This window comes from Bubalus kerabau, chromosome 6 (assembly GCF_029407905.1).
Source record: "Bubalus kerabau isolate K-KA32 ecotype Philippines breed swamp buffalo chromosome 6, PCC_UOA_SB_1v2, whole genome shotgun sequence".
NCBI classification, from domain to species: Eukaryota; Metazoa; Chordata; class Mammalia; order Artiodactyla; family Bovidae; genus Bubalus; species Bubalus kerabau.
The window spans coordinates 38,062,283-38,206,461 of NC_073629.1; the positions used below are offsets into that span (position 1 = coordinate 38,062,283).

At 37.3% G+C, this 144,179-nt stretch overlaps 1 pseudogene; it reads left to right on the top strand.

Annotated features, from left to right (window-relative positions):
- The first annotated feature begins 4,506 nt into the window (after positions 1-4,506).
- LOC129656423 (tigger transposable element-derived protein 1-like) lies at positions 4,507-52,597 on the top strand (annotated as a pseudogene).
- Positions 52,598-144,179: the final 91,582 nt, after the last annotated feature.

Below are 144,179 nucleotides of genomic sequence, written 5' to 3' on the forward strand. Positions count from 1 at the left end.
AGTTTGAGCAAACTCTGGGAGGTAGTGAAGGACAGGGAAGCCTGGCATGCTGCAGGACATGGGGGTCACAGAGTAGGACATGACTTACTTATTGGACAACAAATCTGGCTTACAATGACAGTGAATAAGTTCCATATCCGTTTCCCTTCTGAAACTAAGCTTTTTATATCCAGTACCTTCCTATCACTAGTGACCATTGCCATACTCTTCAGTGAAACTTGGTTGCTAGTTGCATTCCAGATATACTTATTTCCTATTTTCATGTTTTACTAGCACTTGAAAATCTGTGGATCACATTAAACTGTGGAAAATTCTGAAAGAGATGGGGATACTAGACCACTGACTTGCCTCTTGAGAAATCTATATGCAGGTCAGGAAGCAACAGTTAGACCTGGAACAACAAACTGGTTCCAGATAGGAAAAGGAGTACCTCAAGGCTATATATTGTCACCCTGATTATTTAATTTATATAAAAAGTACATCATGAGAAATGCTGGGCTGGATGAAACATAAGCTGGAATCAAGATTGCTGGGAGAAATATCAATAACCTCAGATATGCAGATAACACCACCTTTATGGAAAGTGAAGAAGAACTAAAGAGCCTCTTGATGAAAGTGAAAGAGGAGAGTGAAAAAGTTGACTTAAAGCTCAACATTCAGTAAACAAAGATCATGGCATCTGGTCCCATTACTTCACCGGAAATAGATGGGGAAACAGTGGAAAGAGTGGCAGAGTTTATTTCTTTTTTTTTTTTTAATTTTATTTTATTTTTAAACTTTACATAATTGTATTAGTTTTGCCAAATATAAAAATGAATCCACCACAGGTATATATGTGTTCCCCATCCTGAACCCTCCTCCCTCCTCCCTCCCCATACCATCCCTCTGGGTCGTCCCAGTGCACCAGCCCCAAGCATCCAGTATCGTGCATCGAACCTGGACTGGCAACTCGTTTCATACATGATATTTTACATGTTTCAATGCCATTCTCCCAAATCTTCCCACCCTCTCCTTCTCCCACAGAGTCCATAAGACTGTTCTATACCATGACCATGACCAAGTGGGCTTTATCCCAGGGATGCAAGGATTCTTCAATATCGAGAGTTTATTTCTTTGGGCTCCAAAATCACTGCAGATGATGACTGCAGCTATGAAATGAAAAGATGCTTACTCCTTGGGAGAAAAGTTATGACCAACCTAGACAGCTATTAAAAAGCAGAGATGTTACTTTGCCAACAAAGTTCTGTCTAGTCAAGGCTATGGTTTTTCCAGTAGTCACGTATGGATGTGAGAGTTGGACTATAAAGAAAGTCAAGAATTGAGCACTGAAGAATTGATGCTTTTGAACCATGGTGTTGGAGAAGACTCTTGAGAGTTCCTTGGACTACGAGGAGATCCAACCAGTCCATCCTAAAGGAAATAGTCCTGAATATTCATTGGAAGAACTGATGCTGAAGCAGAAACTCCAGTACTGGCGACCTGATGAGAAGAGCTGACTCATTTGAAAAGACTTTGATGCTGGAAAAGATTGAAGGCGGGAAGAGAAGGGGAAGACAGAGAATGAGATGGTTGAATGTCATCATTGACTCAATGGACATGAGTTTGAGTAACTCTGGGAGTTGGAGATGGACAGGGAGACCTGGCTGTTGCAGTTCATCGGGTGGCAGAGTTGGACCTGACTGAGCAAATGAACTGATAATCTCATTTCCTCAAAATTTTACTCAAATTTCATTTTATTTTATATCATTTTTCTCCTTATTTTGTTCTTAGTTTCCACATACTTGAGCTATCTCTCCTTTAAAATCAATAGTACGATGTTTATTTATTTTTAAAGAAAATATTTATCAGGTTTCCTTTAATTTTTCTTTGAGTAAATGTCTTATTACAACAGACTGAAAACTACATGAAGATGAGGATAAACTCTCTTATTTATGTATCACATATAGTGCTTAATAACACAATTTACTAATATAGCATAATTTAAAAATTTTGGTACACATGAAAACTCCTTCTCATATTATAAATTAATAAAAATATGAAAGTGCTTGACTTTTCTGATTTCCTAGCTATACAGTGTTTGCTTCTGAATGGAATGTAGGAAGGGTAGAAATGCAGGCCACAAAAAATTCAGTGATGGGCAAACTTGAAATATAAAGGAAAAGGAGAAGGAAAAGAAAAGAAGAGAGGGAAAAAATGGGAATACAGACACAAACATATCAATTTTACTGATTAACATGTTCCCTAGTTGTAATCACTATCCCTCTCTGACATTCCAGAGAGGTGATATATCATTCGATGTGCTTGGTCTAGAACAGTAAAAGGAGAATTTAGGAAATAATGCAGGAGATGATGTAGCTGGCCTCCAGCATTTTGTTTATGAGAGCATCCATTCATGTCTGCTTGGGCTTGTTGACTAATTTCCATTCTGTCCTTGAGGCATAGATCAAGGAATGAAATTTTGTTATATTAGTCCTGTCTGGTTCTCTACAGATTCAGGAATATCTGGAAACTTCTTAGTGCAAGGTAGTTATATTTATCAAATTTTGTTGGGTTTATCAGTGCTTCTGCTATTTCACCTGAAGTTCCCCCCCCACAATGTTAGATAAATATTATAAAATGGAAAGGAAAACCATAAAGAATAATTATGAAAGGAATAAGAACAAAATATAAGTGAGAACATACATTTTCTAGGTAGAGTGAAACTCAAACACTATTCAAACCAGTTCAATCATTTAATTCCCTAATTATCCTCATTTCTCATCCACTACTGTTTCATACCATGATTGCATAAATAAATGCACATTTAATTGTTAGAGAAGAAAACTTGAAAGTCAAGCTTAAGCCTTTATTATAATTATGTTTAAATTATTCCTATCAAACAAGTAGCCATATACCATTTAGAAAACAATTTTGATGTATACAGAAATACAGTATCAATATAAAAAAGCAAAACAAATTATTTGTGAAGAGGATAAATGTAGGTACATATAAAGATCCTATATAATTATCAGTGTTTTTATTTCATTCTTTCAGTCAATGGATATTATCTTTGTGATACAAAGAGGGAGAAGCAAAAACCATGCAGTTTTTCAGTGACCCTTAAACTTTCCCTCTTGGAGATACTAGAGAAGAAATATTGAGGCACTGGAGAACATTAATCCTAGGAGAGACCATGGAATTCACCTAATTTTTCCTTCAAATTTACCAATAAATGAAAAAATATAAATGTATCCAATTTTGCCTCTTATTTTCAAATGTTTCTATTACACTTCTATTTATTTTTTGTAATTGTTGTCTCAGCATGTTTAAGATAAAGTTAAATTATGATAACTATATATATGCTGCTGCTGCTAAGTCACTTCAGTTGTGTCCGACTCTGTGCGACCCCATAGACAGCAGACCACCAGGCTCCCCCGTCCCTGGGATTCTCCAGGCAAGAACACTGGAGTGGGTTGCCATTTCCTTCTCCAATGCATGAAAGTGAAAAGTGAAAGAGAAGTCGCTCAGTCGTGTCCGACTCTTCACGACCCCATGAACTGCAGCCTGCCAGGCTCTTCCACCCATGGGATTTTCCAGGCAAGAGTACTGGAATGGGGTGCCATTGCCTTCTCTGAACTATATATATATATAAAACAATATATATAAATGAATATATATGTATACTATATTTATATACATTTTTAAAATCCTATTAAATGGCATTTCAACATCTGTTGAGATATTTTTCTCTTTTTAGTCTATTAACATTACACTAATTGTATAACCTGATTTAGAAGTTTCAGTATTCTCTGTCATGTCCTTATCCCTCTTTTTCTTATGTTAACTATTAGAAGCCAACTGTCTAAGGTATTTGTCAGCCTATATTTTCATTCCTGCACTGTTGTGAATATTGCCTAATGTCAAAACACGTGAGGAAGGTCCAACTAACTACTGAGGATCTTGCATCTTGATCTCCTTGGATTTGCTAACATTTCATCCACCACTCTTCAGATATAACCTAGTCTTTGTTATCACCAATAAAGCACTTCATTCAAAATTTTGATTTATTATCTGCTGATGACTATCCTTCCACTTCAATATTTAATTCCAGCATTGCTTCAACCTCACTGAGAATTTCTGATCTCAAACCGGCCACCTTTAAGTCTTTAATCCTTTCCCCTAATACCTCAAGTTCTATTTTTCTCTTGGCTCAGGTTAGATTCCATGATCCTTCGCTGTAACAAGTATCTTATAAATGCCATAAGATCCCATATCCTTCTATAATATTTGCCTGGAAAAATACTTCTAATAAATCCCAAGTATTTAATCGTTGCATGTCTTTTTAGGAGCATGTTGGGTGAACATGTTGGGTGAATATTATATTAACTGAGTACACTTTAAATTTAGGATCATACATTTCAAATGAGTATCCATGGTAGCTGCAGAAATGGGCAAGTTCATGAAACTTGGGAAGGTGGTGCTTTGGTGGCTGGGATTGATTGCTATCTCTGCAAAGTGGCAGCTGCTATGGGCAAAAAGAAAACTGCCAAGAGGTCAAAGATCAAGTCTTTTTCGAAAGTTTGTAGTTATAATCACCTCATGCCCACAAGGTATTCTGTGGATACCCCCTTGGACAAAACTGCTGTCAACAAAGATGTCTTCCTGCTCTCAAATGCAAGGCCTGAGAAGAGGCCAAGGATAAGTTTGAGGAGAGATAAAAGACTGGCAAAAATAAATGATTCTTCCAGAACTTGTGGTTTTAGGTCTGTTTAATATTTTCATTAAAATATTAAAAATAATAAATGAAATGAGTATCCACATTATCCAACAACCCTACAATGTATTCCAAGAATATTTATCTTAAACAGTAATTCAGTAGCTCTTTTCCATGCAACTTTACAACTCACCTTCTCCTCACTCTGAGATGATGATCTTGCTTTTTACTTCATTATGAAAAGTACAGTAAAAACTGTCTCTTCTTAGAAGCCTGCCTGCATATGAACATTTGCCTCCTACCTTCAGTAAATGTTTCTGTCCCTATTCTAGGCAACTCCATCTCTCACATATGCACTGCTGCTGCTGCTGCTGCTAAGTCGCTTCAGTTGTGTCTGACTCTGTGCGACCTCATAGACGACAGCCCACCAGGCTCCCCCCTCCCTGGGATTCTCCAGGCAAGAACACTGGAGTAGGCTGCCATTTTTTTCTCCAACGCATGAAAGTGAAAAGTGAAAGTGAAGTCGCTCTGTCATGCCCAACTCTTAGCAACCCCATGGACTGCAGCCTTCCAGGCTCCTCTGTCCATGGGATTTTCCAGGCAAGAGTACTGGAGTAGGGTGCCATTGTCTTCTCCGCACATATGCACTAGATACCATAAACCCTTGCCACTAAAGAAATTTTTCCTGAAATATCCCCTTTCTCTCCAACATCAATATTCCATTTCTACTGGATTATTCTTATCAACATACATACAAGCTGTAATAGTTCCCATTTTAAAACAACTAATCAGGACTCAAAACAACAACAACAAAAACATATTATTACCTTCTGATTCCTCTTCAGTTTTTTCTTCCCCATTCCTTGTTTCCTACTCATTTACCACATCCTTCCCCATTTCCTTGTTTACTATTTATCACAAAAGTTTTTAAAAGACTTGTCTGAGCTTCTTGAGTCTGTTTCTTCACATTTCATTTTCTCTTTAGCCCTCTTGTTATTCCAACAGTTCATTGAAATTATTAAAGTTAAGGCCATCAACCTCTTCCACCCTTTCGGATTCAGTGATCTTCAGGTGACAATCTCTTTATGAAGCATTTGACGCTTTTGAGAAATTCCTTTTTATAAAACTTTTATTGGAATATAGTTGATTTACAATGTTGTTTTAATTTCAGGTCTATAGCAAAGAGATTCAGTTACACACACACACACACACACACACACATATATATACACATATACATATATGAGGTCACAAAGAGTTGGACATAGTGACTGAGCATGCACACACACATACTATATTCCATTATATATATGTACCACATCTTCCTTATCCATTCTTCTGTTGATGTATATTTAGGTTGCTTCCATCTCTTGACTATTGTAACCAGTGTTGCAATGAACATTAGGGTGCATATATCCTTTAGAACCATATTTTTCTCTGGATATGTATGCCTGTGAGTAGTATTGTTGGTTCATATGCTAGCTCTATTTTTAGTTTTTTTAAAGGAATCTCCATTCTGTTCTCCATAGTGGCTGTACCAATTTACAATCCCACCAACAGTGTAGGAGGATTCCCTTTTTTCTATACCCTCTCCAGCATTTATTATTTGTAGGCTTTTTGATGATGGCCATTTTGACTGGTGATACCTCATGGTAGTCTTTATTTGCTTTTCTCTAATAATCGCAATGTTAAGCATCTTTTCATGTGGTTTTTGACCATCTGTATGTCTTCTTTGCACAAATGTCTATTTAAATCTTCTGCCCACTCCTTCTTCTTGATACACTTCCTCACTTGGATTTTATGATAGCACTGTCTCCTAATTATCTTCTTTTCCTTCTCAGTCTTTTATTGTCATTGCTGTCATTGTCATTGGTATGTGTGTGTGTGTATATATATATATATATATATATATATATATATATATGTGTATATATATATACACATATATATATATCTAAATGAAGCAATCCCCAGATCTTGTCCTCAATACTTTTCTCCTGCCTATTTGCAGTTTCTTTCTAGGGAAACTATATTAGCCCTATGGGCATTAAACTCCATGTATTCATTGAAGACATCAAAATATAAACACTTAGATTTCCTTTTTCTCTGAACAAGGCAAGAATACTGAAGTGGGTTTCCATTCCCTTCTCCAGTGAACCACATTCTGTCAGACCTCTACACCATGACCTGCCCATCTTGGGTCCAATCTCAAAGAAAGGCAATGCCAAAGAATGCTCAAACTATCGCACAATTGCACTCGTCTCACACGCTATGCTAAGTCATTTGAGTCGCGTCTGACTCTGTGCGACCCCATAGACGGTAGCCCACCAGGCTCCCCCATCCCTGGGATTCTCCAGGCAAGAACACTGGAGTGGGTTGCCATTTCCTTCTCCAATGCATGAAAGTGAAAAGTGAAAGTGAAGTCACTCAGTCGTGTCCGACTCTTATCAACCCCATGGATTGCAGCCTAACAGGCTCCTCCATCCATGGGATTTTCCAAGCAAGAGTACTGGAGTGGGGTGCCATTGTCTCACACGCTAGTAATGATCAAAATTCTCCAAGCCAGTCTTCAGCAATATGTGAACCATGAACTTCCAGATGTTCAAGCTGGCTTTAGAAAAGGCAGAGGAACCAGAAATCAAATTGCCAACATCCACTGGATCATCGAAAAAACAAGAGAGTTCCAGAAAAACATCTATTTCTGCTTTATTGACTATGCCAAAGCCTTTGACTGTGTGGATCACAAAAAACTGTGAAAAATTCTGAAAGAGATGGGAATACCAGACCACCTGACCTGCCTCTTGAGAAACCTATATACAGATCAGGAAGCAACAGTTAGAACTGGACATGGAACAACAGAATGGTTCCAAATAGGAAAAGGAGTTCGTCAAGGCTGTATAGTGTCACCCTGCTTATTTAACTTCTATGCAGAGTACATCATGAGAAACGCTGGGCTGGAAGAAGCACAAGCTGGAATCAAGATTGCTGGGAGAAATATCAATAACCTCAGATATGCAGATGACACCACCCTTATGGCAGAAAGTGAAGAGGAACTCAAAAGCCTCTTGATGAAAGTGAAAGTGGAGAGTGAAAAAGTTGGCTTAAAGCTCAACATTCAGAAAACAAAGATCATGACATCTGGTCCCATCAATTCATGGGAAATAGATGGAGGAACAGTGGAAACAGTGTCAGACTTTATTTTTCTGGGCTCCAAAATCACTGCAGATGGTGACTGCAGCCATGAAATTAAAAGACGCTTACTCCTTGGAAGGAAAGTTATGACCAACCTAGATAGCATATTCAAAAGTAGAGACATTACTTTGCCAACAAAGGTTCGTCTAGTCAAGGCTATAGTTTTTCCTGTGGTCATGTATGGATGTGAGAGTTGGACTGTGAAGAAAGCTGAGAGCTGAAGAATTGATGCTTTTGAACTGTGGTGTTGGAGAAGACTCTTGAGAGTCCCTTTGACTGCAAGGAGATCCAACCAGTCCATTCTGAAGGAGATCAGCCCTGGGATTTCTTTGGAAGGAATAATGCTAAAGCTGAAACTCCAGTACTTTGGCCACGTCATGGGAAGAGTTGACTTATTGGAAAAGACTCTGATGCTGGGAGGGATTGGGGGCAGGAGGAAAAGGGGACAACAGAGGATTAGATGGCTGGATGACTTAACCGATTCGATGGACATGAGTTTGAGTGAACTCCGGGAATTGGTGATGGACAGGGAGGCCTGGTGTGCTGCAATTCATGGGGTTGCAAAGAGTCAGACATGACTGAGCGACTGAACTGAACTGAACTGAACCTGAAAATAGTGTTGAATTATGGTAGGAAATATTGGAGAGAGAGATCAACTCTTTCAGGTCAGTCACAGAGTCGTGACCAAATCTTTGTGACCCCATGGACTGCAGCACGCCAGGCTTCTCTGTCCTCACCAACTCCCAGAGCTTGCTTAAACTCATGTCCATTGAGTCAGTGATTTCATCCAACCATCTCAACCTCTGTCATCCACTTCTCTTCCAACCTTTAATCTTTCCAAGCATCAGGAAGAAGCACAAGCTGGGTCTTTTCCAATGAGTCAGTTCTTCACATCAGGTGGTCAAAGTATTGGAGTTTCAGCTTCAACATCAGTCCTTCCAATGAATATTCAGGACTGATTTGCTTTAGGATTGAATGGTTCGATCTCCTTGCAGGCCAAGGGACTCTCAAAAGTCTTTTCCAACACCACAGTTCAAAAGCATATCAATTCTTTGGTGCTCAGCTTTCTTTTTAGTCCAACTCTCACATCCATACATGACTACTGGAAAAACCATAGCTTTGACTAGATGGACTTTTGCTGGCAAAGTAATGTCTCTGCTTTTAAATATGCTGTCTAGATTGGTCATAGGTTTTCTTCCAAAGAGCAAGCATCTTTTAATTTCATGGCCACACTCAACCAATTGCAATGATTTTGGAGCCCCCCCCCAAAAAAAATTCTCTCACTGTTTCCATTGTTTTCCCATTTAATTGCCATGAAGTGATGGGACTGGATGCCACAATCTTAGTTTTCTGAATGTTGAGTTTTAAGCCAACTTTTTCACTCTCCGTTTTCACTTTCATCAAGAGGCTCTTTAGTTCTTCTTTACTTTCTGCCATAAGGGTAGTGTCATCTGCATATCTGAGGTTATTGATATTTCTCCCAGAAATCTTGATTTCAGCTTGTACTTCATCCAGCCTGGCATTTCACATGATGTACTCTGCATATAAGTTAAGTAAACAGAGTGACAATATACAGCCTTGATGTAGTCCTTTCCCAATTTGGAACCATGTCTGATTCTAACTGTTGCTTCTTGATCTGCATACAGATTTCTTAGGAGTCAGGTAAGGTGGTTTGGTATCCCCATCACTTTCAGAATTTTCCACAGTTTATTGTGATCCACACAGTCAAAGGCTTTGGCATAGTCAATAAAGCAGAAGTAGATATTTTTCTGGAACTCTTTTTTGCTTTCTTGATGATCCCACGGATGTTGGCAATTTGATCTCTGGTTCCTCTCCCTTTTGTAAATCTAGCTTGAACATCTGCAAGTTCACAGTTCATGTACTGGTGTAGCCTGGTTTGGAGAATTTGGAGCATTACTTTGCTCCCGTGTGAGATGAGTCCAATTGTGTGGTAGATTGAGCATTTTTTGGCATTGCCTTTCTTTGGTATTGGAGTGAAAACTGACCTAATATGGTGGAAGTGACAAATAGATTCAAGGGATTAGGCTTGATAGACATAGTGCCTGAAAAACTATGGCTGGAGAGAGGGTTGTGATATTTACAACACTATTGAATCCAATAGTGAGGTAATAGAGATATTTTTAAGAATGTGGTAAATACTTATATATTATCTTGGTTAATGACCTGTCATTGAGTTTCTACTATTTGTATCAGAGTGTGCCACTCAAATTGTACTACCAAGGACTGGATTTGATGTTTGGCCAAAACCTCAAATAAATTTTTAAAGAAATTAGTTAACTAAAATATGTTAAATGAATCCTTTTCTAATTACCAGGGGACATCAAGTCAGAGGTGTATGGGTGTTCAGTGTGTAAGGACTCATGTTTTTCCAGTTTCTCAAGTGGAAATGTGCTGGCATTGGTGGTGATGAAATTCTGCCTCCCTGGGTAAGATCTTGCCACGCTGTGAGAAGCAGAGACTGGGGGCTTAAAAAACATCCTCTTATACTCCAACTGTGGCATCTTGAAACTCCATTGCTTATTTGCAAAACTTGCCTTTTTCAAGCCAGAATACTAGATCTAATATCTGGATCTTAAATATAAGCTGTTATGCCATCAGCATTATGCAGCTTCATTGCTCAGTGTTACATAATGATGACTAAGCATTCCATATACACGGTTGCATCAGGACTATATAAAGATGGTCTGTCTGTAGGCTTACATAAGCAGTTATTTATAAGGCCTAGAAGCAACTGATCATGGCATTTCTTGGCAGGGCTCCCCTTAGCTAAGCATTTTAGAAATACATGAACAATTAGAATATAGGTACTAAATTAATGCTTAGCAAAGCAAGGATTGAATAATACATATAGGAAATACCATAGTAATTTTGAAGTAAAGCAGATATATTCAATGCATGTTTGTTCTCTTAATTTGGCATTATGGGGTTCAGAAATACAGTCTATGTTGTATAGAAGGGGAAACTTTATTATTGAGAGAGAGTAGATATCAGTGCAAGTTTTGAGACTAGTGCTGCTTGCTGAGATTTAAATATATTTTATGTCTAATGTATCTACAAGTCTGAATTAGAAAGTCTCCCTGAAATTTGATTGCATGACTATAAAACTGATATATTAATAGATATAAGAATCAATAACTCCTTTTCACATAAGAACAAATAATATGTGTGAATAGCTGAGTACTATACTTTATGTTTGGAGTTCTATTTCACTGCAAACAGTCATATATCTAGACAGTATTTTAAAGTGCTGCAACTTGTAATCCAATTATGAAATTAGTTGATATTGTAAAAGATCAAAAAGGAATTCTCAATCAAGAATAACCTAAATAGTTCCTTCTTTATTTCATGTTCCATAAAGTATCTGAAGTACCCAAAGCTGTGCAAAATATTTAGCTTTCCTTGTTTTTGTTTTTGAGCAGTAAATAAAAGCAGCTAGCATCAGAGATACTTAGCTATCTTTGTAAAGGAAATTTTCCATTTTTATAGTTAAATAGAATTCCAGAAGTTTCAATTTACACTCAGAAGAGAATCTTTTGTCTCCTTCCCTCTATCTCCCTCTTTCTCTCTCTCACACACACAATTTAGAAGTAGGCCAGAGACTCTTCTGACATCCATATCATGACAGACTGAATCAAGGACTATGATTCCATGGCTAATTCATGGATCAGATTGGATCCGTGGTCTATAGGCTTTATAAGTTAGACAAAGACAGTCTAGCACCAGACTTATTTAAAGACTAAAGAGCTTTGAGATACAGAATTTTTTAAATAGTAAATCCATCTATTTTTTAGTTCTATGTTTTTTAAATAAAAATATGTTTGATTAAAATTCCTTTTCATCAACTAAAAATAATAACAGCTTCCCTACTTTGATGTCTTAATAGAATAGATTATGGCTAAAGTGTCCTTCAGTAAAATACCTTTAGGTTTATAAAGTGAACTGAACTTGAATATGGTGCTTTGCAGGTTTTCTTGGTGGCTCAGATGGTAAAGAATCCACTTGCAATGCAGGAGACCCGGGTTTGGTCCCTGGGTTGGAATGATCCCCTGGAGAAGGGAATGGCCACCCCAGTCTAGTATTCTTGCCTGAAGAATCCCCATGGACTGAGAAGCTGATGGGTTACAGTCCATGAAGTCACAGAGTGTCATATGTGACTGAAAGGCTACCACTTGACTATTAATGGTGTATTTTAGAATTCAGATAGTATTCTAGATAAAAATATTTTTATCAATTATTTTTTGATCTGTTGTTTTCTGTTTGTGAGTGTATTGTTCTGTTTTGATGTCTTTATTTTATTAGCTTCACAGATTTAAAATTCAAATACATAGGTAGTAAATAACTATTGGATTATCTGTTCACCCTGTAACTCCTTCCACTGACCCACTCTCTGACTAGATATGGATATTGATATGATATCAACCATGTTTTATTTATTTATTGGCTGCACAGCATGCATGTGGGACCTTGGTTCCCCAATCAGGGATCAAACTCATGCAGTCTGCAATGGAAACATGGAGTCTTAACCACCAGATCTCAAGGGAATTACACAATGTTTGTTTTATATTACTTATCTCTCCCCATAACTTTTTGGGCTTCCCTGGTGGCTCAATGGTAAAGAATCCTCCTGCCAATGCAGGAGATGCTGATTTGATCCCTGGGTCGGGAAGACCCACTGGAGAAGGAAATGGCAACCCACCCCAGTATTCTTGCCTGGGAAATTCCGTGGACAGAGGCCTGGTGGTCTATAGTCCATGGAGGTGCAAAGAGTCAGACATGACATAGTGACTAAACAACTACAACAAACATAACTTTGGATACATTCAGATTCTCTCTCCTGAAAACTTAGAAATGTGATTCAAAAGTAGTCATTTTTCTTGGTCTCTTGAAATTAGGGCAAATAAATTCTAGTGCTGAGACTGACTTTGTGAGTCTTAAATTGTGAGGTAGAAAATAGTGGTCTTCACATGGCTGCCTAAGTAGAAACAATATCTTCCAGTCTCTCTTATACCAAATGTGGCCATGTATTAAATTTTCACCATTGAAATGTTTACCTTTGTCTTAAGACATTACAGTATTCCCGTCTCCATGCATCCCATAGTGTTGGAACATAAACCCATAATCTAGCCTGAACTTCAGAAGACAATATCAGAGGGTATATAGAAATCAGAGTTTTGAAAGAATCTGGGTCTTTAAATGAGAGCTGACTTCAGACGTTCACTTTGGGACATTTATATCTGAGAGAAAAAAAGAAAAATCTTTTTTTTTCTAAGCTCCTTCACTTTGGGCCTCTTTTTTTCAATAGCAGTCTAGCCTTTATCCTAAGTAGACCAAGCATATGAAATAGTAAATAATAGTAGATAGAAAGAAGAAAATGAAGCAAACTGATGGAGAAAGAGAAGCTAAAAAACATATGATCCAAAGGTATAGTCTAAGAGACACATACTCACTTTTATTTTTCTTGTTTCTTATTTAATTTTTGTATCATGAATTAAATGTATTCTAACAGAAGTGTTTCCCAGGGTTAGGCTCTGTACATTATAAGAAGTTCTTTTTTAATTCAAGCTGGATTGAGTTTTCCTTCCGATAAAGTCATTACTAACTCAATACTTGATCGAAAGTCTGAGATTGCAAGTATCATACCCCAGAATCATGCCCGGATGAGTAGTAGAGAGAAGGAAGTTTCCTCTAGCCTGGCTTATTAAACTGACTCAACATATACATTACCCAAGTGATTTTCTACTGCCTTTGGCATCCATATCATATGCCCTCATAAAATAACATTTTAGGGGACTTAGAAGCCAAATATAATTAAATTGTTTTGATTAGTTTTTACATAGTAGAAAAGGGTCCAATTAAAGTCCCAAGCTCCTTTGGCTGGAAGTAGAGAGAAAGAAAAAACAGACTGATGCTCTGAAGTTACTGAGCTCCAAATTAATTACATGGATAGTAATTATAATAATAGAGACAATTTATATGCATGATTCCTGGGAGCCAAGTCTTTTGTATTCATTGTCTTATTTAATTTTCACCAAAAATTTAAAAAGATAGATTCTTTTATAATTTCCTTAATACATTTGACTAAAATGAGATCTAGAGTGTTAAGAAATTCACTCAAAGTGTTACAAATTGTCTTTATTCTAGTTCTGATTTATGCAAACACTATTACACTTTTAACCATTATGCTACATTGAATATGATCAAGAAAGTTACCATTTGTTGTTGAAGTGACTGCATCCTCTCCTTCTATTTGTGCTTATGGCACAGGCTGATTTCTGAAAGAAAAATGAGGGAAATTCTGGTAATATTCATGGAAATGATTATGAAAAGTGGTGGAACCATGAAACAAGAGAACCCAAACACTTTCTGTAATGATGTTTAACTCCATATAGAATGTGGACACTAATCCACATTCTATTATTAAAGCACATTCTACCATTCTGCCTTACCACTCTCCAAGGCTATTTAAAATGTAAACTCTGCTCTAGCTAATCATTTTCCATATAGATTCCTAGGCTACAGTTATTAAGAATTACTCAGAGAAGTTTCCAAGTACAGTCTGGTTTTTATCCCATTTAAAAAAAGTGCCAAAGTATTGCTAAGAGAGTAAATCTGAAAAGTTCTCATCACAACAAGAAATGTTAGTTATGTGAAGTGACTGATGTTAACTACACTTATTTGGGTAAGCACTTCACAATGTGTACATGTATTGTTATATTTTATACCTTGGATTAATATAATATGTCAATCATATCTCAATAAGACTGGAAATAAAACAAATATTATTGCACATGGACTTTGCTTGATTCAAACCAAGAAGACAGAAAATCTTGGTTATTCAGGCTATTCGTAACCTGGTTGTTGAGTAAAAAGAACAGCAAAACATGCTGGAAGCTGCCAACTACAATTCCTTTGGTGTTACATGCTGGAAGCTGCCAACTACAATTACTTTGGTGTTACAATTCCTTTGGTGTCTCTTCACTGACAAAGACTAGGTAAGGGACATTTTTACCAATTGTCAGAACACAGGGCAATCAGATTTGCTGATCAACAAAATCATCCCCCCAAACAAACAGTTGTGTCAATATAATGAGGCCCATGTAAGTCACAGTTTCTATTACTTATCTCATTATATCTCCTTGTTTAGTTCAGCTGCTCAGTCGTGTCCAACTCTTTGCAACCCTGTGGACTGCATCACACCAGACTTCCATGTCCATCACCAACTCCGGGAGCTTGCTCAAACTCATGTCCATTGAGTCGGTGATGCAATCCAACCATCTCATCCTCTATCATCCCCTTATCCTTCTGCCTTCAATCTTTCCCAGAATCAGGGTCTTTTCCAATGAGTCAGTTCTTTGCATCAGGTGGCCAAAGTATTAGAGTTTCAGCTTCAGCATCAGTCTTTCCAAGGAATGTTCAGGACTGATTTCCTTTAGGATTGACTGGTTTGATCCCCTTGCAGTCCGAGGGACTCTCAAGAGTCTTCTACAACACCACAGTTCAAAAGCATCAATTCTTCATCACTCAACTTTCTTTATAATCCAGCTCTCACATCCATACATGGCTACTGCAAAAACCATAACTTTGACTAAACAGGCATTTGTAGGCAAAGTAATGTCTCTGATTTTTAATATGCTGTCTAGGTTGGTCATATGTTTTCTTCCAAGGATCAAGTGCCTCTTAATTCCATGGCTGCAGTCACCATCTGCAGTGATTTTGGAGCCCCCCAAAATAAAGTCTCTCACTCTTTCCATTGTTTTCCCATCTATTTGCCATGAAGTGATGGGACCAGATGTCATGATCTTAGTTTCCTGAATGGTGGGTTTTAAGCCAACTTTTTCATTCTCCTCTTTCACTTTCATCAAGAAGTTCTTTAGTTCTTCTTCGCTTTCTGCCATAAAGGTGGTATCATCTGTATATCTGAGGTTATTGTTATTTTCCCAGAAGTCTTGATTCCAGCTTGTGCTTCATCCAGCCTAGCATTTCACATGATGTACTCTGCATATAAATTAAATAAGCAGGGTGACAATATACAGCCTTGATGTACTCCTTTCCCAATTTGGAACCAGTCTGTTGTTCCATGTCCTGTTCTAACTGTTGCTTCCTGACCTGCATACAGATTTCTCAGGAGACAGGTAAATTGGATTTATATTCCCATTCTTGGAGCATTTTCCAGTTTGTTGTGATCTACACAGTCAAAGGCTTTCACATAGTCAATAAAGCAGAAGTAGATGTTTTTCTGGAACTCTCTGGCTTTCTTGATGATCCAACAGATGTTGACAATTTGATCTCTTGTTCCTCTGCCTATTCTAAATCCAGCTTGAACATCTGGAAGTTCACAGTTCAATACTGTTGAAGCTTGGTTTGGAAAGTTTTGAGCATTACTTTACTAGCGTGTGAAACTGAAACTCCAGTACTTTGGCCACCTCATGCGAAGAGTTGACTCATTGGAAAAGACTCTGATGCTGGGAGGGATTGGGGGCAAGAGGAGAAGGGGATGACAGAGGATGAGATGGCTGGATGGCATCACTGACTCGATGGACGTAAGTCTGAGTGAACTCCGGGAGTTGATGATGGACAGGGAGGCCTGGTGTGCTGCGATTCATGGGGTCGCAAAGAGTCGGACACGACTGAGCAACTGATCTGATCTGATCTGATCTTACTAGTGTGTGAGATGAGTGCAATTGTGCAGTACTTTGGACATTCTTTGGCATTGACTTTCTTTGGGATTGGAATGAAAACTGACCTTTTCCAGTCCTGCAGCCACTGCTGAGTGTTCCAAATTTGCTGGCATATTGAGTGCAACACATTCACAGCATCATCTTTTCAGATTTGAAATAGCTCAACTGGAATTCCATCACTTCCACTAGCTTTGTTTATAGTGATTCTTCCTAAGGCCCACTCGACTTCACATTCCTGGATATCTGACTCTAGGTGAGTGATCACACGATCATGGTTATCTGGGTCAGAAAGATCTTTCTTATATAGTTCTTCTTTTATTCTTGCCACCTTTTCTTAATATCTTCTGCCTCTGTTACATCCATACCATTTCTGTCCTTTATTTTGCCCATCTTTGCATGAAATATTCCCTTGTTATCTCCCTGTACAATGTAAATATCTTAACTAATGATGGCTATGTGTTGCTGTTCTATCAGTTTTATTTGTTTCAGCTTCTGAAATGAAAATTGTTATTGTGGTTTGGCTGTTGTCTCTTCTCTTCTATTTTGTATATATGGCACAACAAATATCTGGCTATTGGGGCACAGTTTATCAAATTTCTAAAAATCTACTAATAAAAAATTCTTAAAAGACTTCTATAAAACAGATATCCTTCATAACCTACATCCTATCTTAATAGGTTTATGGTATAGGCTCTGTGTGTTCATGTATATTGCACACTAAAGTTTAAATACTCATTTAAATGATTATGGTAGATGGATAGTGAATAGTTCTCAGCAGGATCAGTTTTAGTTCATACCAGAGAAGAAAAGTTCTTGAAACAGAAGAAAATGACCATGTTTGAGTGCAGAAAGTTGTATGTATTTCACAGAAATCAAGAGTTTCCTGGTGTAAAGTCCTGCATGAAATGTGATGAAACCAAACTTGAGCCCTCTGGCGCAGCCTACCTGGAAGCAGGGGTATCCTTCCTCTTCTCAGTCCCTTGCCAGGCACCATTGTTCTAGAAGAAATCACTCCTCTCTCCCAGATCCCTTGGCTTCCTGGGGAACTCCTGAGGTTTGTATTCTTTTTCGATGACATAGAGACATTCATATATGCTGGTACTCAGTGTGGAGTTGCTGACTTTCTTCCCTTCAATGCTGCTGCTGCTGCTGCTGTCTCTTCAGTCGTCTCCAACTCTGTGCGACCCCATAGACGGCAGCCCACCAGGCTCCCCTGTCCCTGGGATTCTCCAGGTGAGAACACTGGAGTGGGTTGCCATTTCCTTCTCCAATGCATGAAAGTGAAAATTGAAAGTGAAGTCGCTCAGTTGTGTCCGACTCTTAGCGACCCCATGGACTGCAGCCTACTAGGCTCCTCCATCCATGGGATTTTCCAGGCAAGAGTACTGGAGTGGGGTGCCATTGCCTTCTCTGTCCCTTCAATGAGATATCCTTAAACATAACCAAAATATCCCAAACTAACTAAACATCAGGCAGTTATATTATTTTGAACCTTCTTTAAGAAGTTAGAAAATTGGTAGGAAAAAGAATCCATTAACTAAACTGCAACTTACAAAATTATTTTAATAAATATCAGAGAAGTTTCCATCTTAGCTTCTATTCTTTGGTGGAAATTGTCACAAAAACAGAATATTGCATTTGCAAAAATTGCTTCCAATTCTGATAATTGCTTTAAAAGCAATAAAATAATATACCTCTATAAAAAGAGGTTATTGGTGTAATAGAAATAGTGCTTATATCACTATTGTATTTAACATTTATGTCACTATATTGCTAGACTTAACTGTTAACCCCAAAAGACACTTTACTCAACTGATTGTGCCCTTCCTTGGAAATTTTCTTTTTTCTTTTTATAGCTTGAGTTTCAGGTTAGCACAGTTCCTTGGTTTCCTTTTTTTCCTATTAGTAAATCCTTTCAATTCTCCCTATTATTTTGAGTACTGTATCCCCTCTGTTTTGAGCACTCTGACAATAAGGTTTATAGTATATTACTCAATCCTACAAGCCATAGATGGTTAGGCAGAGGCCTTTGCCAGACCCCAATTCAATCATTTTACTTAATTCCAAGAACTTAGAATTCATTTTTAAATTAATTTTATCTAGTTGTTTATCAGAACTAAAACTTCCCATTTTGGGGCCACATTTGGCAATTGATAGGGAGAATTTTGAGATGGCCACAAAGATTCCCATTCCCTGATGTTAACACATTGTATAATCCCACTAAAGTTCTGGAGAAGGACATGGCAACCCACTCCAGTATTTCTTGCCTAGAGAATCCCATGGACAGAGGAGCCTGGCAGGCTCAGTCCATAGAGTCACAAAGAGTCAAATAAGACTGAAGCGACTTAGCACGCACTAAAGCTCAGTTCTTGGACTTCATTCTTCTTTCTAGATACACTCACTTGGTGATCTTTCTTTCTTAAGGCTTCATATGTCATCAACATGATTAGTTTTCCAAAATATATATCTTCATCCAAAATCTCTGTATGAGTTCCATTTTGTATGTGCCTCCTTCACATTTCCAATTAGATATCTGATAAACATCTCAGATTTAACATAATATAGGACTTCTGATATCCCCATACTCTCTACCATCACAACACACGGAAATTCATTTTGCCCATTGTTTAGACCTCAAACTTTGGTGTAATTTTTAACTCAACCCTTAGTCTTACATATTCAAAAGCTACACATAAATCTACTTGGTTTTCTTTCAAAACAGATCCAGAATCTGGCCAATTTTAATCACTCCTATAGCTACCATCTTGTTCTAAGCTGCCATCATTTCTCAGCTGGCACCTGCAATCATTTCTGAACTGGTATCCTTTATTCATCCTATACTCGTTTAGACCCTGCATTTCCAAAGTCAAAGTTTTATAAATTCCAACCAACATGGTCTGGTTTTCCATATCTCTCTGATTTTCTTCATATTACTCATGCCTAAATAATTTCTGTACAGCCACACTGGCCTCTTTGTTCTTTCTTGAACATGTTAAATATGTTTCCTCTTTAAAATTGTTGCCTGAATCATTTCTTTTCTTTGGAATGTTTCTATCCAGATAATCTACTTCACCTCCTTCTAATGTCATCCTCTCCTTAGAGTCTATCCTGACAATCCACTATGTTCATATATTACTAAACTTAAAATTTACATTACCTTACTTTATTTTTCCATTCCTCTCATTGACTTCTAAACTACAGTATATTTTATGTATGTGTCATACATTATTTATTATCTGTCTTCATTCACTGAAGTGTAACCTCCACAACACGGACATTTCCTTGTTTTATATTTTGTCTTCAATATCTGTAACAGGGTCTAGCAATAGCTGCAGTAACAACTGTCTGACACATAAATTAAACCATAGCTAATTTTCTTTAAAATTCTTCTACACAAGTAAAATTATATATTGCTTAAATTGAGAAAAATAAAAACCATCTTAGGCATTTCAAACAAAAGTGTCTTAATACATGGAATTAGCTTATAGGTGACAGAAGGACTGAGGACTCAAAGAAGAGATGGTAGAACAACCTAGAAATTAGAACAGCAGGAAGCTCGAGTGACAAATAGAAGAGGTACTGTTATCAGATTCCAGAAGTTGTTCTCTGTAAAGGGAATTAGAACCACAGTGAAAATAAGATCTGACAATAACTGGGACTACAGAAGCTGGAGGCCTGGAGCTGAAGTCTGAAGACCAGAATATTCCACTTTCTTGTTCACAATGATTGCTTCACATTCTCATCTTATATTTCTCCTGGATGCACATGACTCAGATTGGACTAATCAGTGTCATTACTGGATATTTCCAAAATAATTGGGAAAGTTGCTCTCTCTTCTTGGATGTTTGCTTAGACAGCTGGATACAGTTTTCCCACCATACTGAAAGAATCTATCTCAGAATAACACCAAATAAAGAAAAGTGGAGAGATGGATGGACAGATGCTGATGACATTGTTTAACCTATGAATCTAACAGTTTTTAAATTATATGAATCTTTTGGTTTCCCAGTCACACTAGCCAACAAATTGCTGTCCAGTATTTTGTCCACCTGATGCCAAGAGCCAACTCATTGGAAAAGACCCTGATGCTGGGAAAGATTGAAGGCAAAAGGAAGAGACAACAACAGAGGATGAGATGGTTGGATGGCATCATCAACTTAATGGACAAGAATTTGAACAAACTCTGGGAGATGGTGAAGGACTTGGACGCCTAGAGTGCTGCAGTCCATGAGGTCACAAAGAGTCAGACATGACTTAGAGATTGAACAACAAGTTGTTTTTGTTCTTGAGCTGTTTGAATTGCATTTTTGTCATGTGCAGCCTGAGTCCAAACTAATCTATGTGTGTCCTCAAAGTTCTAAATCCAAAAATGTTCACTGAGATATTGTTTTTTTTTTTTTTTTAAATTTTATTTTATTTTTAAACTTTACATAACTGTATTAGATTTGCCAAATATCAAAATGAATCCGCCACAGGTTTACATGTGTTCCCCATCCTGAACCCTCCTCCCTCCTCCCTCCCCATTCCATCCCTCTGGGTCGTCCCAGTGCACCAGCCCCAAGCATCCAGTATCGTGCATCGGACCTGGACTGGCAACTCATTTCATACATGATATTTTACATGTTTCAATGCCATTCTCCCAAATCTTCCCACCCTCTCCCTCTCCCACAGAGTCCATAAGACTGTTCTATACATCAGTGTCTCTTTTGCTGTCTCGTACACAGGGTTATTGTTACCATCTTTCTAAATTCCATATATATGCGTTAGTATACTGTATTGGTGTTTTTCTTTCTGGCTTACTTCACTCTGTATAATAGGCTCCAGTTTCATCCACCTCATTAGAACTGATTCAAATGTATTCTTTTTAATGGCTGAATAATACTCCATTGTGTATATGTACCACAGCTTGCTTATCCATTCATCTGCTGATGGACATCTAGGTTGCTTCCATGTCCTGGCTATTATAAACAGTGCTGCGATGAACATTGGGGTACTCGTGTCTCTTTCCCTTCTGGTTTTCTCAGTGTGTATGCCCAGCAGTGGGATTGCTGGATCATAAGGTATGTCTATTTCCAGTTTTTTAAGGAATCTCCACACTGTTCTCCATAGTGGCTGTACTAGTTTGCATTCCCACCAACAGTGTAAGAGGGTTCCCTTTTCTCCACACCCTCTCCAGCATTTATTACTTGTAGACTTTTGGATTGCAGCCATTCTGACTGGTGTGAAATGGTACCTCATAGTGGTTTTGATTTGCATTTCTCTGATAATGAGTGATGTTGAGCATCTTTTCATGTGTTTGTTAGCCATCTGTATGTCTTCTTTGGAGAAATGTCTATTTAGTTCTTTGGCCCATTTTTTGATTGGGTCATTTATTTTTCTGGAGTTGAGCTGTAGGAGTTGCTTGTATATTCTCGAGATTAGTTGTTTGTCAGTTGCTTCATTTGCTATTATCTTCTCCCATTCTGAAGGCTGTCTTTTCACCTTGCTAATAGTTTCCTTTGATGTGCAGAAGCTTTTAAGGTTAATTAGGTCCCATTTGTTTATTTTTGCTTTTATTTCCAATATTCTGGGAGGTGGGTCATAGAGGATCCTGCTGTGATATATGTCAGAGAGTGTTTTGCCTATGTTCTCCTCTAGGAGTTTTATAGTTTCTGGTCTTATGTTTAGATCTTTGATCCATTTTGAGTTTATTTTTGTGTATGGTGTTAGAAAGTGTTCTAGTTTCATTCTTTTACAAGTGGTTGACCAGAGTTCCCAGCACCACTTGTTAAAGAGATTGTTTTTAAAGTTAAAAAATATTAATTATTTGAATTTTTTAAATTCCTGAGTTATTTAATAAATTGTGTTAAAGTTAGACTGTGGAATGTCATGAGTCTATATGTAGTGATATGTAAAAACAATATTATAAATATTAAATAAAGAAAAGAAAAGTGGAAGTGAAAATTGCTCAGTCATGTCTGACTATTTGCGACCCCATGGACTGTAACCCGCCAGGCTCCTCTGTCCATGGAATTTTCCAGGCAAGAATATTGGAGTGGGTAGCCATTCCCTTCTCCAGAGGATCATCCCAATCCAGGGATCAAACCTAGGTCTCCTGCATTGAAGTCAGATTCTTTACTGTCTGAGGCACAAGGGAAGCCTATTTATTATTCAATAAAGAAAGCAATTGCTAAATAGAAGTGTGATCCTACTTATACACGTGTGGACACATATGTAAATGTATAAAGTTTTGATATAGCAGTTATTTTGGCAAAAGGAATGGGCTTGACATTAGTTTTGAGATGAAACAAAATTTTCATAATTTATTAATGCCTGCATTTTTTTTCTTTTAACATACTCATAATACATGTTAAATGATATCTTTGAGCACCTGAATTACTCCAGCTCACATTGCAATGTATTCAGTAGATACATAAGAGATGTTTATAGATACATATATTTAAGGGTATAGTAGGCAGAATGGTCTCCCTGCCCCCACCACGATGGCTACTCCTTAGTCCATGCAATCTGGGAATATGTTAAATGAGACTTGGCAGATTTGATTATGGTTAAAGACAATATAGGAAGATCAGCTTGGCTTATCCAAGTTGGCACAATATTGTAACATGAATTTTTTAAATCTTTTTAAAAACTTTTAATTTCATTTTGAGTATAGCTAAACAAATGAGTATATCAAAACTGTGTTTTGATAGTTTCAGGCGGCCAGAAAAAGGACTCAGCCATAGATATACGTGGATCCATTCTCCCCCCAAATTCCCCTTCCATCCAGACTGCCAAAATTGAGTAGAGTTCCCTATGCTATACAGTAGGTCCTTATTAGTTATCAAATACAGTAACATGGATTTTTAAAAGCAAAGAATCTTTCCCACCCACAGAGAATCAGAGAAAAGGCAACATGATTAAAACTCTACCCATTACTGCTGGATTTGAAGAAAAGGAAAGGGGCATGAAATGAGGAATGTGCATGATCTCTGGAAGCTAGGATAAAAAAAGAAAACAGATTATTCCTTAAAACCCAGAAAAGAATGCAGCCATGCAACCTGATTTGATTTTTGCCAAGTCAGACCAATGTTGGACTTCTTACCTACAAAACTATAAGATAATAAAGCTGAATTGATTAAGCCAAATTTGTGGCTAATTCTTACTATAACAATGAAAAAATCAATCAAAGTTTTTCAGAATATACTATAAATTATATTAAAACTGTAGAAACTATCTTGACACTATCATCACTTCATTTATTGTCTATTTTGTGCATCTTTTATATGCCCAGGCCCTCCATATATCTCATTATTATAGAAAATCAACATCTGAGGAAAAGATGGACTCTGTTCAGTTTGCAGACTAACATAAACACACCATGCATGTTGAAAATTGATGCTTCATCTTGGATCTTAAAGTAATTAAATAGCTTACATGTTTGAACTTTAAGCTGTAGAACATTTCATCAATCGGCAGTCAAATAAGAAAATGCCTTAGATTTAAAAATGGAACAAGGCCCAGATGCAAGGGCAGTTCTCACTCAAAGGTTGCAGTTCTCCTCTGAAAGTTTAGACACAGATTGTTAACTAGATATAAGGGAGCCATTTAACAGAAATTAAAAAATGCAAAAAATAACAGTTTCATCTCAATTCTCTTGTGAACAGGAAATTGTTCTTTAAGTAACTAAAATAATATGAACTTAGGGAAGAGAAAATTAATTTCACAGCTGCATTTAGAATGAATATAACATTGAAAATAATGGAAATAAACCAATGGCAGATTACTGTATAACAGGTTGAGATCACAAGATAGAAGGATACATGCATAGTGACATACCTGTTAAAGTTTCACTTATAGATTTATTAATTAGATGAAGCAGATGAGAAAGACTAGAAAGAGATGAAAGATAAGGCTTTCCTTTTATAGTGACAGTGTTCAAGTAAGGATATTAGATGTGATTGTAATAATGATAAGAATGAAGATTACTGCCTACATCTTCAGATACACATGATCAGTGTACACAAAATTAAGCAATCACACATCTTAATTACTGTTGGAAAGGAAGCATAATTAATTAGCAAATTAAATGCTGAATATACATTCATGATACAAGCAGTTGATTTCCTGCTATTGTGCTTTAAACTTTAGTATGTAATTTGAGCATATAAAAGAGCTTGGCTCTATCATTATTTCCCACTACAAGATATTATTCTGCATGTTAATAGTTCCTAATTATTATTTATTTACTATTTCATATCACAGAGCTTCAAAAATATGTATGCTATTACTTATTAGCCATTTGAAATTCCAGGAAATCACATTTGTTGTCTTCAAGGATCTCAAAGCTTGAATTAGCTTTCCTTTCTGCTCCTCATCTTTTCTAGTCTTTTTACCTTAAGTACCTAATCTCCATCACTTCCTAATATAATTATACTCTTCTTTTTCAGAACTTGGTTGTCTACTCTATTCTCCTTCTCTTCCTTTTCATGTTCTTTCCACCTTTACTTCCTCCTCTTCTGAGTTTGAGCATTTACCAAGAGTTAGATACTATGCTAAACCTGGAGGATACATAGATGAATGATAACTTTAATGAACTAACATTCTTTGCCAAGACAGACTAATAAAACCAGAAATTATAGTGGATGGTGAAAAGTATCATAAGACAAAATGTTATGGGAACACAGAAAAGAGACAGAATACCTATGGGAGTCAGGTAAAGCGAGAGATGGGGTGATGCTTGAATTGAGGTTTAATCCACAATAAGGTGTATATGTTACTCTTAAATTCTTAATTTATCATTCCTTCTCCTTTCCTACTATATACAAAAGAGATAAACAACATGGGTCTACTATATAGTACAGGGAACTATACCCAGTATTCTATAATAGCCTACATTGGAAAAGAACCTGAAATGTATATAACAGAATCACTGTTCTATCCATCTAAATCTAACACAATATTGTAAATCAACTATACTTTAATAAAAATTAATTAAAAAACAATGGGTTTCCCTGGTGGCTCAGAGGTAAAGAATCTGCCTGCAATGTAGGAGATGCAGGCAGGAAATGTGTGTTTGATCCCTGGGTCGGGAAGATCCTCTGGTCAAGGAAATGGCAAACCACTCCAGTATTCTTGCCTGGAGAATCCCAGGGACAGAAGACCCTAGTGGGCTGCTGTCTATGGGGTCACACAGAGTTGGACACGACTGAAGCGACTTAGCAGCAGCAGCAGCAACTTACAAAAAATTGACTTTTGATAGCTATATCACTAAAATTATGGTATATATTCTGATTGTAATGAAGTAGATGAAGAGTCTGAAAAAATACTCTGGCAATCAGTTCTTTTAACTGCTGCTTTCTGACCTGCTTGTTCTAGCAGGCGATGAAGTTTGGATGCTGAATTCATGGTTGGCAACTTGTACTTCCTCTAATTTTGTCTGAAAGTTTAACTCTAACCACATATATCTTAATATAATATTTCCAAATAATTATGGCATAATAAAATTAGATAATACATATAAAATACTCAGCACAGCGCTTCACAAATGTTAGCTTTTACTCAGCAAAATATCTTAGAGGAATGAAATTTAAAACATGGAGTAGGAAAGAGATGATGGTTTAAACTTTTAATTTTTGAATATAAAACTTCACCATTTAACTGGTTCTTATACCAAGAAAAGCTTCTATATTGTTACAAAATGCACAATTATCTCTCACTATTATGGTATTAAAGCATAAAGCCTTCTTTTTAGGAGTTTGCTTCTAAAGGAAAACCGGAAGATAAGTTGATTCTACAAACTGAATAAGTAAGGTGAGGATGGAAATTTGGGGTGAGGTAAAATGTGGATTAAGATTTTTAAAAAATGAACAAGGCTTGTGTGTTGACAGGAGAAAACAGCAGGTCTATGAGAGATTCAATTAGGGACCAAACAGATCATTGTTCCTGGAAGATCCAAGAGGAGATATTAGGTGACATGATTCAGGAAGAATTTCTTACTAGAAATCTCTTACTCTTGGATGGCAAGGAATTCACTTGTCTTTTAATTAGGGGAATTTGTCCTGAAAAATTTATTGAGCTCCTACTATAGGCAAGATACCTATCCATATGGGACTCAGATTCTATATTTAAAAGTGTACTTAACTAACAATATAATTCTAAAGAGAGAAGGCTCCAAATAAAACTTTAAGCTGCTCCCACTTTCACTTGTGATATTTCTAGTTGGGAATATTTTTATTTTATATAAAGCTTTATTTTATTGACTTTACTTTGAAATTAAGAATTGTGATATCATTTACTTGTTTTCGTCAATTACCATTCTCTCTAGTCTTGATTATTTTAGTACTGCCTTTAAAATTCTTTCTAAAACAACTTCAATTTCCATGAAGAATTATATACAGCTAAAATTGGAAATTAATCAAATTTGTTCAGGTGAGAGTACTTGCCCCTGCTTTATTCAGCAATATTCCCTCTGAGCTATTTCTCTCATGCTAATAATTTGCTTCAATTTGGGGAAGCTTTTAGACAAAGTTAATTTTTAGCATTATTGCATTCCAGGTTTTCTGCCTCCCACCTTGGGTCTCTGTTGTGTTTTATTCTCTGGAAACACCTGTTTTTAACTTGTTAAATTTGAAATTGTACATAAATTATTTCATTTATCCACCATCTGTGTCTCCTTATCTCTGCATTAGTTCTTAATTTTTGATCATCTGTTGACTTAGTCATGTTGGAAATTACTGAAAAATAAAAGTAGAACATCAAATTCATAAATCCTTCCAGTGTGGCATTAATATTTATAATCATACATGAAGAAATTTAAGAAATTTGGAGTCAGAAAAACCCTTAGGTAACATGTAACAATAAATGTATTCTGATGGAACTAGCAGTCTCTGCAAGACAGAGGTTGCCACCTCATGGCCTGTGACTCAAATCCTGCCATATATACTATAGGTTAATTTTATAGAATGTTTTAAAACCTTTTGAGTTACATGCCAAAATTTTTAAATCTGAAGTTCACATGCAATTTTGAGCTCTAGAAGCTATCCACACGTGTATTTGCATGGATAAGATTGGCTGGACCAAGTTTTGGAGATGAGTTCTGTAAGTTGCCTCTGTCAATACCCAGCTGGCTTGCTCAGGACATCAGAAAAAGAGAAGGGCAAAAAGATAGCTTAGGCATGGCTTGTAGGACCTACTGAAAAGTTGTTCGCTGTACTATGCTATTGTGCTATGTGTAACAGGGAGCTACTAAAGGATTTTAAGCAGACAAATGGAATAAAAGAATTTTTAGTATTGGAACAGTCATTCTGGTTGCTGTGTAGCCCCCAACTTCCAGGATCTAATGCCTGATGATCTGAGGTGGAGCTGATTCGATAATAACAGAAATAAAGTACACAATAAATGTAATGCTCTTCAATCATCCCAAAACAATCCCCCATCCCTGGTCCATGGAAAAATTATCTTCCACGAAACTGGACCCTAGTGCCAAAAAGGTTGGGGACCACTATGGGGAGAACAGATTTACAGTGATCAGAGTGGAAGCAACAAAGCCAGTCAGAAAGCTATTGAAATGTTCCAGGAAAGATATTTTGTGAATGATGGTGATGAGAAAAATTGACAAATTTGGAAAAAAAAAAAAAAGACACAAATTATTAGTGCCCAGTGAACTGAATAGGTGGGATTTATTAGAAATAGGTGCTGAAGGAAATTTTGGGGTGATGCGGCTGTTCACTGAGTTAGGGAATGCTAGAGAACACCCAGGTTTGGCAGATTTTAAATGTGTTTGAGGGTCTGTTGAGGTATCCTACTGTACATGAGAGATTTTGACTGGAGGTCCCAAGATAAATGGTATGGATTGAAAGGAGAATGGGAGGACTGTAAGGTGGCAGTAGTCCAGGAAAAGTGAATGAGAGGGAACGATTCGGGAAGTAATAACATCAGGACAATGAACAAACATGCAAACTAAGAGAAGAAAGCATATCAATAAGGAGGGAATTTTAAGAGTGGCAAATGCTTTAAAACATCATATAGAATCAAGAATGAAAAATGTTCATTGCGTATATGGACACTTAGGGCATTGGTAAAAGTGGATTTTTTGCAGTCTCTCTGTGTGTTGTGGGTGGGGAGATTTGAGGTATATATCCATTAACATTTTATGATTAACTCTAAAACAAACCTTGAAACTTATACTATAAGGTTCTAATATTAGTTCTGAGTTTATCCCTCAAAAAGAAGTGATTAATCTACCTTAGTATGTTCCATTTTTAATTGTTTTTACATTTGACCTCAGGTTGACAAAATTAAATAGACCATAACTTTCAGAATCAGAATATTGGTTTGTTCCCAAGTAGAATTCTTATATATTACCTTATTTCTTTATCTTCATTTCATTTTTCCTATCCCCATTTTTACCAAAAATTTACAGAAAACTCATGTATGTCTTAAAATAATTTATAAATCTCTATTTAAAAAATAATGTTCTTCATGATCTCATGTCTATAAAATTATATTAAAGGCACTGTAATTGTGTTTTATTTTTTGTCTTAATATTGGCCTTTGACCCATCTTCAGATTCTTGCTGGTGTCTGTGCATGCTAAGTTGTTTCAGTCTCATCCGAGGCTTTGAAACCATATAGACTGCAGCCGGCCAGGTTCTTCGGTGCATGGGATTCTCCAGGCAAGAATACTGGAGTGGGTTGCCATTTCCTCCTCCAGGGGATCTTCCTGACCCAGGGACCAAAGCTGTGCATTGGTAGGCAGGGTTTTTCCATTAGTTTCATCTGGGAAGTCCGTTGGTATCTGTAGACACAATTTAACTGCTATAAGATATTGTTTCTTTATATTTCATTTTATATAGCCATTAATTTACTGCTGAACAGAAGACTGTGTTCTTCTCTTCGCTATTACAAAATACATACAGAAACACATACACATACAGAGTTATGAACATCCTCACATGTGTCTATTTACTTAGCTTAAATTTTGCTAGACTGTGTAAATACTGGGGCATAGAGTTCCTGGTTTGTAAAATACGCATAATTTAAGGTTCACTAAACCCTTGCAAGTAATGCTCAAAATTCTCCAAGCCAGGCTTCAGCAATATGTGAACCGTGAACTTCCTGATGTTCAAGCTGGTTTTAGAAAAGGCAGAGGAACCAGAAATCAGATTGCCAACATCCGCTGGATCGTAGAAAAAGCAAGAGAGTTCCAGAAAAACATCTATTTCTGCTTTATTGACTATGCCAAAGCCTTTGACTGTGTGGATCACAAGAAACTGTGGAGAATTCTGCAAGAGATGGGAATACCAGACCACCTGACCTGCCTCTTGAGAAACCTATATGCAGGTCAGGAGGCAATAGTTAGAACTGGACATGGAACAACAGACTGGTTCCAAATAGGAAAAGGAGTTCGTCAAGACTGTATATTGTCACCCTGTTTATTTAACTTATATGCAGAGTACATCATGAGAAACACTGGACTGGAAGAAACACAAACTGGAATCAAGATTGCCAGGAGAAATAGCAATAACCTCAGATATGCAGATGACACCACCCTTATGGCAGAAAGTGAAGAGGAACTCAAAAGCCTCTTGATGAAAGTGAAAGTGGAGAGTGAAAAAGTTGGCTTAAAGCTCAACATTCAGAAAACAAAGATCATGGCATCTGGTCCCATCACTTCATGGGAAATAGATGCGGAAACAGTGGAAACAGTGTCAGACTTTATTTTTCTGGGCTCCAAAATCACTGGAGATGGTGACTGCAACCATGAAATTAAAAGACGCTTACTCCTAGGAAGGAAAGTTATGACCAACCTAGATAGCATGTTCAAAAGCAGAGACATTACTTTGCCAACAAAGGTTCGTCTAGTCAAGGCTATGGTTTTTCCTGTGGTCAGGTATGGATGTGAGAGTTGGACTGTGAAGAAGTCTGGGCACCGAAGAATTGATCCTTTTGAACTGTGGTGTTGGAGAAGACTCTTGAGAGTCCCTTGGACTGCAAGGAGATCCAACTAGTTCATTCTGAAGGAGATCAGCCCTGGCTGTTCTTTGGAAGGAATGGTGCTAAAGCTGAAACTCCAGTACTTTGGCCACCTCATGGGAAGAGCTGACTCATTGGAAAAGACTCTGATGCTGGGAGGGATTGGGGGCAGGAGGAGAAGGGGACAACAGAGGATGAGATGGCTGGATGACATCACCGACTCGATGGACGTGAGTTTGAGTGAACTCCGGGAGTTGGTGATGGACAGGGAGGACTGGCATGCTGCGATTCATGGGGTCACAAAGAGTCGGACATGACTGAGCGACTGATCTGATCTGATCTAAAACACTTGCAAAATTATTTCGAGAATGGCTGCATTCATTTTCATAAACTTTCCTGTGCGAGAACCTGAGGATCTTTATCATAATTTGGAGAATAATTGTATGTTTTATAATTCAGAATTTCTCATGATTTGCTTTTTTTCAAGTCTGTCTTAAAGATTTTTCAATAGATGTTTTCCCAAGGATATGCTCTGCAAAAAATCAGATTTAATACAGACAGTCATTTTCATTAAGAATTCTTGGAGCTGTCTCTTTTATTTTACAAATGTATTTATTAGCTTTAAGTGCTTATCAATTTATTTTATTTTTAGACATCTTATCTATTTTATTTAAATGTTTTGTGTTCTGCTCAGGACTTCTGTATGCCATGTAGTTAGAGGAAGTGTTTATTATGATGTTCTCTGGAAATCAGAGAAAAGAAGAGCATGAGTGTTCTTGAAATGAAGGGGAAAAGATTGGTGGATGTTTTAATTGAACTTTATTCATTGCTTTTATTTTTTGTCATAAGCTCTCAAAGGAGAAAGTATACAAAGCATGCCATTACGCTCTTGGTTCTAGAATGCTCTCTCTGTATTTTCTGCTGAGAAATCATTCTTATACTAAGGAATAGTCTGAAGTTGATTTACTTTCAATAAAAATTGTATACATCTCTAATTGAACAACAATAACACAACATACCCACAGATGGAAAACTGAGTTCATTTACATTTGTTTTGTGCGCTTCAGAGAAATATTTGTTGGATGAAAATATCTCTTTCTTTTTATCTCTCAGAGGTGAAAATGTTTTTCCAATTGTTTCCCCTCAATTTTAACAGAACAAAATAAAGAATAAAAGACATTAAGTTAAGATGCAGAAAGGAACAGTTTTGCCCAATTTTTCCACCCAGCTCTTATTGAAATTACTAATAGAATATTCAAATTTGAAAAAAAAAATCCCTCAGCTCTGCTGAAAATATACATATAGGTATAAGGAATTAGTATGAGATATACAGCATATTGAACTAGGCTTGAGGAAGTCTCCATGGACATCTTACACCTACTTCTTCTCCTAAAAAACAAACCATTTCAGGGGAGCTGTGAGAGAACACCTAAGCAGAATAACACTAAAAATTTCTGATTTGTAGTGGGATATAGAAACAAGGGAAGCCTTGAATTGAAATATGGAACAAAGGGAGTGTATGCTATGGTTTCATTTTTTTCTTCTAATCCAATGTGGTATTTGAAAACAGTGATAATGACTGTATATCCTTATTTGGTCAGTGGTTAAACAGAAAGGCAGTCAGGAGTACAGGTAGATGTATGGCTAGAGGCAATAACAGGTAGGACCTGCCACAGGTTGCCTAGTGACATTAGGTTGTGCCCAAACAGAATGACAGAAAAAATACTGAGTATCTTTGCTGAGGTTCACAATTTCCAGAGAAGGAAAGATGCAGATATGAGGTTCCTCTGTTAGGTTACTCTAGGTTTTCTACTTATGGACCTCAGGTAGCTTGATCTCTGAACTGATAATATAATTTTATATCAACTACCTCTCCAGCTCACATTTCTGTTTTGGTGGGACCTAGGTGAGGTTTATCTAATAAGATGAGAAAAAGCAGTCTTTGGCTTTGACAGATGATTTAATGACATAAACAAGAAGGAGAAATTATATTTGTTATAACACTAGCCAACATTGAGCCAACACCAACACGACATTAAGATTTTTCCTTGTTCTAGGTTTTGTGTAAATCTGGATATAGAAACATTTTTAAACCCTAGAGGATAAGTTTTTTGGGATTGTGGGTTAAAGTTCCTTGACTCTTTCAATATAAATTAATTCAAAGATAATAGATTAGTCTATTCGCCACACCAATATAAAAAACCCATGCACTAATTTTATAAAATCTCTGAAATCAATAAGATCCAAACATCCTTTTTGTGCGGGAATTTTTACAAAAGAACTTTGACTTTATTGGTGGTAGTTCTGGAGGTTCAGATGATATATTTGAACATTTTCTCCTAGTCCCAGGAAACGATATATTCGTGTCTGATTCTGAGTGGTATAAGCCCATAAACTACATGTATGTTCTTCCCTGCTAGTAGAGACTGGCTTTTATCTCGGAGGTTAACAATTCTGAATATGAACCTTCTTTTTCTTGTCACTAAAGCATGTAATGGAACCAAATCCTGACCAGTAGAACTTTTCTGGGCAACTTTTGGGAAGTGCTTTCCATAAAAAATAAAGAGATATTCACCAAAGTGTCCCCTTCCTCATGGTAATCCATAGCTGTTCCTATATGTGATATTCACAACTGCTGTAGTGATCTTATGTTCAAAACGGGAGACTTCTCTAGCACACGGGAGACTGCAGAGCAACTGTATGCCCGATATATGATTGAGCATCTGTACATCTCAGGAAATTCTCTGCCCTCGTCTTTTTGATACATGATACAAGACATAATTCTTTATGTGCTAGTTTTCTGGTCTTTGATGATTCCCTGCCTTGATGTTCATGCTGGAGATGATGAAGAATTGTTCTAGTTTTCAATACCTTCCGAATCCATTTTCACTGTAACACAAATGTCCTATTCATCAGTTATTGGTTTCATAGTAGTGATTTCTTGATTTTGTCATCATAAGTAAGGAGTTTACATATGTATTAAACTCAGACGGGGTGTGTGTATGTATGTATGTATGTATGTGTATATATATATATATATATATATATATGCTATGCTTAATCACTCAGTCATGTCTGACTCTCTGCTATATAACTAAGATGGTAAAAAATCTGACTGCAATGCAGGAGCCCCAAGTTTGATCCCTGTCAGGAAGATCCCCTGGAGGAGGGCATGGCAAGTTTCTCCAGTGGAATTCCCATGGACAGAGGAGCCTGACGACTTACAGTACATGAGGTCACAAAGATTTGGACATGACTGAGCAACTAACATTTTCACACTTTCAAAATCTACAAATAACAATATGTAATGATAATTTATATTTTTCTGATATTAGGATTCCATATTTACATGAATTCTAATATCTGAAAAATATGATAGAAACTAAATTTTAAAAATAAAAATATTAACATATAAACATGTATATCACAGCTCTCATGTTTTGTTTAACTCAAATTTAGTCTAATACTTTTACATGTATAAACCTGGAAAATTTTCTCAACTATAGCCAGGTAAAATTGAGGGTAAATTATTCATTGTAGGTTTTCAGAATGGTGTCAAAGTTTCATGAACCTACATGTGATAAATATTTGAAACAGAGCCCTGCATCACTGTGTGATGCAGATTCTAACAGCAATATACCAGAAGATGGGAAGAAGTAGGAGAATTTTTCCACTTGGTGCAAATGATATCCTTAAATAGATCTTTCTGGTACTAATATTATTAAACTGAGAAGAAAAAAACCCACATTTTTAGCATGTGAAAAGATTCCACAATTACAAAAGAAAAAAATACATATAGTTACACTATTCAAGAATGAAGGTTTGAAAAAAATCTTACTGTAAGAAAAAGAATAAATGTTAGGATATATCTGTGTTTTCAATATAATGCAATATAACTTGGATTCTCTGTAACAAGAAATGAAATGTGGAATGATAAGACAAAAGACATATGACAAAAGTTCTGGCTGAGAGTCAGATTGAAATAAAACAGAAATGGATGAGATAGGGAAATACTGAAATTAAATTAAATATAGCAGCAGGGAGAAAATTCTCTTATACTATAGGAAAAGGAAATAACAGAGAATATGAATAACAGTTCTTTGTGCTTGTAGAAAGTGACATGAAGAAAAGATGTGTCCCAGAATAGGGATAGTGGGGCAAAAGGATGAAAATAAGAAGTGGAGAACACATGCATGGAGCACCAAGAAAGGAATTAAACTTGGAGATTCTTGCTGCTCTCTAGAGAGCCCTCAGAACACAGTGGAATGGCAGCTACAGTAATAAAAACAACAGAAGAAAGTAAAAGCATGTCACATGTCTGCAGACAGAAGGGTTCAACAGGGTTTCAGGGAAGATTAATGGAAGTATACCAATGTCTACGTCAGTTATGATTTTCTGTACATTTCAAAAATATAAAAATAATCTTGCAAAAAAAAAAAAACTAAGCAGAAGTTTTAAAAATGAAAAGAAACAAACCTGTAAGGTATCAGTTTACCACAAAAATTAGGGCTTCTTTTAATATTCTCACCTATAGTATTAAATGACAGAAGATACTAAAATAATAATTCATCCATTTTGTTTTGAGGAAAATATTTATGACCCAAGAATTTCATTCTCTGACTACTTCTCAAGTGAATACAAGGAATGAAAGAGTATTAAACCCTATCATTCTTGAATACAACATATATATATATATATATATATATATATATATATATATATAGTGTAAGCCTTAAACATGTTTTAAGAGCTCTAAAAAAGGCAGTTATAGTATGGCATTTGTTTTAGGATGGATTCAAATCATCTATAAATATAATTAAAAGAAAGTATTGCAACTATTGTTTTCAAAGCACAGTACAAATGTCCTTTACTCCCCCTACTTCTTTATTATTTGTCCCAATATTAAGCTTCTGTTGAACTCTGATCTCCCCTGAAACATCTGCTGGTGTTCATTCTAGTGAAGGCTGCTTGTTTTCCAATTGAGAGAATATCACAATTTTATTTAAAAATTATCTTAATAACTTTCTTAATTTCACAAATATCTCTAGTCCAGTGCTCTTGAACCTGCATATAATAGCCTCAAACTGCTATTATGATAACATCGGAAACCACTAGCTCCTATTTCAGACATTGACACCTACTTCTTCTATCTCCTTCATCTTGTCTTGCTATTATCTGGGTGGCTTTGTAATCTGTAATGATTACTCAGCAAATACGTGACCTCTCAAATCTTTGGCTTCTTTATCTAGAGCGGTTTTTACCAACATTTTTCTTCTCCCATATGAACCCTCACTGCTCTAATTGTGAAAGAAAATGTTTCCATGCTTAGTCCCCACTGAGTTATGATTTTATATCCTCTAAATTTGTAAAAGTTATGGCAAGGATGTAAAGTTAACAAAAGCTCTTATAAACCTAGAAAACAAGGTGAAATAATTGAAGGATTTCACATTATTTTGAATCTATGGCTATCCTATCCTAGGTGTATATACTGGGAAAAGCTTTTCATACATGTCAAAAAGTAATAACTATATTGTGTATTCTTCACTAAAATATGTCTTGGAAACAGCCCAAATGTCCATTGTAGAAGACCAGCTAAATATATTGTAGTATAATGCTGGGAAACTAAATGCTTACTTTTAAGATAATTGTCCACAATTTACCACTTTTTTTTCTGTAACACATCACATGTTACATGTCTTTTGGTTTCTTGATATATTAGGCCAGCTACAAGAACTGGTATATGATTTGTGGGTATGAAGAAGCTTTTTCTGAGCCAAAATACTTATTCTTCTCCATGTGTTTCTGGTGGTGTAGAGACAGAGTTTATCTCTGTTCCATGACACAATCTCTCTCTTTGGCCTCAGTTCTATATGGCAGTCCCAACTAAGACTCTATAATCTATAATAATAATAACTCTTATCATTATTTGTGACCTTATGTGACAGGAACCAAAACATATAGCTTCAGTTGAAAAAATAACTATGTAAGTTGTGAAACATCCAAATACCTCTGATGCTATGATTAGACCATTATTTGGGATAGAGTAGGACCCTGAAACTTGGAACATGGACATTTGGGGAGAATTGGATGAAGCTGAGAACCTGGAACCCCAATTTCCCCTTAATTTTCCTCATCAGCAGAAATATCCTCCTCTACCACTGTCTTTGGAGACTAGCCTGTATGACTTCAGTCACCTGGCATGAGACAATTGCCTTATGAGAAAGTGTCTTGACATTACTAATTTTTATTGTCAGGTTGCTGAAATATAAGTTTTCCAGGTGGCAAAGTGGTAAAGAATCTGCCTGCCAAGGCAGGAGATATGGGATGCGTGAGTTCGATCTCTGGGTTGGGAAAATCACCTGAAGTAGGTATGTGGAAATTAATTCTTCTTAGGGTTTTAGTCTCAGGAGGATAAATTGTAACATTGGATCAGACCAACTTTATTCATATGAGAGCATTTAACATGAGATTTGGATTTAATGCACTAGCCTCAAGATGCTAGTGATCTTAGTTGGCTGATTGAAACCTGGACTCAATAATGGGGAAATCAATGAAGTTGACATACCAGAACATAACATTTCTGGCCTAATGTGGAGGGAAGAGTTATAAAACCCAAGAAAATGAAGATGTTGGAATGGATTATTACATGCCATTTTTCATCCTAACCTGAACTGTGTCTCTTGAGAGGGCTTAGAAGCCAACTTATTCACAGAGACAATGAGAAAAGGAACCACAAAACCAGCTTTCTCAGAAAGTTATTTTGGTGGCTCTGTTGGCAACTAAAGATGCTGCTAATGACATAGATTTCAAGAGCTTCACTAATTCTTTCATGTAAATGCTAAGGAATTAACTGGAAAGGAATGGGACTCTCAGATATGGGATGGAAACTTGAAAGATAATTTTATTTTAAAATCAAATAACAGCTCTTTTATTGGACCTTCATATAATCCTAATATTTGGGTACTGAGTCACACGTGATTATGCAACTTAAGCTGCCCATTTGAACTGAGCACTGTGTGGTGTGCCAAGCCAAAATGGGTGAATACAGAAGCAACCTCTTATTAAGTGGATATAGTATATATGATATAGTACTTGAACAGGTTCTGAACACATAAATAAATTTCATTGATAAGTAATTCAGGCTTTAATAATACCTACTCCTTCACTAATTTCTGTGCCTTCATGGTGAATTATTTATTATCAGTTGATTGAGGAAGAAAAATATCTCCATTCTGGTTTACAGATGGAAATGCTGGCACCAGAAAAAGTGGTCTAAAAATACATTACAGCTTATTCAGGGGTGATCTGAAAGACAGTGGTAAATAGGATTTGTTCCAGTGAACAATACTTTAGACAGTATATCTAGTATATCTGATTGTCTGCTTTGCCTGGAAGAAATGATAGCCAGAGTAACAGATTTTCATGGTTCATGGGCTGTGTCAATTTTATGATTTATCAGGGACTTGAGATAAACAAGATTTGGTGATAAGGAAATATTTTTAAAATGTTATATAGATTTATTTCTCTGAATGATCAGTGTTTGTGAGTATAATTTTCCTCTGTTAGTTCTCATCAAAAAGTCTGCTGAAAATGAGTTTTCCATAACCAGATAGACAAAATGGTCCATTTTTTTGAGGTCTATCACCTTAGTACCCTATCTGTCTACAAAGTGGTCATGGTGCAAAATTTGTTATGCACAGGCTCAGTAACAGGGTTCCCCACTCCTCAAGATAATTTCACTACTCATATCTAAGTATCAAAATGCTAAAATCAAAGGTTGTTGCTGAGCCCCTGATATGGTCCTTCCATAAAGACATCAATTAGACTCTTACTGAAAAATTATGGAGGGGAAAGAGGATATAGATTTTATTTCCCTCTCTGTAATGCTTCTGCAGTGACACTATTCGGTTTTAGGAAACCATTTACAATCTTGATACCACAAACTACATTGCTTTAACCAAAGAGTACATTTCATAAGACACAAACAAACCATAGCCAAAAACAAAAAAAAAAAACAGTGCTCATGGATCATGGACTTCACTCATCCTATCTATCAAATTTACCATATCTAGTGTCAGCAAGCCTGATATAATTATGGAATAATTTATTAAGGATTCAGTTATGGCACCTGCTGAGAAAAAAATATCCAGTGAAGTTTGGGTACTATCCTATACAATAAAGTATACTCTTTGAAACACCAACATTTATAGTGTTATTTCTTCTAGCGTAGAACACACAGGCCTGAGTCCTAAAGAATGGAATGCAGGTGATTCCTCTTTCTGTATTATTTATTAACTTACAAAACTTTTGCTTTCTTTTCCCACACTCTTGGGCTTTTTTTGCCTATGAGTCATATCTTAAAGGCGGAAAACTTTCAAACTGGAATACAACATTGGTTTTCTTATTTTTTAGTTGAAACTGCCAATAGGCTATTAGTGTGATTGATTAAAATACCAAGTGGAAATAGGCTTCTGGTATTCAGTGGAGTGAGGGCAAACTATGAATGGAACATAAATGCTTTACTGGGCACTTTTTGGTAAGTGTTACATGCTAATAGAAAAATAGTAATCCAATAAACGCAAAATCATAAAGGACTCAGAGTCTTCAAAAATGATTTAAGCGACACCATCAAGTAGAGTATCCCTAACCAGCTGAGAAGTTAGCTGTGGGTGATGGAAAATGGTGTCGGTAAAAAATCCCCTTCATGGATCACATCCTTGTTATGGCGTTGGGGCTTGTTTAACTCAAAGAAGCTATGAGCCATGCTGTGCAGGGCCACCCAAGACCGACAGGTCAAAGTGGAGAGTTTGGACAAAATGTGGTCCACTGGAGGAGGGAATGGCAGACCATTTCAGTATTCTGAATCCCATGAGAATCCCATGAATGGTATAAACGGTAAAAGAAAGGATGTGATAAATATCAACTACAATCTGTATCTAGGCCTGTCTCTCTCTCTTTCTCTTTTTTCCCAATGTATCTATTACCTCTCTACTCAAACATATAAAAGAAAATACTGCGGAAAAAAACATCAAAGTTTTGAGTGTTTCTCCCTGAACTATGAGCTATTTTTTTTTATTGTTTATGTGTTCCTAATTTTCCAAATTATCTACAATTCATGTCTGTGCTTTCTATGTTTTAGTATATATTTCTACTGACAAAATAAGAAAAATAAGTTAAAGAGATAAATAATGTATGATTTCCCCTTTTAACCTCGTAGTTGATAATGAATTTTCCTAGTTTTCTTCAAAAGGAACAGAAAAACAGAGAAAAATATACCAATATTTGATCCTATGAGATTCTGTCTGATTTAATCCCTGCTCCTTTGTACGAAGTAAATGTCAGCTAACTTCACTTTGCCAGATGTGAGGCATTTATCCATGAATGTTTGCTCCTTTGACAATATTAGCTCTGGCTTAAGTCAAATGTTACTTATAGGGGATGGGGAAGACACTGATATTTAAAGCAAAGTGAAAGTGAAAGTTGCTCAGTTGTGTCCGACTCTTTGCTACACTATGGACTATACAGTCCATGGAATTCTCCAGGCCAGAATAGTGGAGTGGGTAGCCTTTCCCTTCTCCAGGGGATCTTCCCAACCCAGGGATCAAACCCAGGTCTCCCGCATTGCAGGCAGATTCTTTACCAGCTGAGACACAAGGGAAGCTCAAGAATACTGGAGTGGGTAGCCTATTCCTTCTCTAGGGGAATCTCCCCGACCCAGGAATTGAACAGGGGTCTCCTGCGTTGCGGGTGAATTCTTTACCAACTGAGCTATCAGGGAAGCCCTCACCAATATTTAAAGCATCTTCACCTATATATGCCTCACACAGACACACAGACACACACACACACACCCTACACATACACACACACACACTTTTCTCTGTATTTGCTCAGATAGTATCCAGCACTTGCTTTTCTGCTTCTGCTCCAAACAGGAATTTGAGGGTCTTTCTTGCAAATTATTCTGTATAGATACTACCGCCTAGTTAGTGGTGATGATCATCACACTATGGTAGTGTGAACAAACACCAGATTTCCAGATTATAGAATAGGCCAATAGATTTGAAAATTTTCCCTCTCACATCTCTGTACCACTCCCACTCTACCCCCCATCTAGAAAACTTAAACAAAGTGTTCCATCGACAGATGAAGCCTCCAGAATTCTTTTGATTGGTATACTTTGAAAATGATGTTGCTCCACTGTTTCCATATTTTTAGCCACCCTTATGCTGAACCCTCTCTTTCAGCACACCATCAGTCCAAGTACATTCTAGGTAATTGACATTATTATTGGTCCTGGATAAAGCATGGCTTAGTAGGCAAGAACCCAAGCCCTCAAAGAGCTGTCTCATTCAGTCTTTTTAAAATAATACTGCTGCTGCTGCTAAGTCGCTTCAGTTGTGTCCGACTCTGTGTGACCCCATAGGCGGCAGCCCACCAGGCTCCTCTGTCCCTGGGATTCTCCAGGCAAGAATACTGGAGTGGGTTGCCATTTCCTTACTACTGGTACATCTATAGCAATAGCTTTATATTCACGCCAGTGTATTCATTATTAAGTCTTGTATTGCATATTGTTCATGAATAAAATTTATTTCTCCTGTCTTCCTTGAAGATTTTTAAAGAAAATTTAAGATGACCACTCCAAGTTGTTTTTCATGAAAAGAAAATCTACTTTCATGTTGTACCTACTCTTTCCCAAGGTTTAGCATAAACTTCCAAAATTATACTTTAAGACACATAATATAAATTACATTTTCACTTGAGAAATATGTGTCCCTACATAGCTCAAGAATTCCTATCACCATAAGGAAAATTTGGATATCCATCATCTTGACTTATGCTACTACATACAGATTTAAGGTACTAGAAAGACTGAGGTTAAAATTAAAATTGAAACAGAGGCTTTGTATACGCAACAGTAGTTTGTTCACTGGTTGAACAAGTAATCAAATATGCACTTTGAGACCAGATATATCTGAGTTTGAATATTTTCTTTGTCAATTACTAGTGTTATAACCTCTGATAAGTTACTATACTTTAATTGGGGCAATAGTAATTAATATAATTAATTAATTTATATTTTAACTAGGACAATAGCAATCACCTTACAGAATTGTGAGAAGTATTAAATGAAGTTATATATAAAACGTTACTATCTTGTAAAAAGGAAAGAACTCAATAAATAATAGTTTCTCTCTGTTTCCATTAAAGAAGTTTAAATATTAAAGGGTTGGCAATTAGAGAACTTTATGGGCTCAAACCACACCCTATCACTGTGATACTTTGGTAACCTAATTTAAAACTCTTATGATTTTAGAGATAGTGAAAGGATTGAATGAGTTTTGATATATAAAGGACAGTGGCTGAAGTGTAGTTATGGCTATTATTATTATTTTATTTAATGTACAAAGGGAGTCCTCTCCACTAGTGGAATCTCTGTATAGCTATGTCTGTGAATTTGGTAACATATGAAGAAGCATGCAATACATTTCCCAATCCCTTTCCTAAAGTAGACTAAGAAGCAAAACAATATTTGTAGATGATCATGTGCCATTATTCAATCCTAATACTTATTCTTGGGGAACTAACTCATGAAAGAACAAAATTGCCCTGTAATTACACATGCTTGTGTACATGTTCGTGCTCATTTGTGTCCAACTCTGTGACACCATGGACTGTAGCATGCAAGACTCCTCTGTCCATGTGATTTTCCAGGCAAGAATACTGGAGTGGGTTGCCATTTTCTACTCCAGGGGGTCTTCTCAATCCAGAGATTAAACCTGCATCTCCTGTGTCTCCTGCATTGGCAGGCCAATTCTTAACTGCTGAGCCACCTGGGAAATCCCTTCTGAGACAAAAAAAAAATTGAATAACCACAATCAGCAAAAACAGCCATTAGCTCTTTAAGTCATCAGCATAGTACATCCTCCTCATTTTGGAATTTCCATAGTTGTGTCTAAGATTTTGATTTACTTTGCTTCAGTTCATTATTATTGATAGCTCAATTATCTCTCACTCTTGTCTTTCTATCTCTTCTCTCCACTCCTTTTACTCACAAGGAGACCATTTCTCAAGAATTTCCTGAGCCTTGATTCTTGCCTAACAGCTATACTTTAGTCTGCTCACCTCTGAAAAGTTGCTTTCCAGCCTTTGATAAGTTATAATCTCTGATACCCTTCTTTAATAAATCCTTCAGCTAAATAAGTTTTCCAAATATCTTATTTTTATTTGAGAAATCCTTAAGGAAGTATCTTGATATTATTTTACACACCGATGAAAACATAAAAAATTATGTCTTTTCTACCCTTATTTTGAAAATGAGGATTGCAAATACATTGTGAAAAGGTAATAAATGTGTGTATATATTATGTATGCATATGTGTGTGAATATAATATAGTGACTATTGAGCCAATAACCCTTAAAAACATTTTTCTCTGACTTTTAAGGATGCTTGACTAGTTAAATATATTTTCTAGGTAACAAAATTTCGAGGAATGGATGGGGATGATGGAATTTGCAATGTCTTAAAGAGGGCTATTGTGAACACTCATATGTATGCATGTGTGTATAGCTACACATATACATTTTTATTGTGCATTCCTTACTTCAACCTAATATCCATCCATGTCAAATTCTTGGCTGGCTATATTAGGTGGGAGGGATGAAACTGGTGACTGAAGTCTTGATCATGGAAATACAGCACTCTGAGGACTTCAGGAAAGCTTTTTACTCATCTCCCTTCTTCAGGAGTTTACATTTTCTGTTTCATCTCTGAGATTGAGTTTAGTGACAAGTACACACTGAAAGTTTGTGAGAAATGTCATGGGAACTGCTTAACAACATTCAGATGAGGAAATGGCATTTGAGTCCCCAGCATCAGACCTGCCTCTTTCATATTAGAAATCTTAATCAGGTAGACTTACAGGGTAGTTGGGAAAAAGGCCATCTATATATCTGCATCTCATTTTTGAATAAAATCTAAAGGTTAGACACCTGAATAATTTTCATTTGATTGGCATGCCTAAGGTAGTAAACTGGCTGGGTCTTTGAAACAATATGTAAAACTTATATTTTCTGTAATTGTTGTACTACATGGACCCATTTTATAAATTATATTTTGGCTACAGTCCTCTTTGTGATTTTCATCATTTTACTCAATATTAAGTAGCCAGTACATTTCAAATTATACTATTGTAGAATTTTTTTGGCATTTTATGAAACAAAAATTAAGCATTTGACTAGGATCTGTAATCAACAGCAAAGTTGCATTATAATTAATACTCTGCTTCAAATGGGTAACGATTTGATTGCAAATTATATGTAATTTAATTGAAATGCTGCAATAATCCTTCCACTATTAGATATTTCTAGGATTCCAAATCTACCTGAGATGCGTAATGTTATGAGCAATGCAGACATTTTCTGTTCCATTCAATAGTAAATAATTCATTCAGGAGTGTGAAATTAATAGACATGAGGAATGAATATAAAAGCAAATGACTGAATTGGAAAAGTAATAAAAATGTAATCACTGAACCTGTGAGGTAAGGTACTTTGTAATGTTAGCACTTTGAATTGTTAAACTATAAAATAATTTCATTTTGCATGATATTTTTAAATTCACACAAAAAATTGATTTAAATTTGAAATATTTGCAGTACAAAGAACCTCACCCTCTAGACCAGATGTTTAAGGTTAAATATAATAGAAACATAAATCTTCCTAAGCCTTATTAAAGGAGAAATATCTGCAGTATCTGAGTTAGATTTCTTTCAACCAAAAACTCCCATTCTGAAATGCTAGCATTCTGACACAGTGACAAATTGCTTGAACAAATGCTAAATAGTTAAATGGACAGGTGATGGATGGCCTCATAAGCCTTGCAGGGCAGCCTGTGTAAGATACTAATTGGTTCTGTGGAACTGGTTTTAGTCAATAAATTCACTTGAGAGTTTTTTTTGTGTTAGACATCCTTAAAAATGCAGTGCTGTAGATGACAAAACACTTGCAACACGTTAGGCCACCAACAACTTTATTACACCCGGTGTGCATGATATCTCTTTTCTTAAATAAGGCCTATATTCAAGCAATAAATATTCATTATTAATGCCCAATTGTGAGATCCTTTATGAGTTCTCAATTTTACTGTTTGACTTTTGAGACTACCTATTTTTCTTACTAAAAAAAATTACATAATTTTTTTCTTCTAGAAAGCAACCCAAATTAGGCTTTTCAAATAATAAGTTAAGTGATATACGTTTTTAAAAATTTTCCTATAAAAGAATAAAAAGATTATTTTTTCCTTTCAATACATGTAAAATATTACCAGATCTAAATTTTTAAGGGCAAGTTGATTTTCTTTTCCCCTTCTTTTAAAAAATACTCATAATAAAATTACATAATATGTGTCAAATTTATTTTTCAAATTTCCAGAATCTTGTCTAGTGGATGGAAGGAAGAAAGAGAGAAGAAAGGAAGGAAAGAAGTGAGAGATAAAAGGATTAATTTCCAACTGTGACCTTAGGAAGTCACTAAGAAACTAAGACTATACATTTTGGATTGAAAGATAAATACTAACAAATCAATCTGTTCATTCTTCACAAATGCTCCAGGCTTTTTTATATAATAACAGAGAAAGTGAATTACCAATTCCAGTAGTCCATTGGAAAATGAAAGTTCTTTTGAATACCAAATCATATTTCCATTTCTGAAAAATTCCAAGCTTCTCCAATCCCTCCTTGAAGACTGAGCTAGGACTATAAGTTGGACCATTTCCTCTACCCAAAAATATCCTGTCTCTAAACAAAGAAGAAATGAGATGCTCTATAGACAATAAGCCAACAGTTTATGCAACTGGATTGCCTCAATGTAGACTGAAGTTTAAGATTTACTGTTTCCTCAAACTGAGGGCCTTGTTTCCTCATACATAAAACTGAAGTAAAATTAGTATTGGGCTCATAAATTCACAATTAGTTTATATATAAGTCTATTATACTAGTATCCAGAACAAAATAAGAACTCAAAAATTTCAATTATAATTATTACTACTATCATTATGTGTATTTTTTCCTATTTAACAAACTTAGCTTTATAAACCTTCTGTGAAAAGAAATTTTTAACATGGAGATTTAGGATTTTTATTATTATAATCATTATAAAATACAAAGATGGAGAAGAAAATGGCAACCCACTCCAGTATTCTTGCCTGGAGAATCCCATGGGCAGAGGAACCTGCCAGGCTACAGTCCATGGGGTCACAAAGAGCTGGACACGACTGAGTAGCTAACTGCAACAAAGTACAAAGAAAAGTAAGTAGGGGAAAGAATATGTATTAACATATATATAATTTCAACTGAATATCTATGAAGAATTATTTTATTGTTTTAAGGATACTTTTAGCATGCCCAATATTTTATCTGTATGCATGAGATATAGCAAAATCTATGCTAGCTAACCATGGGTTGGGAAGATCCCCTGGAGAAGGAAATGGCAACCCACTCCAGTATTCTTGCCTGGAAAATCCCATGGATGGAGGAGCCTGGTAGGTCACATGTGGTCCATATGGTCACAAAGAGTTGGACACGACTGAGCGATTTCACTTTCACTTTCATGCTAGCTAAGAACAATGAGTTTCTCTAATTAGCTTAGAAATCTCTGGTAGCATGTTGAATTAACCTGGTAACACATTCCCCTGACCTGAATTAACCTGATTGCTGCTTTTATGCTGTGAGTTTTATTAGGAAATCACAGCTTTTTTTCTGCTCTTCATGAACATCCTAAATCTAACCATAGCCATAATATTAGCAAGTAAAAGAAAATATTCTCATTAAAATTGTCAACCTGAAATAAACAAAACAAAAATGTATGAGTTAAAAATACATTTAGCTGTCTATAACATCAAATTCAAAAATACTCAATCCTGACTTTCACTGCCTTAAACAAATAGGAGTCAATACTTCTCACATATGAGGGAATAAGAAAGTACACAGCTTGCAACATAAATTCAAGAGCTGGGAGATAGTTTCAAGATAGCAGGGTAGAAGGATGTGCACTCATCTGCTCCTATGACAGCACCAAAATCACAACTAGCTGTTGAACAACCATTGATAGGAGGAGTGGGGAAACAGACTCCACTAGTATGATACACTATTATTAACTAAAGTATAGATTTGGTTCAAGTTTCACAAAATTTTCTGCTGGCATCCATTATTTTTTTCATATCTTATTCAAGATTCCAGATTGTATTTAGTTGCACTGAGCGGCTTCAGCTGCATGTAACAAGTTCTGATAAATTCTCTTTTCATACAAATGTATTTTTTTAATTTTCCTTCTATGGCTTCTTAGATACACCTATCATTTAAAAGTGGACATTTAATTTCTGAATAAATGGGATCTTTTTTTTAAATTTTGTTTTATTTTTAAACTTTACAATATTGTATTAGTTTTGCCAAATATCGAAATGAATCTGCCACATAATTTCTCATTTAAATGCTTTCTTCTCTGCAAACACCCTCTATGTTTTTTCAGTCTTTTAACTTTTTTGAAACTTTCAATGGCTAAGTCAAAATCTCTCTTGGTAAATGTCATATTGCACTTGAAAATATGTGGGTTATTTTCAAATATTTTTGATATTGATTTCTAACATAATTTCACAGTGATAAGAGAACAGACTCTGTATGATCTCAATATATATAGACCATGAAATTTTGTACCTTGTTTTATGTCCCTGGATATATTCCAGTGTCCCCTGATTTATAGTCTATGGGAACTTTAACAGAATTTATATCATGCTGTTGTGTGAAAATTGTATAATTCTTAATTATGTTGAATTGGTTCACAGTGCTTTTCAGGTCTAGTATATCCTTCTACTTTTCTGTCTATTCACTGTATTCATTTTTGAGAGTTTTATATTGAAACTCCAACTAAAAATCTTAATTTATCTACTTAAAAAATAACTGTAATATACAGTAGAACAATATGTAACTTTTTTCTGTATTTTCCAAGTCTCCTGAAAATGTTATCACACTTTCACAATTTAAAAAATAAAAAAAGAAACTGCCCTAAGAGATAAATAAAGAGCTAAATTTTCTATCTATGCATGGTGACATGTTAACTAGACTTAATGTGGTGAACATACCACTATATACAGGTATTGAATCACTGTACTGTACATCTGAAACTATGATAATGTTACATGTCAGTAAAAATTCTGAAAAAAAGAGGTCAGAAATATTGGTCTCAGAATCCCCGTGTTTCTCTTTTCTTTTCTGTCATAGTGACACGAAGGTTGTAGCAACTCTAGACTTCATGTGTGGGTTTGAAAGAGGAGGATAGACATGATGACACCAGCTGCATTTATTTCTATTTTAGGAAATGCAAAATCATTCTTAAAAGTGTTCAGTACCTTCTGCTTACATTTCATTGATCAGATCTGTGTCACATGGCCATGAAAGTGAAACTCACTCAGTCGTGTCTGACTCTTTGTGATCCCATGGACTGCACAGTCCATGGAATTCTCCAGGCCAGAATACTGGAGTGGGTAGCCTTTCCCTTCTCCAGGGGTCTTTCCAACCCAGGGATCAAACCCAGTTCCTCTGCATTGCAGGCAGATTCTTTACCAGCTGAGCCACACGGGAAGCCCATCATATGGTCATAGAACTGGGAAAAATGAATTATGTAACCTTTCCAGTCTTGAAATTGAAAGTAGCAAGAAAGAGTAGCTGGTCTATATTTGGTAAACCAATAAACAATATCATCACAAAAATATTGTTCAATTAAAAAAAAAACCTTAAGATTGATTATATTTGAAAAAGTTATTTTCCTCTTGTCAAATTGAGTTTTTTGAAAAATTAATGTCATCCTTGAAGTGAAGTCACTCAGTCATGTCCAACTCTTTGTGACCCCATGGACAGTAGCCAACCAGGCTCCTCCGTCCATGGGATTTTCCAGGCAAGAATACTGGAGTGGGTTGCCATTTCCTTCTCCAGGAGATCTTCCCCAACCAGGGATCGAACCCAGGTCTCCCGCATTGTAGGTAGACCCTTTACCGTCTGAGCCACCAGGGAAGTCATCTTTGGTCTGTAGTAAATATCAAGTTTATTTGTACTTTCGTATACTTAAAAATTTTAAAAAGGTTAGATGAAACTGAGGGTAGTTTCTTAAGCTAGAAATTAAATAGTCATGTAGACAATATCAGAAAAATCATTATTCTTATACCACAGTTAATCAATAAGGCCACTAATTTATATGTAATAGATTGAATGGAGAAATTGCATATCTGACTTGCTAGAATGAATGTACTGACAGATTGAATTGTTGTGCTTTGATGTATAAAATTGTGAATTAATCTTTTCATTATTCACAAATTTCTCAAGAAAGTCTTATATGTCTGCTATCCTTTGAAAATGTTCACAACCCTTTCTACCAGAATACTATGTAAAATCACAGAATTGTACCCTAGGGAAGTAAAAGTGCAAAAAAGTAAAGTATCATAAAGAAGGCTAAGCATTCAGATTAGAAATATTTCTTCAGTAAATGGAATTAAATGCATATGAATGCAAAAATGAGTTTGTATCATTAGTTTCTGACATATATCCATAATAAAATAATTTGGGAATTAAGACTAAGGAACTTCATTCTAGCATGAGTTGGAGATTATATGATTTGGGGTTACAACAAATGCTGTATTTGCAAGTATGGAATTTAAAATAATGAGTGACTGTGCCACAATTTATTCATTTACCCATTGATAGATGTTTGTGTTGTTTTACTGTTGTTTTTGCTATTACAAATAATGTTACTGTCAATATTCATGTACAATTGTTGGTATGAACATATTCTTTCTTTCCTCATAGGTGTATGGTCCAAGAGTGGAACAGCCAATCATATAGCACGTGTAGGTTTAACTTTTAAGAAACTATCAAATAGTTTTCCAAAGTTGTGTCATTTTACATTCTCACCAGCAGGGTATGGGAGTTTCAGTTGCTCCAGAGCATTGCCAACTCTTGTCTCAATCAGTGTTTTTCATTTTACCCATCCCTGTAAGTGTTAGGTTGTCTATCATTGAAGTTTCACTTACATTTTCATAACAATTAATGACACTAAGCATGTATTCGTGTATTTTTTGCTACTGTTACTCTTCTCTGTTGAAGTGCCTTTTCAAATTCTCTGTTCATTTAAAACTTTTTAAAAATTCTGAGTTTTGAGAATTTGCTTATATATTATGGATACAAAAATATGCTTAGTAAGTATTTTCTCTCAGTCTTTGGCTTGTCTTTTTATTTACTTTCAAAAAGTATCATTTTGTATCCTTAGGAAGTCATTTCATCAATATTTTCCTATAATGAATTTTGTGGTGCTGTATCTTAAGAATCTTGACATAAACCAAGGTTAAAAAATGTATTCCTGGGCTTTCCTGGTGGCTCAGTTGTAAAGAATCCACCTGCCAATGCAGGACACAAAGTTTCGATCCCTGGTCCAGGAAGATTCCACATGCCACAGAGCAGCTAACTCCATGTGCCACAACTGCTGAGCCTGGGCTCCAGAGCCCGGGAGCCACAACTAATGAGTCCACGTGCCACATCTACTGAAGTCTGCATGTCCTAGGACCTGCGCTCCACGGCAAGAGAAGCCACTGCAATGAGAAGCCTGTGCACTGCAACTAGAGAACAGTCCCTGCTTACCGCGATGAGAGAAAAGCCCACGCAGCAACGAAGACCCTGCACAGCCAAAATTAAATAAATAAGCAAAAATTTGAAAATGTACTCCTATGTTTTATTTTAGGATGTTTATAATATTAGGTTTAACATTTACATGTATGATTAATTACAAGATACAAGTTGAAGTTAATTTGTATTAACCCTTTTTTTAAATCAGATTTCCAATTGTTCCAGTATCATTTGTTGAAAATAGTTACCTTTTCCTACTGAATTCTGTTAGAGTGTTTTCAGAAATAAATTGTTCTTGGGAATGGCTACCCACTCCGGTATTCTGGCCTGGAGAATTCCATGGACTATGCAGTCCATGGGATCACAAAGAGTCAGACTTGACTGAGCGACTTTCACTTTCACTTTTATTTTATTGCACTTTGCAGATACTGTGTGACAGCTCTATGTCAAGTAAGTTTATTGTCTATTGGCACCATTTTTTCCAACAGCATTTTCTCATTTCCTGCCTCTCTTTTAGTAATTCTTCTAGTATTTCAAGCTTTTCATTACTATCATATTTGTTATAGTGATCTATGATTTGTGATATTTGATGTTAGTATTGCAATTATTTGAGGTGGCACAAATCACTTCCATATAAGATGGCAAACTTAATCAACAAATGTGTGTGTTTTGACTGCCCAGCTATTCCTCTGTCTCTCTCCCTCTCCTCTGGCCTCCCAATTTCCCAAGACCCAACATTAATGCAATCAGTCTATTAATAACCCTACACTGGTCTCTAAGTATTCAAGCCACATCTCTCACTTTAAGTTAAAAGTTAGAAATTGTTAAACTTGGTGAGGAAGTATTGTTGAAAACCAAGACGGGCTGAAAGCTAGGCCTCTTGTGCCAAACAGTTAGCCAAGTTGTGAATGCAAAGGAAAAGTTTTTGAAGGAAATTAAAGTACCACTCCAGTGAACATACAAATGATGAGAAGTGGAACAGCCTCATTGCTGATATGAAGGAAGTTTTAGTTGTCTGACTAGAACATTATCCGGCTACAACATTCTTTTAAGCAAAAGCCTAATCCAGAGCAAGACCCTAACTCTTTAATCTGATGAAGGCTGAGGGAGGTGATGAAGCTGCAGGAGAAAAGTTTGAAGCTAGCAGAGGTTGGTTCATGAGGTTTAAGGAAAGTTGCCATCTCCAAAACATAAAAGTACAAGGTAAAGGAGCAAGTGCCGATGGAGAAGCTGCAGCAAGTTATCCAGAAGATCTAGTGAAGATCATTAAAGAAGGTAGCTACACTGAAAAACAGATTTTCAATACAGATGAAACAGCCTTTTTGGGAAGAAAATGCCATCTAGGACTTTCAAAACTAGAGAGGAGAAGTCAATCTCCAGCTTCAAAGCTTTAAAAGACAGGTTGACTTTCGTGTTAGGGACTAGTACAGCTGGTGACTATAAGTTGAAGCCAGTCCTTATTTACCATTCTAAAAATCCTAGAGTCCCTAAGGATGATGCTAAATTAACTCTGTTCGTGTTCTATAAATAGAACAAGCCTGAATGACAGTACATCAGTTTGCAATATCATGTACTGAATGTTTTAAGCCCACCCACTGTTGAGACCTACTGTTCAAAAAAAGAAAATTTCCTTCCAAAATACTACTGTTCATTGACATTGCACCTAGTCAATCAAGAACTCTGATGGAGAGGCACAATGAGGTTAATGTTATTTTCATGCCTGATAACACAACATCCATATTCTCATGCCATTAAAGGCATTTATGATTCATGGGGAAAGGTGAAAATATCAATATTAATGGGATTTTGGAAGAAGCTGATTCCAACCCTTATGGAAGACTTTGAGGGGTTCAAGGTTACAGTGGAGGAAGGAATTGATGATGTGGTAGAAACAGCAAGAGAACTGGAATCAGAAGTGGACATTGAAGATGAGACTGAATTGCTGTAATCTCATGATAAAACTTAAATGGATGAAGAGTTGCTTCTCATGGATATGCAAAGAAAGTGGTTTCTTGAGATGGGATTTATTACTGACGACGATGCTATTAAGTTGTTGAAATGACAGCAAAGTATTTAGAATATTACATAAACTTAATTGATAAACCAGCAGCAAGTTTGAGAGGATTGGCTTGATTTTGAAAGAAGTCCTACTGTAAGTAAACTCTCTCAAATAGCCTATCACACTACAGAGAAATTGTTCATGAAAAGAAGAGATAGATCTGCCACATTAAATATCTATGTGACAAACTTGTATGCTATCTTATTTTAATAAATTGCTATCCTCAACCTTCGGCAACCACCACCCTAACTAGTCACAGTCATCAACACTGAGGCAAGATCTTCCACCAGCAAAATAATTATGACTCAATAAAGACTCAAATGATGGTTAGCATTTTTACCAACAAAGTATGTTTAAACTAAGTATATTATTTTTAGACATAATAGTATTCCACCTTTAATGCACTACAGTATAAACACAACTTTTATATGCACTGGGAAGCCAAACAAATTTTGTGACTCACTTTATTACAATCTTTACTTTATTGAAGTGGTCCAGAAACAAACCCACAGTATCTCTGAGGTATGCCTGTATACAGATCTATCACTAGGTTCCCTATTCTGTTATTTGATCTATTTGACTACAGTTAAGCCAAAACCCACATTTTTTCTTATAGTGTTGCTGCTTTATTCCAGCTCTCCAATTTTTTTCAAAATTATTGGAGCTATTCAAGATCCTTAGTATTTCCATATGAATTTTAAAACAAAAGTGTAGATTTCTACAAAAAATTCTGCTATGATTTTTATTAGGATTGTGTTGAATCTATAGATATAATCTAGAGACACATTTTGGAGAAAAAAAAAATTATCATCATACTGAGTCCTCTGAACTAGAAACATGATAAAATCTCACTATTTAATTGGGTCTTCTTTAAATTGTGTTAGCTATGTTTGTAATTTTAAATGTATCAACTTTACACATGTTTTGCTATATTTATTCTAAAGTAATCATATTTCTGGGCTTTCCAGGTGGTTCAGCAGTAAAGAATCTACTGGCAATGCAGGAGCCACAGGAGACCAAGGTTTGATCCTTGGGTCAGGAAGATCCCCTGGAGGAGGGCATGGTGACCCACTCCAGTATTCTTGTCTGGAGAATCCCATGGACAGAGGAGCCTGGAGAGCTACTATCCATGGGGCTGGAAAGAGTCGGACACAACTGAAATGACTTAACACACATGCAGAATCATATTTCTCTTCTATTAAAAATGTTGCTTTTAAATGAAATTAAATCATGACTACAATCATGATGTCTTATCTTGCAACTTGGCTAAACTTGCTTTAGTAGCTTTTCCTAAATTTGCATGTCACTTATTTTATGCCTTATTTCATGGATTAGAATCTTCAGTACAATGTTGAATAGGGGTGCTGAGAAGAGTCGTCCTCTTCTCATTCTCAATTTTAGGGGGAAAGAATTTCATATTTTTAACATTAAGCAGGATGTTTAACATTATTGGTGCATGTACATGCTAAGTCGCTTTAGTCGTGCCCGAATCTTTGTGACCCTATGGAGTGTAGCCCATCAGGCTCCTCTGTCCATGGGTTTCTCCAGACAAGAATACTTGAGTGGGTTGCCAGGCCCTCCTCCAGGAGATCTTCCTAACTCAGGAATCCAACCTGCCTTTCTTATGTCTCCTGTATTGGCAGGCAGTTTCTTTACCACCAGCACCATCTGGGAAACACAACATTCTTCGTAGGTGCCCATTATCAGAGAAAAGACATTCTCTTTCATATTCTCTTTCAGGATTTTTAATTTATTTATTTTTTACTTTAAATAAGAATGGATGTTTAAAAGTCTCACCTGGTCATAATGTTTTATTCTATTTATATACTGTTGAATTGAATTAGCTAGAATTTTCTTTACAAGTTTCTTTAGAAGCTTTGCATCTATGTTTATAACAGTTACGGATAAATTATACTTCTCAAAACTTACAAACTTGATCTCCAAAACAGTCTTTTAAGAGAATTAGGCTACAAGCTCTTAAAGCCACAGACTAGAAGAAAATAATTTCAAGTTAGATATTGGATAAGGGACTTCTATCCAGATTATACAATGAACTCTCAGAACACATTAGAATGAAAACAAAATGACCCACTAAAGAGTTTGGCAGAAAATCTGAACAGACATCTTATTTAAGAAGATGTAGTGGTCGCAAATAATTATATGAAGAGATTTGAGAATCTCTTATAATTACTAATTGGGAAATGCCAAACAAAATATAATGAGATACCATTACACACCTCTTATAATAGAGAGAATTTTAGAAATTTACCAAGCCAAGTACTGGCAACTATGTGGAGTGAATGAAGCTCTCATGCACAGCTAGTGCAAATGTAAGATGCAATTCTGGAATACGGTGTGGTGGTTTCTTGAAGAATTAATCACATAACCACCAAATGACCCAGCTATTCTCCTGCTAGCCATTTACCCTAAAGGAATGAAAGTATATGTCCATACAGAGATTTGTATCTGTGTATCTATTCAGCATATTTATTCACAGTAACCTCAAACTCAAAACAATCCAAAAATCCATCGATAGCTGAGTATATAAACAAATATGGCATATCCATACAAAGGAATATTACCGGGTAACACAATAATAAGCTATTAAAAAACAGCATGAGTAAATCTCAAAATAATTATGCTGAATGAAAGAAGACATAAAGAATACATTTTTATGATTATTTATTTAAATTTTAGAAAATGCAATTCTCTCACTATAACATATAGTGAGAGAAAATGGGTCAGAGTAGCCCATGGTGGGGAGGAGGAGCTTGAGAAAGGGATTGCCAAGGAGCATGAGGAAACTTTCAGGGGTAATAGATATGTTCACTATCATGATTGTGATAATGGTTTCAAGGATGTATAACATATATGTATTCCAACATATCAAATTTGTATATTAAAATTATGAGTCTATTATACATCAGGTATACCATCAGATCAGATCAGTCGCTCAGTCGTGTCCGACTCTTTGCCACCCCATGAATCCCAGCATGCCAGGCCTCCCTGTCCATCACCAACTCCCAGAGTTCACTCAGACTCACATCCATCGAGTCAGTGATGCCATCCAGCCATCTCATCCTCTGTTGTCCCCTTCTCCTCTTGCCCCCAATCCCTCCCAGCATCAGAGTCTTTTCCAATGAGTCAGCTCTTCGCATGAGGTGGCCAAAGTACTGGAGTTTCAGCTTCAGCATCATTCCTTCCAAAGAAATCCCAGGGCTGATCTCCTTCAGAATGGACTGGTTGGATCTCCTTGCAGTCCAAGGGACTCTCAAGAGTCTTCTCCAACACCACAGTTCAAAAGCATCAGTTCTTTGGTGCTCAGCCTTCTTCATAATAAACTGTAAAAAGCAAAATTAAACCAAAAGATTACAGGGCTTAAATTTTCCACTTTCATAAATACTAGTAACCCAAAGAATAAACTTTTAATTATATGTAAAAACATAGTGAGAACAGATACACTATAGACATGAAAGGTCAGATGCGGTAAACTCAACTTCAAATTTGGTGACGTCATTACAAACAGGCACTTTCATTACTAGTCGTCCAATTATTGTTTCAGTTTTATTTTGCCAAGTAGTTTAATAGTGATCTTTTTCTTAATTATTTCTTCCTCCTCATTTTATATAATGATAATATTTTCCCAGTTGTCTGCTGTATACCGCTACATTTTTATTTGATCATTATTTCATATATATGGAGAATGATAGGGTCAATGACATTTTGACTGCTTTGCTCCACATATTTGTTCCTCGATGTTTAATCCTTGCCCTCTTCCCCTGCTCTCTCCATACACACAAAAACAAAAGAGAGAGATTTCTAATCAGAATTTTCATATTGTAGGATATAGTATTTTGTTTTACTATTTTGTGTGGCTACTGATTATTAAGCATCAAAGCCAATATTTGGATGTGCAATTACATTCCTGGCTCTCCTGAGTAGACAGTAAACTTTACAGTGACAGGAGCACAATTAATTATCTTTGTACTCTTTTGCTGGGTACAAAGACTGGCACACAGTAGGCATTGTTAAGTATTTATTAAATGAATAAGTAGAAAGAATTTTAGCATTCAGACTTTATTTTTCTGGGCTCCAAGATCACTACAGATGGTGACTGCAGCCATGAAGTTAAAAGACGCTTACTCCTTGGGAGGAAAGTTATGACCAACCCAGATAGCATATTCAAAAGTAGAGACATTACTTTGTCAATAAAGGTTCGTCTAATCAAGGCTATGGTTTTTCCTGTGGTCACGTATGGATGTGAGAGGTGGACTGTGAAGAAAGCCGAATGCCTAAGAATTGATGCTTTTGAACTGTGGTGTTGGAGAAAGAGAGTCCCTTGGACGGCAAAGAGATCCAACCAGTCCATTCTGAAGGAGATCAGCCCTGGGATTTCTTTGGAAGGAATGATGCTGAAGCTGAAACTCCAGTACTTTGGCCACCTCATGCGAAGAGTTGATTCACTGGAAAAGACTTTGATGCTGGGAGGGATTGGGGGCAAGAGGAGAAGGGGACGACAGAGGATGAGATGGCTGGATGGCATCACTGACTCGATGGACGTGAGTCTCAGTGCACTCCGGGAGTTGGTGATGGACAGGGAGGCCTGGCATGCTGCGATTCATGGGGTGGCAAAGAATTGGACACGACTGAGCGACTGATCTGATCTGATCTGATTGGAAAGAAGATAATAGAACTGGTATTTGCACATTGCTGCTGTCATACATTAGTAGAAGAGGAGTCACAGAATAAGCATTATGTCAAGGTAAACAGAAAATAGTAAGGTATTCATATTCACCTGCCTTTTAAGTGCTATTTGAGGATTTGTACAGAAACAAATTCTTTCTTATTGATCTAGCATCTCCATTGAGTACACTGTAGGAAATTTCACAGGCATTGTTACTCATCCATGCACTCATTCTATAAGATAGATATTATTTCTATCTTAGCCTTGAGGAAAATGGATCTTGGAGAGGTAAAATGAGTGGACCAAATATGGATCTTTTGAACGCGTGTTCTTTCTATTTTGTATTTAAATTAAAATGTAAAATGATAAAGCTTATATCATGTACATTTACTAAGTGACCAGGTAATTTGCAGCATATTTTCCAGTGTCACACTTTGGACAAATTAATTTTTTCAAATATAATTACATTCTGGTTACAGCCCAGCATTTATGGGAGCAAAACATTGCCCTCTGGAAATTTTCTTTCATTATTGGTTCACTCTTTGACATCAGATATTTGTTAGCACTTCTTGGAACTAAAATTCCGTACCTCAAAGAAAAGTACAGCAGGTGCTGTCCCATTGATCTGAAAAACCTCCCTGTGCAAATGCAGTACTTCCCAGGAACGGTAAGGTGGCTTGAGTGAGAATTCCTAATTCCTTGGCTGATTGATGCATCTTGCCAAAAATCTATTAATCCTGGCTGCCTCCCTTCTTGCAGCTCCTCAACTGCAGGCCCATATCCAGAGCATTTTTCTCCTGGCAATTGACTGGTATGATACTATACTTGAATATTAAAGAACTAACTAATCTTAAATAAATGAGCATCATATTCTTTTCAAGTAATCATGTTAGACTCAAAGGTAAGAATATTGCCTTTTACTTCAAAACCATGTATAGAACATATAGTTTTATAAAAATACATTCACAGCTAAACAGTTTTATGCATGTTAAAGATGTATAGGATTGAAATTTTAGATGGTGAATTACATTAATGTGACTCAGAATTGAAAATAATAAATGTCAATAAGAGCAATCTATTTTCATCAAAAGTATCTTGAATTTGAAATTCACTAGAATAGGATTATTTTTCAGTTAAATATCCATATAATTTGATTTGATGTCAAAGTAAAAGCACACTGCTGACTTATGTGTATGTGTTTTATATAAATAGGCGCTTTATCCTGCAATTTAGCCACTAAAGACATACAGTAAATTGAATTGATTTGTAGTTGAGTTTTCAGATTTGCTTCTTTTGTTTCAATGCTGTGACCAAATTGAGGACATATTACAGGAGATAAAAGCTAAGCTGTTGAAGAAGACGAGCTGGATTTGTAGCCAACTGAGAGCCCATAGTAATGCTATGTACTTTCCTGCATTTCATCAGACTTTGTGGCTCCACAATACAGGCCCCAGGTCTCTCAGGAACTATCTATAATGAATATTTTATTTTATTAATACTAAGAATTGTGGCCAAACACCAAACTGAACAAACAACTGTTATGTGATTTCCAATATAATACTCTATATTTATGTGCCACAAAATCCAAAGGTAGACTTATCTAGAATATTGAACTATAAAGCTTAACTACTGAATTAAATATAGCCAAGAGACAGAAATTGTCTAAATTAGTAAAATAATCTTGTAGAATCATTTGCTTTAGTTTTTGTTATTTTTACAAACTTTTTTCTGTATTCTGAACATAATTTTAAAACTCACACACTCTAACATGTACCACAATCTGTCCATGCTTAATGCTAGCAGCGAATTGATGTTTCTTTTACAGTGACATAAAATGCATTATTTCTAATTAGCTTTTGTAAAATGGGAAGAGGAAGTTTCAATAATGTTATTGTTTACATCATATTATAAAGTCTTTTTCCCTTATTAATTCATAACTGTTTCACTCTTATACTTTTTTATTTAATAATCGAGGTAGACATATATGCTGTTGCTGCTGCTGCTAAGTCGCTTCAGTCATGTCCGACTCTGTGTGATCCCAGAGACGGCAGCCCACCAGGCTCCCCCGTCCCTGGGATTCTCCAGGCAAGAACACTGGAGTGGGTTGCCATTTCCTTCTCCAATGCATGAAAGTGAAAAGTGAAAGTGAAGTCGCTCAGTCACGTCCGACTCCTAGTGACCCCATGGACTGCAGCCTACCAGACTCCTCCGCCCATGGGACTTTCCAGGCAAGAGTACTGGACATATATAATGAAACCCAAATAAGTTAAGGGATCCTTAAAAACTATAATTTTATACAAAAATGTAACAGATAAAGTTGGGCAGCATTCAATAGCTAGCCTTTATCCATGGGGAGCAAAGTTTATGGGTTTTTCTTGAGATTAAGTTTACACTGGACATTAACCAGACTCTTCAATTAATGTTAAGCTTTGCTAGGGATATGTATGAAAATTATCTAGAATTTACCATTCTTTTTCCTTCCCACAAATCGCTATACCTTTTCAGTAATAATTCCTGTTAATTAAGAAAAATCACAGTATGCTTACATTCATGTCAGTAATTTTCAAAGAAATTTTAAGTGAACAAAAAATGAATGTAAATAGTTAAAAATGATAGCTTTTAAAATGATGAAGGTGGAAAACTTAAAAATCTAATACTGTTACTACATTCATGGTAACTTACTTTTTCTTTTTTTCCTGGTCATAAATGCTTAAAGAAAAGACAAATTTTTGTGGCTTTTTTTTCCACTTTGCTTAATTTTAGCTTTCTACTTTTTATTAAAAGCCACCTGCAAAATTATAGTTTATATACAAAAATATTCTCTAAAAGGTAACTAATGACAAATTTCATATTTTCAAAGGATATAAATATATTTGTACATGTCTTTCCTACTACAGAGTGGAAAAGTCATGCCAAAATCCAAGAAATTGTCCATACAGTTTTCATCTTTGTTTTCTAGCTAACATGTTTAGGGTGTTATAAAAGGAATTACATAAAATGGAGGGAGTAATAAGATAATAAATGGTGATGAAATGCTTTGGAAGAAAAACTCGATCTAGAGATATTTTTTTCTGTGCTGGTCATATCTAATTCTTGTTCTTAATTATCCATCAGATTCACTAAGTTTTGTCTACATCATGCTACATCAGAAATCTAAAAGAAATAAAATTAGTTTCTGTCATGGTGATTTTTATTTAACATTTTGCTCTTTATAACTGGAGTGTCTCTTGAGAATGCCAAGCTGAGTTTACTCAGGAATATTTCTTAAGAAATATTACTGATGTCAATACAGAAATTTCAAACACTGTGATGCTAGTCTAAATATCTCAAAGTCAAGATGAGTAGATAAAGTGTATTTCCCCTCTAGACCATGTGTTCTTTGAGGACAACTGTATCTCAATCCCCTTGAGCCCTCTAGCTTAGATCTGAGTATCCAGAATGTGCCAGGAACTAATGTTTGTTATATTGACTTCAAACTGCAGCTTGAGAAATGAAGTAGTAGGTAGCAAAGAGTGAATGACAAGTAGATTGCAGTGTAAAAGGGTGTGTGTGTTGTGTGTGTGTGTGTGTGCGTGCGTGCACACATGCTCAGGTGTGTCTTACTCTTTGCAGCCCCATGGACTATAGCCTGCCATGCTCCTCTGCCCATGGAATTTTCCAGGCAAGAATACTGGAGTGGGTTTCCATTTCCTTCTCCAGGTGATCTTTCCGATCCATGGATCAAACCCTCATCCTTGTGTCTCCTACATTGGCAGGTGGAGTCTACCACTAGTGTTACCTGGGAATCCTGTAAAGGCTTGAGGCAGGGCTAATAAAACCAAAAAGCTGGAATGATATGAAGAAACTGGCACTGCAGAAAGGTATGAATGCATAAAATTCTTGGAATTCAGATAGTATCCCTGCTACTAGGCAATGATGGGATGTTTCAGTAAAAACTTCTGATTCTGCTTTTGTCTAGCAGTAATTACTAATAAGACTATGATTTCTCTACATTTTCATCACCATACATCCCCATCATAGTCAAGTCAGTCATTACAGCTGATCTCATAACCCAACATATTTTCTTCCCATCCATCTCTCTCTCTTAAAGAAGCTAGCAGCTTGTTCCCATCCTCCAGCCCCTTTTTCAAATGGGTATGCAGTAGAGTTTGTGTATAAGCCTCAGAAAGAAAAGGGAATAGAGGTCCTGTGAAATGATTTGAATTTCTCCATGATTTGGTTTAGGCAAAACCCACTATTATCAAGGAAGCCAAAGTGGTCTCTTAAGAGATATGGAGTAGCCCTGAGTCAACAAGAGTCCAAAATGCAGTACTTGGGTGATTTTCAAAAATGACAGAATGATCTCAGTTCATTTCAAAGGCAAATGATTCAACATCACAGTAATCCAAGTCTATGCCCCAACCACGAGTGCTGAAGAGGCTGAAGTTGAGTGATTCTCTGAAGATATTCAAGACCTTCTAGTGTTAGTGATCAATCATGTCCAATTCTTTGTGACCCCATGAACTGTAGCCCACCAGGATCACTTGTCCATAGTATCCTCTAGGCAGGAATATTGGAGTGGGTTTCCATTCCCTTCTCTGGGGGATCTTCCAGACCCAGGAACTGACCCAGGTCACCTGCATTGCAGGCAGATTCATTACCATCTGAGCCACTAGGGGAGACCCTCTAGAACTAACAGCAAAAAATAGATGTCCTTATCATCATAGAGGATTGAAATATAATAGTAGGAAGTCAAAGAGATACTTGGAGTAGCAGGCAAGTTTGGCCTTGGAGCACAAAATGAAACAGGGCAAAGGCTAACAAGAGTTTTGCCAAGGGAACACACTGGCCATAGCAAATACTCTATTCCAACAACACAAGAGAAAATTCTACACTTGGACATCACCAAATGATCAATACCAAAATCAGACTGATGATACTCTTTGAAGCTGATGATGGAGAAGCTCTATATAGTCAGCAAAAACAAGACCTAGAGCTGACTGTGGCTCAGATCATCAGCTCCTATTTGCAAAATCCAGGCTTAAATTGAAAAAAGTAGGGAAAACCACTAGATCATTCAGGTATGACCTAAATCAAATCCCTTATGATTATAGAGTAAAGATGACAAATAGATTAAAGGGATTCGATCTGGTAGACAGAGTACCTGAAGAATTATGGACAGAGGCTTGTAATATTTGGAAGTGGTAACCAAAACCATAGCAAAGTAAGAGAAATGCAAGAAGTCAAAATGGTTGTCTGAGGAGGCCTTACAAATAACTGAGAAAAGAAGAGAAGCAAAAGGCAAGAGAGAAGAGGAAATATATACCTATCTGAATATAGAGTTCCAGAGAATAGCAAGGAGAGATAAGAAAGCCTTCTTAAGTGAACAATGCAAAGAAATAGAGGAAAACAAGAGAATGGGAAAATGAGGGATATCTTCAAGAAAATTAGAGATGCAAAGATGGGCACAATAAAGAACAGAAACTTCAAGCTTAACAGAAGCAAAACAGATTAAGAAGCAGTGGCTAGAATACACAGAACTATATATATATATATATATATATATATATATATATTTTTTTTTTTTTTTTTTTTTTTTAAATAGGTCTTAACTACCCAAATAGCAACAGTAATGTGATCACTCACCTAGAGCTAGATATACTGGAGTGCGAAGTCAAGTGGGCCTTAAGGAGCATTACTATGAACAGTTAGTGGATGTGATGAAATTGTAGCTGAGCTATTTAAAATTCTGAAACATGATGCTGTTAAAGCACTGCACTTAATATGCCAGTAAATTTGGGAAATTCAGCAGTGGCCACAGGACTAGAAAAGGTCAGTTTTCATTCTAATCCCAAAGAAAGGCAGTGCTGAAGAATGTTGAAATTATCATATGATTGCACTCATTTCACACACTAGCAAAGCAATGCTCAAAAACCTTTCAAACTGGACTTCAGCAGTATGTACAGCAGTATGTACAAACTGGATTTATAAAAGGCAGAAGAACCAGAGATCAAAGTGGCAAAATCTGTTGGGTCATAAAAAAACAAGGTAATTCCAAAAAACACTTCTGCTTCATTGAGCACGCTAAAGTCTTTGACTCTGTGGATCACAACAAACTGTGGAAAATTCTTAAAAAGATGGGAATACTAGACCACCTTACCTGTCTCTTGAGAAAACTGTATGCCGAACAAGAAGCAGCAGTTGAACCAGACATGGAACAATGAACTTATTCAAAATTGAGAAAGGAGTATATCAAGGCTATATATTGTCACCCTGCTTATTTAACTTATATGCAGAGTACATCATGTGAAATGCCAAGCTGGATGAGTCACAAGCTGGAATAAAGATAGCCTGGAGAAATATCAGCAACCTCAGATATGCAGATGATACCACTATAATGACAGAAGTGAAGAGGAACTAAAAAGAGTCTCTTGATGAGGGTGAAAAAGGAAAATTTTAAAAACTGGCTCAAAATGCAACATTCAAAAAACAAAGATCTTGGCATCCAGTCCTATCACTTCATGGCAAGTAGATGGGAAAAAAAGAAGAAATTGTGACAGATTTTATTTTGGGAGTGGGGGCTCCAAAATCACTGCAGACAGTGACTGCAGTCATGAAATTAAAAGATCCTTGCTCCTCGTAAGAAATGCTATGACAAACCTAGACAGCGTATTAAAAAGCACAGACATCACTTTGCTGACAAAGGTCCATCTAGTTAAAGCTATGGTTTTTCCTGTAGTTATGTATCAGATCAGTCGCTCAGTCATGTCTGACTCTTTGCGACCCCATGAATCGCAGCACGCCAGGCCTCCCTGTCCATCACCAACTCCCGGAGTTCACTCAGACTCACGTCCATCGAATCAGTGATGCCATCCAGCCATCTCATCCTCTGTCGTCCCCTTCTCCTCCTGCCCTCCAATCCCTCCCAGCATCAGAGTCCTTTCCAATGAGTCAACTCTTCACATGAAGTGGCCAAAGTACTGAAGTTTCAGCTTTAGCATCATTCCTTCCAAAGAAATCCCAGGGCTGATCTCCTTCAGAATGGACTGGTTGGATCTCCTTGCAGTCCAGGGGACTCTCAAGAGTCTTTTCCAACACCACAGTTCAAAAGCATCAATTCTTCGGTGCTCAGCCTTCTTCACAGTCCAACTCTCACACCCATACATGACCACAGGAAAAACCATAGCCTTGACTAGATGGACCTTTGTTGGCAAAGTAATGTCTCTGCTTTTGAATATGCTATCTAGGTTGGTCATAACTTTCCTTCCAAGGAGTAAGCATCTTTTAATTTCATGGCTGCAGTCGCCATCTGCAGTGATTTTGGAGCCCAGAAAAATAAAGTCTGACACTGTTTCCACTGTTTCCCCATCTATTTCTCATGAAGTGATGGGACCGGATTCCATGATCTTAGTTTTCTGAATGTTGAGCTTTCAGAAAACTTTTTCACTCTCCACTTTCACTTTCATCAAGAGGCTTTTGAGTTCCTCTTCACTTTCTGCCATAAGGGTGGTGTCATCTGCATATCTGAGGTGATTGATATTTCTCCCAGCAATCTTGATTCCAGCTTGTGTTTCTTCCAGTCCAGCGTTTCTCATGATGTACTCTGTATAAAAGTTAAATAAACAGGGTGACAATATACAGCCTTGACGAACTCCTTTTCCTATTTGGAACCAGTCTGTTGTTCCATGTCCAGTTCTAACTGTTGCTTCCTGACCTGCATACAGATTTCTCAAGAGGCTGGTCAGGTGGTCTGGTATTTCCATCTCTTTCAGAGTTTTCCACAGTTTATTGTGATCCACACAGTCAAAGGCTTTGACATAGTCAATAAAGCAGAAATAGATGTTTTTTTGGAACTCTCTTGCTTTTTCCATGATCCAGTGGATGTTGGCAACTTGATCTCTGGTTCCTCTGCCTTTTCTAAAACCAGCTTGAACATCAGGAAGTTCATGGTTCACATATTGCTGAAGCCTGGCTTGGAGAATTTTGAGCATTACTTTACTAGCATGTGAGATGAGTGCAATTGTGCAGTAGTTTGAGCATTCTTTAGCATTGCCTTTCTTTGGGATTGGAATGAAAACTGTCCTTTTCCAGTCCTGTGGCCACTGCTGAGTTTTCCAAATTTGATGGCATATTGAGTGCAGCACTTTCACAGCATCATCTTTCAGGATTTGGACTAGCTCAACTGGAATTCTATCACCTCCACTAGCTTTGTTCGTAGTGATGCTTTCTAAGGCCCACTGGACTTCACATTCCAGGATGCCTGGCTCTAGGTCAGTGATCACACCATGGTGATTATCTGGGTCATGAAGATCTTTTTTGTGCAGTTCTTCTGTGTATTCTTGCCATCTCTTCTTAATATCTTCTGTTTCTGTTAGGTCCACACCATTTCTGTCCTTTATCAAACTCATCTTTGCATGAAATGTTCCTTTGGTATCTCTGACTTTCTTGAAGAGATCTCTAGTCTTTCCCATTCTGTTGTTTTCCTCTATTTCTTTGCATTGATCTCTGAGGAAGGCTTTCTTATCTCTTCTTGCTATTCTTTGGAACTCTGCATTCAGATGTTTATATCTTTCCTTTTCTCCTTTGCTTTTTGCTTCTCTTCTTTTCACAGCTATTTGTAAGGCCTCCCCAGACAGCCATTTTGCTTTTTTGCATTTCTTTTCCATGGGAATGGTCTTGATCCCTGACTCCTGTACAATGTCATGAACCTCATTCCATAGTTCATCAGGCACTCTATCTATCTGATCTAGGCCCTTAAATCTATTTCTCACTTCCACTGTATAATCATAAGGGATATGATTTAGGTCATACCTGAATGGTCTAGTGGTTTTCCCTACTTTCTTCAATTTAAGTCTGAATTTGGCAATAAGGAGTTCATGGTCTGAGCCACAGTCAGCCCCTGGTCTTGTTTTTGCTGACTGTATAGAGCTTCTCCATCTTTGGCTGCAAAGAATATAATCAATCTGATTTCGGTGTTGACCATCTGGTGATGTCCATGTGTAGAGTCTTCTCTTGTGTTGTTGGAAGAGAGTGTTTGTTATGACCAGTGCATTCTCTTGGAAAAACTTTATTAGTCTTTGCCCTGCTTCATTCTGTATTCCAAGGCCAAATTTGCCTGTTACTCCAGGTGTTTCTTGACTTCCTACTTTTGCATTCCAGTCCCCTATAATGAAAAAGGACATCTTTTTTTGGGTGTTAGTTCTAAAAGGTCTTGTAGGTCTTCATAGAACCCTTCAACTTCAGCTTCTTCAGCATTACTGGTTGGGGCATAGACTTGGATTACTGTGATATTGAATGGTTTGCCTTGGAAAGGAACAGAGATCATTCTGTCATTTTTGAGATTGCATCCAAGTACTGAATTTCGGACTCTTTTGTTGACCATGATGGCCACTCCATTTCTTCTGAGGGATTCCTGCCCACAGTAGTAGATATAATGATCATCTGAATTAAATTCACCCATTCCAGTCCATTTCAGTTTGCTGATTCCTAGAATGTCGACATTCACTCTTGCCATCTCTTGTTTGACCACTTCCAATTTGCCTTGATTCATGGACCTGACATTCCAGGTTCCTATGCAATATTGCTCTTTATAGCATCGGATATATTGCTTCTATCACCAGTCACATCCACAGCTGGGTATTCTTTTTGCTTTTTTCCATCCCTTCATTCTTTCTGAAGTTATTTCTCCACTGATCTCCAGTAGCATATTGGGCACCTACTGACCTGGGGGAATTTCTCTTTCAGTATCCTATCATTTTGCCTTTTCATACTGTTCATGGGGTTCTCAAGGCAAGAATACTGAAGTGGTTTGCCATTCCCTTCTCCAGTGGACCACATAGATGTGAAGAGTTGGACCATATAAAGAAGGGTATTGATGCTTTCAAATTGTTGTTCTGGGGAAGACGCTTGAGAGTCCCTTGGACAGCAAGGAGATCAAATCAATCAATCCTAAAAGAAATCAACCCTGATCATTCACTGGAAGGAGTGATGCTGAAGCTGAAGCTCCAATACTTTGGCCACCCCATGTGAAGAGCTGACTCATTGGAAAAGGCTCTGATGCTGGAAAATGCTGATGGCAAGAGAAAGAAGGGGTTATAGATGATGAGATAGTTGGATGGCATCACTGACTCCATGGACATGAGTTTGAGCAAACTCCAGGAGATAGTGAAGGACAGGGAAGCCTGGCATGCTGCAGTTGATAGGGTTGCAAAGAGTCAGGCATGTCTTAGTGACTGAACAATAATTTATATATAAATATATATTAATATTAATATGTATATATTAACATACTATATATATTAATATGTATATATTAATACACATTGATGTGCTGAACATTAGGATCTTGTTTCTGCATTCTATATATAATAGTTTGCAAATTTTCTTTGTGCATGGAATGATTTGTGGTTATTGCTAAAATTGTAGGACAAATTTTATTACCAATTGCTGATTTTATATCAAGAAACCTTGCTAATCTGTTTTATAAGTTCTAGTAATTGTGGTTCTATGGGACTGTCTATATGGGCAATCTTTTAATATGCAAATAAAGACATTTAGTTTTCTTTCTTTCAAACTTTACATTCTTTCTTTTTTTCCCTTTATTGTGCCTTTTACAACCTTCAGGACAATACTGAGTAGAAGTGGTGTTGCTAGGTATCCATTTTCAGTGTTTGTTTTTAATAGGTAATGTTTCTCATACTTCTTTGAAAATAAATGTGCTGAGATATATTTGAACAATTTACCCAGAGGAATTCCCACCTATTACTATTAGTTTGCTAAAAAGATTTTTTAAAGTTCTAGGTTATTGTTGAGTTTTGTTGATGTCTCTTTCATTATCAAATACTTATATAATTTTTCCTTTTTTAAAAAAATTGGACAAGTGTGTGATGCAGCTTGTCTCTTCATTTATATATACACACATGCATTTATATGCTTGTAAGCATGCATATTTCTGCATTTGGCTTTATAACATTTTGTTTATAATTTTTGCATCTATATTTACAGGTGATGTTAGTCAGTCATTTGCATTTCTTCTTGTATCTATGTACACCTTTGAAATTACCTTTACTATCCATATAAAGGTGATTTGAGGACTTGTATTCTCTGAACAAATTTAAATAATTCAGAGATTATATGTTTAATTAGTAGTGGCGATATTTGACCTGTAATGAAGATAAGAGAAGAAAAAAAAATATATGAATACTATAGCCTAAATCCAGAAATTCATCAGCCTTCATCTTCTAACCAAGGAAATATGTTCTTAATGTTACCAGCAGTTTATGTTTATAGATGTTTGAATTTTAGTTAAACTCAAAATGAAAACTGTGCTTTGTGGAAAACTAGTGTACTTAGTTGAATGCCGGAAGAAAATTGTATTTAGAACATACTGAGCTGAGAGAGACTGTTGTTCACACAGGGAGGTATATTGAGGAAATGAAGAAATCAGGTACTTTATATAGGACACTTTGCACGTTTGTACTTTTGTGAATTCTTATTACTTTAAATGCCAAGTGGAGTTTTGAGGCCTCTGGAGTTGGTTATTATTAGTTTCATGTCCAGATAAACACTGGGAAGAAGAACCCATGTAGATACTCCTAATTTAGTGTGGCCTAGTTCAGTGCTGTCATCCTTGGAGTCAACTCACTAAAATGTTTTAAAGAGGCATTCCGGATAGCCAATTCCAGCCAGATACTTATAGCATTCCCATCCATATCAGGCCCTTAATGTCTCCTATTAACCTCTGGGGCTCTCGAATTTAAGACTTTCTCAGTTTATGCACACACCATGGGAAGGGGTCCTTGACAAATGGAAAGTGGAGCTCAAATACCCCCAGCCTCCTGGATCCTTTAGATTGAAGTTGGAGCAACACTGAAACACTTTCTACTCTGTCTTCCAAAGTTCCCCAAGAAGACTGGCCACAATTTTCCATAGCGTTAACCTGTTCGATATCATACCTTTATTTTTTAGAGGGTGGGGAATGTGTAATAACTTCTTTGTTTTTCCAGCTTCCCATTTTGCATTTATTTGAATCATTTGCCAAAACAAACTATCAGTTCAGTTCAGTTCAGTTCACTCGCTCAGTCGTGTACGACTCTTTGTGACCCCATGAATCACAGCACACCAGCCCTCCATGTCCATCAACAACTCCCAGAGTTCACTCAGACTCAACGTCCATCGAGTCAGTGATGCCATACAGCCATCTCATCCTCTGTCGTCCCCTTCTCCTCCTGCCCCCCAATCCCTCCCAGCGTCAGAGTCTTTTCCAATGAGTCAACTCTTCGCATGAGGTGGCCAAAGTACTGGAGTTTCAGCTTTAGCATCATTCCTTCCAAAGAAGTCCCAGGGCTGATCTCCTTCAGAATGGACTGGTTGGATCTCCTTGCACTCCAAGGGACTCTCAAGAGTCTTCTCCAACACCACAGTTCAAAAGCATCAGTTCTTCGGTGCTCAGCTTTCTTCTATATTCTCCCATTATTAATGTATCCTCCCACAACTCTTACTCTGTAGCTTCTTTTATGTATAATATTCAAATTACTACTGAACTCCAAGGCTGACTACATAAATTCTGCGGCTCAGTACAAAATGAAAATTCAGAGCCCTTTGTTCAAAAAGCTAAAAAAAAAAAAAAAAAAAAAAAAAGTGCCTTTAAAGTTACTAAAATATAAAACCTTTTCCTTTATTCCTGCTAACCCTCTTCCAACCTGTTACGGTGCTTTTTATCTGCAAATTAATTTTGCCTAATGCAGACTTTCCGAGGTACCAGAGAGCCTCACCCTGTGATTCTGTAAGTTTAGCTCATAGCCACAGGCTGTTGGATTCCTTTTCTCCCCACTCACTGATATGCTGTACCCCAGCTGGTGTGGAAAAGTCAGCCCCCTTTCTCATGAACTGGCTGTCCAACCCACAGTAGATGGGCAGTCCCCAAGGAATTGTAATCTCTGCACCAAGACCCTCTGGCTGCCTGGATTTGGGGTTGGCTATAAGCTTGCTCCCAGCAAATTACCCATTAAACATACTCTGGTGTTGCAAGCCCCAGGTAGGGGTGGGCACAGCCGTACCTAGCTCAGAGATGCCCTGAGGTATGCAGCGAAACTTGGCTCACCTTAAACCTATGCCTAGTCCCCTACCAGGAGTGGAAGGCAGTAGCAATGGCTGGATGGATGTAGGGAAAGGAAGGTCAGACAAGCCCTGGGACACCAGGGGGCAGGAGGTGGCAGGTGTCACTGGGTAGGGGTTAGTGAGGAGGAAGAGGCTAGAAGGGACCCAGGTGCTAGAAGATAATGGAGTAGGAGGTAATGAACCCTTCCCGGGATGGCAGGAAATAGTAGAAAGTGAGACAGTATTTGAGTTGAGACTTCAGGCTACTGGCACACTTTCTATTGCCCCATAGACAATATGTGGACTTTTGTGGACTTCACTCACAAAATACAAATTCAAAAATAAAATTGTTACCAATTAAAAGATGGTAGCTGGAGAGTATTCTATGCCCCAAGCACAGAGCCTTCGAACAGGAGGCTCTGTGCTGACTGACTGGTCTCACATCCATGGCATCAACTATGGTGAGACAAATCCTAGACCTCACTCTCTCAGCAAACTGTATTCCAATCTTTCTCAATCCTGTCACACTGTTCATATCTATCACCTTGCAAATCCTTTACCCTTACCCTTCTGCATTTCCCACTTCCCAGTGGCCTTTAAAGAAAAGATGGACATGGTATTTAGTTTAAATTACTTACTTCCAAATCACTGTCATATCACTTTACTTCTTCTCAAGTGCACAAAACTTCCTTGTAACACTGTGTTCCCTTTCTACCTCTATTTATCAACAAATGTAAAAAGGATATTCACCCACTGCCTCAATGGATGTGGGCATCTAATTTATAATTTCTTTCTCAATACACTTCCTGACATTATCCTTAATGCCTTTAGTGTGTTCAATAACATCACTATAATGCTAAATTTCTTGAATTATGTTTCCAATGACTACCTTCTCAGTCCACAGCCACGTTTCTGAGGCCAAACATTAGAACAATGCTCTCACACTCATTCCTATTCTCTTGACCTTGAGTGGTCACTACCACATGGGGCACTGCAGACATGGTGGTGGTTCTCTGGGTACTGACTCATCATTCAGAGGACCCCATGTGAGCCATCATTGGTTGCACCTACAAGATCAGGTAAGCAGGGTTACTTCTGAGAGCAGTCAATGAGACTGAAAATCCAGGGAGACTTACAAGATGGAATTTCATCTGAGTCTTCAAGATAATTCCTCTATAGACAAGATCAGATTCTAGGGGAATTCATAACTTTATAAAAAGTCACAATTTATAACCCTCATTTTTACTACTAAATAAGGTTGGAGACAAATGGGAAACTGTGCTAGCTGGCTGGACTTACTACAGGTTAGTGTCATCCAACCTAATCTGTATTTTCATTAATATTTGGCAATACTTCTTCTCATCTATAAGAGACTCTTATAGACAGGAAAAGAGATTCTTTTCACTTCCAGGTTTTTCCAACCTTTCCTGCTATCACTTTAAACCTCTTATCTCTCAGTTTGCCTGGCTAACTGCTTTTGGAATAATTTCAACCAATAGCCCCACAGAATCTCTAGTAACATTCATGTGCTAGTCACGGCAGCCACCATTCTGCACTGACTGCTTTTGCCATGCCTTCCAATCACTCAGTGGAGTGAATCTTTATGATAACAGTTAGTAGTGTTTATTAAATACACAAGTTTCCTTAATTCAATTATTTCCCTTCTAATTACCAAAAAGATTACCTCCAGCTTTATTAAGGAAATGAGCAGGTAACCAAAGGTGGCCTAGCTTTGTCCTGCAATTTCAAATCTTTATATTTCTTTAGCTGCCTTCTCTTTCTCTTTTAGATTAACTGTTCTACAATGCGGACTTCCCAGATGGTGCAACCGTAAAGAACCCACCTGCCAATAAAGGAGACCTAAGAGATGAGGGTTTGATTCCTGGGTTGGGAAGATCCCCTGGAGGAGGGAATGGCAACCCACTCCAGTATTCTTGGCTGGAGAAGAGGAGGAGCCTGGTGGGCTACAGCCCAGGAAGCTGCAAAGAATCAGACAAGACTGAGCGACTGATCATACACACACACACACACACACACACACACACACACTCACACACACTCACACACACTCTACAGTGTCCTATCACTTGTGACAGCAAGTAACCTCTAACTTAGCCCTGTAAGAAAGATTACAAAGACCGTATATAGCATGTGACAATTAGTTTCTGTTATAGAAAACTGACCTCCCCATAGGTCAGCAATATCAATTTCAGAGTGTAATCTTGGTTATCACTCCACAGGTTGAGTGAACTAAAACTAAAAGTACAGTTTTGTTTTGTTTTTTTTTTTTGCAATGTGATTTGAATATTTTTTATTGGCTATCATAAATTATAAACCAAACTGTATGTTATTAAGCAGAGAACTAAAGTTCATTCCATGTATTAGAAGAAATAAATTTAAAAGAATTCTATACTATTAATAAATATTGAATGATATACCTTTAGTATAAAGATTTCTAGTACACTATTGTGGGCATCTCTTATGTCACAGTACCTAGATCTTATTGCTATATTTTTTTTTATTCCAGTTTTACTTACCAGAAATTATTAATTAATGCCTGAGTATATTCATTACTATAGTTACTGCAATGTTATAATAGGGTGCTCTTTATAGGATTCTCTTTATACTTTAAATGGAATATTATCTAAAATTTTTTCCTACTTGCTTTTATTCATATTCTCTATTATTGGGCAACACAGATAGACAAGGTATATAAAACTATTTTGATCATCAAAGGTGTAGTGCAAACGCATGTAAAAATTTTTCTTTTTTATCTCCTACATTTCCTGAAGTGAATGCTAAAGGTGATAAAGTGAGAGAGAAAGAAACTTGATAATAATAGGAACTCAGGAAACAGAGAAGTTCACGCTCTTCCACCTTCAGGTTGTAGCAGTTTTAGCTTGAATTGTTAATTGTTCTTACAGCTTAACTCCTTAGAGCTAGAAAAGAAAAATGAAAAAGTAACATTTCTTTGGAAAATAATTATCATTGAGTTTATAAAGCAAGCAGGATTTTCATTTCAAAAAGTTTTTTAATCAATTTTTGTTCATGAAAATAAATGCAAATACCCCTTTTTATAGGCTTCCAAGGTGGCTCAACAGTAAGGAATCTGCCTGCAATGCCAGAGATATGGGTTCAAATCCTGGGTCAGGAAGATCCACTGGAGAAGGAAATGGAAACCCACTCCAGTATTCTTACCTGGGAAATCCCACAGAAAGAGAAGCCTGGTGGTCTAGAGTCCATGGTATCACAAAGAGTCAGATACGACTTTGTGACTAAACAACAAAACCTCCTTCTGCCAAACTAGTAGTCTGAGGAATATTTGGAAGCAATTTTAATATTTTTCCCTTAGAGATATTAGAGAAATGTAAGTAATGTGCATGTCTATCTCCCAAAATTATTTCCATGCAAACTGGAAATATAAATAACTTTTCTAGCATAAATAGCTTTTTCAATCTTAGAAATGAAGTATAAAAAGCTTAAAAATTTCTTTGAATAGTAAATAAATTTCTTTAAACAACAGCTTTGATTTTATCCATTATCACATAACCATTTCATTCTCATCAAAAGAACCAACCACTTTCTAGTTCCAATTTGTTCCTTCACATCTGACTTCCTTCCCACTTCAAAAGATAGCAGTTAGGACCACTGGAGCCCTGCTCTCCCTCCTCTCTACCAGGAAGGCAGAAACTGGCCTAGAGTCTTTACAGTCAGCCTCACAAACACCATAGTCAAGGCTCTTCCAGATGGCCAACTGAAGTGGTTTTAGGAAAGACTGGGAAGAAAACTTAAGGACAGTACTGAAAATTACATAATGGAAGTCTAGAATTTTAGCATACACATTTTCATATTTAGCAACTTTTGAAAGGAAATGTTTATAACAGGACTGTTTTATATTTAGATCTGTATTATCATTAGTTGCCTTGTCTGGCTCCAATTCTCTGAGGGTACTGTATAAATAGTAGTGATACAAAAGCCCCAGCATCTTTTGCAAAAGTGAATGTACTTTGGTATACAAAATGCAGTTGCAAATGGCCCATTCTTACTAGAATTCTCACTGTGCCTATTTTTAATGTGTCCTTGCCTTGTGACTTGTACAATAAAAAGTAGAAGGAAATAACTTCTCTAAACACAGAGTCCATGATATTTGCTCATTTTTACCTTTGAATATTTGAAACATAATAGCTGCAAAGCCTTTGTGTGGATCACAATAAACTGTGGAAAATTCTGAAAGAGATGGGAATACCAGACCACCTGACCTGCCTCTTGAGACACCTGTATGCAGGTCAGGAAGCAACAAAACTGGACATGGAACAACAGACTGGTTCCAAATAGGAAAAGGAGTACGTCAAGGTTATATATTGTCACCCTGTTTATTTAAATTATATGCAGAGTATATAATGAGAAACGCTGGGCTGGAAGAAGCACAAGCTGGAATCAAGATTGCTGGGAGAAATATCAATAACCTCAGATATACAGATGATACCACCCTTATGGCAGAAAGTAAAAAAGAACTCAAGAGCCTCTTGATGAAAGTGAAAGTGGAGAGTGAAAAAGTTGGCTTAAAGCTCAACATTCAGAAAACTAAGATCATGGCATCTGGTCCCACTACTTCATGGGAAATAGATGGGGAAACAGTGGAAACAGTGTCAGACTATATTTTTTGGGGCTCCAAAATCACTACAGATGGTGACTGCAGCCATGAAATTAAATGATGCTTACTCCTTGGAAGGAAAGTTATGACCAACCTAGATAGCATATTGAAAATCAGAGACATTACTTTGCCAACAAAGGTCGGTCTAGTCAAGGCTATGGTTTTTCCAGTGGTTATGTATGGATTTGAGAGTTGAACTATAAAGAAAGCTGAACATCGGAGAATTCATGCTTTTGAACTGTGGTGTTGGAGGAGACTCTTGAGAGTCACTTGGTCTGCAAGGAGATCCAACCAGTCCTTCCTAAAGATCAGTCCTGGGTGTTCTTTGGAAGGACTGAGGCTGAAGCTGAAACTCCAATACTTTGGCCACCTGATGAGAAGAGCTGTCTAATTGGAAAAGACTCTGATGCTGGGAAAGATTGAGGGCAGGAGAAGAAGGGGACAACAGAGGATGAGATGGTTGGATGGCATCACCGACTCAATGGACATGAGTTTGGGCAAACTCCGGGAGCTTGTGATGGACAGGGAGCCCTGGAGTGCTGCGGTTCATGGCGTCACAAAGAATCAGACACGACTGAGTGGCAGAATTGAACTGAACTGAAATGAAATGAAAATTTGTTAAATTAAAAGGACCATTGTGCCCTGACATTGGTCTGTGACTTCTTGTCACTGTATTTTAGGTACATAGGTTTAAAAACAAACATCTAATATTCTTTATCTTGTTCTTTTTATTATTACTACTATTATTTATATTTTTCTACCTCAAAGTAATATAATGCATTGCTCACTTTCAATTTTATATATCTTACCAGAGCCATTTATTTTTTTTGCTTAATTTACAAATACTTATTAAGAATCTGCTAAATAAAATGCTTGGGGAACATAGCCTAGCCCTCAAACAGCTTACAGTCTAGAGGAGAAGATGTGAATTAAACCATGACCTAATTTATTTTAACCATAATAAATTTTATGAAGAAATAGTTCAGATACCATGATGCCATTAAATGGGAGAAAAGCACCTTGGTTTTATTATATTCTTATTAAGTAGTTGCTGACTTAGTGGGCAACATTTGTCATTGTTTTGATTTCTTATATTTTGAGGTTCAAATTTCCAATTTCAGTGCTGCTTATGTCTGTTTCTATAAGACTTTGTAAACAGACTGTTTTAAAAACACTGAACAAAAGAGACTTTTTTCAATGATGCCATCCATAGTAAAGTGAGGCACTTAAGGCAGACGTTTTATTTTTATATGGTTTAATATGTATCTTTATTTTATATTGTTCAAAGTTCTATCTAACAAATATAAATAATAAATGCCCTTAATGTGATATAGTAATTTATAATAAGAAATATATAGTTGATCTTCCTCTTCTAGCACAAAGCTTCTAAAACCCTTGGGATTTCCTAAGTGATCAAAGAGGAAAAATATTTTTGTTATATTAATGAGGTGATTCTTGGAATGACCCCAGTAATTAAAATCATTAATTATGCATCTTACTTGAAAACTAAAACCTACTCTTATCATAGCATAGATGCTAAGATTTCTCTATAGTTAGAATACTTGCAGAAAACAAAATCTGATCTTTCCCTAATTACCAACAAACTATAATGAGAGAGACAATTCCTAGGCAGGTTGATAAGAAATCCAATGGGTCCCCACGGAGAAGTTCAGTTCAGTTCAGTCACTCAGTATTGTTTGACTCTTTTGACACCATGGACTGCAGCACGCCAGGCCTCCCTGTCCATCACCAACTCCCAGAGTTCACCCAACTCAGGTATATAGAGTTGGTGATGCCATCCAGCTATCTCATCCTCTGTCGTCCTTTTCTCCTCCTTCCCCCAATCCCTCCCAGCATCAGGGTCTTTTCTAATGAGTCAACACGTCCCATGAGGTGGCCAAAGTATTGGAGTTTTAGCCTCAGCTTCAGTCCTTCCAGTGAACACCCAGGACTGGTCTCCTTTAGGATGTACTGGTTGGATTTCTTTGCAGTCCAAGGGACTCTCAGGAGTCTTCTCCAGCACCACAGTTCAAAAGCATCAATTCTTCAGCACTCAGCTTTCTTCACAGTCCAACTCTCACATCCATACATGACCACTGGAAAAACCATAGCCTTGACTAGCCAGACCTTTGTTGGTAAAGTAATGTCTCTGCTTTTGAATATGCTGTCTAGGTTGGTCATAACTTTCCTTCCAAGAAGTGTCTTTTAATTTCATGGCTGCAATCACCATCTGCAGTGATTTTGGAGCCACCCAAAATAAAGTCTGACACTGTTTCCACTGTTTCCCCATCTATTCCCCAAGAACTGATGGGACCAGATGCCATGACCTCAGTTTTCTGAATGTTGACCTTTAAGCCAAAATTTTCACTCTCCTCTTTCATTTTCATCAAGAGGCTTTTTAGTTCTTTTTCACTTTCTGCCATAAGGGTGGTGTCATCTGCATATCTGAGGTTATTGATATTTCTCCCAGCAATCTTGATTCCAACTTGTGCTTCTTCCAGCCCAGTGTTTCTCATGATGTACTCTGCATATAAGTTAAATAAGCAGGGTGACAATATACAGCCTTGACATACTTCTTTTCCTATTTGGAACCAGTCTGTTGTTCCATGTCCAGTTCTAACTGTTGCTTCCTGACCTGCATACAGATTTCTCAAGAGGCAGGTCAGGTAGTCTGGTATTCCCATCTCTTTCAGAATTTTCCACAGTTTATTGTGATCCACACAGTCAAAGGCTTTGGCATAGTCAATAAAGCAGAAGTAGTTGTTTTTCTGGAACTCTCTTGCTTTCTCAATGATCCAATGGATGTCGGCAATTTGATCTCTGGTTCCTCTGCCTTGTCTAAAACCAGCTTGAACATCTGGAAGTTCACAGTTCATGTATTGCTGAAGCCTGGCTTGAAGAATTTTGAGCATTACTTTACTAGCGTGTGAGATGAGTGCAATTGTGCGGTAGTTTGAGCATTCTTTGGCATTGCCTTTCTTTGGGATTGGCATGAAAACTGACCTTTTCCAGTCCTGTGGCCACTGCTGAGTTTTCCAAATTTGCTGGCATCTTGAGTGCAGCACTTTCACAGCATCATCTTTCCTGATTTGAAATAGCTCAACTGGAATTCCATCACCTCCACTAGCTTTGTTCATAGTGATGCTTTCTAAGGCCCACTGGACTTCACATTCCAGGGTGTCTGGCTCTAGGTGAGTGATCATACCATCGTGATTAACTGGGTCGTGAAGATCGTTTTTGTACAGTTCTTCTGTGTATTCTTGGCACCTCTTCTTAATATCTTCTGCTTCTGTTAGGTCCATACCATTTCTGTCCTTTATCGAGCCCATCTTTGCATGAAATGTTTTAATTTTCTTGAAGAGATCGCTAGTCTTTCCCATTCTGTTGTTTTCCTCAATTTCTTTGCATTGATCGCTGAGGAAGGCTTTCTTATATCTCCTTGCTATTCTTTGGAACTCTGCATTCAGATGTTTATATCTTTCTTTTTCTCCTTTGCTTTTTCCATCTCTTCTTTTGACAGCTATTTGTAAGGCCTCCCCAGACAGCCATTTTGCTTTTTTGCATTTCTTTTCCATGGGGATGGTCTTGATCCCTGTCTCCTGTACAATGTCATGAACCTCAGTCCATAGTTCCTCAGGCACTCTATCTAGTCACTTAGATCTATTTCTCACTTCCACTGTATAATCATAAGGGATTTGATTTAGGTCATACCTGAATGGTCTACTGGTTTTCCCCACTTTCTTTAATTTAAATCTGAATTTGGCAATAAGGAGCTCATGATCTGAGCCACAGTCAGCTTCCAGTCTTGTTTTTGCTGACTGTATAGAGCTTCTCCATCTTTGGCTGCAAAGAATATAGCCAATCTGAATTCGGTGTTGACTATCTGGTGATGTCCATGTGTAGAGTCTTCTCTTGTGTTGTTGGAAGAGGGTGTTTGCTATGACCAGTGCGTTCTCTTGGCAAAACTCTATTAGTCTTAGCCCTGCTTCATTCTGTATTCCAAGGCCAAATTTGCCTTTTACTCCAGGTGTTTCTTGACTTCCTACTTTTGCATTCCAATCCCCTATGATGAAAAGGACATCTTTTTTGGGTGTTAGTCCTGAAAGGTCTTGTAGGTCTTCATAGAACCGTTCAATTTCAGCTTCTTCTGTGAACGTCAACATTCTAGGAATCAGTGAACTGAAATGGACTGGAATGGGTGAATTTAACTCAGATGACCATTATATCTACTACTGTGGGCAGGAATCCCTTAGAAGAAATGGAGTAGCCACCATGGTCAACAAAAGAGTCCCCAAGGAGAAAGGGGTCTGGAATTCTCATGGAAGAGGAAAGGACAAAGGTGGTTTGTGTGTGTGTGTGTGTGTTTTTCCCCCCTCTACATTCCTTAGTGTTAGTTACATAAAAGGTTTTTATCTTCAAGCCTCAAAGTGATGATTACACAACAAACAACTCTTTTTAAACTCTGTACTAAGGATTATATAGTAATAATGTATCCTGCTTGAGGACTGTTTCTGGGAAAAACCTTCTGGCTAATCTTGTTATCTTAAAATTTAAATGATGGGAGTGTGTCTAGAAGATCTTTACGACTTCCAGACATTCTTTTGATTCATTGTAATAACTAATTAAAAATGTATATAACTCCATTGCTAACCCTAGTGAGGGGTACTCTTTCTGCCCCCTTCTGAAGTCTATGGCAGAAGCTTTCTCTATCTCTTTTATACTTTAATAAAACTTTATTACACAAAAGCTGTGAGTGATGAAGCCTCGTCTCTAGCCCCAGGTTGAATTCTTCTCCTTTGGAATCCAATTATCCTGGCTTCTTTCCTGATTTAGCAACAACATTTCATAAAAGATGTTCCCTTGTAGAAGGTCAAGCTCTTGACTGATATGCAACTTGGTGTCTGGCATGGTTTCCCCAAATCTTTCTCTCTACTCTTTACCAAAGTTGTTGCCCCAGGTTCTTACCCTTGCCCAGTGAAAACTATGCTTCAACTGCAGAACCAAACCTCAAAAGGATGAAATTGTTAGGTAGGCAGAATAGGGAAAAGGAGTCCAAAATGGCGGTGGCTAAAAGACAAGGAAGGTCAAAGGAAGGCCAGAGGACCAGAGTGAAGACTTCAGGCAGAACAAACAGCACTCCTGGCTAACCCCAATTTGCATAGGGCAGGCCCAGGTGGAGGAAAACATATAAAAGGAGGAGCCAAAGCGCTTTCTCACGGACTCTCTCTCCCGCGTGCATGTGCTCGCACGCGCTCTCTCTCTCTCTCTCTCTCTCTCTCTCTCTCTCTCTCTCCTGCTATCTTCTAAACAAAATAGAGCTGTAACACTGATTTGCCTAAGAGCTATAACACGGTTTGTCCAGCTGTGATGCGCTGAGGGCTTTAATGTCCGTCACTCCAAATCTTTGTTGTGATGAGACAAAGAACCGAGGAACCTACACTCGCGTGACATCTATGGTGCCGTGACTCGGGTTTAACCTGGCTGAAACAACCTCCGCGTGGAAGAGGCCAAGCACAGCAAGAGCCCAACTCAGCAAAGCTCCTGCGCTAGAAGCGGAAGGTGAAGAAACCCAACGCAGGGGAAGGCTCATCATGCTGGAAACTGGGACAGCGAAAAATGAACTCAGCAGAAAGCTCAGGCGGCCCAGTCCCAGATTCCAGAAAACCTCCAGTTAAGGTAAGATGTCCTCACTCCTATGGCTGGAGGGACCTTTACAATCTCTCGTTTCTTGTTTCCTCGAACCTCCTGTGAATAGGCGGGTGGCAGGGGACACAATTGAGGGACTCTGGAGAGGCTACTACTCAGCATGTCCCAAAGGCGCTGTCTGCTGAGCCCCAGTAGCTGTTACCCAAGCCGGTGGGGATTCTTCTGTCCTTTCTCTTCTCTGTGCCAAGGATCAGATCAATGAAACTGTGAGCACGGGTCAGATATTTAGCAAATTTTCTGGCGGGCTATGAAGGGGATTCCTTGGCACGTTTTTCCCACTGCTTTTTCCTCCTGTCCTTCAGCTCTCTCCCGGGACTCAAGCCCAGCCAAAACTAATGAAACTCAGGCTCTGATGTCTCATTGCAAAAATTCACTGAGAGACAAAGCAGTAAGAGGTGGATTTGGTAGGATCCAGAGAGAAGCCACTCGTCAGGGTGTGAACCATTGCCGAGGGCAAGGGCTGGGGCCCTGGTGTTAGGCCTGGCTAGGTTTTGTGAGGGGGTGGAATTCATATGCTAATGAGTGAGAGGATCATCCCAGCCATTGGGGAGCCACCCACTCCTCCCTCTTTTGCCCTGGAGCTGTCCTGCCACCTCTGGGTGTGTCTGTTGGCTTATAGATTGGGGATTAAGGTTTACTTGAATCATCTTGGACCCAAATGATTTTAATTGGTTTACATTATACCCTTGTGCTATGTTATTCTTTCAAAGGTTGTGCTCTGCCCCCTTCCCTCCTGTTTCATGCTCTTTCCCTGAGCCCCATCCAGACCCACAAGGTTGACTCTACAATCTTCTGGAGAGACAACCAGAAAATAGCTGGCCTTGGGAGGGAAATACTCTATAATATCCAACCTCCTAATCCTACCCAATACTGGTCACACTGGAGATCTTAGGGACCCACAAACTCCAGTCTGGGGGATCCCAGGAGGTCATCACGCCTTGACCTGCCTAGGGGTTGGTCTTTGAAAGGTTGTCACGCCTCAACCTGTTTGGGGATCCTCTAGTCCCAGGGGTCCCAGGAGGCCATCACGCCTCGACCTGCCTAGGGATCTGCACCCTGACCCGGGGACGCCTGGCTCTCAGGTTAAGTTCTGGGTAGGATAAGCTTTAGAAAGACTCACCCTTAAGGAAGTCCACTCATGAAAACAAAAAGGCCTATTACTTGTGGGACTGTGCCCAGTCTCAGCAATAACTCAGGAGCCCAATGAGAACCCCATTGACTTTCTGGAGAGGCTAAAAGAGGCACTCCAAAAGTTTACCAATCTGGACTTAGACTCTTACAAGGGACGGGTGATTTTAAAGGACAAATTCCTGTATCAATGTGCATCAGATATCAGAATTAACTTATAGCAGCTACAACAGCAGAACCCTGCTGCCTCTTTAGATGAGATGGTCCAGACAGCCACCAATACCTTTTATAACGGAGAACAGGAGAAGGAGGCCAAGGCCCAGGAGAAGGAGAGAAGGAAAGAGACAAGGCATGCCCAGATGCTGGCCGCCCTCCAGAGAAGCCCTATGGCAAACCCCGAGTCCTTGAAGGACAAGGCAAATGCCTGATCTGTAAACAGGCGGGGCATTGTCTCTTAGATCAGCTTGCCACAAATGCCATCAACTGGGACACTGGGCGGCACTCTGCCCTTGGGACCCAAGAGCCTCAAGGTCAAGCACCAAGCCTACCCTCATGATGGTTCAAGAGGACTGAAATGGCCTGCTCCAGCCAGCCCGCCTGTCACAGATAACCATCACGGGGCTGGAGCCAAGGGTGAGACTGGATGTGGCAGGTAGGTCCGAGAATTTCTTAGTTGACACAGGGGCTACCTACTCTGTCTTGATCTCCTACTCCGGAGCCTTCTCCTCCAAAACCTGTACCATTTTTGGGTGCTACAGGAAAAGCAACTACTACAAGATTCACCCGAGCACTTCTTTGTTGCTGGGATGGACAAATATTTTCCCACCAGTTTCTGGTGGTCCCTGAGTGTCCTACCCCCTTATTGGGAAGAGATATACTCACTAAACTGGGGACCACTCTTGTGATGGGAAGTTTTTCAGCCCCTAGAGCTCTACAGCTCCTGGTTACTACTGAAGAACCCATTACAGCTTCAATAGAGAGGGACCAAAAACTATGGGAAGACAAAATTAACCCCCAGGTGTGGGATCAGGGGATTCCTGGACGAGCCCACCAAGCTGAACCAGTCATTATTGTCCTCCGAGATCCCACTCGGTTTCCTAACAGGGAACAATACCCTCTCAAAAGAGAGGCTTGGGAGGGACTACAGCCTTTAATAAATAAATTCCTTGCTTGTGGGCCATTGGTCCCCACCAGTTTGCCATGTAACACCCCAATCCTCTCAGTAAAGAAAAAAGACGGAACCTGGCGAATGGTTCAAGATCTCCAGATCATAAATGAAGCTGTAGTACCCCTCCATCCCACAGTACCCAATCCCTATGTCATCTTGGGAGAAATCCCACCCAGTGCCAAGTGGTTTACTGTCTTGGATCTCAAAGATGCATTTTTTTGCATACCACTGGCTAAAGAATCCCAATACCTTTTTGCCTCTGACTGGGAAGCTCCAGGAGAAAAACACCAACAGATGACTTGGACAGTATTACCTCAGGGGTTCAGAGATAACCCCCACCTGTTTGGAAAGGCCCTTAGCCAGGACCTCCTAGATCTGGACCTGGGACCTAATGGGAAAATATTACAATACGTAAACGACCTACTAATCTGCTCTCCAGATGAAAAAAGTGCCCCAAAACATGCAATTCAGGTTCTAAACTTCTTGGCAGAAAGGGCATATAAAGTCTCCCGTGCTAAGGCACAGATGGTTGAGACAAAGGTCACTTACCTGAGAGTTCAGATTACACACGAGTCCAGGAGGCTGTCCTCTGATCGGGTACAAGAAATCCTCCAATTGCCCTCCTGCATGACTCGAAAACAATTATGAGCTTTCCTGGGGCTAACTGGTTATTGTAGAATCTGGATACCCAACTATGGTTTAATTGCCAAGCCCTTATATGAGGGCTTAAAGGGACGAGATGATTCAATCCCACTGATGTGGGGAACTCCTCAAAAGAAGGCAGAGACTACACTAAAACAGGCCTTAACTCAGGCACCTGCCTTGAGGTTGCCAGACCCAGAAAAAGCATTCCAACTTTATGTCCATGAAAGAGAGGGAATAGCCTTGGGAGTGTTAACTCAAAGGTTGGAATCTGAGCCCCAGCCTGTAGCTTACTTATCCAAGAGGCTCTATCCAACTAACCGAGGTTGGCCCCCCTGCCTTCGAAATCTTGCAGCTGTTGCAATCATGATAGAAGATGCTTTAAAACTCTTCTGTGGGGGTAAACTAGCTATTTTTACTAGCCAATAAGTAAAACAACTCCTAAATGGGAGAGGCCATTTATGGATGTCTGATCAAAGAATCCTCAGATATCAAGTAATGCTGATGGAAAATCCAGGCCTCACTATATCCCCTTGTGAGGTTCTTAACCCAGCCACCCTCCTACCTACCCCTGAGGGCTCTCTCCCCTTTCACTCTTGTCTAGAAACCCTGGGCCACTGGACAAAACCCCGAGAGGGATTGTCAGAAGATCTCTGACCAGTCCTGAGGAAATCTGGTACACTGTTGGAAGTAGCTTTGTCCTGGATGGAAAAAGAAGAGTGGGGTATGCAGTAGTCTCCAATTTTGAGACCATAGAGGCTAGGCCTCTGCCACCAGGTACTTCAGCCCAGTTAGCTGAGCTTATATCCCTGACTCGAGCTTTAGAGCTGGGAAAAGGAAAAAGAATAGTCATTTTTACACTGACTCCAAGTATGCCTTTCTGGTGCTACATGCACATGCGGCTATTTGTAAAGAAAGGGGCCACTTGACCACCTGAGGGTCCCCAATCAAATATGGTGATCAGATTCTTCGACTCTTGGGGGCAGTCCATCTGCCCACTGAGGTTTCAGTCTCCCACTGTAAAGGACACCAAAAAGGGAACACGGAAGTGGCACAAGGGAACCAAGCAGCTGATCAGGCAGCTAGGAGAGCAGCATTACAGAACCATGACCTCATAGGGCCTGCCACCTTAGTTCCACAGACTAATTTGTCAGAAACTCCTTCATATACTGAAGGTGAAACTCTTAAAGCTAAGAGCGAGGGCTTTCAAGAAGATCATATGGGGTGGTTCCAAAGGGAGGGACTCGTTTTTCTGCCTGGAAACCTCCAATGGAAGTTGGTTAACTCCTTACATGCCACTACTCATTTAGGAGAAAAGGCCCTCCACAGATTACTAGAAAGATCCTTCAGAGGAACAGGCTTCCAAACAACTATAAGACAGGTGGTCTCCTCTTGTCTCACTTGCCAATTAAACAACCCTCAAGGAGCTTGAAGACTCAAGCTGGCCCAGCCCATCCAACGACATGGGGCCTACCCAGGAGAGGACTGGCAGATGGACTTCGCCCAGATGCCAGTTTCTCAAGGGTATAAATACCTATTAGTTATGATAGATACATTCACAGGATGGATTGAAGCTTTCCCACCCGGACTGAGAAGGCTGAGGAGGTGGTAAAAAAACTGCTCCATGAAATCATTCCAAGATTTGGTCTGCTCAGGTCATTACAAAGTGACAATGGGACACATTTACTTCTAAGGTCACCCAAGGGGTCTTGAAAGCATTGGGCATTACTTATTATCTCCATTGTGCCTGGAGGCCTCAATCTTCAGGAAAAGTAGAAAGAGCCAATCAATTTTTAAAATCAGCCGTAAAAAAGATAACCCAAGAGACCTCCCTGGGATGGAAGGAGGCTTTACCAATAGCTCTCCTCCACACCCGCATTGCCCCTAAGGAACAGGTTGGTCTTAGTCCTTATGAGATGCTATATGGGAGACCTTTTGTTTATGTCAATGACCTCTTCCTAGATCCAGAGGTTCAGACCCTCCAGTCTTATACCATAGCCATTGGACAATTCCAACAGGATATACGCTTTTGGCGTATGAACCAGGACCCAAAAGATTCTAAAGAGTCACCACTATATGATCCAGGAACTCAAGTCCTAATTAAAGTCTGGAAAGACGGGTCCCCAAAGGCTCAACTCCAGCCCACATGGAAGGGACCCTACCCTGTAATACTTTCTACCCCCACAGCAGTCAAGGTACCAGGACATGACTCCTGACTTCACTACTCACGAGTCAAGCCATGGAAGAAAACAGAAGAGTATACTCGATACACCTGTGAGCCCCTGGGAAATCTCAGATACCTATTCACAGCTACCAATGAGTGCCATTCTAATGAACATCTCCAAAATCTGGTTTCTGGGGATAAGATTTCTCAGGATAACTCTAAGGAGCCAACACAGCTTGACAGAGACTGTACTCCAAGACAGACAGGAGATAGATCTTCTGATCCCTGAATAAGGAGGGACTTGAGCCATCCTGGCGATGTAAATTTAAAATTGACCAATGTTCCTACTAGTCCTTGTTATGCTATATTGATGATGCTTATGATTATTCCATGTACTGTCAATTGTCTAACCTGTTTTGTCTCTGCCCAGGTCAACCAGCTACAACAGGCAGTGCCAGTTCAACAAAGATATAAAACTACAGCCAACCATGGAAAATATCACACACCCTTGGATACCGCTATAAGGACTCTGAGGATTGAGACTAGCAAGAGGGGGAGGCACAATACCCCTCACCATCCCAGTTCAGCAAGAAGTAGCCAGAAAGACCTCTATGCCCCTATTCCCAAAGAATTGGGCCTCCCATCTCTTGAGGTGGGAATGTTAGGTAGGTAAATAGGAAAAAGGAGTCCAAAATGGCAGTGGCTAAAAGACAAGGAAGGTCAAAGGAAGGTCAGAAGACCAGAATGAAGACTTCAGGCAGAACAAACAGCACTCCTGGCTAACCCCAATTTGCATAGGGCAGGCCCAGGTGGAGGAAAACTTATAAAAGGAGGAGCCAAAGTGCTTTCTCACGGACTCTCTCTCTCCCGCGTGCGTGCGCTCTTTCTCTCTCTCTCTTACTCTCTCTCTCTCTCCTGCTATCTTCTAAATAAAATAGAGCTGTAACACTGATTTGCCTAAGAGCTATAACACGATTTGTCCAAGACCTGAGAGCTGTGACACGCTGAGGGCTTTAATGTCTGTTGCTCCAAATCTTTGTTGTGATGAGACAAAGAACCGAGGAACCTACACTCGCGTGACAGAACTGAAGAGAAAATCCAGCTGTAACTTAAGTCACCATATTGACTTCCACTGAGCCCGAGGCTTATTATACAGTGTAATATGTTAGCATGCTGCTGGCAGACTAGATAGCAAACACCAGATCATAGACAGAAGAACAAGTAGCACCCCAGGGTACAGGGAGAACCTCTCCTTTTCCCAAAAAACCAATACATATGCCTCCCCCTCATTAACACTACATTTAAAAATCTTGCCTTGGGGACTTCTTGGTGGTCCAGTAGCTAAGCCACTGTGCTCCCAATGCAGGGGCCTGGGTTCAACCCCTGGTCAGAAAACTAGATCCCCCCATATGCCACAACTAAGAGTCCACAACTAAGGGTTCACAAGCTGCAACTAAAGATCCTGCATGCCGGAATAAAGACTAATGATCCCACGGGCCTCAACTAAGACCTGGAACAGCCATTTTAAAAAATTTAAAAAAGAAATCTTGCCTTGGTTGCTCCCTCATGAGGAGTTAATTGGCAAACCAAGTCCCTGATTCTCCACTCTCTGGGCTTTGAAGAAAGCTTGTGCTGTTTCAGTCTTGTCACTGGTTTTGTTATTGGTTTTGCACATTTGGTGGCTCAGACAGTAAAGAATACGCCTGTAATGCAGGAGACCTGGGTTGGTTCCCTGAGTTGGTTCAGGAAGATTCCCTGGAGAAGGAAATGACAACCCACTCCTGTATTCTTGCCTGGAGAATTCCATGGAAAAAGGAGCCTGGCGGGCTACAGTCAACTCAGTTCAGTTCAGTTCAGTTGTTAGGTCATGTCTGATTCTTTGCGACCCCATGGATTGCAGCATGTCAGGTCTCCCTGTCCATTACCAACTCCCAGAGTTTACTCAAACTCATGCCCATTGATTTGGTGATGCCATCCAACCAACTCATCCTCTGTCATCCCCTTTTCCTCCAAATTTCAATCTTTCCTAGCATCAGGATCTTTTCAAATGAGTCAGCTCTTCGCATCATGTAGCCAAAGTATTGGTGTTTCAGCTTCAATATCTGTCCTCCAATGAATATTAAGGACTGACTAGAAATGGCAACCCACTCCAGTATTCTTGCCTGGAGAATCTCATGGATGGAAGAGCCTGGTGGGCTACAGTCCACGGGGTCGCAAAGAGTTGGACACGACTGAGTGACTTCACTTTTACTTCACTTCCCTTACGATGGTCTGGTTGGACATCCTTGCAGACCAAGGGACTCTAATGATTCTTCTCCAACAATATAGTTCAAAAGCATAAATAAAAGAAAGCTGGCATCCAGCTTTCTTTATAATCCAACTCTCATATCCATACATGACTAATGGAAAAGCCATAGCCTTGACTAGATGGACCTTTGTTGGCAAAGTAATGAATCCGCTTTTTAATATGCTTTCTAGGTTGGTCATAACTTTCCTTCAAAAGAGTAAGCGTCTTTTAATTTCATGGCTGCAGTCATCCCTCAGTGATTTTGGATCCCCGCAAAATAGTTAGCCATTGTTTCCACTGTTTCCCCATCTATTTGCCATGAAGTGATGGGACCGGATGCCATGATATTTGTTTTCTGAATGTTGACATTTAAGCCAACTTTTTCACTATTCTCTTTAACTTTCATCAATAGGATCTTTAGCTCCTCTTCACTTTCTGCCATAAGGGTGGTTTCATCTGCATATCTCAGATTATTGATATGTCTCCAGACAATCTTTATTCCAGCTTGTGCTTCATCTGGCCCAGTGTTTTTCATGGTGTATTCTGCATATAAGTAAAATTAGCACAGTGACAATATATAGCCTTGATATACTCTTTTTCCTATTTGGAAACAGTCTGTTGTTCCATGTCCATTTCTAACTGTTATTTCCTGACCTGCATACAGGTTTCTCAAGAGGCAGGTCAGGTGGTTTGGTATTCCCATCTCTTACAGAATTTTCCACAATTTAATGTGATACACACAGTAAAAGGCTTTGGCGTAGTCAATAAAGCAGAAATAGATGTTTTTCTGGAACTCTCTTTCGTTTTTGATGACCCAGTGGATGTTCGCAATTTGATCTCTGGTTCCTCTACCTTTTCTTAAACCAGCTTGAACATCTGGAAGTTCACAGTTCATGTATTGCTGAAGCCTGGCTTGGAGAATTTTGAGCACTACTTTACTAGTGTGTGAGATGAGTGCAATTGTGCAGTAGTTTGAGCATTCTTTGGCATTGCCTTTCTTTGGGATTGGAATGAAAACTGACCTTTTCCAGTCCTGTGGCCACTGCTGAGTTTTCCAAATTTGCTGGCATATTGAGTGCAGCTCTTTCACAGCATCATCTTTCAGGATTTGAAATAGCTCAACTGGAATTCCATCACTTCTACTAGCGTTGTTCATAGTGATGCTTCCTAAGGCCCACTTGACTTCACATTCCAGGATGTCTGGCTCTAGGTGAGTGATCATACCTTCGTGATTAACTGGGTCATGAAGATCTTTTTTTGTACACTTCTTCTGCGTATTCTTGCCACCTCTTCTTAATATCTTCTACTTTTTTTAGGTCTCTACAATTTCTGTCCTTTTTTGAGCCCTTCTTTTCATGAAATGTTTCCAACAACACAAGAGAAGACTTTACACAAGGACATCACCAGAAGGTCAACACTGAAATTAGATGGGTTATATTCTTTGCAGCCAAAGGTGGAGAAGCTCTATACAGTCAGCAAAAACAAGACTGAGAGCTAACTGTGGCTCAGACCATGAACTCCTTATTGCCAAATTCAAACTGAAATTGAATAAAGTGGGGAAACTACTAGACCATTCAGGTATGACCTAAATCAAATCTCTTATGACTATACAGTTGAAGTGAGAAATAGATTTAAGGGACTAGATCTGACAGAGTGCCTGATGAACTATGGACTGAGGTTCATGACATTGTACAGGAGACAGGAATCAAGACCATCCCCAAGAAAAAGAAATGCAAATAAGCAAAATGGTTGTCTGGGGAGGCCTTACAAATAGCTGTGAAAAGAAGAGAAGCAAAAAGCAAAGGAGAAAAGGAAAGATATACCCATTTGAACACAGAGTTCCAAAGAATAGCAAGGAGAGATAAGAAAGCCTTCCTCAGAGATCAGTGTAAAGAAATAGAGGAAAATAATCGAATGGGAAAGACTAGAGATTTCTTCAAGTAAATTAGAGATACCTAGGGCACCTGAGCAGCTTCTTGAGAAACCTATATGTACGTCAGGAAGCAACAGTTAAAACTGGACATGGAACAACAGGCTGGTTCCAAATAGGAAAAGGAGTACGTCAAGGCTGTATATTGTTACCCTGCTTATTTAACTTATATGCAGAGTACGTCATGAGAAATGCTGGGCTGGAAGAAGCACAAGTTGGAATCAAGATTGCCAGGAGAAATAACAATAATCTCAGATATGCAGATGACACCACCATTATGGCAGAAAGTGAAGAGGAACCAAAAGGCCTCTTGGTGAAGGTGAAAGAGGGGAGTGAACAAGTGCCTTAAAGCTCAACATTCAGAAAACAAGATCATGGCATCTGGCCCCATCACTTCATGGGAAATAGATGGGGCTCCAAAATCTCTGCAGATGGTGATTGCAGCCATGAAATTAAAAGACACTTACTCTTTGGAAGGAAAGTTATGACCAACCTAGATAGCATATTGAAAATCAGAGACATTACTTTGCCAACAAAGGTCCATCTAGTCAAGGCTATGGTTTTTCCAGTGGTCATGTATGGATGTGAGCATTGGACTGTGAAGAAAGCTGAGCACTGAAGAATTGATGCTTTTGAACTGTGGTGATGGAGAAGACTCTTGAGAGTCCCTTGGATTGTAAGGAGATCCAGCCAGTCCATTCTAAAGGAAATCAGTCCTGAGTGTTCTGTCGGGAGCCACGTTAGGCCTTATTGACAAAATGGAGGCATGACTCCCAGCCCCCTCTCCTTGTCCCGCAGGAACAGACCTGGGATGAAGGAGTTAGGCCTTGTGATTCTGACTTGTTCTTTCCTTTCTTTGGTTGAGTTGGCTGTAAAGGATGTTAAGGTGCTTGAAAGAAGCATGAGAAAGCATAAAGCCTTCTGCAGTTGTGTCCAGAAAATAATCTATAAAGTAACCGTTGACATTCGTTCAAGGATCTTTACAAAGAATGTTTCAGGATGAGCACCTAGGCCGTAGCTTGAGGCCATGGGAAGGATTGTTTTCTGAGATCTGTTTGTGAGGAAAATATTTATGGCTAAAGTTGTTTTTAGTTTAGGGTTTAGGAATAATTAAGAATAGCTAGAAGCCGTTTTAGGAGATAGTGATCTTAAGCTGCTAGTGGCAAACAGGATTTAGAAAGATAAGAAATAAACTGAGGAATGTAGCATGAGTTACAATGTAATCACAAGTTAAGTATAGGACACATAAGAAGAAGTAGATAATAAATAGTAAAGCTGATTCTGAGAGAATCACTGAAGCAGAAACTCTGTGTGTAGGATAATAATGATTTCTGGAGACGGTAAATCTGGGTGGGGGAAACTGAAAATGTCAAACCTCTGACCTAATGCTTTTGTCAAAGTATAAAAGAAAACCTGAGGCTTGAAATAAACAGGTAGTTTAGTACTGAGTCAGAGGCTACATCATCGTTTGCAGACACAGCTCACCCCTTCAGGCTGATTCCCTGGATGCTGGAGCTGGACTCCAGCAGTGTTCTTTGGAAGGAATGATGCTAAAGCTGAAACTCCAGTATTTTGCCCACCTCATGTGAAGAGTTGACTCATTGGAAAAGACTCTGATGCTGGGAGGGAATGGGGGCAGGAGGGGAAGGGGACGGCAGAGGATGAGATGGCTGGATGGGATCACCGACTCGATGGATGTGAGTTTGAGTGAACTCTGGAGTTGGTGATGGACAGGGAGGCCTCGCGTCCTGAAATTCATGGGGTCCCAAAGAGTCGGACACGACTGAGCAACTGAAGTGAACTGAACTGAACTGAGGGAGCATTTCATTCAAAGATGCACTCAATAAAGACAGAAAATCTAAGTAGCAGGTACATTTAAAGCTTAAATACGTTTATATAGCTCTTTCTTTCCTGATTTGAAATTAAATGAACAATTATAAAACTGATTTCAAATGACAGCACCAGGCTTCAATAGAAATTATGTCTCCATGTTAATACTTTATTATGGACTTTAATAGAATTGGTTAAAAAAACTCATTATTAACAAAATAGAATCAATAATTCTAGTAACAAGGAGGTTAAACAATCATTGATTAGTTTTAGATTACTCCATTGGTCCTTAGGAGAGGTTAATATTCTGAAGTTAATATTGTATGCTGGCCTTCAACTAGTTCTGGGTTCTGCACTCCAAGGTTGAAATATGAACATCTTATTTCCAATCTATGATAGATTGTACCTGGGAGGATATTATATAGCTCTATCTCATTAACATCAGGCTGGGACATGAGATTTGCTTTAGCTCATGATATGAGAGGGAAAGTGCCACATGTCTCTTTTGAGCATAACATTTAAGATTTATCAGGTGATTTTGCCATTGCTTTCTTCCCACTGTAAAAGAAACTTATGTCTCAGGTAGGATCTTCTTCTTTGGCCTAGATCCCAGAAAGAAGAAGACATCTGGAGCAAAGTCATAGATGACCGAGAGCCAGCATGTTTTAAGAACAAGAAATAAACCTCAGTTGTTGTAACTCATTAACATTTGAGTGATGTTTGCTACCATAGAATAACCTACTCCATCCTAACAAAAATACTAAAACTTGTCAGATTGACCTTGGAGCCTAGCATTAAGAAAAAAAGAAATCATTATAAAAGCCTGGAAAAATGGTGACTGTACATCATGCATTTGGGAAGCATTTGCTAAAACCATTCCTCAAACTAGTTGAAAGAAAGATAAAAGGTCTATGGCTTCAGGTAAACTTTGTGAAACAGAATGGTACTAATATGTATTGGTGATTATTGACTCTACTCGACAAGATGCAATGAAAAAAGAGATGACCAAGAAAAGAATTATCTGGTTTACAACTGTGGAATACAGAGAATCCAGAAATCCTGGGATATACAGAGAAAGAAAGAGGTAACTGTTTGTCATAAATAACTGCTACTGCTGCTGCTAAGTCACTTCAGTCGTGTCCGACTCTATGCGACCCCATAGACGGCAGCCCACCAGGCTCCCCCATCCCTGGGATTCTCCAGGCAAAAACACTGGAGTGGGTTGCCATTTCCTTCTCCAATGCATGAAAGTGAAAAATGAAAATGAAGTCGCTCAATCGTATCTGACTTTTCGCGACCCCACGGACTGCAGCCTACCAGGCTCCTCCGTCCATGTGATTTTCCAGGCAAGAGAACTGGAGTGGGGTGCCATTGCCTTCTCCGTGGAATACAGAGAATCCAGAAATTCTGGGATTTACAGGGTGAAAGAAAGAGGTAACTGCTTCTCATAAATAACTAGTAAAAGATAAATCTGAGAATTGCTTTAAATGGAAAAAAGCAGTTAAAACAGCTTTGAGGCAGTTCTTTGCCTGTGATAACATCTCTGAATATTTTAAGGTACTGCCTAGTAGACCACTTAAGGTTGACAAAATGGCTCAAGGGGAAAAAAGCAACAAAGGAGGAGCTCGCCTACTTGTGTTTGATAAGCTCACGTATAGGTAAGATGTCTAGAGAGACAGGCATGTCTGGAAAATAATTATGGATGTGGTTTTTCACATACAACTGACTGGAAGCAAAAGAGATTAAAACAAAGTTCTGAGATAGTTGTATTTCAGAAGAGCTATCCACCTGAATCAAGCAGCATGTGATTGCTTGGGACTTAAAATACATTCCGGGTCTCTAACTTTCTCTGAGTGGGAAGCAGGATAAGAAAATTGCTTGGTGCCTAAGATTGGCATATTCTCTAATGCTTTTTTCATATGTGGAGAAGAATGTTGATAGAAAAGTAAAGACTATTCTAAGAATAAATTCAGGGACATGCAGAGCAATAAACTGAGGAGCTATCCCAAGGAAAGGATCAGCTATCTCAAGACAGAATTCCTTAACACTGGAAAAGGAATATTTCCCTTGGTTCCTTAAAACATTTTCCTAAGGAAGTTTTTGAAATGGCTATGGACCAGAGTATATTCTTGGAGAAGGCAATGGCAACCCACTCCAGTACTCTTGCCTGGAAAATCCCATGGATGGAGGAGCCTGGTAGGCTGCAGTCCATGGGGTTGCTAGGAGTCGGACACGACTGAGCGACTTCACTTTCACTTTTCACTTTCATGCATTGGAGAAGGAAATGGCAACCCACTCCATTGTTCTTGCCTGGAGAATCCCAGGGACGGCAGAGCCTGGTGGGCTGCTGTCTATGGTGTCACACAGAGTCGGACACGACTGAAGTGATTTAGCAGCAGCAGCAGCAGCAGCAGAGTATATTCTATTGTGAGATCCTAGACTCTCAGTCTCTGTCACAATTGGATAGAACTTTGGGGAGAAACAAGTGTAGCTGAGGAAGGGAGAAAAAAGTTAGCTGTTTCCAATTAAGAGGATGAATTATTTGTAACCAAGATCATACAGTTTTGTCTAGTTACTTGCTGTTCCCCCTATAAAGGATTATCTTCCTCCAATATATTTTCATGGACCTTTGTGATGGCCTTGCTTTGGCAGGAAATGTGAGTAGAAAAGACAAATGCCACTTCTGAGCAGGAGCTTTCACAGCTACCACACAGGCCCAGAGATGCCCTTTTCTGTCTAACATGAGACTGGTGTGATGCACCTTTGGCCTTTATTCAAGAATTCTTTTAAAAGCCCCATGTTGCAGTCACATTGAGTAAGAGCCTGCAACGTGCTCTAAGCAACACCTCCTTGCTTGTTTCTACTATGTTTATCATTGTGGGAGACAGAAAATAAATTTACTAAATCAAACAAACTCTACCAATAGTATTTTATTGGAAATTTGAATTTATTTGCATTTTCTGCATGCCTAATACAAATGATATGATTGGCTTATCCAAATCATAAAAAATGGAATCCCTATATTCAAAGATGCAGCAAGAGTTGTCTCAACTAAAGGAATCATTGAATCCTGCACCATTCAAAAAGTCTTAAGCAAAACACAAATATTTCAAAAGGAGTTTCCTTTCTTAAATTCTTTATGTGTTCATTGGTGATTATTAAGAAGACAAAGGTATGTTTGTTCTTTTCCTTTTCCATTGAGATCCAGGCTGCATAAGAAGACAATCACCTTTTTTCTTTATTTAATTCCTTAATGTTAAAGTTGCTCTATGAATCTGAATTATTGAATAATTAAACCTACTTAAAGTTCTGAAGGGAGGTAATACTGACAAGTTAATTGGTGTGTTCTCCTTCTATTTAAATCTTTGCCAGGCTTTCTCTTTAAATACCCACATTAAAATGACTCCAAAACTGTATAAACCCTGTTGTTGTTTTTTTACAATAACTGAGGAAATGTTTTGAGACTGTATGCAGGAAAATAAAACCTGATAAACTTAATCTGGACAAATACATAAACAGACTTGCTTACAAAATGTATCTTTTCTATATAGGTTTAGATTGGAAATTACACCACTCTTAGGTATTTATAAACTAACAAAAAAGATCCCTTTTTATATAAATATGACTTTTTAAGAAGCCAAGAGAGAGGATATAGGGATAGTTGCTCCCAAAGTCTGCAATAAATCCACAATTAGAAATCTGTTAGCTGTGTTAAATTTGTTTATAGCCTAACAAGAGTAGCCAACTTTATATACTGATGTCTCGCCATCTTCTGTGTTCAAGTATCTACCTTTCATTCTTTTCTGTTATCATTACCTCTTCGTCTGAAAGTGAATATTTTGCTAATGTAGCATATCTTTAGTGTTTAGGTTTAAAATCTCATAAACTAGAAGTTGAAGCAACACTGGGATTCTATCATAGATATATATTTGTTTAGGGTTTATGTCAAGGAATTCTTATAAACAGATCCTTCTAGATTGTGGTTGTGGAAACTAGTACTGACTCAAATATTTTTTTGTGAATTCAAACTTCTTTCAGGGTGAAAAGCAGCTATTGAGGACACTTTTGTTTACTCTTATTGTGCATTTTTATATTTATTTACATATTTGTGTCCTTTGTGCCATTTTATCATTTCTTTCTTGAAAAATTCTGTTGATTGTTCTTTGTACTAAGTGGGCAGAGTAACTTGTGTTTTCTTTTCCCAATTCACTTCCAGATGATTGACTAAAAGGATAATCTTAAAATATTTTTTTTTGGTGATTATGGGGGATCATCAATAATTTCAAATTAAATGTAAACTTCCAGAAACCATTTTAGATATATCTTCTGGAGTAGTAAGTGGGTTATAAAGCAAATGCAAATAAAAAGAAATACTGACATCACATAGTACCAAGTAGTATTATAGTGAAAGTTGCTTGAGTGCTTGTTTTACATTACATTATAAAATAATTTCCTTGAAGCTTTCAAGTTTATCAACAATAAAAAAAGGCAAATGATATGAAGACTGAAAGACAACATTATCTCTGTCTTATCAATAAATAGATTTGGCACATTCAAGGTAAAATATATGGGGCAAAATTATTTTTTCCAGCAATCACAGTGTCTTAAAATCATAACCTTATTTTTAGTGAATGTGTCAAAGCTGGTAAATCTTGGAGCATAAATGTTTTTTACAAGATTGGAAATTACTTACCTCATCTTCCAAAAGTATCCATGAAGTTTTCTTTTCAAATTAAGGCAAAGTCAAATTATTCATGGGGAAGTAAAACAAAACAAACACAAAGTTTAAAGAGTTATGGAGTTATTACCCTTTACAGAAAGAAGCCTGCCCTGAATGTGCATTCACACAGCTGAGAAACAAAACTTATTAAGAGTGCTTATTTCAGTTTCAAAGATTCACACCTCTGAGGGGTTATTCAAAATAGCTATGAAAAAATTATTTTAGCAGCTATGAAAAGAAAATAATGATATCACACTAAGTTTACTGCTTCTAAATTTGATATTAAACTATATTTAAAGTAATTATTATGATCTGAAATAATGACTTATTACATTTTTTGTTTACAGTTAATGAGTTGCCATTGAATTTTAATCAAAATATTAAAAATGCATTTCTAATAATAATGAATGTTCAATATTAGAGCTCTGCAATTTTACTTAAAGATATTATTGCAAAGTCATTCATAAAGTGTCATTTATTGACATTTATTTTCATATACATATAATACATACATAATAATACATGATAATAGATGACAGAATTCTGGCATTTTCATATGGGTTGTAAGAATGTGTGTGTGTGCTCAGTCATTCAGTCATGTTTGACTCTTTGTGGCCCCTGGACTGCAACCCACCAGGCTCCTCTGTTCATGGGATTTTCTAGACAAGAATACTGGAGTGGGTTGCCATTTCCCACCTTGAGGTAGTTGATCAGATTATGTTGAGTACCTCGCAGAGACAGAACAAAGCACTGCAAAGTAGAGCCCACAGCCAAGGAACCATATTAAACATATGGTTCAGGAGCTCAATATATACTGCAGCCTTAACTTTAGTACACTGATTTTTAAGCTTCCTCTTCAAAACTTCAGTATAATCTGAGGATTCAAATTCAGAGTTATTTCTAATTTAGTTCTTGCTAAGAAAGAGTAAAAATTGCTGCTCTCACTCAAATTTTTACCAGGTTTGTTCAGATCCATTTTTTTCTATCATTTGTACTAAACTTTATCCCTTGAGAAAGGTGAAAAGGTCTGTGAAGCATGCAGCATATCTATCCTTGTGTTTCTTGTAATAAAATGGTGAAAACTAGAATGTGGAATCAGAGATTGTGACTACTGCCTCAGTTTCCTTCTTTAGGCTTTATTAGCATAAATGAAGGGAAGCACAAATTGAAGCCTGGAAGTTTTTACTGTGCTTAGTCGCTCAGTTGTGTCTGCCTCTTTGCGACCCTATTGACTGTAGTCTGCCAAGCTTCTCTGTCCTTGGGGATTCTCCAGGCAAGAACACTAGAGTGGACTGCCATGCCTTCCTACAGGAGATCTTACCAACTCAGGGATTGAACCCAGGTCTCCCACATTGCAGGCGAATTCTTTACTGTCTGAGCCATCAGGGAAGCCCTTACTTACTTACTATGCTTGTACTATGTTAATAAAAATCTTGGGACTGAAGTCAATAGTTTAGCATTCAATGAAATACTAATTGCCAGGGATAAGATTGTTGTTATTGTCATTTAGTCGCTAAGTCATGTCTGACTCTTTGCCACCCCATGGACTATAGCCTCCCAGGCTCCTCTGTCCATGGGATTTCCTAGGCAAGAATACTGGGGTGGGTAGCCATTTCCTTCTCCAAGGGATTTTCCTGACCCAGGGATCAAAGCCATGTCTCTTACCTCTCCTGCACTGACAGGTGTATTCTTTACTGTCTGAGCCACCAGGAAAGCCTGCTGCTGCTGCTGCTAAGTTGCTTCAGTCATGTTCGACTCTGTGCAACCACACAGATGGCAGCCTACCAGGCTCCCCTGTCCCTGGGATTCTCCAGCCAAGAACACTGGAGTGGGTTTCCATTTCCTTCTGCAATTCATGAAAGTGAAGTCGCTCAGTCGTGTCCGACTCTTAGCGACCCCATGGACTGCAGCCTACCAGGCTTCTTCGTCCATGGGATTTTCCAGGCAAGAGTACTGGAGTGGGGTGCCATTGCCTTCTCCGCCAGGAAAGCCTAGAACAAGACAAACTAGGAACTAAAACTTCTGTCCAGAAACATGGACAGGATTGGATAGGATTTATACTAGGCACTGCAAGGACCATAACCGTGTCTTCAGAGTCATTTACTTTATGTTTTGGTCCTGACCTTTTGACACACAGAAAAACAGTGAAACCTCTCCAAAACTATATCCCCAACTTGCTCATCCTTCTTACATGTTCATTCTTTGGTCACAGTAAGGGCAAGGTGAGATGGGGCGAGGAGGAATAGGCTCCAGGTAATGGATTCAGTCAATAAAACTCATTATGAAATGAATAATGTTTGAAGTCCTCCTTTCCCTCTTTGTCTCTCCTCTCCCATATATCTATAATATCTATAAAAATATTATACTGTTTTGCAAAATCTATTACACTGGGAGCCTAAAGAAATAACTCTTTGTGTGGGAGGTTATATTCCAGTAAAGGAGACATTAACAGAATAATCACAGAATACAAAATGTATCTGGTAAGCTGGATTGGTATTCATAAAGTAGAAATGAGGATCTGACATTGTTGGGCCCTCAGGGTGGGGAGCAGCAGGAGATAGAGGGCATGATTGAATATCAGTGTCTTTTTTTTTCCCCCCTGAAGAATGATTTTTAAGCTAAGATCAGAAGGAATGGTTGCTTTTATTATCTTAGTATGAAAGAAAAAATTATAGAGTAAACTTACTGAAAACTGCTTTTCCTTTACATACATTCAATGAGTTATTTTTAATCTGGTAATCAATAGTTTGCTAGTGGATTTAACTATGAATTCAGTTGTCAGGAAAGGTACAGAAAGTGATTAAAACTTAGTCTCTGTTTCAACAAGTTTGCAAATTAATGAAGGTGCTAAAAAAGATATACGATAAGTCTATATTAGTGTTCATGGAAAAGTTTGGGAATACATAAGAAGGAATTCTTCATTGTATAAATCCTATAAATTAATACAGTACTCCCACATTGGTTTATAATTTTTTTGAACTCTTTTAAACTTTAGACATTGAAATTCAATGAAAAATAGAGTTCTTGAGAAAACACATACACATCATACACATACACCCATGAACTTCAGAACTTCAGAAATTCTTAAGATGCTTTGCTGCTGCTAAGTCGTTTCAGTCATGCCCAACTCTGTGCGACCCCATGGATGGCAGCCCACCAGGCTCCCCCATCCCTGAGATTCTCCAGGCAAGAACACTGGAATGGGTTGCCATTTCCTTCTCCAGTGCATGAAAGTGAAAAGTGAAAGTGAAGTTGCTCAGTTGTGTCCGACTCTTCGCGACCCCATGGATTGCAGCCCACCAGGCTCCTCCGTCCATGGGTCTTTCCAGGCAAGAGTACTGGAGTGGGTTGCTATTGCCTTCTCCATAAGATGCTGTAGCAATGTTCTAAGACCTTGTTGGTTCAGGTTCTCACTTAAAGTCCAACAAATGTTTCCTGATACAGGATAATGAGCCATCCCATTTTTACAATGTTCTCTGATAGAAAGCACACCTATGTACAGTTTTACTAAAGATGTGTGTTACACTTCTTTCTCTGTATGATACAATTTTATCTAATGAAAACTCTAAATAGATCCTTTTTAACTATAGAGAAAGTAGAAGCATTGGAATTGATTTTTAGGTTTTGAACTTTAATGAATCATGATTGACTTCTTAGAGAATGCTTGTTGTCTATAACTCTTCCTTGTTGTTTTTTTAATTTTTTAATTATTTTACTTTTAATTGGAGGATAATTGCTGTATGACATTGTATTGGTTTCTGCCATATGTTAACATGAATTGGCCGTAAGTATATGTATGTCCCCTTCCTCTTGAACCTCCTTCTCACCTTCCACCCCATCCCACCCCTCTAGGTTGTCACAGAGTTCCTTGGTGTTTTAGACTAAAGCTATTTTCAAGACTCTAAATGATCTTTTTTCCCCCACCGGCAATGATTGCATTGAGAAAAGTAATGTAATCTCTCTTTGGTCTTTATTCTGCTTAATTTCCTTTTTAAAATTTTGGCTACATCTAGTTTATACTTTAATCTTAATCAATTTTTAAAATTCCTTACTGTTTAGAAAATATAGAGAAAGTACAACTAGTTTTGTTGTTAGAAAACTGGTTAAGTAACTAATTAATTTAATAAAAATATGTTAGAAGAATAAAAGATGCAACAGAGTTTGGTTAATCAGTGCCAGTTTACTTGTCTGTGGAGAAGCAAGAGAGGAGCCTATGGACACAGTTAAATGGTTTTCAAAGGTGCTCTTAATGTCAGATGTCTCAAAACGTACTTCAAGTTGTAAGTAAAGAATTATATTGTTAATTCACTAATTTAGAGCTTTTTTCCTGTCATTATACTCAATGTTGATTTACTTAACCAGAAATTGAATGATGTTCAGTTTTAGCTCTTTCTGAAGCTATGTCTTTTTTTTCTTTCTTTTGCTTTTGTTTTGCTTTTTTATGAGCTACATTGTCTTTTAGCCTAGTGCTGCTGGTTTAGCTATTGATTTTTCAGAGAGGAAATTTTCTAGAAGTACACCTACTCTTACTCATTTGAATAAGTCCCAAAATCTATCACCTGACAGACTGTAAATCAAGTTTTGATGATTTTAGTTTTAAATAAAGGGCTTCACCCAGTTGGTTAATCAGTTCAGTCAGTAAGTTCAGTCACTCAGTCATGTCCGACTCTTTGCGATCCCATGAACCACAGCACGCCAGGCCTCCTGTCCGTCGCCAACTCCCAGAGTTCACTCAAATTCACGTCCATCGAGTCGGTGAGGCCATCCAGCCATCTCATCCTCTGTCGTCCCCTTTTCCTCCTGCTCCCAATCCCTCCCAGCATCAGAATCTTTTCCAATGAGTCAACTCTTCGCATGAGGTGGCCAAAGTATTGGAATTTCAGCTTTAGCATCATCCCTTCCAAAGAAATCCCAGGGCTGATCTCCTTTAGAATGGACTGGTTGGATGTCCTTGCAGTCCAAGGGACTCTCAAGAGTCTTCTCCAACACCACAGTTCAAAAGCATCAGTTCTTCCGCACTCAGCCTTCTTAACAGTCCAACTCTCACGTCCATACATGACCACAGGAAAAACCATAGCCTTGACTAGACGAACCTTTGTTGGCAAAGTAGTATCTCTGCTTTTGAAAGTGCTATCTAGGTTGGTCATAACTTTCCTTCCAAGGAGTAAGCATCTTTTAATTTCATGGCTGCAGTCACCATCTGCAGTGATTTTGGAGCCCAGAAAAATAAAGTCTGACACTGTTTCCACTGTTTCCCCGTCTATTTCCCATGAAGTGATGGGACCAGATGCCATGATCTTCATTTTCTGAATGTTGAGCTTTAAGCCAACTTTTTCACTCTCCTCTTTCACTTTCATCAAGAGGCTTTTTAGTTCCTCTTCACTTTCTGCCATAAGGGTGGTGTCATCTGCATGTCTGAGGTTATTGATATTTCTCCCAGCAATCTTGATTCCAGTTTGTGCTTCTTCCAGCCCAGCGTTTCTCATGATGTACTCTGCATATAAGTTAAATAAGCAGGGTGACAGTATACAGACTTGATGTATTCCTTTTCCTATTTGGAACCAGTCTGTTGTTCCATGTCCAATTCTAACTGTTGCTTCCTGACCTGCATATAGATAATAAAGGTATCTATATATATATGACTAGTATGTTTAAACATTATGCATGCATTTCTGCAAAAAAGTATTTGATATTTGTGAGTATACACTGTATTTAAAAGATATCACTGCTTCCATGAAGCCAATCCTTGACAATACACAGATTTTTCCAGTTCTTTTGTCTCTATTCTACTTTAGAAAAACCTATAAAGAGAACAGAAGTAAGGCAAGAAAACTAAAAAAAACAAGATAGAAAATGTTGGGACACAGTAGACAATCAAGCCATTGAAAGATCCAGTGAAATTCAGCTGCAAAAACTGAAGCCATTCTATCTGTCTTAATGAAGAGGTTTAAACACAGGAAATTAGTTTCTTTAAAAAATCAACTGGAGGACAGCAAGAGGCTTTGTAGGCTGACTTTCCAGAAATTATTCTACAGTTCTACAAGGTCCAAGTGGAGAACTGATATTTCTGGCACTGCAGGAAGTGGTTATTTGGGGGCTTATGATAGAAGCTTTGACTCAGAGATCTTATGTTTGTCAAATGGAAGCCATCATACCTCTGCGTCCTATTCCTCAACCTTTTAGAAAGAAGTTGGAAGAATGCAATTTACAAGCTCTGATATATAGATAGGCACAGTCAAAGGAGATCATGGCAACTCAACATATCCACTAGAAACTCATCCTTCTTGCTCTTTTATAACTGAACATTCTATTCAGAATATTTTAATCCTTTTCTCATTGTCATGTAAACTAAATTGTTCTGAGCTGGAATGTTGACGCCTATCATATATGTTAGAAAGTGAGCCTACTTATAATTAACTGGGTATCCTTACAAATTTGAAAGACATAGGTTTTAGTAACTGTCTTTAATTTATCTTTTGAGGACTAGAAACTAACAGTCAGGTTACAGTGCTATTTTTCCTTAGGAAAATCTGCAAGTCACTTGAGTCATTTCTCAGTTACATAATGACTATATTTCTAATCATCTTATATTCTATTCATTTGGTTCATAACATTTCTATTGGATTCACAGTTTATGCATTGGAAACATTTTCATTTATCAAGGTTCTATTCTCTTCATTATTCCCATCTCTTTTTTCTCTCTCTAAATCCATGACAAATAACAAGGGAACAACCCAGGACAAATTCAGTAAACAAATATTTATTTAACTAGTACACAATAGTGCTTTCAGACATACAGATATGTATAGTGTGCCCTCCTACCATAAAGTTGGAGTTTAATAGAAAGTTTAAATGTCATGATACTGTAGTACAAAATGTAAAACTGCATGTATAAATTACAGTTGTTTCTTCCACTTACTTTCTCCACCACACGCTCTGTATCTCTTTTGCCTCATTTTAAAGATCTTATTCCTGATCTTTAAAATGCTGTAATCTAATATGGCAGTCAGGACAAGTAAATTCAGCCATAAACAATAATATAAAACTGTTTAAATTCAGTTCCATAGCAGAGCTACAGACAATAAAGATGTTTGCAGATATGTCTTAGAATTCTCCCTTACTAATATTCAGATACCAAGTGCCATTGATCTGTCTTTTAAAACACTGTTACATCTGTATTTTCCTCTTTATGCATCAATACCAGAGGCTTCACCTAAATGATCTTTAAGCTCCACTTTTCCTAGCTTTCAATTTCTGTGTATTTGTATGTATCTGTTTCTGTTTTTCTCTGCTCATCTTGTTTCTGACTATCTCTCTCCTCTCTCTTTCTGATTCACATTGTAAGTCCTTGTCAAAAATAATCTTGATCAAATAAAACTTTCTGACATCTCCATGCTTAATACTTTTTAGTATTTTGCTCTTCTCCCTTGGATCAAATCATGGGCTTATAAAAAGGATATATTAAAATTACTTATCCTGTACTCTCACTTTGCACATGAAGGAATAAGCTTCAGAGAATGATTTTTATATCCACTTGAACATTTTGTGCCCTCTATATGCCCATTCATTCACCATTCATCAAATATTTATACAGTGACCAGATGATTCAGCAAAGAACCATGCACTTTCATCTTGCTTTACACAGTGCCTAGCGGTGTACCTGACTCCTGCAACACGTGCAAACAATATTGATTGGATGGATAAAGGAGTGTATGGTTGGATAAGTGACTGAATGATTGCAAAATATTCTGGGAATCCAAAAATTACAACAGTCTTTCAGTATAATCCATCATTAGTGACTTCTTCCAAAATAGAAAACACAAGGGTTGGAAACTTTCTTGGAAAGGTTAGGTTACTAACTTCAAAGCTGTATTGGTAGAGCAAACCAGCTTTATATATTTCAGGTTGGTTTAAAGAATTTATGGAATTTACAAGCTAATGTCCTCCAAGTCAAACTTTAGTGCCACTGGTGCCTATGATGACTCCTGTGTTGCCCTGCAAAGATACATTTATAGCATGTATTACTTATATCCAATCATAAATACAAACTTGTTGAGTGTGTATATTAGTGGATAGAAGATTCCCAACTTTCTGGAGCTTACATTATAATACATACAATAAACATGATAAAGGAAGTATTTAATATGCTATGTTGGAATCTAATACATGCTAGAAGAAAGAGAAAACCAAAAAGCACATAAAGTAAGGTCGATTGGGTTTTCTGGGAGAGTGAGGGGGACAGATTATGGCATTAAACTGTGCAGTGGGAACCAGCCTCACTGAGAGGTTGAGATGTGAGAAGAGGCTTGGGAGAAGATGATGTTTTTGGCAGAGAAAAGGATTGAACAAAATTCGAGGCAGAAGTTTGCATACAATATTTGTCCAAAAAGAAGGATGTCAGTGTGGTTGGAGCCAGGGAACATGATATTAAAGAGGTCAGCGATACTAAGATGACATTTGAGACATGGAGTAGACTCCTGTTGAGCCTTGAAGAAAATTTTAAGGGCTTCAGCTTAGCTTTGAGTAAAATAAAGAGTTCAGGGTTTTTAACATTGTTCGTTTCTGTTCTGTGATATTTACTATACTGCTCATTCATTCATATACTCACTCATCTTCCATATACATTTGTTTCAGATTGAAAGACTGCAAAGAAAGGAGAATTAGAATCAGTAAATTTGAATAAAAGAAAACTGTAATACAGGAATTTAAGTGTTAGAAAGATAAGAATGGGGTTATAGTGAGATTTGGAATTTATGATTTCTGAAGTGAAAGAGTTTCAGTGATAATAAGAAATACTTTTTCTTTTTTTTCCTGTTGCTTCAAAGCTGAAATTGCTCTAAAGTGCTAACTCATGCACAGTCCTAATTTAAAGTGAGACTGATCTCATCTCCTCTTCTGTTATCTTATACTTAAGTAGTTTTACATTTAACTGAATTGGATCCAACTCAATACATTTGCTGAAGCTGTGTAATATAATGGTTAAGAGTTTCAGTTTCTCAAGTAGGTATGTGTGTATATGAATGTGTGTGTGTTCAGTCACTCAGTCGTCTGATTACTTGCTGCCCCATAAACTGTAGCCTGCCAGATTCCCCTGCCCATGGAGTTTTCCAGGCAAGAATACTGGAGTGAGGGTGTCACTTCCTACTCCAGGGGATCTTCCTGACCCAGGGATCAAACCTGCATCTCTTGCATCTCCTGCATTGGCAGGTAGATTCTTTACTACTAGTGCCACCTGGAAAAGCTATGAGAAACCTACCAGGTTCCACCATTCATGGGATTTTCCAGGCAAGAATACTGGAGTGGGTTGCCATTTCCTTCTCCAGGAGATCTTCCTGACCCAAGGATTGAACCCGGGTCTCCCACATTATAGGCAGACGCTTTACTGTCTGAGCCACCAGGTATAACTTCGTCGACAAAGGTCCATCTAGTCTAAACTATGGTTTTTCCAGTAGTCATGTACGGATGCGAGAGTTGGACCATAAAGAAAGCTGATCGCTGAAGAATTGATGCTTTTGAACTGTGGTGTTGGAGAAGATGCCTGAGAGTCCCTTGGACTGCAAGGAGATCCAACCAGTCAATTCTAAAAGAAACCAGTTCTGAATATTCATTGGAAGGACTGATGCTGAAGCTGAAACTCCAATACTTTGGCTACATGATGCAAAGAGCTGACTCATTTGAAAAGACCCTGATGCTGGGAAAGAATAGTAGGAGGAGAAGGGGATGACAGAGGATGAGATAGTTGGATGGCATCACCAACTTGATGGACATGAGTTTGAGCAAGCTCTGGGAGTTGGTGATGGGCAGGGAAGCCTGGTGTGCTGCAGTCCATGGGGTCGCAAAGAGTTGGCCATGACTGAGCCAGTGAACTGACAGAGCACCACCTGGGAAGCACTCTCAAGTAGGTATGCTTCATTTTAGATATTGATTTTTTTATTATTGGCAATGTAACTTTGTTGGGTTACTTGACTATTCTGTGACTGTTTTCTAATCAGTAAAATGTGGATAGTTATAGTATCTATCTCATCAGTTTTTGTGAAAATAAAATAATTAAATACTTGTGAAGGGCTTAAAACATTGTATTTCTTTACTGAAATAATGAAATCAATGATATAGATGACTATAATATTTCCCCAATGAATACTGCAAGGGTTTCAGAGATTCTTTAAGAAATAGCCCCTATCTTCATGATATTTTAACCTGTTGCCTCATTTATGATCAAATGTCTTATGTGTATCTTCTGTTTTCTTAAACAGATTACATGTTCCAACAGGGTAGATATGTAATAACTAAAAGAAAAATTTCTGTATTTATTTATAAGTATTATATGTTCAGTTATATATTGTATATTCTTATTTCTATTTATAATCTGGAAAATAATAATATAAGTATACATTGTATTTCTATTCATTCAATCACTTTATTTCTTTGATGGTTGTTATCTATTCATAAGCTGAATCATATTCTCACTTATGAATATGATCATATGATCCAGCATGATATCAGAAATAGAAACCAAACTTAAGTGTTTGGTTTCCTGGATACATTATAATTTGTCTTCCTTATAAACATCTTGTTCTATCAGGGTCCTTGACCTGGGAATTAATCATCAGATCTTCTCAAGCATACATTTTATTGTTTGTTGCTTTTAAATGCTAAATGATGAATTTTCTGGGGCTTTCTAGCACCAGTATCTTCATCATAACTCTTTGCTCTATAATTACCTAATTTCTTCATAAGCATCTTCCCAATTGAGTCAACAACCTCCTGTTTTTTCAAGGTCTGTATTCTTTAGGGATATAACTACATAGTTATATATAGACAATATGTATCTTGATATTTCTGTGTTGATGACTACATTTTCCTTTTACTTACTGTCTACTCTTCAGACTTAGAAAAGTATGATTTATCCATTATAGATCACAGGCAACATAACAATCATGTTTGTGTCACAATTTGGGCCATATGGATAGCAATACTTAATATCTTTTCTGGTCCAATTAGAATATGGAAATGTCACAAACACACTGGTAAATAATATTATGCCTAACACGGTACCATAGTAGTTTGGCAACGATATTGATGGTTGTGCCAAACGGCAATTTGGAAATGTTAAGAGCCTCTTAACAATCTTAAAATTCTTAGTTATTTGCCATCTGAGTCATTTCTAGATTTTAGTAGTGAGACACAGATTTAAATGTGTCTACATATTCAACAAATCTACAAAAAACATGTGTTAAAATACCACATTTCTTGAAAAAAATTTAGCTTCAATTTAAACTATTATGTGTTTTTAACTGTCTCTGAATAAGAGAAACAATTAGAGAAAGACAAATTTAATGATGCATGTGCCATTTTAAACACTGGTTTAAAAATAGAGAGTCTGGTTCTGTGACTTAGTTTTGTGAAAAAGATTCTACTATTTTGTTTGGATAGAAGGGAACATTAAGCATTATCTTGCCAAGTGTAACAAGCACCTAGAAGAATGTGTTGGGCAAAGCAGGAGCTCCATGAGGATTTGTGAAAAACTGTATGAATTCTAACATTTAATATGTACTTCTTCCCTGCTTCATATGAGCAATGTATGTTTGATTCATGTTCTTATCCCATAAATACTTTGAACCCAGATTGCTTATAAACTATAGTCTACAACAAATTTTTATTTCACAAAATTATTTTATATTTATGCTCTTGTATGCACTTGTTCAGAGAAGGCAATGGCACCCCACTCCAGTACTCTTACCTGGACAATCCCATGGGCAGAGGAGCCTGGTAGGCTGCAGTCCATGGAGTCGCGAAAAGTCAGACACGACTGAGCGACTTCACTTTCACTTTTCACTTTCATGCATTGGAGAAGGAAATGGCAACCCACTCCAGTGTTCTTGCCTGGAGAATCCCAGGGACGGGGGAGCCTGGTGGGCTGCCATCTATGGGTTGCACAGAGTCGGACACGACTGAAGAGACTTAGCAGCAGCAGCAGCAGCAGAATGCACTTGTTTTATTTCAGTTCAGTTCAGTTCAATTGCTCAGTCATGTCCAACTCTTTGCGACCCCAAGGACTGCAGCACACCAGGCTTTCCTGTCCATCACCAACTCCTGGAGCTTGGTCAAACTCATGTCCATCGAGATGGTGACACCATCCAACAATCTCATCCTCTGCCTTCCCCTTCTCCTCTTATAGTCATTCTTTCCCAGCATCAAGGTCTTTTCCTATGAGTCAGTTCTTCGCATCCAGTGGCCAAAGTATTAGAGTTTCAGCTTCAGCATCAGTCCTTTCAATGAATAGTCAGGTCTGGTTTCCTTTAGGATTGACGGGTTGGATCTCCTTTCAGTCCAAGGGACTTTCAAGCATCTTCTCCAACACCACAGTTCAAAAGCATTAATTCTTTAGCGATCAGCTTTCTTTATGTTCCAACTGTTACATCCATACATGACTACTGGAAGAACCATAGCCTTGACTAGATGGACCTTTGTTGGCAAAGTAATGTCTCTGCTTTTTAATATGCAGTCTAGGTTGGTCATAGTTTTTCTTCCAAGGAGCAATGTCTTAATTTCATGGCTACAATCACCATCTGCAGTGATTTTGGAGCCCCAAAATATAAAGTCTCTCACTGGGTCATTGTTTCCCCATCTATCTGCCATGAAGTGATGGTAGTGGATGCCATGATCTTAGTTTTTTGAATGTTGAGTTTTAAGCCAACATTTTCGGTCTCCTCTTTAACTTTCATCAAGAGATTCTTTAGTTCTTCTTCACTTTCTGCCATAAGGGTGGTGTCATCTGCATATTTGAGGTTATTGATATTTCTCCCGGCAATCTTGATTCCAGCTTGTGCTTCTTCCATCCCAGTGTTTCTCATGATGTACTCTGCATATAAGTTAAATAATCAGTGTGACAATATGCAGCCTTGAAGTACTCCTTTTCCTATTTGGAACCAGTCTGTTGTTTCATGTCCAGTTATAACTTTTGCTTCATGACCTGCATACAGATTTCTCAGGAGGCAGGTAAGATGGTCTGGTATTCCCCTCTGTTTAAGAATTTTCCACAGTTTGTTGTGATCCACAAAGTCAAAGGCTTTGGCACAGTCAATAAAGCAGAAGTAGATGCTTTTCTGGAACTCTCTTGCTTTTTCAATGATCCAATGGATGTTGGTAATTTGATCTCTGTTCCTCTTCCTTTTTTGTACTTTCTACTTTCTGCCTTTTCTCCTCAGTTCCTCTGCCTTTTGTTACTTTATTTAGCAAATATTTATTGAACATCTACTTTTGGTCTGATGTTGTATACATTTCTAGAAGCCTTTGCCCTCCAGCAGCATATGATCTAGTGATGCGTACATGCATACCGGTTAAAAATGTTAAGATAGGTTTATTAAGTAGTGCAATGGCAGTATATGGGAGGGCCAGATACTAAAATCTGTGAAGGCAGACTGGAAAGACTTCTTAAAGAAAATAACAAAAGCACTATGATGGGAATGACAAGGAGATGTAAAACTGTTCTTAGGAGAGACTGAGATTATGGTGCTGATACCAGCTACTGAGATCCACTGTGAACATTGCCTCTCAATTCTTGGATCAGTGACATGGAATTAATAGCTTGAAAGAAACCATGGTGGAAAACAGCTTTTTGCTTGTTGTGAGATAAGCAGAAGCCTGATCATAAAATAGTCAGTAAACCACAAAATGCACTAAGTACCTTACATAAAATACATTTGATATATTTTGAGAAAAATTTATAATTTTGTGTGTGTGAAGAATAATATGTTCAATAGAAAGTGAATTTCCTGTAACTTTCATGTACATACCATTCCATTTTTCTCCCCTAGGGAGAAATGCAGTGTTGTATTAATATCTCCTGTAAAGTGAAGTGAAACTGTTAGTTGTTCAGTAGTATTTGACTGTTTGCAACCCCATGGACTGCAATCCACCAGACTCCTCTGTCCATGTAATTCTCCAGGTAAGAAAACTGGAGTGGGTAGCCATTCCCTTCTCCAGGGGGTCTTCCTGATCCAAGGATCATAGCTGCATCTGTTATGTCTTCTGAATTGGCAGGAGGGTTCTCTACCACTAACACCACCTGGGGAGCCTATTGTATCTCCTGTCTCTTGTGATAGGGAGCTGCCCTTCGAACAGTGTCTTTATTATTATTTATAAGAGTTTCACTATTGGAATTGTTAAACTTTCTGAACATAAAAATAATTGTTATTATAATCGTTTTTTTTTTTTTTTGTCTTCATATCCATGAACAGATATCCTTCTTTTACTTGCTCCAAGGAATAATTCATTGTTTTTACATACACTACATTTTTATTTCTCTTCTATTCCTACTTTCCCATACAGATGGTAAACGGTGATGAGATTACTTAACTTTATCATTGCCATGACAAAGTCTGGAACCAGAAAATCCTGCAGAGAGATAGCTTTGCCCAGAATGTTTTTTTCTATAATCTATTATAGTCATTCTCAGGTAATTTGAAGTTGTTTACTACATGAATGAAATACCACAGAGAAATACAGATTTTTATTTTGGGATAATTTCTTTTTATTCTGATTTGACCAGGATGAGTTCCAGTCCAGAGCCCATTCATGGGACCAATGACTTTTTTAATAATTCAGACACCCCAGTGATTAACCTAAAGCTTATATTTATTCTATTAATAAAAGAGAACAATATCCTATAATTCATAAGAATATGTTTCCCTGAATTTACCCTTTCCTTAGAGGTTTCATACCCTTTATTCTAATACTTTGGAAATAATTTTTTGTCCCTTATTTATATGTGTTTTGGGAGTTGTGTTTTTCTTCCTTTTTTGCCCTTTATTTGCTTGCTATTGAAATTTTCCTCCATTCCTACTAATTTACACTTATTTGTATTAATTTGAATTCTGGTTTTTATAATTTGTTTATAAGTTTCAGTATTTCTTAGTTTTAATAGTTTATGACACTTTCCACCTATTTTTCTTTTTTTCTTTTAGTTTAGTAGATATTGCATGACGCCAATTGCAAGTCTCCATTTCTCCTATATTGACAACATTTTCAGGAAGGCATAAACACAACAAATAAGATTATATACTAAGCCTCTTTTGTATTTAAGGTTAGACATGTGTCTAAATGAAGTTGTTCAGTCATATCTGACTCTTTGCAACCCCATGGACTGTAGCCTACCAGGCTCCTCCATCCCTGGGATTCTCCAGGCTGGAATACTGGAGTGGGTTGCCATTTCCTTCTCCAGGGGATATTCCCAACCCAGGGATCAAACCTGGGCCTCCTGTATTGCATGCAGATGCTTTACCATCTGAGCCACCAGGGAAACTCAAACTTTGGCCAGTAGAATGTAACTCTGATATTATGTGCAATTCGTAGTGACTTCCCTAAAAGACATTATTGCATGCCCATTGCCCATTTTAATTCATTAATATTTCCATTATATTGTTGAAATACAGATGATTCCTAAGACATTAAGGTTTTAAGGAATAGAGGAGTGATGAATTTCATGGAGCAGACCCACTATACAAGGCACTGATGTTCAGTTCAGTTCAGTTCAGTCACTCAGCGGTGTCCGACTCCTTGCAACCTCATGAATCGCAGCACGCCAAGCCTCCCTGTCCATCACCAACTCCCAGAGTTCACTCAGACTCATGTCCATTGAGTCAGTGATGCCATCCAGCCATCTCATCCTCTGTCGTCCCCTTCTCCTCCTGCCCCAATCCCTCCCAGCATCACAGTCTTTTCCAATGAGTCAACTCTGCATGAGGTGGCCAAAGTACTGGAGTTTCAGCTTTATCATCATTCCTTCCAAAGAAATCCCAGGGCTGATCTCCTTCAGAATGGACTGGTTGGATCTCCTTGAAGTCCAAGGGACTCTCAAGAGTCTTCTCCAACACCACAGTTCAAAAGCATCAATTCTTCTGCACTCAGTCTTTTTCACAGTCCAACTCTTACATCCATACATGACCACAGGAAAAACCACAGCCTTGACTAGATGGACCTTTGTTGGCAAAGTAATGCCTCTGCTTTTGAATATGCTATCTAGGTTGGTCACAACTTTCCTTCCAAGGAGTAAGCGTCTTTTAATTTCATGGCTGCAGTCACCATCTGCAGTGATTTTGGAGCCCCCCAAAATAAAGTCTGACACTGTTTCCACTGTTTCCCTATCTATTTCCCTTGAAGCAACGGGACTGGATGCCATGATCTTCGGTTTTCTGAATGTTGAGCTTTAAGCCAACTTTCTCACTCTCCACTTTCACTTTCATCAAGAGGCTTTTTAGTTCCTCTTCACTTTCTGCCATAAGAGTGGTGTCATCTGCATATCTGAGGTTATTGATATTTCTCCAGGCAATCTTGATTCCAGCTTGTGCTTCTTCCAGCCCAGCATTTCTCATGATGTATTCTGCATATAAGTTAAATAAACAGAGTGACAGTATACAGCCTTGATGTACTCCTTTTCCTATTTGGAACCAGTCTGTTGTTCCATGTCCAGTTCTACTGTTGCTTCCTGACCTGCATACAGATTTCCCAAGAGGCAGGTCACTGGGTCTGGTATTCCCATCTCTTTGAGAATTTTCCGCAGTTTTTTGTGATCCACACAATCAAAGGCTTTGGCAGAGTCAATAAAGCAGAAATAGATGTTTTTCTGGAACTCTCTTGCTTTTTCCATGATCCAGCGGATGTTGGCAATTTGATCTCTGGTTCCTCTGCCTTTTCTAAAACCAGCTTGAACACCTGGAAGTTCACGGTTCACGTTTTGCTGAAGCCTGGCTTGGAGAATTTTGAGCATTACTTCATTGACTGTATACCTCCAGAACAATCTTCCAATATGTTTGATCCACTGCTAAGTTTTTTCCTGACATTCAAACCTAGACACCGTTTTAATAATACAGGTGATTAAACATATTTTTTTCCTTTATGAGTATGTTCCTTTATATTCACCTTAAGACCCTCCACCTTAGTAGAAACATAAATTTAAAAATACTAAATTAGTATATGAGACAGCAAAAGAGACACTGATGTATAGAACAGTCTTTTGGACTCTGTGGGAGAGGGAGAGGGTGGGATGATTTGGGAGAATGGCATTGAAACATGTATAATATCATATATGAAATGAGTCACCAGTCCAGGTTCAATGCACGATACTGGATCTTGGGTCTGGTGCACTGGGACAACCCAGAGGGATGGTGCGGGGAGGGAGGACGGAGGAGGGTTCAGGATGGGGAACACGTGTATACCTGTGGTGGATTCATGTTGATATATGGCAAAACCAATACAATATTGTAAAGTTAAAAAATAAAATAAGAAAAATTAAAAAAAATAAAAATACTAAATATTGCATCCTTAGAGGACAAAGATTCAGTGAATGAGAAAAAGAAAGCAAAATAGTAATAGAAAAGACCACCTGCTGTTACAGAAGTTGTGAGGGAAAAATGTTGCAAGCAGTGAATAGTTGATAGTATAAAATGCTTCAGAACAAGTGAATCTGAGAAATGTACACTGAATGTGGGATAAGATATTTTGTAATTTTCAATGTTGCAATTTTAAGCTGTGTTCTAGCTGTTGCATGTTAGCATTGATACACTGTTCTAGTCAGTGTATACAGTGTATAATAAATTTTCTCATTTTTATTCACTTTGAGTTTATAGTACATAAAAATGTACTGTACCTGTAGCTTTTTTGATATCTATAAGCAGATTTTTTTATACCTATAGTTTTCATAGAAATTGCTATATCCCCTTCTTCCCATGGTTTTCTGTAAGTAGAGTATACATTCCCCTCTTTTTGATGTTAGGTTTAGCCATGGGGCTTGCTTTGACTAATGGACTAGGGTTAAATCCTTAAGAGGTATCATGTGTTTCTACTCACATATGTTGCACTTTTCCCTCAGAAATGAAAAGAGTGTGGCTTGAGCTGTGCACCCAATGCACAATCTGAAGTATAGCCATCCCAAGTCAAGCCACAGATACTAGAGAGAATTTGTCATAAGGTTCTGAGATTTAGAAGTTGTTTCTTACACATCATTATCATAGCAGTAAAGTAGTATATAATTGGTAAACACTTATCTAAGTAATGGTGATACAAATGATGAACAAAATGGTGCATATATTTTTCAGTAAAGTTCTTGGTGAAAATGAAAAAAAGTCTCTTTCATTTTTACTTGAAAAATGCAGGAAATTTTGGTCAGCCCAATACGTGATGATGACCAGACTGTACTAATGACATAAGTTGCCACAATTCCAAGAACTGGTCTCAATAAAATGGGAACAAACTGACCCTGGAACTGAAGACTAAGTGTGCTTAGTTAAGATGATGCTGATCAGATCGCCTCATGACCAAGTTTGAGATGACTGTCAGAGCTGACTGTACAGTTTCTGCATGTAGCCTTCAGCCTAAAAAGCTCTTCTCAGGGGTGAGGGCGAGTTAGCCTTTTTGGACAGACATAAGTATATAAACATACATACACACATGTATACATATACACACATATATGTATATACACATGCATATGTACAATACTCTGTTTAGTTGCAGAGGGTTCTGCAGAAGCAGATTGCATTTGGTTTAGTGAATCATCATTTACATTTCTAATAATTTTTAGACAGTGGGCCCCACATTTTAATTTTGCACAGGGCATCACAAATTTTGTAACCATTTCTGACTACATACACTAACCAGAGAGGTTTAAAAAATGTTTCAATCTTACTCTTCTGATGATAAAAGAGATCCATAGATGTTAAGTGATTTGTGTGACTTTCCATATACTATATAGCAAGTGGTAGAGTAGGATTTCTAATTCCAGATTTAGTATTCTTTTTACTACTCCATTTTATTTTGATCTTTTTTTTAATAAAATTGGTCATTTTCAAGTTTAAAATAAAAATTTCAGAATTTTATGATGTGTCTGTTATTTTTCAAGCTAGGAACTTTAAAACAGTTCATGTATAATTAATAACATTATTCTTTATTATTGTTATGTTAGGGGGAAAATTCTCTCTTTAGAAGCCATAGCAGTCACTTGAAAAAGAACTTGGACTGGCTCATTTTGGTCACATGCCCATCCGTGAGATCCAACTCTGAATAGCACATTTTTGTTAACTAGTTTGCATTTCCTGGCCAATCCCTAAACTGGAAGTTATGCAAAGTACCATTCATATCTTATGAACTAATATGGAGGACAACTAGTTCCCCAAAACCACAGTTGACAGGCTGATACAATATTTCTACTAAGTAGTTAAGATGGAATATTAAGCCATATTTATCATATTATAAAATCCATGTTATTTTTAAAACCACAATGCAGATTTCTGGGGCTAACTCTATGCTAGCACTACCATCTCATGTTTTAATATATTCTTAGTGATATAACATGGAATGATCTGCCTGTGTTAGAAAAACTCCTTACATATAGTCTTTGCTGAAATGTGATATCTCATAGGACATTTATAGAAGCAAGTTATTGTTAGCAAATAGGCCATCCTAATACCTTATGGGCTTCTATGTGATTTGAGGCTAGTCATTTGTAGATTGCATAGTTTATGATGTTTCTATGTGTCCAGAGTCTGTGATCATGGCCAAAAGAAAGAGGTATTGCAGAATGACTGGAAAAATTAACTGTCATCTTTACCTCTCTGCTTTATATCAGCTTCCATAGTAGCTAATTTTTGTATTATTCATTGTAATTATAGTATTCTAAACTGCATGTGGAAACTAGATATCTTCTTTATATCATGAAATATTTTGGTTCAAAGCATTCCTGTGGGTTTTCCTTTCCTCAGTTGTATCTTATTTCTTGTAATTTTTAGTGAAATATATAACCTTATATAGTCATTTCCTGAGTAGAAATACACACACACACACACACACACACACACATAGTGGACATTTTAAGTGAAATATTACTTTTTAGATACAATGCACTTATACTGAGAACAAGCAAAATAACACAAATAAAATACGTTGATAAAACCACAAACATAGTTATTTTAAATTGAATTTAAAGCCTAGCCAGAAAAAACATTTTTCAACATATCACAGCTAGAACCAGTCCTGACGTAGTCCTAATGAACTTCTGAGTAATTATGTTTTTGATTCTTTTTTTTTTTTTTAATCAGAACAACATCTTTGCTATCCTTTCCATGGAGTTCAACAACAGATTAGAATAACTATCCTGTAGATTAAATAAAATTTTAAACTACTTTATCTTCTTACAATGGAATTTACTATTGGTACTTATGAATTTAGTATATACATTCTTTATCTATTTTTGTTTTTATTTGGATGGAGAAATGTAATAAGCTTAACAGCAAATGAATGAAGAAAAATTCTCCAAAATACCCTTTTACATAGATTGGACAATGTGACAGTGTTGAAATTTCTGGAAGTCTTTAAAAGGGATTTTTCTCATCTGGAAATGGCACCCACAAGTGCTTCCTGCAGTATGTACCTAATGGTAAGCGTTCCAGTAACCATACTGTGTACTTGAAAACTATGGCAATCAGAGAGAAAACAAACAACAAACTCCCTGCCCACCACCATCCCACAGAAACTTTAGTCCTTCAAGTGTTTTCAGAACCACCAAACCAGTCCTAGACTAGCTACTTCTAGAACTCTTTTGCATGGGATTATAAACTCTTCCTATAAACTGAAAGCCAACGTACTGCTTTATTTACTTATTGAATGAAATTCCCAGGTTACAAATTTGTTCTTTTTGTGTATTTGAGATTCTGTTTTCCTCTTTTTAAATATTCAGATCCTCTCTCCACCCTAACATCAACATAATTAATTATTATGTTTCAGTTCTTTTCAGATTTGCAATATTTTTCTTAGAATAGAACTCATGTAAATGGATTGGAGAATGTAAAATATCCAAATGGATTGAAGCAACACGAGTTAATTGATGCTTTTAGTAATATAGTTTTAAAGCATAGAGATTCTTTAAATGTACTTGTGGGTTGATATAGCACTTTTAAAAAACCCATATATTTAGGATTCATATATAAAATCTAAGTCAGAGTTGCTATTTACAAAGAAAAGTGTGATGGGCTTAAATCTAGATATACAAGTGAAACAATAGGGATCAGCCACTGACAGAGTTCTGCTCTCTGAAGCATACAGAGTCTCAGTTGTGCTTTGCCCACAGCTCTTCAAAAGATTTTTGATCCGTAGATAAAGAATTTGTTAATACTTTAAAGTTTTAAACTTAAGATCTATAAAGATTTTTCTTTTTCTGAGTCTCATATGTGATAGCTTTACTTAAGCAAGAAAATTCCTTCAGTATCGAGACCAACAACTCACCCCAGGCATTTTTGGGATACTAACATTACCACAAAAAATAAAAGAGATGCCTGGAAAAAATGTAGTTAAGGACATAATGCAATGAAAGAGAAGAAATGACCTAAAGATTTGGTATTTTATGAATTAATACTGAGGGAGATTTAATTCTTTTACTGTCCTTAAGACTTCTATTATTGCCCCTTCATAATTTTGCCTAACTCAAGGTGTAAATTTAATTTCACATTCATCAGAAAGGATGTTCTTAATATCTCTTAATGGCAATGGATTTGATTTTTTTTTCTTTTTTCTCTCATTGCATGTTGGTTTTGACTTTTTTTTTGGAATCTATCTCATTTTAACTTACATCATTGATGCCTGTGATTTTATTGAATTATAAGTTTTCTGAACCCATCTACATGTTATTCTTCCTCACCATTCAGCTTCTTTCAATGGCAGCTGCTCAGTTGATATGCTTGAGCACACCCATGAATGACTAGAAGAAATCTCACATTATAATTGCCTCTAGAGAGGAACTGAGGTGCATCTACAGGGGCTATTGTCACAGTACCTGAAGCCAAGAGCGATTATGAAGTACACATACCCAAGTACTTGGCGTTCGTAGCTCAGGCGCTTCCTTAAGACATCTAATAGCTACCATTGTTCTTTCCACTGGCACCTCCATTGCCCAAGGGATATGCTGCTGCTGCTAAGTCTCTTCAGTCGTGTCGGACTCTGTGCGACCCCATAGACGGCAGCCCACCAGGCTCCCCCGTCCCTGGGATTCTCCAGGCAAGAACTCTGGAGTGGGTTGCCATTTCCTTCTCCAATCGAGGGATATGAATAAAGGACAAACATTCTTTTGCTTAATCATTATTCTATAGATCTATAAGATTACGTCTTTAAAATGAATATTCCTGGAAATAGTCACCCTTCAATTTTGATTCAATTACAGGTATCTCCCGCTTTTTGAAAGTTTGCTCTATGCCACTTCGCTTTTACAAAAGACAAAATAAATTAGCATTTATTTCTTTTTGCATACCCAAAGAAATACAAAATGGATTTTCCCTTTTACAAATGAAGAGTAAAAATGGCAGTCACATTATTTTGCAGCTGGCGAGAACCCCAAGCGGGAAGAGCGGCGCCACCAATCTCCTTTCCTGGGCACTGCAGTCAGCATCTCATCCATAGCTTAATGAAACATCAGTAAGCATCGGCGCTTTAGCTTGATGTGTCCAAAGGTAATTGCTTCTTGTTTGAACAATATTCTGCTTACCACTGATGTCATATTAATGCTCTACTTTTTGGCTAATGGGGAATCTCTCTATTATGAAGTGAAGCCCTGGGATCTGAATTGTTAAAAACAGTGTAGGCAATATTGATGTAGATGGCCCAGAAACTATCTTTTGGGAAACATTGTTTTAATTATTTTCTTCCTCATATGGTTGGTTGTTAGCTTCTAAACATATCCCAGACCCCCTTTACATCAGTTATTGCAAAAGAAAAAGGAAACACATAAAGAAAGGATGTATCCTGTAAAACTCCAATTGTAATGGTAGTGAAATTATTTGACAAGAACTCAAACAGAAATTATCGTTTCTTACTATTAACCCAGCTACAAATGAATCCCACCTGTGAACAAGGTATCGGTTGCTCAGTTATGTCTTAAGTCTTTGAGAGTTAAGACATTCCCTTCTCCAGGGGATCTTCCTGACCCAGAGATGACCCAGGAGACCTGTCCAGGAGACCCTGGGCCTCCTGCATTGGCAGGGAGATTCTTTACTGTCTGAGCCACCAGGGTGAATAAGGTGGTGCATCTTACTACTAACATTGTTACTAACATTTCATAACTCACAGCTTTATAGATGAGGAATGCACGACAGACAATTCTGGATATGTAGTTGAAACAATGATGACCAACCACTGGCATTCATATGACTCCAAGTCAAAATGCCCAATTATTTCAACATTATCATAAATTTTTACTGAGAATTAGAAAACACAAACTTGTTTTAAAATGACATTTCTTCATTTTGTGAAACCTAAATTCTCCATAGAAATATTGCAAATAATAATTTCCATTTTTGCTTCCTATATAAAAAGTTTATATACCATAATTTCAATATTAAAAATTAGAGGATATTAAAGTAAAAATCGAATATCTTCTTGGTAGGAATCTTTTTTTCAAAATCCAACACAATGTATTTTATTTCTTTATTTTTATATTATGATTTACATACCATTTTGGGGGATCTTTATTTAATTTTTTAAAGTTCTCATTGTATAGGGTTACATTTTGTTTTAAATATTATTTCTCTTTTCTAACATTTAATTATTATCAGTAAAATTAAAATTTAATTAGTATCTCATTGGTGGTACTAAAATATTAAATTTATTTTTCTATCTGTATCTTACATAATGCAATTTATCAGAAAGTTAGATCACTTTCCTTGTGAAAATATGGTCTATTTTAAACTGTATTCTTACTTAACACTGATATAACATTTGTGGTATAATCTTAGTAATATATTTCATGATAATAATTTTTATGTCACATATATTCATTTAAACAATGGACTGAGGACTTCCCTGGTAGTCCAGTGGTTAAGACTGTGTTTCCACTGCAGAGGGGGCTGGTTAAATCTTAGTTTGGGAACTAAGATCCCATATGCCACTGGGTGCCACACACACACACACACACACACAAATGGTTCTGGCAAAGTTATGCTATGGGATAAACTGATTTCTAAACTGTTAATCCAATAACTACATCATTTAAGTAGCTATTATTCTTCCAGCTAATAAATTTTTGTTCAATATTGTTTTTAATCCCTAAATTATTTCCTATACAGTCATGTACACATGTGAGAGTTGGACCATAAAGAAGGCTGAACATCGAATAATTGATGCTTTCAAACTGTGGTGCTGGAGAAGACTCTTGAGAGTCTCTTGGACTCCAAGGAGATCAAACCAGTCGATCCTAAAGGAAATCACCCCTGATTATTCATTAGAAGGACTGATGCTAAAGCCGAAGCTCCAAAACTTTGGCCACCTGATGTGAAGAGTCAACTCATGTGGGAAAGACTGAAGGCAAAAGGAGAAGGGGGTGGGAGCAGATGAGATGGTTAAATAGCATCATCAACTCAATGGACATGAATCTGAACAAACTTTGGGAGATAGTGAATGACAGGGGGACCTGGTGTGCTGAAGTCCATGGGCTCACAAAGAATCTGACATGACTCAGGGACTGAACAACACCAGCAAAGAAAGTAGGAGTTAGGATTTGAATCCAGCCAGCCTAACTCCATGGACTTTACTATATCTGTAATAATAATGGATATGTGTATTGTCCATTTTTTTTGTTGTTTATTTGGAAGGAGGAGATTTCCTGTTTCTAATTTTTTTATTTTAGAGGCATGCTATCACATTTTGGACAGTATGTTACCTTTTTTAGTAAAGCAAACAAACAAAAAGAAATTGAAGCATTCTAAGACAAGTAGTTTATGTGGACAAATGACAAGATTTTCAGGTTTTTGAGATACTGACTCACAGGAAAAAAATGTGAAAGGTATTTGCATAGAAAACCCAAAACTCCAAAATAGTTTGCAATGTCATTAGATTAACAGTTAGCTCTTCTGAGAAGAAAAACAGCATGTTTCTCACAGAATTATTATATCTGCAAATGTTATATATCTTCAGATATCACCATTCCAAAGTCAAGGATGAAATTGTAAATCTGTAATTTATAGGGAAAAAAATTAAAGGTTTTATTTTAATTTGAGAATGAGAACCAGATGAGGTGAATAAAGGTTCTCTTTAATTCTTTTTAATTCATAGTACAAATGCTTCTTTTCTTCTCTCATTTGTGAGATATTATCTGCATCTCTATTTATAATGGAGACAATACAAGAGGTGTCAATTCTGTTTCCATAGCAGTTCATGGAGTCACAGAGTCAGACACGACTGAGCAACTGAACTGAACTGAACTAATGATCTTGGACAAACAACATCATCAAGCACAATATCAAAAAACCAACAAATAGTATGCCTTTTAATTTACTGTATAATATGGTCATAGGTAAACTTAATTGAAAAACAGTCTTATTGCATTCTGGGGTCAATGTATAGGAGATAATATATAAAGCTGATGGATTCAAAGGACTTTCCTTGTGGTTCAGCTGGTAAAGAATCTGCCTGCAATACAGGAGACCTGTATTCAATCCCTGGGTTGGGAAGATCCCTTGGAGAATGGAATGGCTACCCACTCCAGTATTCTGGCCTGAAGAATTCTGGAATTCTGGAGAACTCCATGGATCACAAGAGTCGGTTTGGGCTTAGCCCTCTTTACTCTAAGGATTATGCTTTGTTTTATTCTGTTTTTGATGGTTGGATGGCATCACTGACTTGATGAGTTTGAGCAAGCTCTGGGAGTTGGTGATGGACAGGGAAGCCTGGTGTGCTGCAGTCCATGAGGTTGCAAAGAGTCGGACATGACTGAGAAACAGAACTGAACTGGATTCAAAATAATTTATGAAGTTCATGTATCCAAGGTAATATCAAGGAAAGAAAAAATGGCCTGAAAAAAAAGGCAAGAACATATATTAGGCTGTATGGATATGGACAAGAGCTTTTAGTATGGCAAATGAGGCTTTAGAAGCTCTGATTTCTGTGAGGGTGCCATCATTTGTTGAATTAGTCACTTAGAATTTGTGATCCTTGATCCTTTGAGATACAGTAGTAAAACAGAGAGCCTCTTGTTTAATAAGGATGGGAATAGGCAGATGAGACCGGCTCTGATTTGTGCCTTGGGTGAAACCCCTGTTTCTTCTACATTTTGTAAGGTTGATGAACTTTAATGACTGACAGCAGGCTAACATGACCTCACAACTGTGGACCCATCAAATTTTACAATCTCTTAAATTAGCTTCAGAGACCAATGCTACAGTCAGCAGACTAAAGCTTTCTGCCCCATGCTATCTAAAATCATGTGAGTGGAGAGAGAATATTTTTCACTAATGCAAATGTGAAAGACATATTTGCATTATGCCTTTCCATATTCCAAATCATAAGACAAATCAGTTGCACAATTGGGAAAATGCAAAAATGTTCTGAGGCTGAAAATTTTTAAATGCTGATATATAGAGTCAAATGTCGAGGTTGTCATTTTGGGTAATAGGAGCAGGAGCTAGTTGAAAATCAATCCCTCAGTCTTGTAGCTGATGCTATGAAATATGTGTGTGTTTGTGTTTTCTGGTAATAATGATTCATTCTTGTGAACAAAATCAATATTAATAGGAAAAATTAATAGGCATGTATACTTTACACAAATCCTATGAATATTTTTCTAATATACAGAAAAGTTTTGAAAGCAAAATTACTCATTAAAGTCACAATTTTGACATGTGATTGTGTGTTGTGCTATAATCCTTGCTAGGAGATAGTAATTGTTATCCAAATACCCAATAACATTCGTTGGTATTTTCCAGTGCTCAAATTATTCACTATTGGTTATAGTTGTTTGTAAAAACCATAGAAGATTTGATAATTCTTCTTTGTTAAATAATTATCAGATATATCTAAAATTTAAACTATGAAGAATATGTATTTTGTTTACAGTTTTGTTTGCTGTGTAAATGTTTTTAAGTTTAATTATATCCCATTTGTTTATTTGTGCTTTTATTTCCATTACTTTAGGAGACAGGTTTAAAAAATATCACTGTGATTTACTTCAAAGAATATTCTGTCTATGTTTTCCTCTAAGAGCTTTATAGTATCTGGTCTTACATTTAGGTCTTTAATCCATTTTTAATTTACTTTTATGTATGGTGTTAGAGAATGCACTAATTTCATTCTTTTACATGTAGTCATTCAGTTTTCCTAGTATGACTTGTTGAAGAGACTGTCTTTTCTCCATTGTATGTTCTTGCCTCTTTTGTTGTGGATCTATTGGCCACAAGTGCATGGGTTTATTTCTGGGCTTTCTATTCTGTTCCATTGATCCATGTGTCTGTTTTTGTGCCAGTACCACATTGTTTTGATTATTGTAAGTTTACAATATAGTCAGAAGTCAGGGAACCTGATAACTCTAGCTCTGTTCTTCTCTTGTTTTGGCTATTTAGGGTCTTTTCTGTTTCTATACAAATTTTTTTTCTTTCAGTTCTGTAAAAAATGCCATTGGTAATTTTATAGGTATTACACTGACTCTGCAAATTGCCTTCAGGAGTAGTCATTTAACAATATGTATTCTTCCAATCCAATAACACAATATATCTTTCCATCTGTCTTTATACTGTCTTCAATTTCTTTCATCAGCATCTAATAGTTTTTGGAATATAGGTCTTCTTTTCCCTCCTTAGGTAGGTTTACTCCTAGGTATTTTATTATTTTTGATACAATGGTAAATTAGATTGCTTCCTTAATTTCTGTTTCTGATATTTTGTTGTTAGCATATAGAAATGCAAGTTTCCTGTATATTAATATACATATTTCTGTATATTAATAATATTCCTGTAACTTACAAATTCATTCTTGAGTTCTAGTAGTTTTCTGGAGGTATGTATAGTATCATGTCAATTTCAAAAAGTGACAACCATAATCAAAATGAAAAGGCAACCCACAGAATAAGAGAAAATATATGCAAATGATGCAACTAAAAAAAATTTAGTTTCCAAAATATACAAACTGCTTATATAACTCAACATAAAATAAATTAAAATGGTCAGAAAACCTAAATAGATATTTCTCCAAAGAAGACACACAGATGACCAATTGTCACATGAAAAGATGCTCAACATCATGAATACTTAGAGAAATGCAAATCAATACTACAAGGTATCACCTCAAATCTACAAAACTGCAGTCAGAATGGCATTTGTATCACCAGTCAGAATGGCATTTGTAGACTTTTGTAGACTTGTACACTTAAAAAGTCTGCAAATAATAAATGCTGGAGAGTGTGTGGAAAAACAGAAACCCTCCTACACTGTTGGTAGGAATGTAAATTGGGGCTACACTATGGAGAAAAGTATGGAGGTTTCTTAAAAACTAAAAACAGTTATCATCAGATCAGATCAGTTGCTCAGTCGTGTCTGACTCTTTGCGACCCCACGAATCGCAGCACGCCAGGCCTCCCTGTCCATCACCAACTACCGGAGTTCACTCAGACTCACTTCCATCGAGTCAGTGATGCCATCCAGCCATCTCATCCTCTGTCGTCCCCTTCTCCTCCTGTCCCCAATCCCTCCCAGCATCACAGTCTTTTCCAATGAGTCAACTCTTTGCATGAGGTGGTCAAAGTACTGGAGTTTCAGCTTTAGCATCATTCCTTCCAAAGAAATCCCAGGGCTGATCTCCTTCAGAATGGACTGGTTGGATCTCCTTGCAGTCCAGGGGACTCTGAAGAGTCTTTTCCAACACCACAGTTCAAAAGCATCAATTCTTCGGTGCTCAGCCTTCTTCACAGTCCAACTCTCACATCCATACATGACCACAGGAAAAACCATAGCCTTGACTAGACGAAGCTTTGTTGGCAAAGTAATGTCTCTGCTTTTGAATATGCTATCTAGGTTGGTCATAACTTTCCTTCCAAGGAGTAAGCATCCTTTAATTCCACTCCTTGGCATATATTTGAAAAAGATGAAAACTCTAATTCAAAAAAATACATGCACCCCAATGTACACTGCAGCACTATTTACAATGCCAAACATGGAAAGAAATTAAATTCCATTGACTTGATGAACTGATAAAAAAGATATGGTGTATATATACATATACATATAAATATAAATATATATGTATATAAACTAAAATATTATTCAGCAGTAAAAAACAATGAAATAATGCCACTGGCAGCAACATGGATGAACCTAGAGATTACCACACTAAGTAAAGTAAGTCAGACAGAGAAAGACAAGTATCATGAAATTACTTACATCAGAACCTAAAAAAAAAAATACATAAATGAACTTACTTACAAAACAGACCTTGGTTTGATCCCTGGGTCTGGAAGATTCCCTGGAGAAGGAAATAGCAAACCATTCTAGTATTCTTGCCTGGAGAATTCCAGCCTGGCGGGCACGGTGCATCAGGTCACCAAGAGTTAGACATGAGTGAGAAACTAATATTTCACAGATCAGAAACAGACTCATAGACATAGAAACCAAACTTATGATTACCAAACTGGAAAGTTAGGGAAGGATAAATTGGAGTTTGAGATTAATAGATACACCGTGCTATATATAAAATAGATAAACAACAAGGATCTACTTTATAGCACAGGAAACCATATATAATATCTTTTAATAAGCTATAATGGAAAAGAATTTGAAAATGAATTATTCACTGGGACTTTCCTCATAGCTCAGATGGTAAAGAATCTGCCTGCAATGTGGGAGACCTGGATTCAATCCCTGGAAGATCATCTAGAAGAGGGTATGGCAATCCACTCCAGGCTTCTTGCCTGGAGAATCCCCATGGAAAAAGGAGCCTGGCAGTTTACAGTCCATGGGGTTACAAAGACTGAGCAACTAAGCACATATATTACTAAATTACTTTGCTATACACCTAAAACATTGTAAGCAACTATACTTCAATTAAAAAGTAGTAAAGAATGATGGGAATATTTTTAAGAAAGATAAAGGAAATCTCTCATTATTACCAGATATGTTTTAAATCACCACAATAGAAAGTATCATTGACTAATGCACTTCATAGCTATCTTGTACATAATGATACTCTAGAAATGAAAAAATGTGATAATCTTTTGAGCCAATATCTACTGCTCCTGGCAAATAATACACAATTTTGCAGTAGGGACAATATTTAGAAAAATAATAAGATACCTTCTATAGGAAACAAATTATCTTTCAATTACACCTGAAAAATAGGTGAGTTCTTGAGAACTCTAAGTTGTTCTGATTTCTTGTTTCTAAATACAAACACTGTTATCTTTTTGAACTTCAGTAACACTGGCTAAATCCAAAATGCAGTACTTGGATGCAATCTCAAAAATAATAGAATGATCTCTGTTTCCAAAGCAAACCATTCACTATCATGGAAATCAAGTATATCCCTCAAGCAGTAATGCTGAAGATGTTGAATTTGAATGGTTCTATGAAGACCTACAAGATGTTTTAGAACTAACACCCAAAAAAAGATGTCCTTTTCATTATAGGGGACTGGAATGCAAAAGTAGGAAGTCAGGAAGCACCTGGAGTAACAGGCAAATTTGGCCTTGGGTACAGAATGAAGCACAGCAAAGGTTAATAGAATTTTGCCAAGAGAACACAATGGTCATAGCAAACACACTCTTCCAATAACACAAGAGAAGTCTCTACACATAGACATCACCAGATGGTCAAAACTGGAATCAGATTGATTATATTCTTTGCCACCAAAAATAAAGAAGCTCTATACAGTCAGCAAAAACAAGACTGGGAGCTGACTGTGGCTCAGATCATGAACTCCTTATTGCGAAACTCAGACTGAAATTGAAGAAAGTGGGGAAAACCACTAGACCATTCAGGTATGACCTAAATCAAATCCCTTATGATTATACAGTGGAAGTGAGAAATAGATTTAAGGGACTAGATCTGATAGACAGGGTTCCTGATGAACTATGGATGGAGATTTGTGACATTGCACAGGGATGTCTTCTGACAGAGATCAAGACCATCCCCAAGAAAAAGAAATGCAAAAAAGCAAAATGGCTGTCTGAGGAGGCCTTACAAATAGCTGTGAAAAGAAGAGAAGCAAAAATAAAAGAAGAAAAGGAAATATATAAGCATCTGAATGCAGAGTTCCAAAGAATAGAAAGGAGAGACAAGAAAACCTTCCTAAAGGATCAATGCAAAGAAAGAGAGGAAAACAACAGAATGGGAAAGACTAGAGATCTCTTCAAGAAAATTAGAGATACCAAGGGAACATTTCATGCGAAGATGGGCTCAATAAAGGACAGAAATGGTATGGACATAACAGAAGAAGACGATATTAAGAAGAGGTGGCAAGAATACACAGAAGAACTGTACAAAAAAGTTCTTCATGACCCAGATAATCACGATGAGTGATCATTCACCTAGAGCCAGACATCCTGAAATGTGAAGTCAAGTGGGCCTTAGGAAACATCACTATGAACAAAGCTAGTGGAGGTGATGGAATTTCAGTTGAGCTATTTCAAATCCAAAAAGATGATGCTGTGAAAGAGCTGCACTCAATATGCCAGCAAATTTGGAAAACTCAGCAGTGGCCACAGAACTGGAAAAGGTCAGTTTTCATTCCAATCCCTAAAAAAGGGAATCCCAAAGAATGCTCAAACTACTGCACAATTGCACTCATCTCACACGCTAGTAAAATAATGCTCAATATTCTCCAAGCCAGGCTTCAAAAATACATAAACCATGGAGTTCCAGTGTTTGAGCTGGTTTTAGAAAAGGCAAAGGAACCAGGGATCAAATTGCCAACATCCACTGGATCACCAAAAATCAAGATAGTTCCAGAAAAAACATCTATTTCTGCTTTATTCACTATGCCAAAGCCTTGACTGTGTGGATCACAATAAACTGTGGAAATTTTGAAAGAGAAGGGAATGCCAGACCACCTGATCTGCCTCTTGAAAAATCTGTATGCAGGTCAGTAAGCAACAGTAGAACTGGACATGGAACAACAGACTAGTTCCAAATAGGAAAAGAAGTACACATAAAGGCTATATATTGTCACCCTGCTTATTTAACTTATATGCAGAGTACATTATGAGCAATGCTGGGCTGGATAAGCACAAGCTGGAATCAGGATTTCCTGGAGAAATATCAATAACCTCAGATATGCAGATGATGCCACCCTTATGGCAGAAAGCGAAGAGGAACTAAAAAGCCTCTTGATGAAAGTGAAAGAGGAGAGTGAAAAAGTTGGCTTAAAGTTCAACATTCAGAAAACTAACATCATAGCATCTGGTCCCATCACTTCATGGCAAATAGATGGGGAAACAGTGGAAACAGTGGCAGACTTTTTTAAGGGGGGGGGGGGCTCCAAAATCACTGCAGATGGTGACTGCAGCCATGAAATTAAAAGACACTTACTCCTTGGAAGGAAAGTTATGACCAACCTAGACGGCATATTAAAAAACAGACATTACTTTGCCAACAAAAATCCATCTAGTCAAGGCTATGGTTTTTCCAGTAGTCATGTACGGATGTGAGAGTTGGACTAGAAAGAAAGCTAAGCGCCAAAGAATTAATGATTTTGAACTGTGGTGTTGGAGAAGATGCTTGAGCGTCCCTTGGACTTCAAGGAGTTTCAACCAGTCTATCCTAAAGATCAGTCCTGAGTGTTCATTGGAATGACTGATTTTGAAGCTGAAACTCCAATAGTCTGGCCACCTCATGTGAAGAGCAGAGTGATTTGTAAAGACCCTGACTTTGGGAAAGATTCAAGGTGGGAGGAGAAGGGGACAACAGAGGATGAGATGGTTGGATGGCATCACTGACTCAATGGACATGAGTTTGAGTAAATTCTAGTAGTTGGTGAAGGACAGGGAGTCCTGGCATGCTGCAGTCCATGGGGTTGCAAAGAGTTGGATATGTCTGAGCTACTTAACTGAACTGAAATGAACTTAATACTGGCTAAGGTTAAGCAGATACTGCCCAAGTTAGGTGCATGCAAATCTCTGACTTCGAATGAAAACAATGCTGAATCAAAAGATTTAGTTCCCTGATACTATTTTTCTAATTCAGTGAAATGTATATTTATTGGCTATTTTAAACTCTCTTCTTTTTTTTAACATTTTAATTTAAGGTTATATATTTTCCCATAAACTTATATTTTATGAAACAAACACACTTTATGTGTTATTTCCACTATTGTTTCATTCAAAATAACAATGTTTAAAACTGTGATTTTTTTTCTTCAATTTATGTATTTCTTAATTGAAAATTTTATAGGGAATTTTATAGTTATTTCTTTGTTACTGTTTTTAACTTCTTTCCACTGTGGTTAGAAAGTACACTTTGTATAATCTTAATCCTTTGAAATTATTTGAGACGATTAATGGCTGAAGATATGCTTATTTTTTGAAAATATTCCAAGTATACTTGTAAAGTACATGCACTCTGACTTCTGGGAAGCATTTACTTATAGTTCTCAATTAGATCATTTTTGTTAATCAAGCTTTTCTAAACTTATAAATCCTTACTAATTTTTGTAATTATTTTTCATAATTATTCAAAAGTATGCCAAATCTCATGCTATGAATATAAATTGGTCTGTTTTTCCTTTTGTTTGCATCTGTTTTGTTCAATCTATTGAGAGTGTTTTCAATTGCATATAAATTTATAAATGTAACTTTTCCTAATGACTGGATCCTTGTATTACAATGAAATGTTCTTCTTTATTAGAATAATTTTTTCTTTAAATGCTACTTTTCTGATATTACTATAATGGTTTCACTTTGATAAATTATTTAGTGGTGATATTTTTAAAATTTATTCATTTACTTGGAGTGCAGTATGGAGATTTCTTGAAAGAAATGAAAAATACAGCTAATATATGATCCATAAATCCCACTTCTGGGCATGTATCTTGAGAAAAACATGGTTAAAAAGGATACATGCATATCAGTGTTCATTGTAGTACTATTTTTTATAGCTAAGACATGGAAACAGTCTAAATGTCCATTGACAGATGAATGGATAAAGATGTGGTACATATATACAATGGAATATTACTCAGTCATTAAAAAGAATGAAATAATACTATTTGCAGCAAACAGAAAGACCTGGAGATTATCATGCTAAGTGAAGTAAGTCAGATAGAAAAAGACAGATAACATATGATATCTTTTATATGCCAAATCCAATAAAGAAATTATACAGATGAACTTATTTATAAAACAGAAATAGACTCACAGACTTAGAGAATGAACTTAAGTTTACAAGGGGGAAGAGCGGAAGGGAATGATAGATTGGGAGATTGGGATTGACATGTTCATGCTACTATATTTAAAACATGTAATCATCAAGGACCTACTGTGTAGCATAGGGCATGCGTGCATGCTAAGTTGCTGCAGTCATGTCCAACTCCTTGTGACCCTATGGACTGTAGCTCACCAAGCTCCCTATCCATAGGATTCTCCAGGCAAGAATATTGAGTTGGCATGTCCTCCTCTAGGATAGCATAGCAAACTTTGCTCAATATTCTGTACTAACTGTGCTCAATATTCTGTACTAACCTAAATGAGAAAAGAATTTGAAACATAATAGATATATGTATATGTATAACTGAATCCCTGGGCTGTACATCCTTAAAACAAACAGAACATTGTTAATCTACTATTTTTTTAAATAGTGACTACTGATTTTTAAAAGGTAGATTCATATATCCAAGTTTTTCCAAATGTTTTACTTCAGTGTTTTCTAAAAACCAAATCAAGTGCCAAAATGTATATACTTTTTGTATATATATATAGTTGTCCTTAATATCTGTATTCTAAATAAAAACTAGTTCATTTTATTAGGTAGAATTGATTTGGATTTAAAGTAAAAGCATACATATTTAAAAATTCCATATGTACGAATTGAACAACTTCTCTAATTCTTTTGTTAGCTTAGTGTTATTTTCCTCAAATTCAAAATGGTGTTGCTTAAACTGAAAGTCACGCTAACTTTAGCAATTAAAAAAAAAAAATCTCAGAATCTTTCTTTTTGCTGTTTTATAGAAAAAAAAACTTTTATATGTAGATTCATGCTAGAACGAATACATAGAATCATTATTATTCACCATATTATGTACTGTTTCCATCTCAATGGTGTGTCTTATATTACACAATTAAATTGTCCAGCTAGATCACAAAAAGCACCATTAATTGGTGCTTCACATTTTCTTGTTTGTATGCAGTATGATGTCAGTGAAAAAATATGAATCACACTGTCTATTTTTGTCTGTGGTTACTGAATAACTGCAAACATTAATTTTATAAAAATTCTTGAACTTGAATTAACAGTATACTAAATCTTTTAGGACTCTTTACAACTCAAGCTATGAACATTGACAATAGATAAGCTATCAATAAATAGATTTCCTATCATTTCTTTCAATGGTTCCCAAAATTTGATTTTTCATGGTATTTATATATATATATGCATACATTTTCAGTATATATATATATATATTGAAAAATATATGTATATATTGTAAATATATGTGAACATGTATTTTTTCAGTATATATATATTTTCAGTATATATATATATATATATATATATATATATATATATATATACTAAAACAATGAACAACTATACCCCTGACATTTTTTATATTTTTTTTACTTCCTAAAATTGAGTACAAATATTTTCAGTATGGATAATACAGTGCAATAAAACAAGGTAAGCATTAGTCTATTTTTTAAAAATTCCAATAAATCTAGAACACAATTTTAATCTAGTAGTAATTTTTCTTCAATAGATGTAAATGCAAATTTGAGGAAAAATTCAAATATGAGATGGTTAACGTCCAGAGGAACCAGAGACCAAATTGCCAACATCTGCTGGATCATGGAAAAAGCAAAAGAGTTCCAGAAAAACATCTATTTCTGCTTTATTGACTATGCCAAAGCCTTTGACTGTGTGCATCACAATAAACTGTGGAAAATTCTGAAAAAATTGGGAATACCAGACCACCTGATCTGCCTCTTGAGAAATTTGTATGCAGGTCAGGAAGCAACAGTTAGAACTGGACATGGAACAACAGACTGGTTCCAAATAGAAAAAAGAGTATGTCAAGGCTGTATATTGTCACACTGTTTATTTAACTTATATGCAGAGTACATCATGAGAAACACTGGACTGGAAGAAACACAAGCTGGAATCAAGATTGCCGGGAGAAATATCAATAACCTCAGATATGCAGATGATGCCACCCTTATGGCAGAAAGCGAAGAGGAACTAAAAAGCCTCTTGATGAAAGTGAAAGTGAAGAGTAAAAAGTTGGCTTAAAGCTCAACATTCAGAAAACGAAGATCATGGCATCCAGTCCCATCAGTTCATGGGAAATAGATGGGGAAACAGTGGAAACAGTGTCAGACTTTATTTTTGGGGGCTCCAAAATCACTGCAGATGGTGACTGCAGCCATGAAATTAAAAGACGCTTACTCCTTGGAAGGAAAGTTATGACCAACCTAGACAGCATAATCAAAGGCAAAGGCATTACTTTGCCAGCAAAGATCCATCTAGTCAAGGCTATGGTTTTTCCTGTGGTCATGTATGGATGTGAGAGTTGGACTGTGAAGAAGGCTGAGCGCCGAAGAATTGATGCTTTTGAAGTGTGGTGTTGGAGAAGACTCTTGAGAGTCCCTTGGACTGCAAGGAGATCCAACCAGTCCATTCTGAAGGAGATCAGCCCTGGGATTTCTTTGGAAGGAATGATGCTGAAGCTGAAACTCCAGTACTTTGGCCACCTCATGTGAAGAGTTGACTCATTGGAAAAGACTCTGATGCTGGGAGGGATTGGGGCAGGAGGAGAAGGGGACGACAGAGGATGAGATGGCTGGATGGCATCACTGACTTGATGGACGTGAGTCTGGGTGAACTCCGGGAGTAGGTGATGGACAGGGAGGCCTGGCATGCTGCGATTCGTGGGGTCGCAAAGAGTCGGACATGGCTGAGTGACTGAACTGAACTGAACTGAACTGAACGTCTCTTAGAATGCATGATTAATTTAAGTTGAAAATATGTAAACTTAGAAATTCTGAATCAATTGATCATTGATATTATTACTAGAAAATGTTTAATTATGTAAGCAACTCTTTGTTAACTGAAAGGATTTCACTTTTAAAAAATATCTATATCTTTTTCTTTCATAATTTTAAGCAAAATTTTCATAACAAATAATTTATTTTTGTCCTATATCCATATAATCATAATATGTTATTATTTTGAATGAATTTTGAAGGTCAAACATTTAAATGAAAATTAAACAACTGGATCTGCACACAGCAAAGCTATTGCCCGAGGTATCTGGTGTACTGTTACAAGGAAGTTTTATGATATGTATTGTTTATCTCAACCTACATTTTACCATATCTTAGATGTCTGCTAACTAAGATTATTTAACTTAGTCCACAATCTACCCTTCTGCTTAGGAAACAATAATTAGTGTCTTTCTGAAACAGATTCATATTAAGTGTCCCCAAAAAACTTCAGTATTAAACAATAAATTTTGTGCATTTATGTTTTGGAAATGGCAACCCACTCCTGTACTCTTGCCTGGAAAATTCCACAGACTGAGGAGCCCGGTAGGCTACAGTCCAAGGGGTCACAAAGAGTCGGACACGGCTGAGTGACTTCACTTCTACTAAATTTTATGCATTTATGTTTAGTCTTAGATAAATTTGTCACATGAGTGAAAATACTGATTTCAGTGAGTGTGGAAATCTAACAAACTGAAAATTTGGGAGTGAGAATATTATGCAAAGTAAATTAAATAAGGGAAGCTTATGAATAAACTCTCAATGGAGTGATTTAATCAAATTTTTAAAAAACACTCAAAATGCCCACATCTCATTATACATTTTTAAAACACATAAAGTGAAAGTGTTAGTTGCTCAGAATCCCTTGGATTCTCCAGGCAAGAATACTGGAGTGGGTAGCCATTCTCTTCTCCAGGGGATCTTTCTGACCCAGGGATCAATCACAGGTCTCTGGCATTGCAGGCAAATTCTCCATGGTCTGAGCCACAAAGGAAGCCCTTACAACACAAAGAGCCATGCTAATAGCACCAGAGCCTCTGCACTCTGTCCTCTGCTTCAATGTTACCTGTCTTCCCCACTACAGCTTGATTGAAACTATTGACTTTTACTTCTTTTACTTTCCTTCTTCTGTGAATCTAAGCTTAATCAACTCACCGCTTCCCTCTATCCTTTCCCCTTCCTCCACTATTTTTTCATTAGTTATGAAAATTCAACAAGGATAGTCAGCTCCCACAAACCTGGGAGTTCTTCTCCTTGGGATGACTTTGCTTGGATATTAATGTATTATTTTTACAGTTTAAATTTACAGTTTGTTCTTATATTTATATTTCCAATTTTTAAGAGAAGTCTCAGCGTAATTCTCCAAGTAATGACAAAAGGCCTAAAACCAAGGCTATATAGAGGAAATTTAACATTTCTCTGCAAGTGCTGTGTCCACAGAATAAATGTGTGAGATCTGAGAAGTATCTAAAGGTATCAGTTGATCCAACTCATTGTTCATTTTCACATATTTCACCTTTACCTATGAAACTTTTAGAGTGAAAAACCCTTAATGTTAATTCTCAGGATTATGGTTTCTGATACATGAATGTGGACAAATGATCAGAAACTGCCTCTCAGAACTTCAATAAAAATTTAAAACTAAACAAAACATAGTAAAACAGAATTTGTTCTAAAGTGTTGATTTTCTCATTTGTTCCCCTCTTTGAATAACATATAAGCATTATTTATGACAGAGGCATAAGTTAATGAAAATTAGTCTTCAGGAGGAATTCAAGCATGCCAGATTATCATTCATTGAATCTGTAGCTTTTTAATAAGAATTAGTTCTCAAAATTCCAGGTTGTTTTTATACTAATTTTCTTTTCCAATATACCTAGTCATTTAATAAGTGATTATCATACTGTGAAAAATAGTATCTTTCTTAAAAAACAAAAAATAACCCTTATTTTTTAATTAATAAAAAATATTAGATTCATTTCTTGGGTTATGGAGAAATATGACAATATTTCCATATCCATATTCTTTTTTTATGAAAAAATATTGCACCAGCAAAGTTTAACACCTTGGTTTCTTGGCCAATCAATTTTGAGATTGTTTCCTATACAGTCAGTGTTTTGTTTCTAAGCTGTTTTACTGCAGCAGGCAGGACATCTAACTGAATACATTGCTTCACTGAAACAGCCTGGACTTTAATTCTGTAACAGTCCTGTTACATTACCATCTTTCAGGAGGCCTGTCACTAAGCCATGGCAGTATGAAAGAGGAGCAGGAAAGGAACATTAATGAAGGCAGTTGCATTCTGGTGATTTCCCAAGAGAAGACAAACACCAATCTACTGAAGGACTTTGGCTGCCAGCAGGTAAAATCAGGACACTGCCTTTATTTCCAGCATATTAGGGATGTTTCAATTCTGCCTTCCTCAGCTCAGTGGAGAACATGCTGACAGACCCTGACCTTTCATCAGTGGAAGCAGGGAATCTGAAGGTTATTTTAGGACTACCTAGCAACAAATTCATAAGCCTGACAATTTCTAAGAAATAAGTTTGTGGCTTCCTCATTAGGGAATGTGGTAATCTATTTGCTTCTGTTATAATTTCAGAAAAAAATGCGTAAGTTACCATATTTGTTAGTTTTGTCTTTTTTTCCCCCTTTTGTCTATTAAATGGAGATGGTTACTCTTACTTCAGAAGAAAAGTTTTCCTATCTTTCTGGTGTTCATTGGCCCATTTTACAGTCCATAAGAAATGTATACATGTCATCTACAACCTCAAGATGCAAACTGGCTTTTACTCATTTGTGCAACTGAGTACTGAGGCTTATCAGTCTCCAGCCAGCTTCTTGTCCTATTGTTCACCTGTGAGCATTCTTCCCTCCTTTCACACTGAAGTTGTCCTTGCATCCATCCTGTGTTTTCACACCTTGGTGATTCCACCCATGCTGCTTCCCTGCCTGCAACATTCTCATCCATCTTTGGCCCTCTGCTAGACCATTCAATGGCTCCTCCAGTAAATGCTATAATTAACTAGATCATATTTTTGTCTCCAATGCATAGCATACCTGCTGAAATGCAATAGGCTCTCATTAATTATTTAAATAAATCCACTAATGGTGATTTGTTATTTTATGTTTCCTAAAGAAGAGAATAATGTGTATAACTTTTTCTCCTGAAAGTGGGTCTCATTTAATAATTTTAATGGTTGAGTTTTTTCTACACAAAGCATTTTAGAAAAAAGATCTACATATTTTTATTTCCATATAAACATTATGCCATCTAAGTTTTAGAGAAATTTACCTCCACTACTTAAACCTTCAATTATACAAAAATATTTATATACTATTTATTTAAAGGTAATGTTATATACTATTTATTCACAGATTTTACCAATTTTTCACTGCCTTATGTACTCTGTTTCATGTTTTCAACACAACAGCCTCAAATTCCTTGCATCTTTTATCCAATTACCCTGATTGGCAAAAGCCCATGAGTTAAATCTAACTCTGCTAACACATCCAATTGGCCTATAAACCATCATGTGATCTATTTGATCAATGATTTCACTCTTTTTCTCTATTTCTCTATCTCACTGTAATTTTTACTCATCTCTTTTCACCCTCCTCTGCTGAAAGACTTGGGGCTTCCCTGATAGCTCGGTTGGTAAAGAATCTACCTGCAGTGCAGGAGACCCTGGTTGGATTCCTGGGCTGGGAAGATCCGATGGAGAAGGGAAAGGCTACTCACTCCAGTATTCTTGGGCTTTCCTTGAGGCTCAGCTAGTAAAGAATCCGCTTGCAATGTGGGAGACCTGGGTTCGATCCCTAGGTTCAGAAGACCCCCTGAAGAAGGGAAAGGCTACCCACTCCAGTATTCTGGCCTAGAGAATTCCATGGACTGTATAGTCCATGGGTTGGCAAATGGTCAAACACAACTAAGCAACTTTCATTTTCACTGCTGAACAATTTATCCTGAGCATGGAAATATACTTATCTCTTTTATCTCTATAAATATTTTTCTACTCTATATCCTTTCCTGCTGTTAATTAATTTCTTTTCTTTCCCTTTTTCAAGTAGTCATGTATGGATGTGAAAGTTGGACTATGAAGAAGGTTGAGCACCAAAGAATTGATGCTTTTGAACTGTGGTGTTGGAGAAGACTCGTGAGAGCCCCTTGGACTGCAAGGAGATACAACCAGTTAATCCTAAAGGAAACCAGTCCTGAATATTCATTGGAAGGACAGATGCTGAGGCTGAAACACCAATACTTTGGCCCTCTGATGTGAAGAACCAAGTCATTGGAAAAGACCTTGATGCTGGGAAAGATTGAAGGCAGGAGGAGAAAGGGATGACAGAGGATGAAATGGTTAGATGGCATCACTGACTAGATGGATATGAGTTTGAGCAAGCTCTGGGAGTTGGTGATGAACAGGGAAACCTGGCATCCTGCAGTCCATGGAGTCACAAAGAGTTGGACACGACTGAGAGACTGAACTGAACTGAAGAACCCCTCAGCAGTTGTCTACGTTCACAAATTCAATTCCTTTTCTTCATGCACTCTAGAACCTACTCTGGTCAATGTTTTCCCCACACCACTAAACTGCTTTAGTCAAGGTCACCAGTGACCTCCATTTTCGTGATTATAGAAGTTAATTCTCATTGCTTACTCAGTGTTCATTATAATTAACCACTGGTGAAATTTAACTTGTTACTTCCTCCTTAAGATAATTTCTTCATTTGACTTTTATAACACCACATTCCTGGTTTCCAAAACGGATGCATTTGCCCAGGTGCAGCTAGAAAGATTATGTATAGTCCATAGAGAATTTAAAAATAATAATACAACTTACTGAAATGTTCTGTTTTTACTATCATAATTCACCAACAACAGTTTTTACCAAAAAAAGTGTTTTGTTATGCTGATGTTTAAGAACTGCTAAGCAACTGAGGACAGCACAGCACATAGTTATTGCAGAATTTTAATAATTTAATCTTCAAGTTAGCATCTTTTTTGCCTGTGACTCACACCATGTTGCCAGTGTTCCTTTTCAGAGTTAGCTTTGATGATTCAGAATTGTTTGAGCTGTTTTCCAGCATGGTATGTACTCCAACCTCTGTGGATCCTGTTTTTATAAACAGTGGATTCAAATAGGAGTGATGTACCAGTCACTGTAAAAGTGAGGAAACTGAACATGAATTGCTTCAATTCTATTATTATTATATCTGTATTGTTAATTTGTGTGTATAATTTAAAACAATGAGATAGCTAGGAAACTTTAGTGTGTGATGTTGTTGTTCGTCTATGTGAGTTTTAGGTCATAAGGGAAATAGTGTCATCTTCCTACCTTATTACCAAACATTTCAGTATGATGTTGAAAAGAAATGGTGAGGGGGGCATCCTTGCTTTGTACTTAAAGGAAAGCTTTAGGTTTCTCATCATTAAGTTTGATGATAACTGTCTTACAGACTTTAAGACTCTAAGATAAAAGTCTTACAGACTTTACCAAGTTAAGAAATTTCTCCTCTACTCCTAGCTTCCTGAGATTTTATCATGAATGGGTATTGTGTCAATAAATAAAATGCCTTTTATATACTTATCGATATGATCATGAGATTTTTCATTCTTTTAGTCTATTGATATAATGATTATATTAATTGATTTTTGAATGTTAAAACAACTTTACATACCTGAGATAAGTCCCACTTGGCCATGCTGCATAATTATTTTCATACTTTTTTGGATTCAATTTATTAATATCTTGTTGATATTTATATTTATTTTCATGAGGGATATTAGTCTGCAGTTTTCTTATAGTATCTTTGTCTGTTTGGTTTTGGGGTACTGCTAGCCTTATAGAAATAGTCAGAAAGTATTCTCTCTGCTTTTATCCTCTGAAAGAGAATGTAGAGGATTGATATAACTTCTTTAAATATTTGGTTAGAATTCAAAAGTGAACTCATTTGTGTTTGGTACTTTCTCTTTTGGAACGTTATTAATTATTGGTTAGTTTTTAATGTATAAGGCTATTCAAATTAATTCTTCTTGAGTGACTTTTAGAAGTATGTGTCTTTCAAGGAATTGGTCCATTTCATTTAGATTATCAAATTTGTAGACATGGATTGTTCATAGTATTCCCTGATTATCTTTTTAATTTCCATGAGGTAATGATGCCTTTTCTTCAGTTTTTCGTATTAGTAACTTGTGTTCTCTTTTTTCTTAATTAGCCTGCCCAGACTGTTACTGATTTTATTAATCTTTTCAAAGAATCAGCTTTTGATTTTGTTGATTTTCTTTATCATGTTCTTGTTTCAAATTTCATCGATTTCTACTATAATTCTTATTTATTGCTTACATTGGATTTAATTTGCTCCTCTTTTTCTAATTTTCTAAGGTGGAAACTTCGATATTTGATTTTAGGTCTTTTCTAGCCCAGATCAGTTAGACTTTGCTATGGCAGGTTAAACTCTGGTTAACTAGTTTCCTCTGAGGGTAAACCTTGTTAAGAAAGACAAGGTGCTCTGAATTATTTCAAAATGGTTCCTTTCCCTCTCACTGCTGGAAGGCCAAGGAGATTTTCCTTTGATATTTACTATGGGAACCTGGTTAAACTACTAGAGATAAATTTTAAAACATTGTAGGGGTTACCCTGTGACTCTTGGAACTAATAAGTAATTACACTAAGGTTACCAAATACAAGTTTAGTATAAAAAAGTCAATTTTTTTCCTATACTCCAAGAGAAATTTGAAATTAAAAACACAGTACCATTTATATTAGTATCATTCAAAATGAAATACTTAGGTATAAATCTAACAGACTATGTGTAAGATCTAATATGAGGAAAATAATAAAACTGAAATACAAAATCAAATATAAATAATAAATATAGAGCTACTCCATGTTTATTAATAGAAAGACTCTGTATTGTCAAGATGTCAGTTCTCCTTAATTTGCAGATTCTATGTAATCCCAATCAAAATTCCTACAAGTTACTTTATGGATATGGATAAACCTTTTCTAACATTTAAATGGAGAGACAAAAGACCCAAGAACAGCCAAAATGACATGGTGGAAAAGAACAAAGTTGGTGGACTGATAATACCATCTTAAAGAATTATTATAAATCTACAGTAATCAAGACAGTGTGGTAACACTGATAAAACAGACAAAAAAATCAATAGAAAAATATATGGAACTCAGAAATGGGCTTCCCTCGTGGCTCAGATGGTAAAGAATCTTCCTCTAATGCAGGAGACCTGGGTTCTATCCGTGGTTTGGGAAGAACCCTTGGAGAAGGAAATGGGCAACCCATTCCAGTATTTGTGCCTGGGGATTCTCCTGACAGAGGAGTCTGGAAGGCTACAGTCTATGGGGTCGCAGAGTTGGACATAACTGAGTGACTAAGCACATAGCACACAGCTTCATATTTGGTGAAGGACAAAGTGCAATGGAGTCAAGACAGTCTCTTCAACAAATGACGCTGGAACAATGCTTCATCCACTTTCAAAAACATAACTCTAGAAACAGACTTAACACCTTTCATAAAAATGACCTCAAAATGAACCTTAGACATAAATGTAAATAGAAAAATAATGAAACTCCTAGAAAACAACATATGTGAAAAATCTACAAGACCATGGCTATGATGCTAGCTTTTTAGATATAAAACCAAAGGCACATAAAAGAAATAAGCTGGGCTTCATTAAAATAAAAAACTTCTGTTATGTCAAAGAGTGTGTCAAAAGAAGTCAAAGATGAGCCACAGATTGAGAGAAAATATTTTCAAAATACACTTCTGAACAATGAATACTGTAGAAAATACACAAAGGACTCATAATATTAAAATAAACAGCTCCCTTTAAAAATGGGTCAAAGAACTTTAATAGACACCTCATCAAAAAAGATGTAGAGACAGCAATTAAGCATATGAAGAGAAGGCCCACATCATACCTCCCCATCAGTCAGTTCAGTTCAGTTCAATTGCTCAGTCATGTCTGACTCTTTGCGACCCCATGAACCACAGCATGCCAGGCCTCCCTGTCCATTACCAACTCCTGGAGTCCACCCAAGCCACATGTCCATTGAGTCAGTGATGCCATCCAACCATCTAATCATCTGTCATCCCCTTCTCATCCTGCCCTCAATCTTTCCCAGCATCAGGGTATTTTCAAATGAGTCAGCTCTTCACATCAGGTGGCCAAAGTATTGAAGTTTCAGCTTCAATATCTGTCCTTCCAATGAACACCCAGGACTGATCTCCTTTAGGATGGACTGGTTGGATTGCTTTGCAGTCCAAGGGACTCAAGAGTCTTCTTCAACACCACAGTTCAAAAGCATCAATTCTTTGGCACTCAGCTTTCTTTATGGTCCAACTCTCACATCCATACATGACCACTGGAAAAACCATAGCCTTGACTAGGCAGACCTTTGTTGACAAAGTAATGTCTCTGCTTTTTAATATGCTGTCTAGGTGTTCATAACTGTCCTCCAAGGAGTAAGCATTTTTTAATTTCATGGCTGCATTCACCATCTGCAGTGATTTTGGAGGCCAGAAAAATAAAGTCAGCCACTGTTTCCACTGTTTCCCCATCTATTTGCCAAGAAGTGATGAAACTGGATGCCATGATCTTCGTTTTCTGAATGTTGAGCTTTAAGCCAACTTTTTAACTCTCCTCTTTCACTTTCATCAAGAGGCTCTTTAGTTCTTCTTCACTTTCTGCCATAAGGGTGGTGTCATCTGCATATCTGAGGTTGTTGAGATTTCTCCAGGCAATCTTGATTCCAGCTTGTGCTTCCTCCAACCTAGCATTTCTCATGATGTACTCTGCATATAAGTTAAATAAGGGTGACAGCATACAGCCTTGACGAACTCCTTTTCCTATTTGGAACCAGTCTGTTGTCCTCATCTCAGCTATAAATTAAAACAACAATGAAGAACCCCTACCCATCTATTGGAATGGCTAGAACTCAGAATACTGACAAATGTTGGTAAAGATATAGAGCGAAAGGAACTCTAGGCTGGTGGGAATGCAATGTGTTACAGCTACTTGAGAAAACATGTGATTCAGCAATCATTTTCTTGGCATTTACTCAAAGGATTTGCAAACTTGTGCCTACATAAACCTGAACACAGATGTTTACAGTAGCTCTATTCATAGTTGTCAAACCTTGAAAGTAACCAAGATGCCCTTCAGTAGGTGAATGGATAAATAAACTGTGGCATATCCAGAAAATGGGATATTATTCAGTGCTAAAAAGAAATGGAGGAATCTTAATTAATACTATTAAGTGAAAAAAGTCAATATGTGAAGTTTACATATGTTGATTCATACTATATAACATTCTGGAAAAGGCAAACTGTGGAGGCAATAAAAAAGTCAGTGGTTGCCAGGAGTAGGGGGGTTGGGGGAAGATGAATAGGCACAGCATAGATTTTTAGGTCAGTGAAAATACTCTGTATGGTATTATAATGTTGAGTATATGACATACTGTTTTTCAGACCCATAAAATGTACAAAATCAATCCTCATGTAAACTATGGACTATAGGTGATGTGTCAGTGTAGGTTTATCAATAGTAACAACTTTGCCATTTGGGTGAGTGATACTGATAGTGGGCGAAGCTATGCACGTGTGAGGGTATAAGGAAAACTTCTGTACCTCTTTCCCATTTTTGTCATAAACCAAAACTTCTCTGAAAAATTAAAGACAAAATAAAATTATCCACTCTGGGTATCAAGTATGCCAGGTATGCTGTTACATAGTAATCTGATTCTGTACTCAACTCACTGCTTAGACCTCAATCTTATGTTTGTAAATACTTTTATGCACTGTCTTCGGAGAAGGCAATGGCACCCCACTCCAGTACTCTTGCCTGGAAAATCCCAAGAATGGAGGAGCCTGGAAGGCTGCAGTCCATGGGGTCACTGAGGGTCGGACACGACTGAACGACTTCACTTTGACTTTTCACTTTCCTGCATTGGAGAAGGAAATGGCAACCCACTCCAGTGTTCTTGCCTGGAGAATCCCAGTGATGGGGGAGCCTTGTGGGCTGCCGTCCATGGGGTCGCACAGAGTCGGACACAACTGAAGTGACTTAGCAGCAGCAGCAGCAGCAGCAGCATGCACTGTCTTGCAAATGTATATTCTAAGCCTAACTTCTACCCTGAACACTAATTTCATAATTTCAAATGGCTTCTGCTATACCACTTGAATGTCTTATAGATGACATAAAACAGGTCCAAAAATGAACTCCCAATCTTCCCCTAGCAGACTTGGTTTTCCCTGTTTGATCCACAAAGTAAATGGCAACTGCATTCTTCCAGTTACTCAGGTCAATTTCTGGAGTCATGATTTATTTTTTCTTTTTCTGTTCTATACCTACTATGGACTATTAGAAAATCCTGTTACCTTTAACTTCAGATACATCCAGAATTCGACCATTAAACCACTGTTAAAACCATGATGACAATGATCATCTTTGTGCTTGAATATTTCATTAGACCCATATAACTTGCCTCCTTTCTTATACTCTTACCTTTTTGGCCTAGTCTCTTCAAAGCTGTAAGAGTGATACTGTAAAATATTAGATACACATGAAGTTTCTTTCTCAAAATATTCTAATGTTTTCCCATTATTCTTAAAAGTAAAAACCACTGTTCTTAATTTATGATGGTCTATAAGGTCCTGAGGTGTCTTGTCCTTATTGCTTTCCTCTTGCCTCTTAATTATTCTCACTGTCATTTACTGTTTCATGTTTGTGTCTATCTGTGCTTATCCTTAACATATCAGATATGCCTTATCCTTGGGAACTTTTCCCCTGGTACTTCTTCATATTTTACAAAACTTTTCCTCCAGATATCCCAATATTATCCTCCCTCTCCCATATTTTAGTAAGATGTTCATGAACAATCCATTTACAACATATTTCCTTTTATGTCTGTT